This window comes from Cygnus atratus, chromosome 5 (assembly GCF_013377495.2).
Source record: "Cygnus atratus isolate AKBS03 ecotype Queensland, Australia chromosome 5, CAtr_DNAZoo_HiC_assembly, whole genome shotgun sequence".
NCBI lineage: Eukaryota > Metazoa > Chordata > Aves > Anseriformes > Anatidae > Cygnus > Cygnus atratus.
The window spans coordinates 37,238,478-37,343,162 of record NC_066366.1 but is presented as its reverse complement, the minus strand read 5'-3'; the positions used below and the strand labels follow the sequence as shown (position 1 = coordinate 37,343,162).

The following is a 104,685-nucleotide window of genomic DNA, read 5'->3' as shown; positions in this document are numbered from 1 at the left end:
CTCAGGGCAGCCGTGAGCCACGGAAATGGAGCGGTGACAGGGTTGCAGGGGGCTGAGTGCCTGGCAGCTGCTTGTGACGTGCTGGGTGGCCTGTCACCTCCGCTGGCAGTGACACGGGGTGACTCAGGGCTGCAGGCTGAGCCCTGCGTCAAGTCACAGCCCGGGAGCTGCTGGAAGTGTTTTATTTCTGCCCGTGTCCCCACATGCACAGGTGAAAGAAGCAACATTCTTGTGTTTCCTTGCACAGCGGTGCCCGGGAGATGTGTGTAAGGCAGTTCTGAACCTGAAACCTCCTTCTGAGGGCCAGGTTGCCTTAAAACAGGATCTAAAGCTGGTCTAGAAACTAACTGTGCCTACTCTGTATGCAAGGCAGATTTAAAGCCCCATTGCCATCTCCATCCTGCCTTTTGGTCAGTGATGTCAAAGCTCTGTTGAGTCTCAAAGAACTGTAATCAGAGATGTCTCCAGGAAGAAAATAAATATCCAAACCGTCCCCTCAGCTCCTTTATCCACTGTGACTCAGTGTCCACAGAAGGATTTTGTCCTGAAAGCACCTGATTTTGCAAGTCTCCTACACTTTCTGACCTCTCTGAAGGCTTCCCTCTGCCCAAGCACAGGATGCTGGTGGTCAGCCAGGGGTTGAAGAGGGAGGCAGAAAAGCGGAGCTGCTCCCATGGGCAAGCCTCTCATCGGGGTGGATGTCCAAGGAGGATTGCAAAACTTCAGCAGCTCTCAGGTTGGCTCCTCTCCTCTCTGCTGCCAATCACTTGGACAAGGATACGTCCGTAAGGAAGAAGAGGTTTCCTGAAACAAGAAGGGCTTGGAACAGCTCTCCTCCTTTCAGTAAACACTCATTTGTTTAATGGGTGGAGATGGGCACGAGGGAGCCTGAAATCTCATTCCCCTGCCGAATTTCCAGGAAGACGAGCGCGCTGACTCCAGCTGGACGCCGAGCCCCAGCCCTCAGAAGCCTCCTGTCCCTCGTCTGCTCTTGACAACATGCTCTTTTGTCCTCTCTCTCCCTTGTTTTTCCCATTTCATTTGGTTCGTGCATCGCCTCAGGGTGGCTGCCGGTAATCTCTGCAGCTGGCTGCCTGCCTCTCCACCAGCCCCACCTGCAGCCCTGGGATATGTCACAACGAGGGACAGGGAACAGCTCCAAAGCCCCACGTGCTACCTTTCTTCACGCTCAGAACCCAGACCACCCAAAAAAGCTTCTGCTTGTACACTTCTCTGTATTAAGTGGGTGATTTTTTGGAAAAGCTGGATGCTTGTGTAACTTTTGAAAAAGTACCTGGCTGCTGTGAAAACCTGTGGTCAAAGGCTTCACTTGAAACTTTCTATAAGGTCTTAAACCTCCGTTTCCTCGTAAGATATTTTTCAAAACTACATCTTCCCTTTTTCTCTATTTTCCCTCTTTTCCTCATAACTGGGTGCAGTTTCCCTTCACCACGTTTCTTTTCAGCATTAACTAGAGACTTTCTGAAGTGGCTCAGGGATGTGCTGGCATTTTGCAGGATTTTATTAGGCACCGGTCCACTCCAAAGCGTGAAGAGGGCTTGACTGCAGCGACTGTCAGGAGGCAGGGAGAGGCGAGGAAAGGGTAATTGAGGGTTTAGACAGCGTTTCGCTCTGCTAGACACCTACCATCAAAAGCAGGTGGGCGTATCGATCAGCCTCTCAAGTGGTCTGCCTCTCCTATTAGCCCTTTCCTGGGCAATGAGCATCGTGTTGAAGAGGTATAGATTTTTGGTGCCACTGCAGGCTGCTGGAATTGGGAGGTGCAGGAAAATAAGCAGGTGTGATTTCTTTATGGGAAAAAGACAGGTTTGACGCCCCCAGGAAAGGGTACGTCTCCGTTGCACCAACACCTTAAGGGCAGCAGCACACCCAAGCTGGTCTGGGATAGATGTAGCTGTCCCATGGCGAACCCCTGTCATATAATGTCGTCTTAAGTTAAGGAGCAGCAAATGATAAGCTGAAAGGTTTTCTGTTTGTGGAGATAAGGAGTTAACATGCAAGGAAAAGTTAGCTGCAGCATAACAACACTGCAAAGCTAGTCCAAAACAAAGCATCCTCGGTGAAAAGGAGGACGGCAGCCTCTGTGCCAGAAGATATTTGATGCTTTAAGGCTGAAGGAGAGCGGTGGCTCGGGTGGTGCCTGGCCCCGAGATGCTTTTCCCCGGGTGCGCAGTGCTGCGGGCGCGGAGCAGCGGGCGGCGCTGCGGGGCCGTCCTGCTTCTGCCGGAGTCGTCTGGTCGCTGAAATGCTCCAGCTGAAATCGTCCTCTTGCTGAAACGGTCCTTTTGCATCCCACCTGCCTCACTGGGCGAGGAGGAAGGAGCAGCTCTCCAGGGAGGAGAGGGAGCCCGGATAGATGGGCTCCTCAGCTGCCCCCTGCACCTTGCTAATGACAAGCAAAAGACGAGCCTTGCTCCTCAGAGTGATGCTCCACGCAGAGTTAGGACAAAGCCAGTGATGGTATCTGGGTGTCCCTGTTAGGAGGCTGAAGCATGGCTGCAGCTGTCCTCACTGTCACCTATGGATGCTGTGCTCACACCAGCCTGCACCTAAATCACTTAATGACTTACTGCAAGGTTTAAAGACAGCGCTTTTTTTCTTGTGGATTCACACAATGCAAGTCCCCTAGGGCACGCTTTGTGCTTGCAGAATTATTTTCCCTGGGGAAAATAACCCAGTGAATGAATTTGGACTCCTGATAGACTTGTGATGTATAACCCAAAGTCCTGGCAGTCTCCTGAGGTTGACAGCGATCTCCAGCTTGTGGCAATCAGCCCCAGACAAGCCCCTGAATGAGGCTGTTTTGACATGTGCCAGTGATTGCTGCCCAGGTGAGGCTGGTTGGCCTACGCTTGACCAATAGCAGGAGAACATCCCCCGGGGCACTTAGAAAATCTGTGCCTTCCATGAGCTGTGCCTAGCATTGCCTTTCTCTCTGGATGCTCCTAGCCCATTGCAAACCATCCCCCTCCCTCCCAGAGAGCAAGGCTGGGAACTGGGGCACCAAGGTCCATGGACAGGCAGAAGGGAATGCGTGCACCCCACACTGCCCAAATCCTGTGCTAGGCTCCCAGCTGCGTGGGCCTGGTGTTCATCTGACTGTGCGAGAAAAGAAAGGAAGGAGGAGGAAGGTTGCACAGAGGGGCAAATGCTGCCTGATGGGTAAGAAAGCATGATGTTATATCTGAGTCCATCCTGAATGGGAGAGGAAAGCGGGGGGGTAGGGATGCGTGATAGCACAGGGAGGAGTTCGTGTAAGAGATTCTTTTGAAGGGCTGATGAGCATTTCTTAATCCTGCCTATTCAATGCACAGGGTACAACTGGCCTGGGCAGCAGTTTTGTATAAATAACCCTTATTTGCTGGAAGATAAAGGTTTGAAACTAACTATTCTTGTCCACCTTGAGTCTAACAGCTAACCCTGAAAACTCATCCTGGATCTCTGCAGCATCTCTTCCTCAGCATCTCTGCGTGTACCAGAGCAAGATGCTTGTCCCCACCACCTGCCCATACTTAAAGCAGGTAGACAGGTGGCATGTGTTCCCATTTGTCTCTGTATATGACTTGATTCAAACAGCAAAAAGCACAGGAGGTATTTTCCTGCCCAACACACACTGCTGGTGTCATTGCTGCTGGAAATGTCTCTTTGGTAGGATCTTGCTGGCTTTTGCAGATGTGCTAGGGCAGCTAAGTACCGCTTCTAGAGATCACTCATGCAGATGTTGTAGTTAAAAGTATCTTCTCCTTGCCCTTAGGCTTGCTGGGAAGGACTCGTGCTCCCAAGTCAACCCACAGACCTCTGGGCTTCAGGAATTTCTGCTGATAAGGGAGGGATTACACAAGGTCAGACCCAGCTGAAAGAGCAGAGGGAAGCTGAGGGCTGAATACGTCTTCTTGGGGCTTCTGGTACCTGTTCCCCACTGGACAGAAAATGTGTGTCCCTGAATCCATTTTAGCTTTCTCTTCCATGGCACCACTTCACCCCTCTGTCTGGTGACCTGTTAGAACAGCAAAGATTTAAGGATCTTTAGCTTTTACTTCCCGGAGTCCTAAATCTGAGCTAAATCAGGAGCTGCAAGGACAGTCCTTGACGGCTGCCTTCCTTTTCTTCTCCAAATGCTCTCCCTACTCCATCACGGAAATCTGGCTGCAACTGAATGGCAGCTGTGGCTCCAGCTCCCGCAGCCTCTGAAACAGAGGGGAAATGAGGGAAGGATCCATCCTATGGAAAGAAAAAGCCCTTCAGCACGTTTTCCAGCCTCTGAATGGTTAAGGATCCAGAGAGCTTGCAAGCAGCTCACAGAACTGCCTGTAGAGCAGCATACACAAAGTTAAAAGAGCAAAACGACAGCATGGCACTGGAGGGCCTCATAAGCTGGAAGAAATTACTTATTTTATTTATTTTAATGTAGATCCATAAATTTTCAGGATGACACGGAGCAAAGCCTGCTTTGCTTGCAGATGGGGGTGTTCCCAAGCACCTATGTCATCTCTATTCCCTCCTCTGCCCCTATTCTTCTCCATCCATCCTGCTGGGCACAGCACCCTCTGATACAGAGGGGGGTGGCGAGGGGTCTTGGCGGCTCCTTGGCTCTGCTGAGAAGTGATATGTGGAGACAGCAGGCAAAAGGGAAATGTCACAGTGTCACCCTCATGGTGCTTGGGGGGACGTCAGCCTGCCTGCCCCCATGCAGGGCATGGCTCACCCAGGGGGGGATACAGGCAGCAGGGGGGAGCTGGAGCAAAGGGAGGGACAAATCACAGCTATGGGGCAGGAATATCAGGAGAACATTTGGGGACAGCCTGTATTTGGAGAGTGGGACCAACCTCCATCTCAAAGAGCACCAGGGCAGACTGCAGACTTTGGGGCTTTCCTCCTCCACACCCCTTGCCCCGAGCACCAAACAGCCCCAGGACAATGCACCTGTCCTACACCAGTGTCTTTTCTGATGCTGTGCACCTTTGCACCATAAAGCAGTGGAAACATCCTGTTCTCTTGTAAAGAGGCACAATAAATCCCATGGGAGTGCTCCTATCAGTTTTAAGGAAACTCTGTAGCTTGTAAAACGCACGCGCCAAGTGTTTGCTCTTGTCCCAAAAAGCTGCTTTGTTCCCCTGTCTCTCAGCCCCAGGAAGCAGATGCAGTTTCCAAGCTGCTTGCTAACACCAGCTGGCTGCCTGGATACTGCTCTTCCCAAGGGCATTTCTTAGAGGTTGTTTGGAACCCCAAAGAGGTAGTTCCCATTACAGCAGCTTTTAGGTACATTGCCTGATCCGTGGATCAGTTCATATGTCACAAGCAAAGTGTTCTCCTTCCCCCAAACCTGTAGCAATGTCCTAAACCTCCTAAAACAAGGAGGATTTGGTAACAGCAGACCCACTCCTCCTGCAGCCCCAGGGATTGCCCGGAGCTCTCTTATGAGTAATAAAACCAAAACCCACTTGCATCCAGCAACATTCAGCCTGCAAGCATCCCCTCCCCTTCTCCAGGGGTCCAAAGTGCCCCTGTGTTAACCTCTCCTGGGTAAGGAGCACCCCCAGGTTTGGAAACTTTAATGTCATAACCTGTTTGTCCTGTTTAAAGTGCAGGGCAGGGCTGGGGAGATGACAGATCCTGAGTAAGCTCAGCCTCCAGCTACCCTGCATCTTTATGGCTCAGTGAGGGAGAAGAAGAAGGAAAAACAACCCTTAGAGCCTCACATTTTTCTGTCTCAGCTTTTTTTTTTTTTTTTCCTTCAAAAAATAGCAGCGTGAGGCTTTGCCTGGGTGTTGGTGTGCAGATGCGGGTCTGGGCTCAGGGAGTACAACACAGTGATTCATTCATCAGCGAGCATCTGAAGGATTTTCCCCCCAGATATGAGCCTCTGGGAGAAGGCTGCTCGCAGGCGATCCCTCCCTGAGATGAAAAAGCTCCCTCTGTATCTCCAAAATCAGGTTTGCACCTCTCTTGATCCACGTCAGCCACTTCTGTGCATGCACATGATGAGCCACATGGCTGCGCTGCGCCCTGGGTACCAAAAATCCCCCCCTTGCCTCATCTGGCTGCTTTGCACCCCCAGTACTTGGCTGGGAAATCCTTGTGCATGGATGTGATGTAGCCCCTAGATAAGAAGTTGAAAAAGAGTGAAATTGCATCTTTCTTGTCACCTGTGCTGCATCTAGTATGTGTCTTCTCTGGGGTTTCTATTTGGGGGGTTGATGTGACTTATCACTTGAAAGAAAAATGTATATGGGGTTCTCAAAGTAGGATATTTCAAAACTTTCTTAAAAACAGAATTTTCATCTGTTTAAAGCATGAAAGAGTTGGCCAAGATTACTTTGACATAACCCGAGGCCCTACGTATTTGTGATGTATTTATAGAAATAAGTGGTTTATGGTTTATTCTGTACTTTAATGATGCCAACTCAGTGTTTTGCTCCTGGATGCAATAAATCTTGTGCCAGGCAAAGAGACAAATGCAGCCAGGAGTGGGGCAGCACTGTCTCTTGGAGAGGTGCATTGGCTCTCAAGCGATCCTCTGCCTGCTCCCTGCCCAAGATCCAGCCCAAGCCTGGGTTGAATAAGACATCTGAGCAGTTAGGCAGAAGATATTAAAAAAAAAAAAAAAGTAACGACATTTGAAGTGGCAGCACGAAGTTACACATTGCCACACCTTGTTTTCACCTCCTCATCCCAGCTCATTTTGGAAGCATTATTTCAGCCTGGGTACAGGTAGGAAAGTCCTTCGGCAGGCAGGCACACACGCAGGGAGGTGAAGCTGTATGACTTGGCACCTCCCGGGCAGGCAGCGTGCAAGGCTTGGTGGCTCAACAGTTGCACGACACGTGCCCAAAAACACTGCCAAGCGCTTTCGCCTTTCGGTAGTTGCAAACAGAAAGCCGAGCAGCCCGGCCACCCGACAGGAAACATCTGCAATCAGGCACTCATAAAGCGAGCCGGCTTGTGTTTTATCCCTTTTTTTTTCTTTCTTTCCTTTTTTTTTATGACAAAAATAAAACGATAAGTTCACTTTGAAACTCGTTCTTGACTTTAGCGCATACAAACTTAAAACAAACTGGTTTATGGCCCCCCCCGCCCCGTGATATCTCTGCTTGCAGGTGGCAGAGGCAGGCTCAGCCTGATAAGATTACTGATACGGAGGGAAACTGCTGCACTGAGCAAATGTGCTCATTAAGCAGGAATCTTAAGAAGTTGGGGATATTTGCATAATGCCCTTCTCTTCTCCATCATCCCGTGGAGCAGAGGGACCAAGGTGAGAGCCAGGCTCTCCCTGGCTTGGGCTTGGCGAAAATTTGGGGGCATCAGGCGAGGACTAGGACTCTCCAGGCTCCTTGCAGTCAGGATGGCAGGTGGGCATCCAAGGGAAACCTAAGCTGGATAAAGGTCCAAAAACACTTCCAGAACCAGTGCTAAGCAATACACCAGGCTGGATTTGGGGCTGCAAGTCTAAGGAGACCACCGCAGCGTGCCACCAGATTTAGGGTCATCTTTGCTCATGCAGAGCAATAACTTGCTCTGGGGTTAGTGGATGATAAACATCTTAGTCATCGTGAGTAAAGATACGAGAAAGAGCCTGCAACAAGTACGGCTCTGTTCCACCTTTATTTGAAGACCAGATGTTAAGCAACCAATTTTTCTTGGCCTTTTTAGTGGTTTAGTGGTTTCATTAGGCATGCTTCACTCTTGCCTTTTTCTTTTCAGGAGGGGATAAAACTGTCACTGTGAAAGGAAATTAGTTCCTCGAACTCATTTCACTCTGTTTTCTGCTTTTTGGCCAAGCATTTTTATATGTCTGGTTTCAGAACTTCCTTGTTTCTTATTTATTAAGTACAAAAATGGTAACTGCCATTTCCAGGGCTGGAAATGGGGGGGATGTAGGCACAAAATGACTGCCCATGGTGGATGGGCGTCACCTCCCTCCTTGCTCTGCTCCTTCCAACCTCTGATGGAGCAGACAAGATGCCCCAGTGCTTCAGTCTGGGGTTGGTGTTTTGAGTGTCATAGGTAAGACATGAACTTAATGAGCTTAAAGGTCACCACAGAAGGCACAGATTTAGGAAAATCAATGTTCTTACCCAAAGAGGAGTTCTGGTGTCGATAGGAGTTTATTTGTTACCCAAAAGCAGTGACATCACTGAGAAATGCCTGGAAATGTTAAGTGGAGCTGTTATTATGTGTTTTATTTACATCCTTGTTTGATTTTATTTCTTAGGTTGGGTCCAAAACTCCTTTGGGAACTTACTGAAGGGTAAGGATAGATCCTCATCTCCACGGCTGCCCCCTCTCTGTGCAGCGCTTCCTCTCTCCAGGGAGCTTTCTCTCACCACGTCTCATCTGTTTGGCCCTTTGCAATTACTTAGGGCAAAAGATAACATGCAAACACGTTCTTAGCATTCAAAGCGCTCCGAAATATCAGCTTGCGTTACCACTATACAACAAAGCACAAAGACCACAGATTACAGCCCGTGACACCTTGCGCTGCCCAGCCCCGTGGCTTGCCCAGGGAAGTGATACCAGATGTAAACACAAAGGCAGCACGATCTCCTTTGCATGTTAACTGAGCAACCAGGGCAATCACGGAGCCAGACACGCTGGTTCTCTTTCAGTGAGCCTCCTGACTTGCTGCCTGTACTCATACCAAGGGATGTTTTACCTCTGCGTCCTCCAGACTTGGGTGGCTTCTCTCATACAGGCTCTGGGACTTCTCCTTCTGTTCTTGCCCATGCAATCAAGACGAAGATTTTCCCTGTCGCCAACCTCTCTGGGAAATGCACTGGTCAGTGTGCCACAAAACGCCCATCCACCACGGGCATGGCTTCAGCAGGCAGGGTGGTCTTCACAGATCTCTTACCAAAACACAAGTGGCACCTCTCTACATGACATGCTTGTTTCACAACTGAATTGTGTGGTTACAAGGGGAGGTGTCACCTAATGATGAAGCACAGCCCGGCAAGGATAGCAGGCAAACAGGGAAGGATGTTTGGAAACAGCCAGCACAAGTGATGGGTGGGGAGAGGGGCTGGCGTGGCCTGGCGGGGCCAAGGACCAGGCTGAGGTGGGGAGGGGACGGCAGGGTAGGACAGGATAGAAAGTGCAGGGGGGAAAGCATTGCATGGACCAGCTCCTTCCTTCACTAGAACCACAGTCGTTGCCTCCACAGACGAGGGCTGGTGGGAGAAGTGCTGTACCCCCCAGCACAGCACAGCTGTGGCAGCAAGCGTGGCACAGACAGCCCCACTGTTCTCAGGGGGACATGCCGTGCTGGCCATAAGCACAGCACCAGTTTGGGCCCTTCCAGAAAACAAACAAAAACCCACCCCAAAGTGAAACTCTCTGACATTCCAGGAATAACAGCTCTGCATCCCTCAGAGCCTAAATTACGCAGGCAGGAGCTCAAGCTGTAACATGCTGGCTGGTTTCTACCCGGCGCTGCGTTTTAGCCAGCTCTCCAAAGCAAACCGAAAGCCCCAGCTCCTCCTCCCGGGGAGATGAACATCCAGCAATAAAGCCGCCCTAAATTACTGTGAGCAGAAGAAGTCTTGCTCAAGGCTGTGCAGTGCCTCGGCAGGGATCCACATAAAGCAGCCAGCGTGAGAGGACGTGACACAACCTGCCGCAGGAATTGTACTGAAACTCCAAGCGTGTCAGAGCAGGAGAGCATTGGGGCAATGACTGATGAAGATTAGCCTAGATAGCGAGGAGGAATGGCATGTCAAAGGAGGAGGGGGGAAGCGATATGGCTACGGGGAAGGAAAGGCAGGGTGGAGCCAGCGGCTGGAGCTGGTGGCCTGCCAAGGTACATATATGTTCATTGAGCAATCCTGTTCCTCTGCTTACCTGGCAGATAACAAAAGGCATGCGGGCGTCTACAGGAGGGTGGATGAGGAATGCTCCACTGGCAGTGAGGGAAGGTCCCCCAGCACAGCCCTCACCAGGCAGGGATCCCCGGTAGCTCCCCAAGACAGGGTTCACTGCAGATGCATCCAAACAACAGGGAGCTGCCCAGGACGAAGCAAAATTAAATAATAGAAAAGAGTGGTACACCAGCAGGTGGTGTAGACAAGAAGGGCTTGCATCCACCCATGGTGGGATGGAGGTGGCAGGGCCCCTGGGGTTTGCTGGGGTGCTGAGCACAAGGGAGCTGGATGAGTGCTCGTGCTCGTGCCTATTAGGTTTTGCTCTCCAGCCCACCACCTGCACCGAGCGATGAATAGGATTTCGATTTCATGGCATAGAAGAGAAATTCAGGAACATGCCTCTCTGAACAGCTATGCTCTGCTGAACTGGCAGCTCAGTGCTGCACTTTGGCATGAGAGGTATTACCTCTCCAGAGCTTAAATATCATTGCCCTGCAAGCCAGTGGTATCACTGAAATATCTGATATCTCTCTAGTAGTCCTTCATAGTGGTTCTCCAAGCCACAGATTTCAAAGCTGAGTATTGTGTTAGGTTCATACAGAGAGACCCAGAGAAGAGAAATGACCTCTCTGGGGTCAGCTGTAATTACCTGCCTGCCTAGAAACCCATCCAACCATTGCATCTTGGTTCACCAGGCTTCAGTGCTCCTCTTCCATCTCACGCCTTTCTCTGTAGGCTGGCTGCTGATACACGGGAGTAAAGCAAAGTTGCTTGAAGATCCATGATAAGTAAGATAAGAAAAAGGAAAGCCTAGGCAAGGGGGAGGACTACAAGACATGACCTATTGACAGTCTGAGATTCACAACCCAGCAAGCTCAAGTGAGTGTTTTGTCAAGACCAGCAGGGTCCATCACAATCATTTAGGCTCATCCTCTAGCAACCATCCAAACAGCCAACCCAGACTCATAGGGCAGCACATAAAAGATGGTGAAAAAAACCTTTCTCACCTTCATAACTTCTACCTCTCTCCACATGCTCAAACCTTATTTTTAAAGCCCTTCTCCCTAACCCCCACGGCTTAAACAGGTCTTTGCATGGTCCCTAAAGGGGCCAAGAGCAAATTAGTCCCAAACAGAAGGGGTTTGGGTGTAACCTTCCTCTCCATCCTCCCAGGGACTTCTGCGGGTGTCTGCAAGATATAATCAGCTCTTAAGAGCACTTAGAAAATAGGAAGTACTTGTACCTCTCCGCATAAGTACCCACGGAGCAGATATACTCCTTAGGAGAGGTGTGCAGGGCTGTGTGGGCTTTGCCACCTTTTGGTGCTACTGGGAAGCACCAGGGTGGCTTTCAAACAGAGAGGGTGTATGAGGCTCAGTCTCTGCCAAAGGAGGGCTAAAATACAAATATGGTGCCTAGAAATCAGGTGTTTGTAGGTTTGCACTGCTCCATCCCTAGAAATACTGTAAATCGCTGCTTTGCTGCTGCCTGGGCTTCCAGTACAGGGAGGGTGGCATGCAAAACACGTAGCAGCAGGGCTGCCCTAGACCAACGGTGTGCCAGTCTGGGAGCCCTCTGATTGTGGAGACAGACTGGTGTGGTCCCTAGTCTCATCACCTGCACCCCCAAGCTCCCAAAAACGGGGAAACAAGGAGAAAGAGGTAGCAGTGTGAGTTGTACTCTGAGAATAAGCCATGACTGATGACAACCTGCATTACTGGGTGCCAAGCCCAGGCTGAATGGGGCCATTTGCATCTGCTGCTTCTCAGCGCAGAAGGGTCCACCCTAAGCTGCATCAGCCATGAGTCACCTCCTGCAGCCAAGAGTCCACTGTCCTTTCACCAAAGTGCTGCCATCTGGGACATCTGAGCAATGCAAAACACATTTTTGTACACGTTACAGTTCTCGGGGGTGATGGTGGGTGATACGTATGTTACAACATACAGGTACCATTGCACATTTCAGGAACAGTGCCTTGTCTTTGTATGGAACAGCCACTGTTGGACACAGCTGACGCTCGGCATTTGCATGGATTTGGTTAGGTGGCAGACTGGATGTGAGCCTCTCTGTTGAGAAGCAGGAGTGAGGACATCTCATTTGCCTTGCCCTTCTGCTCACTTCCTGGCTTTGTGCAAAGTAAGGTTTTGACTGGTGTGACGAAAGACCCCTTTGGCAAAGCAAGAGTGCAGACCAGGGGAAATCACGGTTTTGCAGTTCATGCCATTTCTTTACCGTGGTGTGCAGTGCTCAGGCTCCTTGGTGCATGGCAGGCAGCAGCCCATGCTCTCAGGATCCCTGCCCAGCCACCAGCATTTGCACGTCCTCCTGACCCAAAAGCAAAATGGCAGTGATGACCTGCCAAGAAATAATTGCATGAATTTTCATGAGCCTGGTGTTCTTGCCATTCCTGCCTATCTCTGTTATTTGACCCCTGGGGAAGAGGCATAAATGAAGATCCCTCAGATACCTCTGTCGTGCTGATGGCTCTATGCTGCCATTTGGACGCAGAGGAGAACTGATGCTTTCGCACTGATGGGGTGAAATGTGCTCTGTTCCTTGAAGGCTGATGCAAGAGCAGAGCCTCTGAGCTTTCTGTTTTGAACAGCTCTACAATGCCAAGATAAAGCGGAACTGACCCTCCTCATTGTCAGTGCAAATTATGTGATACCAGTAAAACAGAAACACAGGGAAGACTTTGGCAAGAAGCTATAAGCAGGAAAGAGTCTCCTTTGCTGGGTGGAAAGCATTGAGCATGAGAAATCAGGCGCGCTGCGTGAATACCAGGGCTCTCCTCTTTAGCCCTGCCTGTTTTGACACCATCTCTGCTCTCACTGCCCGAACTTCTGATATCCCCCCACATCTGTTAGCTCCATGTATCCGCTAGGCCGAGAAATAGAGCAGAGCAAGGTGTTAGCAGGTCCCGAAAAAACCTCGCCATGAAGGAAACAAAGAGGGAAACTGAAGTTCGTGCACAAATGGGAAAATGTTGAAGGGGAGGGAGAAGCTCTCCCATGGCTGATCAGAGCAGGGCTCACATAACTCAGGCTGCAGATGGAAACCCTTAAATCTGAATTCAGTGGGTGCCTCCAGCACCAGACTTCGGGCAATCAAGGCTCCAAAACATGTATTGCTCAGGCAATGCAAGCAGTGCAGGCACAGTGCCCAGTTCTTGGTGCACAGCTCCCTGCTGGGACATGCATATTTTGTGACCACGTTTGAGGCACCTGTTTTGAAAACGTAGCCCAAGGCCTTTATTTTATAGCTGCCCTCAGTGATAAACGCTCCCTCCAAACAGCCGAAGAATGCAGCTGCAAGCAAGCGTGGCTGGCTGCTAGCAGAGCAGCAGTTCATGAGCTCCTCACGGATCTCCAGGTACGTGTCCTAAGGAGAACAATCCTACCAGCTCCATTGGTGAACAGAAAGAGCCAAGGCAAGGGAAGGTGGAAAGAAGTCCCAAATGTCTTGCAGTAAGTCAATGTGGCAGGAGGTGCTTTTTGTCTGCAGGCTTCTGCTCCATCAGGGACCTGTGTGCAAGAGCTCTTGGGAGCTACCCTTAGGGCTGGATCCTCCACTGAGCCCCAGGGCAAATATAGGGATCTTTCTGAAGCTATCCCACTGGGAGGACTTGAGTGCACTTTTAATACAGCTTTATACTTACACACACACACACACACCAAAGTTTCAGAAGCATTTTGAGCACTCAGAAGAGGTTTAAGAGCTGAAGTGAGGACTCAGGTGCTTAAAGTCATGGACAAGTCAACGCTTAAAAATTTAGATTATGATCTAGTAGGTTTCTGAAAAGCTCAGTAGGTGCTCAGCTGCCATATGGGCTTGAATCAGCTAGCAAATCCAGCCCTCAGTCAGCATTGCTAATACAATATTAGCCAGTATAACGTGCCTGAAGAAACATTTTCATCCATGTTACACTCAGCAAAATGTTACAGCATCAGTACAGCTCCTCTGAAGAGATCCTATAAGGATGTAGGCAACATGAGAAGCACAAAATATATCTGTTAGTGTAGGAAAAATATTTTTACAGAAGAAAAAAAATAATGGTTTCATGTTGGTGGACTTCTGAGGCAGGGTAGCAAATTTCTCTTCTCTGAATCATTCCCGTGTCAGGTTTGCCAGGATCTCATGTCAGGGAAGTAGTAACCCAATCCATGCTCAGGTTCCTCCTGTTTCTTTGATTCACCCCCCAACAAACTTTTCACAATCAAAATTTCAGCTGCTTCTCAGAAATGCTCAGAATTGCTGGCCTGCAAGTACTTTGTGTTCTGGTTTGAAAGTGTTTCTTATGAGTGAGCTTTGTCCACCTTGGAAGCAGGGGTAAGAACGTGCTCCTCCTGCTCTCCGTGCAGCCTAAACTGAATAATAATTTCAGAGCAGTTATTACAGCAAAATTGCAAGTGCAGAGGAAGTAGGTATTATGAATGTGTAGCTTACATTATTCGAGCTGTCAGTAGGTCTCTCCACTTCTGTTATCCACAGAAAGCTCTCAAGAGAGGTCAAGGTCTGGGCATTTACAGCCCATGGTATGACTCAAGGGGCCGCCAGTGGCATGTCCCCGAGGAGGAGTTCATGCCACCACATGCTTGGTTTTCAACCTACCCTCCTCTGGCTTGGGATGGGATATGTGAAGCTGGGAAACACCTCCAACCTCGGAGAAGAAGCAAGGGACACAGGGACCCTAAAGGCCACATCCCCCCTGGAGACAGTGAGGACTGGGAGGGCCAGTCTAAGAAGTCAGCAACACACATGGTCTATCCCATCCGACTCTGCTTCCTGGAAGAAGTTTTATTGCCACTGAAATGCTTAAAGCTCTGTGAAGCCTTTGCCAGCTGGAATAGTCTCTTTGCACCTGTCTTTTTGTTGACACAAATCCCTTCTCTAATAGAGCTAATCACTCCGCTTTGATAAATCTGCCAGGCCCCCGATACGAGCTCCCTTCCAGCCCTCGGCACTAAACAAACAGACCATTGTCTGCACTGGGCCAGCCAGCCTGTTAATGGTTAAACTGGGAGCAGGCAGGCTGGGGGGAAGGCGGCATCACGGGCTGCAAAGGGATGGGTCTGGACATACCCCGTGCTCACCAGTCTGCAGTGGAGCACTGGGTTACTCCCTGAGCTCTGCTGCACCCACATAAACCAGGTTTAAGGTGGGCGATGCCACCACAGACATCCCTCCCAGGAGGAAGCAGTGCAAGGACTGCTCCACACCAGAAGGCTTTTAACAGTAGCATTTCAGCTCGTGTTGGCAAAACAAGCTTTTGGACCGTTAGTCGCCTCCAGCGACACAGGCTGCACATTCTTCTGTGTGTGTGGGATGAGCAAATGCAGAGGTAACGATGTGCCATTTGAAGGCACTTGAGCAGTGACTGCAAAATTTGGTCACGCAGCCCAGAGCAGCACACAGGCACTATGTGCCTGCCCTCCACTGGTATTAGCTGTATCTGTAGGAAGGTCTTTGAACATAATCCCCAGGAAAGCTCTCTAGCAAGTTGTAATCAGCCCCACGGTGTTCAGATAAAACCTGTTACCATTCACACCAGCTAACAAACCCATCAGCACCAGCAGATGATTTCTTGATGGCTTTGTTCAGGCTTGCTGTGTGCCTCAGGTGAGCTTTATCCATGTCATCAAGAAGACCAGAGGTGCCCCAGGAGGGAGCTCTGCCAGCCTTGGTTGTGCTCCCAACACTAGGTAAGCATTTAGCCCTGTGTCCCCTTATAAAACATCTGCTTTGTGGTCCTGCCAACCTGGAAGGAGCTCATCTCCTGCTGCAGGAATCCTGGTGGCTTCAGCTCAGTCCTGTACTCACCCCCTGAGGTCCCAGCACTCAGTGGTGGCTTCTCACGGCCACTTTACCTTGATGATAAAGCCAGAAGGGGACACAGATGGTCACTGCTTGGGAATGCTGTGCATTCTTGCGAGTGAAGAAACGTGGATGCTTCCAGCCCTCCCGGAGCAGTGCATTGCAGATAATGCCAATTACAGCTACCAAAGTCCTGCTGCCCCTCTCCATCTTTCCCCACCACAATGTTCTGAAGACCCTTTCTTTATATCACAGCCCTGAGGCCTCCTTGGCCAAACAGGCGCTGCATCTCCACCCGGGTATGGGTGAGCTGGCACTCATGGGGATGGCCGAAGAGCAGGCACAGAGAGAGCCTCGCACTTTGTCCGCGCTGGCAAAGCCTGCAGTGGTCACTGGAGGTGCCAAGCACTTTGCATGGGCGAGTGGTGCCCCGGGAGGGGTGAGATGGCTCACAGGAGATTGCCAAAACGGATGATTAGGGACTTGTTCGTGCACAGCCTAATCCTCCTCCTCTGCTCGTGTGGGTGCAGGAGCCTTCCAGCTCCTCCGTACCCACCCCAAGAACAGGAAGAAACTTGCACCCAAGGGACTTAGCGGCGCGGGAGAGCTGCAAGGTCAGGAGCCTGGCAGCATCTGACCAGGGATTGCCCACGGTATGTGGAGAAAAAACAATAGCGGGATCGGACAGTGATGTAAAACGTCGAGAGCTTGCAACTGCCAAGAGATTTAGAAAGAATGTGCATCCTCAAGGAAGCGAGCAGGAGAAAGGTGAAGCGGATGCAGCTGGGTTTGGCTTCCAGGGCTGCCTTTGCTGTAGCACCCATGGGCACGATCCTGCGCCCAGCATCGCCTCCCCTCCTGCCTCCTCTGGAAAGGGCCTGGGGAAGAGCACAGCCACCTCTCCCTGCATGCACATGTGGCAAGAGAAATGTATTTTTTCTCCTTCCCCAAACAATTAATGTCGATGCGGAGAGGCAGGTGCTCCTGGCGTGATGCCCTCCTTTTTGTTTACAGAACACTCCTTGAAGATTATTTGTGTTGAATTATTTGTGTTGAAATCTTTTGGCTTTTCTCTCTCTCCTTCTCTTTTTTCCCTCTTTCTCCCTCCCCCTCATCGTGTTAGCATTCTTCCAGCTGGTTTTTGTGCACCGCGGGCCCTTGGCAAGCAGCCCATACACCGGTGGGGAGCCCCAACGGGCTGAGCCCAGGCTAGGGGCACAGATGACGCTCCTCGGGCATCATCCCCACCTCGCCTTGTGGCTGGTGGGGAGCAGAGTGAACTGGGCCATTGTCCAAGGGCTGCTGCTGACCCTGCCATTTCCATCTGAAAGGCAACATTCATGTGAAAAACATCACTTCGCATCTTTTCCTCCTCTCCCCTTCCTCCACCCCGCCTTGCACCAGCATCATCCTCCCCTTCTCTCCCACGTCTCTGCCCCAGGAGGCACCAACATGGTTTTACCAAAAAATGGTCTCAACCCTGCACCAAAAGCTCTTACTGACTTACAAAACTGCTTGCTTCAGTGCACTTTCCTACCCGCAGCTCCCACCAGGCTCCAGCGCGGATGCTCCCGTACTCGCTCTGAGTCATCCCTGGGGACCGCGGGGCCACCGCCACAGGCTGATGGCATTTCTGCATGAGTCACCTGGGTGAGACAGATTATAGAGAGCTTTATGGTCATCTTCTCGCTGTTTCAAAACAGAAAGCGGCCGAAACAGGTTTGAGGCAGTGTTGGAAGGTTGCAAAAGATTGAGACAGAAGGCAAAAGTGCACCCTTTTATTTTGTTTTAAAGGGGAAATAAAAGTTTAGAGACACTGAAATCTGGAGTGAAAAATAAATTAAGATTCCCCCTGATTCCCAGCCAAAATGTCAGCCCATGTGCCGGGGATGGTTCTGCCAGCTCCTGCCTCGGCAGCAGCCCCTGCTCTCCCTTGCAGTGTGGAGAGGAGTTTCCAGCAGCTCTCCCTCTGGATGAGCCCGTCACAAAGCGCTGAGCAAGCGCCGCTGCCACCCACTTGGAGGGGAGAAGCAACCTTGAACAGCATCTGCATCCATTTGGCTTCACCTTCGGTGTGCTGCGCTGAACTCTTATTCCTCTGAGCTGATGTGAGCTGGTAAACAAGGAGGGGATGCTCAGGACGGAGTGCTGCCGCGGCGTGTCTTGGCCAAGTAGTAGTTCTGTGCCTGTAAAACAAGCAAACAAACGGATGTTTAAATTGATCAGTAGGGAGAAACAGCACAGAGCAGAATAAACTGCTGAGGCACTGAGGAACCATGCGGAGAAAGCCCTGCTCCAAATGAGATGCTTGTATGCTTTGCAGTGTATAGCCACCACACGGGCTGTGCAGCTGGGTGTAGTGGCAGCAAAGAGTTTTACACTAAATGGTGTAACGTTTCCAGCTGGCTCTTCAGCAAAAGGATAGGGGTTTAAATCTTCACCGAGAAATGAGAGGCCCAAAGGCTTTCTATCATTTATGGTCATGCTGTTGTCTCTGCTGCCGTTGGTCCTACTCGAGAGCATAGGTCCAGCTCTGTGTGCTTTGGCAGCCTTTTTCCCCTGCTGAATCAATTCGACATCTCCAGCCACTCTTTCCCGACCATCATGGCGGAGCTGTGCCTTCGCACAGATGCTGAAAGTCACCCTCAGCAGCCTGCTGCCTCTGCAGACCCCGAGAAGCATCCATGGGTGTGCTGCTTGTCAGGCTGCATTGCTTGTGCCGTGCCGCAGCTGAGCACATGCAGCATCCCTCCCCCTGCCACAGCCATCAGTGCCTGCCCATCCCCTGCTCAGCCCCGCTCCTGCAGGCTCACCCTGCCTTTTGGAAGAGGATGGCGATGCTGGGGAAGGTGCATTACATACAGGTAGGGTGTGCAGTTGCAGTTTTGCATATAGAAATTGCAGTTACGTGCTTGAGGAGCCCTCCTGCAGCTCCTCCATGCCAGCAAGATGCCGTTTCAGTGCTCCCCACCACCATGCAAACGACTGAAGTATTTCAACAGAGGCCTTCTTTTGAAATCAGGAAAAAAAAAAGCAAGCAGTTTTAGTTAATCCTTCCCCCTGCATGTGTTGTTTGTGTACACGCACGCCTGGCTGGCCATCCACGTGCGTGCACAGGGGATGCTAAACTCCCGCCCCCCCCCCCAAAATGAAGAACAAAGTGAGGCAGCAAAACAATCCCTCCAGGAACAATTAAAATCTTTTTCTTTTTTTTTTCCCCTAGAAAGGCGGCCTCGCAAAGGACTTTCTAGCTCATCGCCTGGGCCCACGACTTCCTTGTAAGAGGTTGCTGGGCTTGTTGCAACATATTCCAGGTGTGTAAGCGATGCCCTGCCTTGCGCCTTGCACAGCAAAGTGCCCGGGGCTCCGAGCGAGCGGGGAGGAGAAGAGGGAGAGGTGCGGGTGTTCAAATTAAATGAAGCAGAAAGAGAAAGCTGGGACCCACAGTGCCCAGGGCAGCACAAATCGAACAGGTCGGACCTGATGGCAGTGCAAGGGAGGCAGCAGGAGGGATCCTCCGGCTCGCGGAGCAGGGCAGGCTGGCCAAGAAGCCGAGCTTGGAAAGCTCAGGCAGGGGGACAGGGGGTTATCTGGGGCTGGAGGAGATAAACTTCAAAAGAAAGGGCTAATTCTTCATTGGTGTGGCAAAGTGAGGCAAAAGGGTACATAGGGCGTGTGTCCATTCCTGTCTGCTCATGCTCTGCTTGCTGCTGGGGTCCCCGGCATCACCCACTGCTCTGGGTGCCCACTTTGCTGGGGCAGGCTCTGTACCCTCAGGGACCTGGGGCACCGTGATGGGTCATGAATGAGCACAGAGAAACAAACACCATGCTCCAAGGGCCTGGGGATGCTGGCTGATGTTACACATGGCATCGCTTTCTTTCCTGCCCCAGGAATATCCCCATTGCTAGGAGGCCATCAGAAAACCACGGCACAGTCCAAGGAGGGTCACTACCATTCTTTCCAGCTTTAAATTTAAAACAAAACACCAAAAAACAGGAAAATTCCCATTTTTAAGAACAATTTTCCAGGATGGCCTCACTACACTAGTTGCCAGAGGGTTTCCAGACCCTTCTTCTAGAGGGACTCAGCACGTAGGCCGATGATGGTTTCCTCCCAGCTCTGACCTGAAGCTTCAGCTGAAGGGAGCAGAAGAACCACAGGGGACAGAGGTTCTCAGGGGCTGGAGGACCTGTCCTGGGAGAGAGGGTGAAGCAGGGGAGCTTCTAGACAACCCCCCAGGGAGGGCAGCAGCATTGGCAGCAGGACTTGGGTGTTCCTGCACAGGGTGCCAGACAAGGGCTTGCCTTCATCTGCAGCAGTGATGGACTGGAGGAACCCCCTCTTCTTTAATTAGTGGTGCCCAGGAAATTAGAGAGAGACCCCTCTTGTAGAAGGAGCTCTGGGTGGAAGACAGATGGCTCCCAAGCTTTGCAATGGGTCTAGAAGGTCACAGAGTCATTCAGGTCATGACTGTTTGCTGTTCCCTTCTTTTTTTTTTCCCTAATATTTTCCTACTGCCCCTTCTATGTGGCCTCTATATCACAACCCAGTGAAACACAACCAGGAGGGAGAGGACTTTGCTTTGAGGAGTGAAACCCTTCGCTACTAACACCTTTGGCAAAAAAAAAAAAAAAAAATGGTGACAAGGTAAACCAGCATCCTTTCTGGACCTGGTTTGAGCTCTGTAGGTGTAGGTACAGGAGTCAGCTGATGGCCCCATGGCAGAATTGTTCCAGCGTGGTCCTCAGGGTGGGATGCAGGGGCACACCTCTGTTCCCTGCTTGAAACTTGCCTGGTGGAGTGCACCCCAGGGCTGAAGAAGCAGCTTGCAGGTGCTTTGTCAGGCTGGGGGATGAAAAGCAGTGCTAACCACACCATGTTTTGGTGGGTGAGCTCTGCCCGTGCGTGTGCTCGCTGACCATGCAGCACAACGACTCTGTGCTGCTAATTCAGACCTGTAGGCATTACGGCAGTGTAAACGGTGCCTAGTCATAATAATAATTAATAAACATGCTGAAACAAAAACATTCTCCTCGTTTAATTAACGTTGGTCTTCAGTGGCTTTATCTTGGGGTGAATGGCTACTTTGTCAATGCTCTGCCTTCACTCCCCACCTTGACCTCCATGGACACATCTCCCCTGCGCAGATGGGAAGGTCTCTTTTTTGCTCAAGCTCTGACCAAATGACTTTGAACCAGCAGTTTGCAGACTGTCTCTCATCTAAGACAAAGGCTACAGATAAAGAAATAGCAGCTGGAGAAGCCCAGTAGCTTTCTTTGCCTTGTTGGGAATGGCATGAGACTGAAGCCAGGGACAAACGCTGGAGCCAGAGGAACACAGAAAGTGCAAAGCTTTGGGGCAAGCAGAAAGAGGCTCAAAAAATAAAGAATGGCTTGGAGAGAGGCTAGCAGTGTTCTGAAGCAATGAGAACACATTTTTACACCATATGTGATTCACACCAGGAGCCCAGTGTTGCAGGAGGGAATTGCAGCCTGAGCTCGGGCAGGGTTGGGAGCAGAGAGGGGATCCCTGAGGGCTGCAAAGCATCCCGAGCATAAACCAGGTACCAGCTGGCAATGTCCAAAAACCTTCAGCTATAAAAAGAGATACACCAGTATTAGGCATGAAGACCTCACCCCGAAGCCACTGCTGGGTTTGGGTGGCACTGAGCAGCCTGCAGGACCTGAACAGGGTGTCAGTGCCCACCAGGCAGGTAAGGAGCCCCCATCCCATCATGGTCACTCCCCCATCCCACCACCCAGCCACCCAGCCACCCAGCATGGATGGTTTCCCCACCAGGGACATTGCATTGGCCATGCCCAATGCTGCGTGGCCGTCAGCCAAGCTAAATCAGGCGACTGGAAGCACACAGCGAGCCCCAGCCTTGCTCACAGCTCGTTATCGGGGATTGAAGGCTCAGCCCTTGACCTCCTGCAAGCAGATGGGGATGAAAAGCATCCCGGGCAGGAGCAGGGTGGGCTTTCGCCTTCCCCACACTCTGACCTCCACTGCTTTGAAGAAGAGCATCCGTAATCTTTATGAGGCCTTGGAGATAGGAGCGCTCCAGGCACACACAAGCCATCTGCTCCCATTTTCCTCTGCTTTCCCATCAAATCCCTCCCCATTGACCTGATCCGAGCTGAAGTCCTTGCCTTCGCAGTAAAGACTTATAGAGCTGTACTTCCCAACAGCAAAGCCAGGTAAATTCAAGGTCCTGGGCACCTTCCAAAAGTAACTGGAGGAGAGGAGATGAGGTGGAGGAGAGCAGAAGAATGGCCATGCTCAGATGTGAGGACAAACAGGTGAGTGGGGACAGTGTCACTGTAATGCTTTGCACCTCCAAGAAGCGCCCTGCTCCCCTGTGGGGCTTTAATGCAGGCATATGGACCACAGGGGTCAGAGTGTGCATCAGGCTTTGGGCAAACACGTAATTCCCGGGGTCTTGTTGCTGCCAAAGCTAAAAAGTATGTAAATCACTCATAGTGGGCTTTGTGGAAGGCAAAATGGGGAATATATGCGAAAACAGAGGGCTCATAGCACCTAGACGTGGCCTGAACCACCTGGCCAGGTGGGCTGTAGGTCCAAGCTGGACCCTGGGGTGGCCCCGGAGGGACTTCCCAGAAGAGCTCAGCCTGGGTCGGGCACGGGCAGCACGAAGGGTTTGGGCTTGCTGAAACGGGGCTGGGAAGGGGGTGCTGGGGACCTGCGTGGGGCAGGCAGGGCTGCACTGGCCGTGCCCTCTCGCTCCATCGAGATGCAGGAGATAGCGCTGCGGCTCACGCGGGTGCACTGGGGCCACAAACACGCATGCAGGCTCTTGCAGGCTTCCTGCTGGGGATCTGCCGTCCTCCTGGTGGGTTTGTTTTAATGAGAACTCCTTGTAATCACCCCTGTGAAACTCAGGGTGGGGAGCTGTTACTTATTAACGCCCGCTCTCTCCAGGGAGCATGCAACAAGAGATCTGCTGAGAGAATCAGCCTCAGATGGGCTGCAGCGTGCCATGGTGTGGCCGAGGTGTGTGCACACACTTGTGCATGCATGCACACCTGTGCACACTCATCCTCATGCCTAGTCTCAGATGCCACCACTTACACACCTCTGCCACCGCGCCCCAGGTTTTCTGCTGGTCCTTTAAGCCCTTTGTGCCAGCCTGCAAAGCAGGAATGATAGCAGAGGTGCAAAAGTCCTTTCTGGTGATTAATGCATCATGTGTACAAAGAAGGTCTGTGGTGAACGGAGGCTGGAGCCGGGATTAATTGCATACCTTGAAGTGGAGAGATTTATGCAAGGAAACAGACTTGGCGGGCTGCCCCGCTCCAGGCTGTGTTTACCTGCCTGCGCCTCCACACCTGTCATGCTGCAGCAGCGAAATATTATTTAATAACATTTGAAGGGAGATCTTAATAGCTGGGCTCCCTCCCTGCCTCGCCCCACCTCCACGGGTGCAGCAGTGAAGCTTGGCCTTACTTTTCCAGTGTTATGGTGGGATCTGTGCCTGACCAGCCTGCCGAGGTGCTCGTGATCCCAGGGGTCTCTCCCAGCTGATTAAGCTCCAGTAATTGAAAATACCAGCCCATGGTGGTCTCCACGTGTGCCTATCCCCCAGGGTCATCCCACTGCAAGGTAAGCTGGAGATCTCGGTGCAGGTCTCAGCCCAAAGCACCCAACTTGGCCAGGCAGGGCTTTGCTCCAGGCAGGATCTGAGCTCGTGGGCTCCATGCAGGAACAACCGCCTGTATTTATACATGGACAGCACAGCTCCAACTGCTCAACGTGTCCATTCAAATAAGAGACAAATATTTGGTACAGCCCAGTTCAGAAATGCTCGAGGGTGTCTCTTGAAAGGGATTTGGATATTAATTGCAGTCTGTTTGTTGATTTGCATGCTTATCAGCGGGGGACAAGACCAAATAGAGCCCCACAGGTCTCGAATGGGAGCACTTAGGGCTTTTCTTCTTATCAACAAACCCTCTTGGTGATTATAAGCAAATAAGTCAGTGCTGAGGACAGTTGGAGGGGGGAAACAGAAGTGCTTCCCACCTGCCAGAGCTTAGTCACTCCAGACCAGAGCTTCCCTTCTGGACGGAGACAACACCACGCACCAATTACCCTCAACGTTTCCCCCCTGTTAGGAAGGCTCTGGAGCTTGACCTGTGTTTGGCATCTGCTCCTGCCCTTGGCTTTAAACAATGCAGGTCTTGAGTAGGCTGAATGCAATAAGGGGCTTGGCCTGACTCTTACTGCGTTGTGTAACTGTGTGTTTTTTTGTGGTCCTCTCACGCCAAGACAGACCCCAGTGTAGACACAAGTCCCCACCACCCTGCTTGGATACTGATGTTTGCAAGGTCTTCAGTCTGGGTTCAGCCATCATCCCTGAATATAAGCACTTGGCAGGGATAAGCCAGCTAGCCTGAAGCCATTAAATGACACTGTACCCAATTAAGAAGTCACTGCCATCACTTCTGGAAAGCAAGGACTCTTATTTCATGCCTTGTTGGTGCAGCACAGCCAGGGTGTCCTGATACTACCCAATCACAAGCACAGCCAGCATGAGGTCAAACAAAGCTTCATCCTCTCTGCTAATTGCCCCAAGGTTTGACGTTTTCTCTTCCCATACGAAAACTTTCCACTAACCCAGACTGTCCCAAACTCCCAAACCTGGTTCCTTTCTGCATTATCGGAGGAAAACATTGTGGGATTTTTTTTTATTTTTTATTTTTACCCCCACAGGACAAACTTCAAAGGAGTGATGGAGACCTCCACATTTCCATATGAAAAGAACAGGAGACCTGTTCTCCAGGGCCACTGTGTGCATCCTGCTTCATTTTCCAGATTACCTCAGCGGGGGGCTCCGGAGGGGGACGGGTGGCCGGGGGGACAAGGTTCCCCAAGGTTAATCGCAAACCGCTCATCGCAGCAGCGGCTGATTGATGGGCACCATTAATCACTGCCCAGCCAGGCTGGAGGGGACGCAGGAGCTGCGGGGACAGGGAGAGCGTGCCAGGATGGGAACAGTGACACCCAACCAGTGCTGCTGGAAGCACTGAGAGCCTGGGGAGAATGGGTGTCACGGGGTGGTTTTGTGGGTGAACAAGTGTATGGCACCTTGCAGCAATGGAGGCAAAAAGCAGCAGGTCTCTCCAGCCCTTGGAAATCCCCCCTGGCTTCCAGCAGGGAGTCAGGATTTGGGATCCTGGCAGGGCCCAGGTTTAGGTAGGGGTGGGTTTGTCTCACAGCCATAAGGCAATTAACAGACTTTCCATCCTCTATATGGACTGAAATCTGTTGAGAGTTTTGTAGGAACAATGAAGGCAGTAAAAGCCCCACAGGTAAGGTCAGTTGAGGACCTTGTGAATTTACAGGCTGGATACCAGCATGTGCATTTTCTTTCATTCCTGACAACTTCATACACTTTTTCTTTCATTCTGGTCCTAGCTGCTGCTCAGACTTCTGGTCAGGCTCTGCCTGCAGTAATAACATTTGCATCGGTGTTAACTACCTGGATGCAAATGACAGCAAGGACTTGCAGCAGTGCTTGCTGTGCTGCGATTTAACCTGCTGTGGTACAGGAGCAAGCTGTGCTTTCCACTACAGACATATAAGCCTTGCTCAGCTGGCCATGCCAGCAGGCTTGTGATGATGCCATTGCTTCCAACACAGGCTGAAGAGCAGCTCGTGGCCTCAGGAGATGGCTACATTTTCAGGTTTTGCTCCCGCAGTGTCAAACACAGGATGATTTGGATCCTATATGGCTGCTTGGACATGAAAAACATCCCAGCCAGCTCCCACTGGATGCATTTAGTGCCATTTAAAGATACGGGCTTCACGGCCAGTGGGTGAAGTTGTGGGGTTTTTTGGTTTAATCTGTGCTGTAGATCGGGTACAGTGACAGCCAGCAATAAAGCAGGGTCCATTTCTGATACTGCCTCACGCATTTCTACAGGCTTGATGCAAAGACCACTGAAAGCTGTGCCAGCCTGGACTTCAGTGAACTTTGGGCTGAATACGTGCTATTTCAGAGTTGGCTTCTTTGGGAGGGGAAGTGCTTCAGCCTCCATGAGCACTCAGGTATATAGGGCAGGAGGCAACTCATCTACCTCTGACCACCTACAACTGGCTACGACTGATGCATCTGCTCACCACGGACCCACCTACAGCAGTCAGGAGGGACGGGCATCACCCAGGGGCAGCTGATCCCATGTGAAATAGTCATCCTAGAGCAAGCAGAATGACCACCTCTGTCTTCATGGGCTATTAAAGCTGATGACTAGTTAAATGACTAACTTGAAGTAGACACCACACTCCTAGATGGCCGAAGGGAGATGTTTGTGCTGGATTTTTATCATCTCTTGTCGCACCCAGGAGGGCCTCTTTCACCGGGGGTGGTTGGCTTTGAGATGGGGTTTCTGCTTAGGGGGAAAAAATCATCAGAACATATGTTTTACTTTGATTTTATGATATCTTTTTCAGTAGCCAAGGCTGTCAGGCTTGTGAACACAGTCATTTTGTTTCCAAATGACTGCCTCTGATCCCTGGGTAGGGCTGTGTAATTCAGGAATTATTCTGAATTAACTTATGTATGTCGGTTACCTCAGCCCAGCAAGACTTCTCTTCTCTTTGCTCCTGTCTGGGATAGCATTGAGTTCTTTCCCGATGAGGAACTTCTAACAGAAGAGTTTTCCGCCAGAGAGTTTATGAGTTAATCATCAATACCTACCTTATTTTAAGCCCCTGTTTCAACCGAAATTACATTCCCTATGTAGAACAGCATTAAATAAATAAATAAATAATAATAAAAAGATAAGAGATATAAGTCTCTGTTACAGTGAGCGCCATCATTGCCAAATTTCTGTGGGGCTGGGCCCTTACAGCATGGTGTACATCTCATGGGGGTCTATGGAAAGCTTCTGCTTCAACCTGTGCTTCCACTCACTGGCCTGGGTGAATTGGCATCTTTTACCATCACTGCTTCATTTTTCCTTCTGAATTTTATTCCTGCCTGATGAAATCTGTGTCTTGAACTAAATCAACAGGGACAAGGGTGGGCTGGGCATCTTGGACCGGGTGGCTTCTTTTTGTTAAAGGAGGCATGGTCCTTGGGCCTGGAAACATCTCTAAGTCGGGGTTGTTTTGCCATCCTGGGTGCATGTTTCAACGGCAACATTATTGTAAAACAGCTTTGTGTTTACTTTGTGTACAGAAAAGATAAAATCAGCATTTATATGCAAACATGAACCAACAAGGAATTTCAAAATCCTGCCATTTCACTCCTCTGAGAAGGAGAGCCAGGGTTATTGTGTAACCAGAAACATCTGAAAGCAGGGGATTTTCTGGGTCTAAATTCAATTTAGATTGTAAGACGCTAATTTAGGACCTGACTGTATCACCTTGGGCAGCCAAAATAGGATTTGAAACACGGGGAGACAAGGACTTTGGGGTGGAGAGGTCTCCTCTGTTTTGAACAACCCGGTACATCAAGCACAGGGAGTAAGGGCTTTCACAGGGATTTCACAGTTTAAGGACTGTATTGTGCCCCCATGCTTTTCGGATTGCTCAGGGACGCACGTGGGGCTTGGGGTAAAGGTGGTGAGGACCTTCCCTCCCAGCCCATGTTGGTTTTTAATTCTTCTCAGGCCACTCTGTTATAAAGGAGTGAAAAACATCGTGCTGGACAGCAAGGACGATGCCATCAGAGCTGGAGCTGCTGTGCTATTTGCAGCTGCAGGGAGATTGTTCCAAAGAAACGCTCCAAATTTTTCTGAAAGAAAATACCTACTGTAAAAATTTCAGGGTGCAGGTGTTTGGGGGGATTTCTTCCCCAGGACATATCCCCAGTGCAGGCTATGACTGAGTGTTTGCTCCTTGCAGGTCCATGTGCCCATGCACGGGTGCCCTCTGCCACCCCAGCCCCATACCTGCCACCGCACCCTCTGCAGGGACAGCTGCTAGTGGCATTTGTACAGGGTGGAAAAGCAGCTACACTCATATCTGGGGTTAAATCTGCAAAATCTCTCTGCATCCTGCCTCCCCTGGCTTGCTGTGGGATGTTGGGCAGGTTGATCTACCCCTGAGCACATGCCATCCTCTGATAATGTCCCCGTGCTCGTGTCCCCAGTGCCACCACTGCATCTCTGGGGCAGGTGGGGGGCAAAAGGGCACTTCTGTCCCAAATCTGCCCCTTCCCCATGGGCACTCTCTCTCCCCTCAGCCCGTTCCCTGTTGGGTTTAATTACATTGGGACATGGGGATAAATGAGAGGAAGGAGGAAGGAAAGGTCGCCTCGGTGGTGGTCACAAAAGGGGACGTTGTGCCTCCAGGGAGGGAGCGGAAAGGCCTGGGGGGACACGGTGGCACTTTGATGTGGTTTGCATGAAAGAAGGGATGGGGGGAAGAGGGGAGGGGACAACACCAAAACCCAAAAGACAACAAAACCTCTCCCAGCTGGGACACAAGTCAGGATGGTCTCTTTATTTAGGTGGATGGAGCCCAGCACAATTCACTGTGGCTGGGGGCCACCCTGCCCCTGTCCCCACCCTCCTTGCCTCTCACTTTCTTCTCTTTTTTCCATTTTCATTCTTTCCTTCACTCCCTGATCTCTGCCTCCAATTTCTATCCCTTTTTCCAAGAAAGAAAGTGGGATGGTATATGATGTGACCTTAATTTAAAGGCAGAAAGGGGGAAGACTGAAGGAAGTAGCAGAGAAAAATGGCCCTCGGAGCAGACAAGGGGATGCTTATGGCTGTTACACCAGGTGAATCCCATCCATCTGTGCTCTTTTAGGAGTATAAATCTGGAGCATTCAAGCTACCCTCATGGCTGGAGTAGTTTGCGGATAAGCATCCCCGTGCATCCCCAGATGTCATCATTGTACTTATGATGGCATAATTCAGGGATCAGATGGAGAGCAGGTCTGACCCTGGCACCTTGAAGGGGCAGCTGCAATGGTGAGCCAAAGCAATTAGCAGACAAGTACCCCATCAGCTGAAGTGGTCACCTCATCTTGCTGGGCTGGGGGAGCACAAGGAAGCAGTTATGCAGTCATACCTGATGCAGAACAGGCACGGAGACGTCAGGCATCTACTCAAAGGAACCAAGAAAAAAAAATGTTTCCATCCCTGGAAGTGCTCAAGGCCAGGCTGGGTGGGGCTTTGGGCAACCTGGTCTGGTGGATGGTGTCCTTACCCATGGCAGGGGGCTGGAATTAGATATTTAAGGTCCCTTCCAGTCCAAACCATTCTATGATTGTTGGGGGTAAGGAGACAAATGGTGATGTTTCAAAATTTCCCACAGACTGAAATTTTGAAATAAGTTGACCCAAAGCAGAGCATTTACTTCAGCACACTGCTGTACATTGCAACCATGTGGAACTTTGGAGCTTTCAATAACATGTCAAACACTTTGGAATTAAAAGTTGATCCACTTGAAAAACTCCCCATAGGATCATTTTTCAGTTGTGCACTTAAAAAATATTTCTTAGTCTGGATTTATATCCCCCCTACACACACATCAAAAAAAAAGGAAAAAGTCTCCAGTCAAACAATTAATTATAAAATATGAGGGGAAAGCAAGCAGCAACAAATTCCCCACTTAGTTTATTTTCAATAAATAACTTAATCAGCTGTGGCAAACTAATAGCTTCTGTAGTGCTCAGCTCATTTGGAAGTGCATTACTGGTTGTTGCATGGCACACAGTGATGCTACTGACGGAAGGATGCAGTGGTGATGACGCTTCACCGAGTGAAGGCAGACAGTGGTGAGAAGTCAGTCTGAGAAGGCAGCAGGGGGTGTTCGGTACATTTGTGAGGACCGATCCCTGCTCCTATCTCCCCAAAGGCACCAAAAGCAAACAACTTGCGGGCAGTCCCCCACACCAAGTCCATCTCCTCTCCTAGCACCCCAGATGCCACCAAGGATCCTGTCCACAGAGTTCAACCCAACCAGCCCTGGGATGTGCAAGACGTGGACACCAGCCTTGCTTTCTCCATCTGGCTTTACAGCACAGAGGTTGTTTGTCATGATTTCTGCTGGACCTGAAAGAGTGCTGAGAAGATTTGGTCCCTTTAACTAGTGGTGCGATTCTCTTTAATGACAAGACTTGCCTGCTGGCAACCATTAGTTCTCTTCAGCATCATAAACAGAGTCAAATTCAGCTTACGCCACGTCTGAACTTGGCTTAGGCGCTATTTTTTCTGCCAGTACATCGCTGTTTTCAACTCCAGTCAGCACTGGTTTGAAGTTATTAGTGTCTGGTGGTTGGGGTTTTTTTGGTAGTGTATGCATCCTAAATGAGCTTTGTGGTCTCCCCACTTCAAAAGCCTCTCTGCTCTCACCCCTGTTTACCGGCTGTCCTGCAGCAAGACCAAAGACTGAAGGGTATAAACTATCTCTGTGCTGTCCTAGATCCATGCAGCACATGGGGAGGCAGCGTGTAGGACAGCAGCTGGGATGCAGGAAAGGGTTTGGGGAGAGAATCAGGCAAGGAGATGATGCAGAGCAGCATTAGGGTGCACCCCTCTCAGCCTCCATTCATATCGGACCCAAATGCAGCGCGTCCTGCAAATTCCAAGTTGCTCTAAGCACTTTTCACCCTCTCCATTGCCCACTCTGCTCTGGTGCCAGGTGTCTCCTGGGCCAGAAGCAGGGACAGGGACAGGTGCAGAGCCCCATCAATTGCACACAGGTGCTTCACCAAGGCAAGCAGATGCTTCCACTCCTACTAGTTGGCTCCCATTAAATATAAGCAAGCCCTTGGTAGGGCTAGGTTGATGATGGGTGCTGCAGAGAGGTCTCTGTGTGGGCTATGCTGGTAAGAGAATGGCTGTATTTGCTCATTTTTCTGCATGGGTTTGTATTTGTTCAGTGGGTTTCACCTGTTCTTTGCATGCATAGTTCTGTTAAGGGGGGGGTGGGGCTCCTTTGTGATGTCTTGGAGGAATTGTGCGTATGAAACCGGGAAATGGAGAGAAAGGGAAAATGTGTTAGGGTATTGCAACACTTCCTCCTAGTATTTAACATCCAGACAAAAATCTTTTTTTTTTTAATAACAAAAAAAATCAAGTGTTTTACTCTATAGAAAGATATTTGTTGTGTTATAAAAGTGTCAACATCTCACAAATTGGTCATTCTTTTGGCAGTGGCTTTAACAGAGAATTCCCCTTGGGGCTATCTGCTGCTCTGTGTTGGTTTTTCTTCTCCTTTGTAAAAAGTAAAAAACCAAACAACTTAGAAAGCAAGCACAATTTACTGGGTCTGGAGACTGGGTAGCTATTGTGCTGTAGGTTTGAAGTGGTGGGGCTGAGGCCAGGAGATGAAAGGAGATGAAGAAGGAAGAGAAGTGAGACTTCTCTGGCAGCAAGGTAGATGCTCACAGGCCAAAGCTTAAAGCACTGCCCTGGTTTTTGCAGCCAAAAAAAACATGTTACCAGAAGCTTCTCCTTTTCTGCTGTTTATGCCTCTAATCCTACTAATGTCTACCCACAAAAAGAAGCATTTACAGGGCTGAGGGTCAAACAGCCCTCACCCGCAGCCCAGCTGTGCTAGGACTTGTGTGGGTTATGGTGTTGGTGTCCTGGGACAAGAGGTGGCTACAGGAGGGAGGGGGCAGGCAGCACCCTGCAGAAATTGAGCACTTGATCAATGATCTCCGGGTTGCAGGCTCTCAGGACCAGATGAGAATCTCTATTTAAAACAGAGCAGCAATGCTAGACCCTGGTGCTGGCTTTTCCTTGTTTTCCATTGTTGAGCTGATGACACTGCTGTCTTTCTAGTCCCCACCCCTTGATAGGCACAGCAGGAGAAAGCAGGAGCAGCGTGGTCTAGAAAGTGCCTGGACAACACTGGGCCTCTGTTCTTGTGTTTGCATCTCAGTGCAGACTTCAACCTTCTCGATTACATGAAAATAACGGATGGAAGAAGTTACTTGGTTGTATTAGAGACTGAGTAAGAGTGTGTGTCCTCTGATGCAGGTGCTGGAGCAGCAGCCCACTTCCTTGAAGAGCAAGCACCAGTGGGCTGCTTGAGGTGACCGGTGGAGAGATGTCCCAGGGGATGCTCTGACAGCACCCAGCAGAGCTCCTGTGCTCACATCAGCTGCTCAGAAAGAGCCATGGGTTCATGGTGTCCACAGAGCTCACCATTTATTATCCTGCTTAATAGCCTCTTAGGGGCTGCCTTTTCCATAAGGGCCCAATATCAGCTTGTGACAACAGCTGCTGCTGCGATCATATCATTAGTCCCATTGCTCCCAGATACACTTCAGGCTGCTGCTGCCATGGTGGTAGCTTTGAGGAATAAAACTGAGCCCTCCTGGCTGATGCCCAAGGTGGGCAAAGTCAGGCCAGCTCTGTCTGCTGCTGACTTTTGGAGGGGCTGCCTTTCTCTTCCCCTGGAACCCTGCCAGCCTCCTGGCGCCCATCCAATCCAGATAAGTGACTGAAATATACTTACTGCTACCTGGCTATCCTGTGCCCTGCATGAAGAGACTGAAATGACCTCGGGGCTAGTCCTAGCACACTGCTGTCTGCCCACAAACTGTGGCAAGCCTAAAAGCCTTGGGACATGGACCAAAGGCTGAAAAGATGAGCATTTTTCTGGAGGCTGATCCCTGCAGACAGGAGGGGAGGCAGCAGCCAGCTGATATGCAGAAGCTTGTCTTGCTGCCTGCTGTGCTAGGCTTTGCTCTGCAGCAAGGTCTTTACGAGGTGCTAATGAAGAAATTGCTATGAATTGAGCCCAACTGTTGGTCCCTGTCCCCAGGAGGAGCTGTGGTAGCCTTGGTGTTTGCTGGGGGTACCACAAGGTGGTAGGACTGTGGGAAGACATTGCTAGTCCTTCTCCAAGGTTGGGTTGTCCTGCTGCATGGGGGCACCCTCATGGGCCACCTAGCACTTCCTGTGCACAAGGTTTTAAACAGCCTGTGTAGCCCTTTCCTAAGAAATTACTCATTTTTTAAATAGCACACAAAGACATTTGGAAGAAAGGTGGCCATGGAGCTGGACCTCAGGCTGCCCATGAGGGCAGCATCATTTAAACACAAGTCCTGAAATACCGTGGTTCATTGCAAGGAACTACTTTAACATGTGCTGGGCTTCGTGTGCTCTCTAATGAGGAAGGCTTCAGCCTGAGCAATTCAAAATGCAAAAGGAAGGGCAGGTGATGGAAAATTGAAGGGTTATTTCAGCCTGGGGAAGGGGCTGCTAATCCTGACACTGTCCTGCAACTTGTTTCTGATTCATTAGGTGTGTTTGTGGTGTTGGAAGTGCTGGATGGCCTTTTTTTTCCCCTTAATTACCAGGGTTCCTCAGCATATTTCTTCTGACTCTCCTGCAGCTCTGTAGCTTAGGGCTGGGTTTGGGTGTTCTGTGGAGTTTCCCTTTCAGGCACCAAATTCCTGGTTAAACCACTGAAGAGAAATGATGTGCTCATTGGAGATGTTCTCCATCCCTGTCCCTGGAGTTTCGGGGAGCTGCTCTGTCAGGCTCCCTGGCAGCCCTGGTTGAAAGCAGTGAGCTTGGGCACCAGAGGTCCCCCTGTGGCATGGAGGTGGCTCTGCTTACGGGTGACCTGCATGGTCAGAGGGCTACATCTCCAAGTCTTTACTCTGGCAGCACTTTGCGTATATGGAGCAGAAGCTTAGGAGTGTGCCTTTGGGGTCAGGAATCTTCTCAGCTTGGTCCAAGTGGTTTTCAGGTGGCTGCAGCTGAAGATGGGAGTGAGCAGGGCTGGCTGAAAGTACCTGCTGTCTCCACAGCTCTTGGAGACCTCATCCTGCATCTTCCGTAGTGCTTTTTAAAAGAGCAGAATGATTCAGTATTCTGCTTTCTGGGGCAGCCTCCTTAGCAGCTTGATCTGAGAACCTGGTAGTGAGCTGTGGCCACCGTGGCTGAGGCCAGAAGTCCCTCTGTCCATCTCCTGCTCCCAAAATAGGGACATCCTTCTCCTGCCACCCTTTTCCTTCCCCTCGAGCACTGGAAAGACTCATGACCACCTTGTTATTCACCCCAAGTGAATATTCCTGCACATTCCTGATTTCCCTCTATTTAATTTCTACTGAAATGCTGGCTGACAGTGTTAAGGTAGTTTGATGCTGACTGAGCTCAGGTTTTTTTATTTTCTCCTAATACTAATATTGCTTAAGTGAAAACTGTCCATGGCTCATTTCTTGCCAATACTATTGCAATTGATGCTCCTTTAATGTTGCTGCAAAAGTATTTGGGGTGATCTGATGAACCTATAACAATGCTGGGAGTGACTTGACTCAGAGCCAAACATTGCTTTTGGAAATAATGAAGTGATCAGTGCTCCTAATGAAGGAAAACAAACACACTGCCAAGCTGTAGTAAAATTGTCTGAACAGATGCCTTCTGCCACAGTGGGACACTTGTGAGGGTAAAGGCAGCAGTCCTGCTTTCTAAATCATGTACAGGGGATGGTAAGCTCTTTCAGGCTGAGAATAAAGTATGTGGTGATCGATGAGGGGTTTGATGGTTGGACTTGGTGATCTTGAAGGTGTTTTCTAGCCTGAATGATTCAATGTCTGACTAAATTTTTAGAGCTCATCTGTGAGGATGGAGCCCTTCAGCCAACACCAGGGGAAGGTCTCTTGTCACCCACTGGCTCCAAGTGGAGCAGGTCACTTAAACCCAGGGCCCCATGGGGCAGAACCTCTGGAAGCAATTTATTGAGCACTTCAGTTCCCAGGGCCTTTCCAAGGGATGGTTTCTTGGAGCAACTTTGATAAGTGAATGAATGTGAAGTGCAATAGCCAGTCCTCTGTGCAGCTCTTTGCCTGCAGGCTCCAAAATGCTACCTTGCTGTTAGGGCATGGGTTTTTTGCTCTTGAGATGGAGTTGTGTGGGATACATTCACAGATCTGGATTACAAAGTACCCACTGTAACTGCTGGACTTGGGGCTGCTGAGTGACCATACCCCTCAAAACTTCAGGGTTGGGAGAAATGCTACCTTCCCATTATTCAAGAAGCAGGGAGGTTACACACCAAGTCCCTGCAGAGTAGGTTAACTTTAATAACCCATTCTGGCTTGGCTTTACTCAGCAAATTGTACAAACCAGCCCATTTTGCTCTGTTCAATTAATAGCATTAACTAGAACTATTTAAGGGCAGTAAGAGCCCCCTGCCACAGGTTTCCATGCCATCACTGCTACATTTTGGTTCACAGCAGCCTTTTTACCTCTGGCTTGCCTCCACTGAGGCAGGTCTTCAGAAGGTCTCCAGCACAGCCTGCAGCTCCTTCTGCATGCCCAGGAGAGGAGCTAGCAGCCCCAAAGCCACCTTGCTGCACACCTGCTTCTCCCCTATACCTCATCTTTGCAAAATCTGCAGCAATGCATGCAGCTGTGCTCAATCTTGAGCAAATTCCCTGCTGCATGTGAAATGTGGCCCAGGGAGCTGTCTGTCTGTCCATCCCCCAGCCTGAGGCAGGAGTTCCCCTAGGCACATCTGGCAAATATATGCATCTTGCAGCCCAGGAACTGTTTATAAATAGATTTTATTTATAAAGTCAATTTACATAAAATAGGATACTCTTTTTAAAAACTGCATATGTACAACTTAAATCCTAGCAAGTGCATACAAAAATGCCTTCAGTACATTTTTTTTAAAAAAACTTCAGTTTCAGAGAAGTGAACCTTCACACCAGGCAATCTCAGACACTGTTGTAGGACACAAGGTAACTTTACAGTATTTTACTAGTGTTTGGAGGAGAAAAAACACCTTTTATCTAAACCATGTATGTTGCCAAAACATTCTAGCTGGCAGTGTTCAAGAACAAGGGAATAGGACTTGCTAAAAATAGAGCTGTCTCCTCACCCCTTTTCCCTAAGGTTTCTTGTACAAAAATAAGTCTTCATACACCACTGTTCCCATAGGCAGTTCAAGTTGCATATAAAATAGAATCTGACACTATAAAAAAAAAAATTCCCTCCCCCTCCAGAAACAAGGAAGCATCAAGTAGGCTTGTTTTTCTTGCTTTTTGCCACTCCACAGGTTGCTCAGGCATCTTTCTCTGGAGAAAGCAGGTGAGCACCTTTTTCCATTGGGCTGCCCTGGAGCAAGGTCATGAGCATCATTGCACTTCAGCTGGGGGAGCCTCGGAGCCTGGCAAGGAACGCAGCCAGTGGGGTCCCACCACGGCTGGGTGAGAGGATTTGGGGGAAAGAGGTGTTTTTTTTTGGGGGGGGTGGTGATGCGATGCTGGCTGCTATGGAAGACGGAGGGCCCTGAGGTATATCTGCAAAGAGATTGCAAACCCCACGTTGATCCCTGGAGCACCACCAAGCATGGGTGAAGAAGCAACAGCCCCCCACCCCGAGAAAAAGCAGCCCCCCCCCCCGAAGTGTGCTCACCTCTCGGCAGCTCAGTAGCTCCCGAGCCAGCTGGTGAAATCCAACAGCTCCCGCTCCTCGGGGCTGAGCTCCCCATCGTAACCACTCTCCTCGGAGGAGCAAGGGGAGGCGGAGGAGTAACCACCGCTGCTGCCACCGCTTTCCCCGACGGCCGCCCGCCCCGTCCGGGGCGGGCGGCCGTCGGGGAAAGCGGTGGCGGCGTCGTGCTCGTCCAGGAGCCGCTGCAAGGCACGGATGTACTCGACAGCGGAGCGCAGGGTCTCCACCTTGCTCATCTTCTTGCTGGCGGCCCCGTGGGGGACGTGCTGGCGGAGGGCGGCGAAGCCCAGGTTGACCAAGCGCACCCGGTTGCGCTCCCGTTCGTTGCGGCGAGCCACGGCCGCCGCGGCCCCCCCGGTGCCCGGGAGGGAGGCGAAAGCCAAGCGGCGCTTGCAGCGCAGCAGCTCCGGGGATGGGGGCCGCCGGCGGCCCCGGGGGGCGGAGGGGTGAGGGGGGAGCGGAGGCAGAGCCCCGCTGTTCATCGCCGTGAGGCCACGGCGGCGGAAAGGGGGAGAAAGTTGGTGGGGAGGTTGGAGTTGAGAGGGAAAGGCGAGGAAAAGTAAATCGAGGGGAATGTAAATGGGGGGGAGGAAAATGGAGTGAAATGTAAGGAAAAGTGTAGCTAAGTGTGGGGAAAATGCGGGGGAAATGCAAGAAAAAAATGCAAATAAAATGCAAGCAAAATGCGGGGAAAAAAGCAAGGAGAAATGCAAATAAAACGCAAGGAAAAAGCGGGTAAAACGCAAGGAAAACCCGCCAGTAAAAATGCAAGAAAAATGAGAGTAAAAATGCAAAAAAAAAAAAAAAATACGAACAAAAACGCGAGAAAAATGCAAACGGCCACGCGCGTAAAATGCAAATAAAAACGCAACAAAAAACTGCAAATAAAAAAAATGAATTAAAAAAAAAAAAAGGAAAAGCAGGGCCAGGAGCAGCCCCGACCGAGGGGGAGCGCGGTGGGGGCAGCGCCGTGTTGCCCCCCTCCCCACTCCTCCTCCCCAAGCCTCCTTCCCGCTGCCGGCTCCGCGGCTGTGCGGCGGGCGCGGCGCCGCCCGGTGCTTATCAACGCCGCCGCTCGCGAGCCCCCGCCGGCCACACGCGCCTCGCCACGCGCGCCCCCGTGCCGCCCCCCCCTCCGCCTCCTCCGCGCGCGCCCGGCGCGTGGCGCCGCCGGCCCCCGGAGCTGTCCCGTTCCCCCCCCCCGCCTCCATTCCCAGCCCCAAACCCCGCCCGTGCGCCGCGCCCCCGGGTGGTGGGTTGGGTTTGTTGTTTTTTTCTCTTTTGACGGGGGTGAAGGGGAGGTGTGGGGCTGCTTGGGGGCACGGCGGGGAGGGGCTCTGCCGCTTCTCTGCACCCCCTCCCCCCAAAAAAATTAGTGGTTCTGCAGTGCTCGGTGCGAAGGGGCTGCGGGCGCTAGAGGGTTTTAGGGTTAAGGGGCAAACCCGGGGGTCAAGGGGGCGATAGGGAAATGTGTGAGCGGGGCCTGGCTAAAAACATACAAAAAATGCAAACTAAGCCAAAGGGAGAGATGCAGAATTAAACCCTCCTGCTCTCAGCCCTAGCTTGCATTTCTGGGCAAGGAGCGGGACCCGGGCAGCAGGCGATGCCCACAGCCATGCAGAGCTGCCTCCCCACAGGTAGGTGCAGCAGGGTCTGCTCACGGCGTGGGGTGCGTTTTGCTGCGGGAGGTCCAGGGGAGCTGCTTGCAGGGATAAACGAAGCGGTGTGCAGTGTTCGCAGGGTTTGCTCCAGGCTGGTGCTTGGCTTCTGTCTGTGCAAAGCTGTCTCTGCTTGCACAGGGGTTTGTGTCGCGCTCGCTGGGGGTTTGGGCTGGGCAGAGAGGGCAGTGCTGCCGCAGGGCAGCATTGCTGGTCTTTCAGTAGCAGGGTGCTCAAAAAGTCCTTGCTGGTGCAAGCCTCGTTCTCAGGAAAGAGGAAGCTACCTTCTTAGGAGCTGTTCAAGAGAAAACTTTCTGCAATGCTCAAGAGTAATAACCGGATTTTCATGGTACAAAAATAACTACAGGGATTTCTTTTATTATTCTTGGTAACACAAAAAGGCACCTGGGAGTCCGGCAGAGCAGGTGCTGGGCTCACCCCTGAAGGGAGCCCTCTGTCACACGGAGCTGCTGCGCTTGGTTTCACCTCTACTTCTGCATCTCATCAGAAAGCAACAGAGGCCTGTCACAACAAGGCTGGAGAGGGGAAAATGTGAGCAATAAGTGGCAGGGGCGACTGAGCATCCTCGGCGAGCAGGTGCATGCTGCCTGGGCTCTTCTTGCACTGGTTTTGCTGGAGCAGGGCTGGAGCTGGTGCTTGGATGTATCGCTGGCATTGCTGGCTCCTGAGCAGCCCCAGGTTGCAATGCGAACGCTACATGGGGAAGCAAAAAGACTTGAGTTTGAGAAGGGTGGTGGGCTTTAGAGCCATGAATGCGGTTGTTTCGATTTTGGGAGTGGGGGAATGAAAGTTGAGTTTGGTCTGGGAACTGCCTGCCTTCAGCTTACGCTCTTTTTCTTGCTGGTTTGGCTTCTCCCAAGCCAAGCCTTGCTTCCACTCACAGCATGGTCCCACCATGGTCCCACGGTCCATCCTAAGCTTGGCAAAACTCAGTGCCCTCCCCCTTCTCCCCTCTTCTTCCCTCCTCAAAAAGAGACAGCCATGGGCTTAAAAGTTGGGGTTTCAGCTTGCTGGTGCCCATGTGCCATAGGAATGCTAAACAGGCTGCACAAAGCGTCCTTGTGGTGCCTGGGGGAAGGCAGGCTTTGCATCCCGGGATTCACACAGCCTGGGCACGCTTCAGTGCAGGGAGGCTTCATGCAGGCACGTTTTATCTGCACGTGTGCTCACGAGTGCAGCCGGGCTACGGGCACCTGTGAACCTGCCACGTTTGGAGCCATTCCCACCTGCTGTTTTGCAGGAGGTTTTGCTTTGCCTGCTGCTGGGCTCCACTGTGAATGACTCGGGCTGCAGTGATGCTGTTGCACTGCTGATGGCCACACCGACAGCGAGAGACCTAGAAAAGTGCAAGGCGAGAAAGTGCCCACACAAACCCAGCCTCTTCTCCTAAACTTCTGTTCAGTCCCACAGCAAATCTCGCAGCTCCTTCAGCGCTCACATCTGACAGCATGGGCAGCATTTCCCTCCAACTCCGAAGAGGGCTGGAGGTTTTTCAGCTCAGCAAAAACACACTCTCAATTTGTTCCTTTTTTTTACATCAGTCCTTTCCTTCTGGCTGAGGTGCTGCGTACTTCCGATGCCACTGCAGCTGGGGATACCCGTGCTTGGTTTTTCAGCCCATTGATCTGAAGCTTGCAGCCTGTCGTGAGGACCAAGGAAGAGGGCACCTGGGACACCCCGAGGGTATGTTAAGCCTCGCTCCCCCCTTCCCGTGCTCTGGCTGATAACCAGAGATAAGGGAGGAAGCCACAGACTGGAGCTGTGGTCACCTGTGGTTTTCACAGCGAGCTGGGAGCAATAAGCTGTGCTTTCGCAAAGGAGAGCAGCTGAGAAAAACTGGCAGCGGGGTGGGAGGGCTGCAGGAAAGACCACGCCGACGGCCAGCACCATGTGGTAGAAACAGCTGAAAATCCCACCGAGGTACCGGGAACAGGCATCTGCAACCAAACCAGGTAAAAGGTGTGCTTAGACCCGGGTGGTTAAAGCTCCAGCCCTACTAGCTTGACGAGGCAGGGAACGTGTTTGAGTTTTAGGGCTGGAGACAAAACGAGGCAGAGCATTCTTTAGGGAGAGAAGAGCAGCACCTCAAGGGGGTACGTAGGTGATGATCGGTGTGTTGTCCAGCGAGTTCCGAGGGCGGTGATGGTGCTGCCCTTGAAGCCCCTGCGGGTGCTGCGCCCAGGCCCCCCGAACCCCGCAGGGCTGGCCGGCAGCCCGGCAGAGCTGCTCCACAAGGCCCCTGGGGCTCCGGGCAGGGTTTCTGCGGGACTGTGGGGACCTCTAGCGTGGGATCCGTCTGTGCACGGGGCTCTCCGCAGCCGGGCGCTGCGGGTGGCGAAGGGAACGGGGCTTTAGTATGAGAACTCCAGCAGGACAGGGACCCGCCAGCCACAGGGGACCCATCTTTTCGGGGACTGCTCTGGCAGCTCTTGGTGGTGTCTCCAGCGGTGCAACCAAGATGTTTTGCAAGAAAGCTCTTCCCTTCCCGGGCAGCAAAGGAGTAAGAAAAGCGTGGTGTGCTTTTTTCCTGTGCGCATGGCTTTGTGCAATGTGCTTTGTCTTGCATCTCTGTTCTGCAAAGCGCATCTTCCTTCCTTTTTCCCCTCCCCTCTTATTTCTCTGTCATTTTACGGTAGCCGCTGGTGTGGAATGGTTTTATCTTTTTGCCCCTTCTTTGCCTCATGAGAGGACCGTGGCTGTTTCCCATCGCTCTGCTCCGTGGTCTAGCTCTGGAGCCAAGGATTATTAAAGCACTCAGTCACCGAGTCTCCCTTTGGGCAGGTTGTTCTTGAGGCATCTTCACAATTTTAATTTCAGGAAGGATACATCCAGCAGGCAGCCGGTTTTGAAGTACAAACCTCTTCTGGAAGGCATCTGTGAAGCTGCCAGTGTCACCTTCAATGCTGTATTTTTATGTCCCCTGTTTTCAAAGGGGGAAAAAAGACACTCTGCAAGCCTGTCACCTGTAAGAGCTGTTCCCAGTGATGCCATGCCACCGCTCCAGGTCTGCAGAAAGGCAAGTTGAGGGGAAACGAATAGGAATTGGGTGATTCTCATGCTGCACGAGACCAGAAGTCACTGGGGCCTGAGGGTCTGTAGCTGTGGGTCCATGGGGCTGCAGGGCAGGGGAGGAGAGCCAAAATGTGCATGCACAGGGTGGTGGGTTGCTTCTGAAGCAAGGCTTATATCTACATATCTGCAAATAAAATTTCCCTAATCTTTTTACCAATAAATAATTTATGCTTTTTTTTTTTTTTTCCCTCTCCAAGAACTTTGCTCTGAGCTGCATGGCAAGCCGTTTTTCTGCCTGTTTTTCCTCGTTTCCCACCTAGCTGCGTGGCTGCGTTTGTGGGCTGCCAGCAGTTTGCTCTGGGCAGGATTTAACAGGGGAGAAGGAAGAGGTGGGGACTACACTTCCCAAGAGGCTCCACTGTGGCCGTGCCTCCCTTCGGTGGCTTTATCAAGAGCTGGAGGGACCAACAGCCAGCTCTCCCTGGGGACAAGCAGCCATGGGGCCAAGGTGCGGGATGAGGACCGCCAAGTGCCAGCTGATGGCCACCAGCCTCTGCATCATGGTAAGCAAGCAACTTCGGGGGAGAGGATCTCCGAAAAACTGGGGTGAGGAGAACAACTGCTTTCACCAGCCCTGCTCGGAAAGGGTCAGCTTTTCCCACGTTCTGTTTTTTGGGTGTGGAGGGGAAAGCAAAGCAAACTGCCCGAGTTATCATTGCGCCCTGCATGGTTATCGCGGGCCACCAGCATCACTGCCCCGCAGCTGATAGACTTCTGGTTTCTCAGGGCTGCTGCAGCTGGTTCACAACTGGAAGGGGAAAGAAAAGCAGCATGGGTAGCTTTCAGCAAAAAATAAAGATGTTTGCTCCTCTCTTCTGGGGTTTGAAAGAGAGTCCTGGTGTAATTTCACTCGTTTCTGGGAGGTGGTCACCAGGAGATGGGATGTGTGAGGATGTGAAACTGTAGGGCTTTGGTGGAAGCATGTGTGATGGTGTTCCCTCCGAGGACCCACAGACCTGCCCCACAAAGAAAAAGCAATTCTAGGGATCCTTTTTAACAGCTTTTTGAAGCAAATTCGAGAGGCGCTTCTTGACATGTCACAAGGAGTTCAGGGGAAAACACACCACCATTAGAGCTGGTGGGAAGCAATGGACACTTGGGAATGCTTCTCCTGGACACTTCTGAGTTGTAAAGGCTCACTGCCTTTTCACCTCATGGACATCTCCAAGCTTCAGAAGAAAACAGAATTAGGTTCTGTATTTAGTACAAAAAGTGTTGGTGGCTTGGAAGGAGTGTAATTAAAAGGCAATACCTTATTTCAGTCCACACCTGAAACTCAAAGTTTGTCCAAATTTAATCTTTTTGAGACTTGTGGCTGTATATTGCTCGTTCTTCCAAATGAACTAAGGTGTCAAAGGAAGACTGCTACCAAACACATTCAGAGGAGATGCTACAACGCAGCTGCCGTGGGTGGCTAGAATCACGTTACTGCTGTGTTGGAGGACTCCTTTGGGCTGGTGTTTCTCAGAAATCTGAGCTAGCTGGCATTGCACTAAGCATTTTGCTGGGCGTGGATCGAGATACACAATAACACACAGCATGAGGAAACCATAGGTGCCATAAATTAGGTTATATGCAAGCAGAAAATACTGTGGTTTGGAGGAACTTAGCCTCTGAAACTATAATGTCATTTTAGGATTTGTCCTACTATGTGCATTTTGGGGTCTGTGCAGTGCTGTTTGGATATTGAGGCTGTCTGCCTGTGGGTAGCACTCGGGAGCATACAGACACATCGTGTGCACTCAGCGGGACCTGCCGCCATGTAAATCCCTTCCTCCAAACGTTCCTTTGCAGCTGCTGGGGCTGTCCATCGCTACGCTGAGCACAGTCACCCACTACGGGCTGCGTTTCACCGTCATCAGCGACATCTCCCCCGAGAGCAACTCCTACCGGGTCATCCACCATGCAGGTACGTCGCAGTCACACCCCAGCGAGACCTTTGGGGAAGGCAGGATTCAGGGCCTGTAGGATGTTCTAGGGCTAAAGGAGTCCTGCAGGCACTGTTTTTCTCACTGTTTTTGGACCCACACCACATCTCCCCATCTTTTCCCTGTGCTGCAGAGAAAGTCCAGGGGCAGCTCAGCCAGATGTAGGTGGACCCAAAGGTGTGGTGGGACTGGAAGTGCCACGGGAGCACGGGGAGAGGGTCTGCTACAGGGGTTGAGGCTGAATATGATGAAAAATGATGCTGGGAGAAGAATGGGAGAGGAGAAATGCATGGAAAAACCTCCTGGGGGAAAAATGTTTGTTCGTTTCTTTTCCCCTGGTTTAATTTGTGCCCTGGACAGTACAGAGGTCATAGGGAAAGACTAAATGAAGGAGAAATATAAACTGAGTCTTGGATACAAGGTTAGAGCAAAGAGACGAGAACAGCCTCATACTGCATGCTTAGCCCCTAGTCAGGGCTGGAAAGCACTCGGGTACCGGCTGTGGCCCTGCCTTGGCTGGGAGGAAACCAGCAGGCGAGTGTTGCAGGAGATTAGTGGTACGCCGAGCCCCGATACTGGCCGCAGGGCATCTGCTGCTCTTCAGCATCCCCAATTCGGGGGCATCTTTATCAGAGGGCTGAAGTAATTGTCAGCTTATGGGCATCCTCCCAGGGTGCCTGGCTCTGCTGGAGCTGGGTTTGCTGCTCAGAGGTCTGCAAGACGAGCAAAGCAGCTGGGGAATGATGAGTAAGTTATAAAGCATTCGAGTTCTGCAAAGTGGTCTTCTTACACCACATTCCCAAAACACACTTTTTGTCCTCTCCCCGAGCAAAAGCATTTCGCCATTAGTCCCCTCGAAGTCTTGGTGTCTGACTGCAGATCCCGTGTCTGGCTTCCTTCCAGCTTTCTACATTGGCATCTGCCTCAGCATGACCCTGATCCTCGCAGCCCTGCTGAGCTCGGCCGCCACGGTGCGGGAGTCGCAGTGCCTCACAGCGACGGTGCGTATCCCTCCTGAGGGGCCGGCTGGGAGTGGGAGGCATGCAGGCACTCACACCTTCAACCTGCTGCACGCACACAGGGCTAGGACATCCCATTACACCACTCCATGCTGCAAGGGGACATTTTTTATAATGCGGAGACTGGCCTGACCCTGTGGGGCTCCTCCAGCTGAGGACTGCATCCTTATGCACCTTGTTGTTGGTTTTTGGTGGTGGTGGTGTTTTTTGTTGTTGTTGTTGTTTTGTTTTGTTTTATTCCAAAGCAATTGCAGAGATGATGCACTTTTTGAGCAATGTTTGAGCCTGGACCATATCAACATTAATAAACTGAACTGCAAGCTCTGCTTTGCAGGAAGCCATGCGATTTCGTTAAGTTCTGGGGAGAAAAGCTCCCATTTTGGCTTATGGGTGCCTAGGGGCTGGGGTGACATGCTCCCCACGAGGCTGCTATTTCTCCAGGCTCCTGCTGGCATTGTCCCAGCACCTTCACTTCGGCTCCTGCCGGCTCCGGGCCCCTTTTGGCCGCTGGGGGGGGCCGGGGAGCTGGCGCTGGGCAGGGCACAGCCGTGCCTGGGTAACAGCCCTGGGAATAGCCGAGGAGCCCTGGGCGGCCAGTTTACCCTCTGGGATTTCTCCTAACTTTGGGACAGGGCTGGAAAAGTGCGCTTGTCCTCCCTGGAGAGCTCTGAAGCACCTCCTGCACCGCTCCTCCTTGTGCAAACAGCTCACCGATGTGGTATCAACTTGCATCGCAGGGTTTCTATAGGGGAGCTTTTCCCAGACCTCTACGTTGGCATACACCCCTTTAAAGCTGTTGATATCTTGCAGCAAGGACCATTCCGCAGCTGGTTTCCCCACCAGTCCCTGCCCACATTTGATCTCAAATGTGAAAGCGGGAGATGAAGGCAGAGAGCCAGCCTCCGAGGTCAGATGTGACGCGGGCAGGAGTGGCACGAGTCAGACCTCTGGGGCTCTGAACAGTCTCCTCCTTCGGGAGGGCTGTGTATGCCGAAGAGGGGCCTCAGTCTTTCTTGTCCTAATGACAACGATGGGTGCAGGGTGGTTAGAAACCAGAATGGGTTGAATCGGCAGCTCGTCTCGTAGCTGCAGCAGCGGCACCAGCCCAGGCAGAAACCTCCATGCACACAGCGATGCTTGCAAGGAAGCTGGTTCCTGGAGAATGACTGAGATCTTAGAGATAAAATGTTACTTTCTAAAATCCTGGACTGTTATTCCCAGAGCTCCTCTTCAATGGGGGAGCAGTGACAGGTTTATTGACTCTCCTCCAGCTGTAGTCCTGCTTTTTGGTGATATGCGGTGCACCAGGCAGGCAGCCCTGAATGTAAACATCCTGCAGCTCTCACGGCCTCTGAAGGCCATGCCGCTATTGAAGGGGAGGAAAAGGAAGAAAAACTGCAATTTTGCTAGCACTACTTGTACAAAAGGAACTGGCTCTTACAGTGTTTAAGGCACCGTGTGATGGTAGCTGGTCAGACAAGGAGGAGTGGGGGATGGGGGGGTGGCAGAGAACAACCAGAATATCCCACCTGAAACTCACACCTGAACTTTCCAGCCTAAAAACTACTCAAAATAAGTGTTTGGGATGGATCAGCTGTTCCAAGCAGTTTCTGTGGTGGAAAAGGCTCGGTGGACACCCAGTGTAACCCAGCTTCTCACTGAGTGATGTGCCAGCAGGGCCAGCACACAGTACAGGCTGTTTGCTTTACTGCCTCCCGGTGTGTAATTGCAGGCAAGTGCTTTGAGGGTCCTTAATAACCCAGCAGCACACTTCAACATCTTGGTTTTGCTGTGAATTTGTCTCTTCATAGTGCTGTAACACGTCTGTGTGACAGCACTCCCCAGGAGCAGGCAGAGATGCTGCGCTCAGCTGGAGCTGAGGATGGGTTCTTCCTGCAGACAGAGATTGCAGGTAGCGCTTGCATGGAAAGGCAAGCATGCCACGTGCTGTTAGGTGAACTGGGGCAGGGAGGGAGGGCTGCAATCTGATGGATGCAATCCGAAATTATCTACCCCCTTCCCTGTCCCTAGGCTGTGAGTTATTGCAGGGGGCAGCCTCTCACAGTGGCACCAAAAAACAGCCAGAACAGGGGAGGTCACAGATCTGCTCCTTCCCTGGCTGGGAGGCAGCTTGGCAGAGCTGCCCAGCCCACCTGGAGCCAGAGCATCCCTCCCTCAGCCCCAATAACTTTCCCTTTGCTCTCCCGAAGCATCAGCAGTGTGCTGCTGGGGATGCTGCTGACTGCGTGGCACAGGGAGGATGCTGAGGCTCAGGGACTGCTTTACCCGAAGGGTAAGCGTGAGAAGGGTGAATTAAAAGTTACGCTCACCAAGAGATGGCACGCCATTTCTGCAGATGCTGCTGAGTCTCTAGGGGCTGAATTGTTCCTTGCAGTGAGGACAGGAATGAGGTCATTCATAAAAGAGGGACTGATGGCAGAGGATGACAGTGGGGCTGTGTCCTCCTCCAGGGAGCCCCTCCGCACATTGCGTGCAAACTGAGTGTTGCCTTTTCATTTTTATTTTCTTTTTCCTCCAAATATCTTCTAATATAATCAGAAAGGATGGGAGAGTGAGAGGGAAGAAATCCGGGTGGTGCCGCTTGCATGCTAGGGTTCCCGCTTTCCAGGTTCACGGCAGGTCCTCTTGGTCATGGGAAAGCTTTCCCATTGCTGCTAGTGTTGGTTTTTCATCTACCTTAATTTTCTTTTTTTCTTTTCTTTTTTTTTTTTTTTTTCAAGCCTGGTTTTGGTCCTAAATTGGATGAAAACGTTGACTCTGCTATGCTGTTTGTTTGAGGGCGGTGTAGAGAGGCAGCAAAATGCCAGGGCTGGTTCCACTGTGGAGCAATCTGAAAAGTCATTCTGCTGGCATGTTCTCATTCATTTCCAGGATTTGAAGTAACGCATTTTCCTTTCTTAAAGTATATGGAGGCTTTTTTTTTTTCTAAAAGCTTTTTTAAAAAAAAAAAAAAGCTATACTTCTTAAGCTAAAGTTACTCTTTTTCCTTCCCTTAAGCTTGAATTTGGTAAAATTTCATGAAATATTTAATCTTCAAGAGATTTCAACTAGGTCATATTATTGAAGTATTCAGCTGGAAAAAAAAAAAAGGGAAAGAAAATAAAATAAGCTATAGTCAGATGGGTAGCTTTCCCCTGATGCATGACTCCTTTTTGGAAGAGGGACAGTTTCATGGAAAAGCTTGTAAGGGCAATAATTTACAACTGCTGCTTATTCATCATCACTTGCCATTCCCAGACTAAGCTGTGGATTCATATTTGATGAATCCGTTTGGCCTTCAAACATTTTATAGGCACTTTTTATTTTCTTTTTAATGTGAACAAGATCCTTTGGTCCAGCTGTTACAACAGGCACTGATGTTTACATCAGGGTTGGCTTTTTGTTTTGGATTGAATTTCTTCAAATAAAGAGACGGCACATCTGACTTCCAGCTCTGTGAGCCTGGGGAAGAAGACAAAAGTCAGGCTGCCTCCTGTGTCATTGCTGTCATTGTTTGGACTCTCCAGGGTCAGTTGCTGGCCTTGGTTGTATTTCTGTCATCCTTTTGTCTAAGCAGGTCAACGTGGCCGTGCAGCTCCGACGTAGCTGACAGCGCTGAGATGCGGGCCAAGGGCAAGTCCGGCTCCTTTCCCAACACCGGTTGCTCTCCATCCCACTTCTTTATGGACTATTTATTTATGGACTTATGAGTTTTCCCCTCCTTGAAACTCACAACTGACTTTTAGACGTGGGGGATTGGATCCCTCGAGAGAGGTGCTATTTTTGTGCATGCTACTGCTTCAGAAGAGGCACAAGTAAATATAATTTTCTCTCTCTTTTTCTGTTTTTAAGAGGAATTTGGGCAGATTAGGTTAACTGCTCCACAGGAAGCAGAGTGCTTTTTTTGGTCAACTCCTTCAAATGGCCGCGTTGTAATCAGAGGGTTCCAAACGGAGAATCACAACGCTATTGTGCATCTAACTTCTTACAAGTTATGAAGCATACCAAGAGAAAGCAATGCTTAGCTCTAACTTTAACCAAACTTGCTTGAACAAACACATTAAATATGTTCCTAGCATGTTTTCACATGGATGTCTTCTCCCCATAGTGTAACTGATAACAATTTTCTCTTTATCCTCAGGGTTTTTTCTGCTTTGCTCTGGCCTTCTGCGGACTGATACCAGCTGCCTGCTGGAGATACGCACGCAGCACAGAGGTAAGCTTCCTCTGCTAGGAAATGCCAGCAGCCTCTCATCAGATGCAGGTTTTGTACCAATTTCTCCTTTAAAAGGGACAGCTGGTGGTAATTAAGCCATCCTCATCAAGGTCTATAGGATGCATGTTGTGTTACACACCTCCTCTGCAAGAAATAGGTCATTTAAAGGGAGAGAAGGGAATGTGGGGTGCTGGCCCTAGAAATTCTTGGACAGGACAAACATTTTCTCTTGAAGGTAAATTGAAATGCATGTCTTGTTTTAAATAGCTTTGGGTGTTTTCATTTTTTGAAAAATAAGGTGCTTGGCTTTTGAAAAGTTTTTTTTTTTTTTTTTATTATTTTTGTCTCAAATATTGGGCAGTTTCCAGCCAGCTCTAATTCCTGGTAACTTCACCTGGGAGCCTCAGTTCAAAGGTTGTGGCTGCTCGGCTTGTCTCTGTCTCTGGTGAGATCCACGAGAAATGCCCAGGAACTGTGCCTGTTAACCAGCAGCAGTGGTACAGTGAAATAGCTAGTGTGAAAAACAGCATTTGTGGTTGATGTCATGCTGGGTTACATGGTCTAGAGGAGAAGACTGCACAAGGCTGGATTTTCAGGTCTCTGAATTGTTACCCCGGAGCTCGCTGCTCGTGTGCTGGATGGTGCTGGAGATGAAGGGTGCTGGGGAGATGGAGTTAAGGTACGTGGCAGCAGGATGCTGGCTGCTGGGGAAGCAGAAATGGGGCTTAGTACTTCAGGAAGGCTAGACTTTTAATTCTTTCCTGAGCTGATATCATTTCCTTTCATCTGCTTTACATGTTTACTCCTCTTCCCATTCAGGTGAATTTGTTGCTTCTTGGTCTTAATTCCACCCATGCTCAAAAAAAAGAGAGAGATTTGGGATTTGAAAAAAAAAATTTTTTTTTTGTGGAGCATAGTTCCACCAAAACCCCAGAGACTTGGTCTGTGCTCAGGCTGCTGCAATTGCACCTCTTTGTGCTCACACTCGACCCACAGAACACGGCTCGTAGGAACTCCATGTTGTAATGGTTTGGTGTCCTGTGGGGAGGTTAAAATCCTGTCCCTGTGGGGCTGTAAGACAAAAGGGCAACATCTGGGAAGCAGTAAGGGATAAGCTCCTGCCTCTCTAGAAAGCTTGTCCACAGCTGACCAGGAGCTGAAGATCCTCTGCAATAAGGGTCAGACAAAAGGCACCGGATCTCAGAAAGGCAGGAGCATGAAAACCCAGCACGCGTGGAGCAATGCTTTCCAGCTGCCAACAGCCTGTCACTTAGGGATGAGCTGCTGATTCTTTTGTGTGTGATGTCCTCTGGATTTTTTTTTCCTCCATGAATTTGTCCAGCTGCTCTGAAAACATCAGGTGAATACTGATGGCATAGCAGCAGTGTTCATCTCTATTGCAGCACCACCTGTGCCCAAAGGTCCCACACTTACCTGGCTAAAGCAATGTCCATCGGAGCTGAGACATCCATAGCAAAGAGTCCTCTTACAGCCTCTGTATAAATTTTCCTTGGATTCAGGCAAAACTATGAGAATACATTATTTTCACACTAGCATTTTAATATGGAAATAATAATTTGCAATCAACACAAAAGGGAGACCTCAAGCAGGGCATCTCCTTCTTCTGCACAGGTTTCTAATGAGAGCTTTAAACAGAAGCAGTGTTACCAAAGGAGAAGTGGCACCAGAAAGTGTGTCTGGGTGGTCTGTGGAAATTGCAGTATGTGAACAGGCTGTTTAGATATTCTTGCTCCAAAAATGTGAAATAGGCTGTGAAAAGACCACAAGAAAAAGTTGTATATTGAATGAATAAGGGTATGTGCCATTTAACAAAATATTTAGCTGAGTATATTTAAAGAACGATACCAATCAACAAAACACTTAGCTGAAAATATTTAAAGACTTTCTCTGTAAATGTTTTAATCGCTACATCTGTTTTTATTTCAAATCATTATCCTGTTTTTTTGCTTTGAGTGCCCTGCCCATAAATGCACCCATGTGTTATGGTTAGCTTTAGTACTCATTTTTTTTGTTTTGTTTTAAGCAAAACAGAAATAGTTTTCACAGGACAAAATGTTTTTTGTTTTTGTTTCAAGATGTTTACTTTTCAGATATGGAAAAACAGCAGTATTTCTGACAACAGAAAAAAATAAAATACCATTGGAGATCCCCTTGAGTTTCTCTTCTTGCTAAAATGCAAAGAAAAGCAGGGACTAAAAATGAGGAAAGATTGAATTATAGGAACGTCACTTACAAAACACATGGAAATTTGGCTTGGCTTGAAAGATAGCTTGTCTCACCAGTGAGGAAGAAAGGCCAGATGTGACTGCCTCCCCAGGACAGACAGTGCAGTGGTACAGACTGCTGAGTGGGGTGGGGGATTCAAAAGGCTTGAGAAGTTTCATTATAGAGCAGTTTGCTTGTCTGATTTTCTTAAAGTAAAGAGCGAAACTAAACGCAGATGCCCTCACACAGCCTCCTGCATGTTGGCGTTTTCAGAAATAGTGGTAATATGGGGAGAAATCAGTCAAATTCACCAGTATCTTGTAAGTCTGTTGGGATGAGCCCTTTCCTCCTTCTGCAAGTAGGAACTGGGAAGTTTCTTGTCCCCCAATCCACAGCAGATGCTCTCAGTATTTTATTCCACTTGATCCAAAAAATAAATTAAATAAATAAATAAAAAACCTTTATAGAACAGAACCCTCTTCCTGAAAATCATCCAGCTAGAGTGGAAAAGCCCAATCTTCAGCTGAAAAATGGTTTTGATGGTTATTTTCAAGAGGCAGTAGATAGAAGTGTTGTTTGAACATGATGAAAGCAAGATTCCCTTCTTGCCTTTGACTCTTGAGAGACCTATTTATAGTACTTCTTGCAGAGAAGCTACGCAGGACAGGAGAAAAAGACAATTCATTTGTAAATATTCACTGTTCTCAGACCTCGGCACTATAAACAAAACATGAATCTTTCTCATTTCCCATTCTCTTCTGCTTTTCAGAGTTTCTATCCCTCCTGATTGAATTCTTTCAGACATCTGTCATGGCTTTTTAATTTCAAGTTACCCACTTTCCAGACAGGCTCAGTGTCACCAGTTTTTATTTGTAAAACAGCTTATCCCAGCTGTGCAAAAATCACAAATCTGGGATTTATTGTGCTTTGCCACAAAAACTTGAATCCTTTGTTCAGCGCTGTAGTTAGCCTTTGCTCCATTGGCCTGTCCACATGGCCAATAACTGGGTTTTGGGCTGTCTTCTGAGGATGCTTCACGTTCATCTGCTGTAATTAAAGTAGAGAAATTACTGTTGAGAAATAATGTTCCCTTTTCCAATGTATGCCTGTCTGGTAGGTTTGGTCACAAAATGGTGAATGAAATGGGGAAGAGCAAATAAATCAGAATAATATCTTGGATCCTATACCTGTCTCTCCGATGTGTACAATGCAGCTTAGTTCCTATGAAATCAATAGGGATCAGCAGTAATTAGCAGGCAACGCTGACTGCTGAAGAAAGGAAGACAATGTCCCTGCTCTGGCCCAGCTCATGAGTAGCAAGGTTGGTGGCGGAGTTATGAGCGAAGAAGCCCCCAAAACACAAAGTTTGTCCAAAATCAGAGCGTTGAACGTGCATCTGACTTTGTCTGCAGCATGTGGCCTTACCCAGCCCCTGCTGTAATAGACAAGGAGGGCTTTTGATGCTCTTGCTAACCAATACAAAATGGGTTTGAGGTTTTGTTCTGGGCTTTGCTGTAGAAAAGGCCAGAGGAGCTTCAACGTCACATCACGTTCTGGTTTTCCCTTTCTCTGCAGCAGCTTAGGATGTGCTCCCAGCAGCCCCACGAGCCTGTTGGGGTCGGGAGGGTGAATCAGTAGAAATAAAATCGCTGCAGCTCAAAAGGAGTTCTGCGGCAGAAGGAGCTTCTTAATTACAGGGGTTTGTTAGCAGGTCAATGTTAGCTTAAAACCAAGTATGTTTACGATTTCCTGACTTGGGGGAAAATTTGAAACTAAACATTGGTGCAAATGGTTGTGCCAGGCTTCTCCTGGTTTGGACCAGAGGACCTGTTCCCTTTGCCACAAGGTACCAGGGAAAAAAATGCTGCTGTATCCAAAACGTCTCACAGCATCCTGTCCTGAGGGTGGAGTGGCCAGAAGATGACAATATAAGCAGCTGCTTTGTGCCTCCTGCATTGGTGTTCATCTGCCCCGACTTCTGGTGTGCCGGCCCAATTTCCTGAGTCCTTTTTGATGAAAAGGTTGCTTGGCTTTGAACTGGCTGTAATGATGAGGCAATCTCTTAATTTTCAAGTTGCTGGGTGATTTCAGAAGGAGGTTTCCCCAGCAGCTTTCCCTCCATGTGCACAGAAAGGCATCAGCCTCTTTGGGTTGTGCTGGACTGCACGTACTCAGAGAGTTTGCCTTGTCCTTGCACATCCATCTCATTTCTGCAGTTATGCAAGAAGTGATGAAATGCTTCCAGGTAATTCCTTAAGTAAGGTTGTAGAGGTTCTTCTGGTGGCAAGCAAAATCTTTTTGTTTGTTTGTTTTCCCAGGGCATTTGTTTCTGTCATTTGTACTTGTTTATGTTGGGGTAAACTCTTACAGGGTCTGGTCTGGGGTGATGGTCTTACCCTAAGGAAATGCTTTAATGCAAGATTAAGTCCATGATTTCTGTTGGACTTAAACACAAGCTGGAGGTGTGTTCAGGTGCTTTCTGAAGCTAGAACCAAAGCACACAGGCAGATTCCTTCCTGAATCAGCAGGGCTGGGACAGGATTGCAGCTGTTCACAGGGGCCTTTCAAGAGCCTTTGCAAAAAGCAGGGATTTTGCTGTTAAAACAGTGTGAACAATCTGATGTCTTCCTTGCTCCTGATGTTATTCATATTGCCAGGCACAATCATTTTAACATAAGCACTGAGTTTTTCCCGTCTCTGAAGCATGCAAAATTGGAGTAAATAAATAAATAGGGGGAAAACCCTCCCTCCTTTTTTTTAAATATCATGAATCTTTCCCAGCGTTTGCGTTCCCATCACGTACAAATGCCCCGCTCCCTCAGCAAGACAGTGCTCTCCTTTGTCTGACGCGATGCTCAGGCGCTTGCCCTTTTGCTTTTTATAATTTATCGCTGCCCCGGCTCTGAACCCACCCGGCTCTGAACCCACACGGCCCTGTTGCCGCTGCTTCCTGTGGTACAGCTGGGGCTGCTGTCTCCAGCATCAGCCACAGTGCCTGAGGCCACTCAGATGGTCCTCAGCACCCCAGCACAAAGTGGCACGTCCAACCTTCACGTGGCCATAGGGGATCGGATCTAGTGCTGATACAACTTTTTTTTAAGTTAAAAATAATTTTTTAAAAAGCAGTTGTCTATGCTTTTATTGGGAAAGCAGTCTTGACTGGCAATGGTTTCACGTGCTATGGGCAAGAGATGGTTTGATGATAGTTTTGGGAGGTTCATTGATAGTTGGGTGTAGCATCTGAACTGTGGAAGCATGAAGGAGGAGTATGGGCCCTTGGCAACACACTGGTTTTGCAGTTCTGTTATAAAATGTGGACTGAAATACTTCTCTTGCTTTACAAAAATACTAAATCAAGGAAACAAGAGGACCTTGACACACTGATGCTGGTGTCACTCATTGGAGGTACAGCCTCAGATCTGGAGGGTTTAGGGGAAAAAACCCTTTTGGTGTTTATTAACTGCCTGACTGGTTTTTGATTTTTTTTTTTTGTAATTTTAATTTTTATTTTTTGGACTTCTCTGTGAAGCATCTCATACCCTGCCACAGGCACAAACTGATGCTCCTGGGTTCATCTGAGAAGCACAGAGGCTGTGGTGTTCCCTTGCCCACTGGCTGGATGCTATGTGCCCCGCTCATCCTGCTGGACTTCTGCTGCTGGTTTGGGCTGTGGGGGTGAGAAAGGAGGAGGAGGTTTGTAAGATAGCAGCTGAAAGGAGAAAAAAATATGTGTGTGTGTATAAAGGCATATATGTGATCTGCTGTTCTCAGTGACAAGTAGGGAGACCTGGCTTGTGGTTTGGTGCTCAGCTAACTCCAGGCAGCGTTCCTCCATTTAGCGAGCAGAGCTGTAGGAAGGCATGAGTCACTTGTAAATGGGAGCTGGCAGCTGCCGGAGCACTTTGGCCAGCCGTGCTGTTCAAAGCTGGCTTGTGCCCCTGGAGAAGCATTGTCTGCATCTGTCTTTTGGGAAGGCAGCACTGAGGCGGGAGGGAAGCAGTGAAACAGGTCAGCACTTTCATCAGTTCCTTGTGCAAATGATTCAAAACAGGAGGGCAGTGCTGGAATCAGAGAGAAATAGCTTTGTAAGGCTTTGCTTCTCCTGCTTCGTTATTTCACGATGGATTTTGCTCCCTTCTCTGTTTGCATAACCCTTAGTGATGTACCAAAAGACAGGGGCTGCCTGTGCCTGTCCCAAAACCTGCACGAGAAGGAAAGGAAAATCCATGAGTTTAAAAAATAATACATTTACAATAATACAAAATTATATATATGTATATATCAGAAGAAAACATGAAAATGACTTGGCTAAAAGTCTCATCTGGATCTCCCTGCTCTCTTTGCATCAGTGGTCTCCAGTGACTGCCGACATCAGAGGGGAGCAGCGCCTTCTGATCTTATGCAGGTTTTGGAGGCGGGGGCTCCAAGGCTGCTCTGCTTTCTAGTGCCGGCAGGATTTCTGCAGCTGGGATTGACTAGCTTGAGGAAGCCTGAAGCAGAGGTGAGGAAGGGAGCTGACATGCTGTTAGAGAAGTGTATATATAGAGGGGCGTTCATTGACATCCCTTGCTTGCAAAGGGATCAGATCTGGATACTGATCTCCTTGTCACACGTATCCATTCCAAGTACAGTTACAGGGAAAAAAAAAATCTCTTTGGTGAATAACAAGGCAAAATCGTGAATTTCTCTCTTGGAGGAAACAAGTGAAATTTATTTTAGTTTCTAATAGCCAAGGGCAAGAACAGTAGTGGTTTCAATAGAGTAAATGCCTTCTTGCAATCATAAATTCTGCTTCTTGAGGGGCATAAAGGATTTAGAAGATGATGAACAATCTCAAAATTCCTTCTTTCTTTTACTTTAAGTGAAAAATGCTATTCTACTAAATCACTTGGAGTCAGCCACATCAATCTCAGTGGTGTTTTTCCATTTGTTGTATCCACTAACTCTATCACCCCTAAATGAATGTTTCATTAAGGAATGCAGACAGAAATGGGAGACAGCAATTATTTGACTAATTTAGAGCTGGAACATTTTGCCAAGCTTCTTCCAGGAAAAGAATTAGTGTAAGGTGTGACCTCCATACCACTTAACCTGGAGGTTTTTGTCAAGCCAAAGTCCAGCTGATGCTCCATCTTCAGCTTTCCCTGTTGTTTTTTCTTACTGATGAGCACTGGAGGTACATTCCCCTTCCAAGGGAGACCTTTGCCCAGAAATACCCCTCCAGCAACAGGTCCCAGTGTGCATGCTAACTAGTTTTGAACCATGCAAAAAATCAGCAGCATGTCACTGGGAACAGGAAAATCCACGTGGCCATCGTGGTGCTAATGTGTAGTGGGGGCATAAGACCTCTCAAGGAGAAGCCCAGACAGATCTTCTCTTCTGTAGCTGCATCCATCCATCTATCCATCCATCACATACGAACTGCTGCCTGAGTTATGGGATGAGGCACAGCTGTGGCTTTCTTAATGCGTTATTGACAGTTTCAGCATAACCACTCAAACTTAATAAGCATCCGGTTGCTTAAATGGGAGAAAAAGCACCCTGATTTTTTTTCCTCCAACACCTGGTGCAAGAAACGGGGAAAAAAAAGCAGTTATTCTGAGGTGATGGACTGAAAGTTGCCCTTCAGTGGAGTGTGTGATGGGAATCTATTGAGGACGGCAATTTGGTACAGAGCAAAGAAGTACTCGAGCTCTTCACTGTGCTACGTCCCAGCTCCCAGGAAACTTTAGGGATGAATTTGTGCATTGTGAACAAAATAAGCCCTATTGGAAAAAAGGCTAGGTCATGAAACCATCTGGTGACTCTCTCATGCTTTCAGTTTTTAATTTTTGTTACATCATTAGGCATGCATGAGGCTGCATGCCCTTTTGGCCTGGGTAGATGCTGCCATGCATGGCTGGTGTTTCAGAGTTTGGCTGCAGCTCTGAGCACAAATATAACCCCATCTCGGGCAGAAAAGTTGCTAGGATGATGGCTCATTAGTGCAACCTTTTGCTGTCTCCTCTTGTTAAACCAGCCCCCTCATATGCTCCATGGCACAGTTTCCTGCACAGAAGGAACAGCCCCTGATATACGGAGATTTAGGACTTTACATCCACCACTGAAATATTTAAACCGGAAAGCTCTCTGCAGTAATCTTTACAAACAAATTTCTATGTTGCTTGAAGACAGCAACTTTCCCCTCCAGAATCAAATGTTTCTAGCAAAAATCAGGAAGATGATATGGAGGAACTCCAGTCAAATCACTTAAAAAAAAAAAAAAAAAAAAAAAAAAAAGCTTTGTACTTTGATGTTCCCTTACTATGATCTGAATAGTGTATTCAGATAATAGCTGGATATAAATGCTAGATGTAATTGCTAGATAGAAGTGCTGAGAACAACTAATCAGCAAATTGTACTCTCAGGCTTGCCTAGACACACATCCTAAAAAGAAATTATTGCTATAAAACATTTTCCATTTAATCCTTTGTGCTTTAACTTCTTGGAGGCTGCTTGGGAAAATGAAAAATCAGTAAATAACTAAGAATCCAGTTCCTAAGTGAGCTCAGAAACACTGTGTAATTTAAGTCTCCAGTAGTCTTAATGTGTCTGGAGATTACACTTCCCTCATCATCACCACCACCACTGCTGTAGTTGAGATGACTGTGAAGAGTGTCTGCTGGCGGATTCCTCCCTTGTTGTTTCTTAGGGTAGGAATAGTTTTCTGCCATAGTTTTTTTTATGGGAATCTTGTTCCTTCAGTCCTCTCCCATCATCCCCCTTCCTTCAAACAACCTTGGTGAAAACACTTGGCATCGTTGTGGGGCTCCTAAAATAAGAAGTCTCTTTGGGAATGGCTTTTATCAGACTGCTTTCTGTGAAGTACTGTGCGCAGCTGCACTGCTCACTGCACAGATGCTACAGGGGAGAGTACGTGCTATTTACAGTAGACACTGTGTACAATCACAGAACGGTTTGGGTTGGAAGGGACCTTAAAAATCATCTAATTCCAACCCCCTGCCATGGGCAGGATACCTCCCACCAGCCCAGGCTGCCCCCAGCCCCATCTAGCCTGACCTTGGGCACCTTTAGGGATGGGGCCTTCACAGCTTCTCTGCGCAGCCTGTGCCAGGGCCTCACCACCGTGAGTAAATAATTTCTTCCTTATATCTAATCCAAATCTACCCTTTTTTAGTTGAAAGCCGTTCCCCCTTGACCTATCACTACACTCCCTAACAAAGAGTCCCTCCCCAGCTCTCCTTTTGCTATTAGTAGTAACGAGGGCCTGGAGTCTGCAATGGTCTTTGCAGATGAAATATCACTGGGTGAAGTCTCATCTTACCTGCGGTTTGAGTACAGTTGTAAAGTGGCCAGATCTGGCCCCATGCTTGCTGCAGCCAAAGGAGTATTTTTGTGAGGTTTTGGGGAATATGCCCAGTCAAGGCAGAGGGCTTAAAATTACATGTCCCAATGTTTCCTGGCTCAGGTCTCAGCAAACTTTTAATGTTAAACTTATGGATTGCTTTCAAAAGCTGTTTTCTCTGCTGTTTCAGAGACCCTTGTCCAAAGATAAATCCGTGTGAGAGATTAGGGTAAGCAGGAGCCTAATCTTGTGATTGTTTGAACCTGTGCTATCAAGTCAGTTGAACCCTCTTGGGGAAAGAAAAAAAAAGTAAATAAAATCCAAATGTAGGCCTCTTAAGGGGAAACTCAGCATCTGGATGTAATAGTAAATATGAAAAGGCAAAATTGCACATGTAGCACTACTAACTTCCCTTGATCTGTGTGTATGTAGTTATAACACAGAGTAGTTGTATTCCTGCAACCTAGATGGGAGTTGGGATATTCATAAGCAGCTGATAACCTTGTGGGTTAAGAAGCAGGCTGCTCGGCTCCTGTTCCTTTCTCAGCAACACAAGGCCACAAGAGGAGGCTGAAATATTATTATTTTTTATTATTCTCAATCCAATTCTTCAGTGGAAATGGAAACTTTTTTACTGAATCCATTTATTTAATTGCTGCTGCTGCTGGAAAGCTGCTTCATGGCCCACCAGAAGTTAGAAAAGTTTAGATGTTTTGCTTTTTATTGGGGTTTAAGATTTGCTCAGAAGCAGGATGGTGCACACATCCACCAGTAATCTCATTTTACTCTGGTGCCTGCCCTTCCTCCTCACCCGTGTGGGACAGCTCAGTGGTGTGGACCTTGACATTAAGGTCTGACGGACCTTGGCTCAGTGTCTCTGTGCCCTGCCCATCACTGGAGCTCTCTCATTAAAGACACTGGATTGCTCCTGCCTCACCATCTGGTTGCCAAGCATCCCAAGGGATGGAGGCTTTGCTGCAGTTTAAGCAACCCCAGATCTGATGGTGGGATTATGGCTCATCACCTGCTAGCTCTGGTGGACATGCAGGTGCGTGGTCATGCTTAGAAACCTTCAACCCTCCCCATTGCTATTCCTGTCAATAGCTTTGGAATATCTCCTAAGGACATGGTGCTTAAATTTATCCCTGGTGACATGGAGCTGAGTCTGATGCAAGTAATCTCGTAATTTCCTCAGCCTCCTTCTCTCCCCTTCCTTGTCAGTCATTGCCTTTTGGACAACTACGTGGGACAGAACAATATTGCAGTAATGGCTATAAATCACCTCAAACAGCCCTGCCTTCACTCCCGGGATGTTCAGGGGCTGGCACGTGGTGCTGTAATTTTTTTCCATAGAGTAATTTCTAGTGCAGCCCCTTAAGACTTAACTGAAAAGCCTCTCTGAATGGTGGCTTTGCTCCAAGAGCCCTCGTTCCTCCCCATGCAGCCACCCACTCCACTCTGTCTGTCTCACAGATTGACTTTCTGCTCTGAAAGCCAAGCATTGCCTTCAGACTCACTCAAATTAACGTAGATATGGAAGCAAGGGAAAATGAATGGAAGAAATAGATGTTTTGTTGTGTTTGGTTTTTAATTTTTTTTTTTTTTTACTCCAGTCACTAAATGTAATTGTCATATTTTTCCATTGAAACCCAAGCAGGAGTGGGCTGGGATTTGTCAAGCTGTGAGTTCTCACACTTTTAGTAAATATTTAGGATTTGATTCACCGCTGAGTCACCCCGTTACTACTTCTGGCTCAGTTCAGAGGAAATCCTCTGTCACTGGGATGACACTACCCATCTGAGGAGCTCTTGCCTTTGTATTTGAGCATACTCAATACTTGTCCTCACAGTCCCTTGTCAGAACGAGGAGGTGGTGTCATCCCTGCCTGGCAGGACATGAGGGGACTTGGAGGCACATAGGTCATAGGTACCCCTGTTCTTCTTTGACACTGACTCCCAAACTGGCCAGAAGCTCCAGCCATCAGCAGGTGAGACCTTGACGTGACATGTAGCAGAAAGTGGTACACTTACAGCATCACAGCTCATGGTGGCACTCACCATGTTGTGGGTGCCCCTTGGTGCGTGGTGGGTCGTACAGCAGCTGCTGCTATGTGGCAGCAGTTCAGTAGCTGCATGACTTGTCTTGCTATATACCTGGGAGAGACCTGTACAGACATCTGCTTCTATTGCAGGTGGAAGACCGCATGATGGACGTGTACGACCTTGTGTATGAGGAGGTGAGGAGGAACATCTCCAGCTTCAGGAAGCACGAGCTGACTGCCATCCACGAAGCAGTAAGCTATCTTCCAGCCTTCACAGACAGCCTTGCCCTGGAGCATCTTACCATTGGTTTCAGCAAGCTGTGGCTGGTGCCTGGCTATGCTTTGCAAATGCTATAAAACCGTTTTATCTTGGGAAGCAGAGGCTCCAGCAAGCTATGAAGTCTTTCCCCTTCCCCTTCCCACCTGGATTATCCAAGGGCCACCTACTTGAGCATCTCTCTGGTATGAAATCTTCAAAGTTTTCATGCCATAGCTGGTACATATTGCCTGTCTCAGCCGGCCCTTTGCTGTGCATCTCCTCCTGCAGCTGGACCTGCTTGGGCAGTGAGCTTGTGGCCTGCAGCGGGGCTGGGTGGGAAGGTCAGGTCTGCTCACTTGTTTCCAGGCTTCTCCCATACAGCTCCCTCTGTTTTCTTAATTTGTTGTAACAAGCGCTTTCCAAAGCTGCTTTCATCCAGGCATCTCAAAACGCAGAAAAGGGCAAATGTTTCTCATTACTATGACAGCAGTGGCCTTAAAGCTGTGACCAAGAGTATCAGTGCTTGCTGCAGGGTTGTGGAGCAGCATGTCCAAAGCCACCCTTGGCAAGGAGAACCACCCAACTTCATCACGTGCTTATTTTAGCCGCTTTAATTGATGAAGAAACAGTCCTTGTTTTGTTTTTTTATTTTTATTTTTCCCGGAGTTTAACTTCCATCACAGCAATTATCGATTGCATGCCTACCCGCTTTGGTCCTTTCCTTCCATGAAGCCCTGTCCCTCTCTTCCAGTTCCTGTGCTGTGGGAAGCACTCCCCATTTGGGGACACAACTGCCGTTGAGCACAAGACGTGTCCTCCCAGTCAGGCACAGGCTGCCAGACAGGTAAGCACAAAGCTTCTTCTACCCCACCAGCATCACTGTGCTGCTTAAAATCTTACTGTTTTTTAAGACTTAAGCCAGAGTTATGGCCTTTTTGTGGTTTGGTTCCTGTAGGTTAGGTTGGTTTTTGTTTCTTTTTTTTGTTTTAACCAGAAACGGGAAGGTATCTCTAGGTGCGGTTTGCTTTGCAGCCCGAGAAAGCCTCCAAAATGCTTGTTTTTGCAGCCTGTTGCTTCTCTCCAGCCTTCTCTATATCTTCTACCTGTGTGGAGATGATGTGATACCACAGGCATGTGTCTGACCTCAAAAAGCTATCGGGCTTGTCCATGTGGTTCTAGCTTCTGAGACCTAAAAAGTGTTCTGCTAACAGCAAATGTTGAAAGTGCACACAATGACTCTATTTCCCTCTTCTGTGGGCATTAGTCAGGTATTAAAACTTAAAAGGAGAAACTCATAAAGCAGGATAATGTTGTCCAGCAGTAGCTGCACCGTGTAGACTGGATTCCTCTCCTGTGCAGCATTCCAGTGAAGTGATGGAAAAGTCACCAGTACTGGACTGTGTATGCAGTGAAGGTGTAATGCAATCTTCATACTCCGAGCAAATCTCTTGTATGCTTTTTTCTATGGAAGTAACCAAATCAGTTGGTGTAGCTGAAGCTGCAAGCGTCATACCATACGTTGTCTCTAGGTAAAACAAAACCATGTTGCTACAGCTATGCAGAAACATCGGTGTTACATCAGAGGCTAACGCAGCCCTGTGATGCAGAAGCACGCCTCAACCCCTGGTTTCCAGCCACCTCCTGGAAAAACCAATCTCAAAGTGGGGGCAGGCAGCAGCTCAGAGAAGAGGAAGGAAGATGAAAGCAGACCTGGTCACCATGTGTGGGTGTTTGTTCACCTCTGCTAATGGTTTGAATTTAGCAGAGAGGAGGATGTGAGGATGTGACTTGCAGTTGGGAACCTGCAGCATTTGGTAGCTGCAGTGCATTTGCTCTGGCACTGATGTTGTGGGGCTGTGAGCACTTCTACCTCGCTCTGCAAATCACTTAATCAAGGGCAGGCTTTTGCATTTCTGAAATGGCTCTCTTGGCTAGCACCCACTGAATTTCAGTGGGGTTGCTGGCATGCTTACCGCTCATATATATTAATGCTGGTGACACCTTGCAGTATGGAGCTGTTTGCTAGTACCTTTGGGGAACACAAGCAGCATTATGGCATACTCTGCTTTTCCATCTTTTCACTTCACCCCGTCCATTTTCCATTGGGGTGGGGAACATTTGTGTATGACCACACTTACCTGTGCATGCACACATCCTCTACACTCCGAAATGCATTGTGGTAAGAAAATCATAGGCACATTGTAGTGGTGGAAAATATACTGCATGTGTTTGTCTTGCAGTGCAATGTTGCATCCCTGGTGGTCCTTTGGGGACCTGGGAGTTGGACTTGATGATCCTTGTGGGTCCCTTCCAACTCGGATATTCTATCTATGATCCCTCTCTTTCTACTTGGGGTCACAGCAAGTGCTATTAGGGGGACGGATGCCTCCTAAGCTCCTGCTGTGCTGCAAGGGGTGTCTCTCTCTTCCCAGGACTGCCTACGAGAGATCCAGGGCTTCCTGAAGAAGCACATGGACCTTGTCTCCACGCTCCTGGGCATCACCATCTGCTTCACGGTAACTGCACCTATTCCTTCTTGTGTCTGGCACTGAGAGGCAAGGGAATCACATTCTGAATTAGCCCCAGGATGCAAGGGTTTGGGATGATTTTGGAGATCAGTAGCAGGGAAACAAGTGGTGGTGGACTCCACCTTGGAAATTAGGAAATAAATAGTCTTGGTGAGTAGTTTTTCTGCCCCAAACTCATCATGTCAGCAAGGAATGGGGAGAGGTGTCTGCATTTTATCCTTGCGGATGTTTCGGCGTGTCCTCCCCTGCAAGCTAGAGGAGATGTCACCTGGCGTAGGGCTTGCAGGGTGGGTAGGAGGCCCACCACGCTCCATCTGCCAGGCAGCTCAGTGCCTCTCTGGTGAAGGAAAACCTGAAATGCTGCACAAAAGGACATGCTCCTACTGCAGAAGGCAGTGAGGGTGCTTGCTCAGTGGCTGCGTGGGGACAGTTCATTGGAAGCTGGAGAGTGCCCCTGATTAAAACAAGCCTGCTCCTAGGTCCACCCACTGTAATTACCCCTATACTAGGCCCTGCACGTGTATTGAAACATGCCAGAGAAGAGTACAAGCCTTGTTTCTTAACCATGAAATTAGGTTTGGTCTGCTCTGATATCTCCACACTGCTCCCCAGACAGGGCCAGTTTTCCCAACCAGTGTGTGTTTAGGGATTTTTTCAGTGCTTGTGTCCACCTCAGCACAATATGGGTTAGAAGATTTTTCCCTGTCTCAAGAAAAGCCAGAGGAACAAAGATTTTTTTGTACTGCTCGTAGTAAATGTGGAAAGCCATCAGGCAATGGCAGAGGTATATTTCTACTTAGATGGAATTACGTACTTGCAGACAGAATTTTAGCATTAAAGCTTCATTGGATCTTAGTGCAGCTGAGCTCTTGCTCAGAAAATCTTTGGGACATGTAGCTGATGCGTAACGCAAAGCCACATACGGATATTTGGTGTCACTTCCTAATTTTCCTTGGCTGTAGAAGAAATTTCACTACCCAGACAAAAGTAGGAGCACTTCTATATTTTTTCCCTGTAACTTGATGCTATAGCCAGATAATGCAAGAAAGTCTTTGAAGTGTACATTATAGGAAGTCTCACTGCAAGGTTGGCTATTGTGATGGCAGGATGCAAAGGAAAACCTGGTGGCTGGTACAGCTGCTCTCGTGTCCCTGTCCCTCCGGCCAGCACCGCGACGTGCACAGATGTGCCTCCATTGAGCTGCGCTCAGCTTGCACAATAAGGCAAGCTTTCAGAGGGCTTTGCAGCCCTCGTTACTCTTCCCCCAGCATCCTCACCTTTGATAAGTTGCCTGTGTAAATCTTGATACGTGACCAGCCACCACTGCTCAGGGTGATGGACCCATCAGAAAGCTGCAGTACAAAGGAAGCATACTGTCCTCACAGCGTGCACGTGGTGGCCTTTTGTTTTTTGTTGATTTTTTTTTTTTTTTTTTTTACTCCAAACAAAGCATGAAGGTTTTTTTCTCTGTTATTTATACAAAAGGCTATTATGAGAGATGTATGTTTGCGTGGAGGAATGTTTTGTGGCAGGAGTTTGAAGTCTGAATTTCCTGGCTTCTTCTCACTTTTGGATATTTTTAGCACAGAGTTTGAGCCATGCTGTGCTAATTCCAATCAGATGCTTTAACCACATGTTTTTTTCCCCCCTATCTCATGTTGGAATTGGTGTTCACCATTTTAGTGTAAAACAGCTCCTTCAAGAAAAATTTGATATTTTCATACATAACAAGTTCGGAAGTGCCAAGCAGACTAGTAGGCAACACTTATAATCCCTTATTTATGCAGAGGGAGCATCATCATTAGTTCAGTATTTAACTGTTTGCCCATTTCATTTATTTCCTTTTAGGTTTACGGGATGGTTCTGACTTCATTCCTCTGGTTCTCCATCCACTTCAGCAACAACCTGGACCGGAAAGGCAAATACATCCTGCGAGCAAGGTAGAAACTCATCTCCTGGGCTTCCCTACCAGGTAGAGCAAGCTCTTGGTGCAGGAAGATTCCTGAAGACCTCCCCAAAATCCCCTGAGATGGCACTGTGTGGGGACAGGTGGAGGGATGGGCGTCACCACTGCTCATGTTGCATGTTTCCCCCTCCTGCATCACTCGCCCTTGTGCATTCCTGAGCTGATCGGCCCAGGTGACACTCTGTGGAAGGGCACCTTCACTGAAAATGGATGAGGACCAAGGCGCAACTGGGCTCGGAAATGCAGATCGCCTCGCCAGGTGCAGTGCAGGGTGTAGCTCCACAAGCAGGACACACACACCTTTGGATACATCCAGAAAGGAAAGCCCAGCCAGAATCACGTTGCTAAACCAGACTTTTCTTGCACTGTTCTGTGTGACCCCAAAAGATGTGACATTTCTAGGGTGATAGCTTTGGACCGTAGCCTGGGACTGGTTCACTATCAGCAAATACATGGACACAGTGTGGCACCGCTGAAGGGAAATGTGCTCTCCTAACTGGAACACTGCTAATTATTGACTTTGGGCAGGTTTTGAGTTATCCCTGGAGTATGTAGGTATCCAACCACCACTAACTCTTTTTTTCCCTATATTAAAGTATTGTTGGAGCTCGGGGTGGAAACTGGGGGGGGAAGTAGTGCCTGTGTTTTGAAACAACCAGCCAGAATAAGGACACATCCCTCTGTTACTCCCCTTTTTGATGCGATATGCATCATTTTTAAAATTGTTAGGATTTGGTCAACCTCCTAGGTGCTGCGCTGATTTCATACCAGCACATTCAACCACACTGCCTTAACTTTGTGTTTCTCTAGCTTCAATGACCTACCACACTGCTGTGCAATACAAAAAGGCTTTGATATTAAACATATACAGGGCTCGTGTTTAAATCTGAGAGAAGCGGACTGATCCCCAGCCAGGTCAAACAAGACAATGTCCACTTCCTCTTTACATCTCCTTATCAACAATAAGCAGAAATTTGAAAAGCCTCAACCAGCTGAAGATCTCAGCTTCTCAGTCTTGCTAAAATGATGGCTTCCCGGTGTGCTTTGCCCTCATTGCAAGGAGACAGAGCTGCTTCTGAGCTGAAAACCATCACTGCAATAGATGTAGCTGGAAAATCTGCTGTGAACTGTGGCTATGGAATATGTCTGTTTGAACAAATACCAGCTTTCAGCCCTCTCCTTCATTGTGGCTTTTAGCCACAAAAAAAGAGTAAGTGGCAATTGGGATTGTCTTGATTGAATAAAATGAGATAATCTCAATGAGATAAAAGAGGAAAGCCCCATGCTGATATTCAGGACTGCTACACCCGTGAAAACAGCAGTACAGTTTACAGCATCTTCCCTCGCCTGGTTAGCCTTCTAGCATGGTTGCAAATATCTTGCAGTGGAAGGAAAGGCGTTGAGGGAGGAGAGCTGTCGCTCCTAATCCCGCTCCCTTGGCATGAGAGGAGCTTCACCGCTGACTTTGGAAGCAGGATCAAGTTCAAAGTGATCCAGAGTATCACCAGCTACCTCCTGACAGCCACCAACACGCCTCGGTCTAGCAGGGATTTAGAGGTAATATGCTTCGCCTAGCAGCTGCACGTGCAAATGTAGCCACTTGCTAGCAGTGGGAAGCGATTCAGATACATGCATGTGTATATACAATATGTTTTCTGAAGTGCATCGCTCTCCAGAGAGAGACAATCTCCATTGTGAGCTCTGGCTCTTATTGTCCAGGTTACTGCTGCTGTCATTCCTCAGGCCAGCTGGCAGCTCACGTGACTCCTGCTTGCTTCAATAAAAAGGAAATTCTTGCAGAAGGCTGTCATTCCTTCTATTTTTCGGCATGAAGCATACAGTTGTGCTCAGTTGTATAATGGGCTGCTGTCAGTAAGTCTTTCAGTGCTCGGAGGAGATATTCCCTGTGCAGCTGGCACTTGCCTTAGCACTGAAGGTGGAGATGACCATGTTGTTCCTCCACAAGGAACCTGCCTGGCAGAACCACCCATCCTCTGGTGTTTGTCACCATCCTCATCTGCCCCTCAGCCACCTCTGGAGTAATGCAAGCATTGGCAAGGAAAAAAGCCTAAGGACATATTGAGGCAATAAGGAAAGAGCAAGGTATTTCTATAAAAGAACTTGCTAAGGTTTCCCTTGCCACCTGGCAGAAAGGTTCTTGGTTTTATTTTGGCCTTTGCTTCTCTTTTAAATTCCAGGTAGTCAGGCCTTGTCCACTGCTCTCTGCTGGCTGGACAGCTGATGGAGTTCTGTTGTACAAAAAACAAACCAAAAAAACAAAAACAGGGGATTGAGCAAATAATGCAGTTTTACCAGGAGGGGCTACCTCATCAACTCTAAAGCCTAGTAGGAAAGATCTCTGTTAAAACTTTACCACCGTGACCACTAACAGCCCACTCCAGGCCCATTTTTAATGTGAAGGGATGATTATGGATGGGAGAAGCGCATGCATGATAAAGAAGCCTGAAAGGCTGCAGTATCCCCTTCCCCAAAACTTCATCAGGAGGAGCAGCAAGTGGCCAGCACTTGCCTGAAGGTGTGAATGAACATCACTGCTGCTTCCACACCTCTGTAATGACTTCTGCCATGGTGGCAGCAGGGAGGAGAACATGACAAGCACTGAGCCATTGCACAAGGGAAGTAAGTGCCTAGAGAGCAGTCAGTTCTGCCCAATGAGACACAGACTGCAAGTGTGCAATTTCTTGTCCCGGGGGTAGAAGTACCCACTTGGACATCCCTAGCATGGGATGAGGGATAGGAAGGGAGACCAAGGAGCAGGAAAGCAGACACCTTCAATTCCTTGTTTTTAGAAATTGTGGTCAAAACTTATTGCACGGAAGTGCAGCATTATCATTTTGTTCACAGCTGGAAAAATGGCACCATCCAGGAATGCTTTGGTGGAAGCTGTGAGGAAGGCAGGTGTCAAAGGTTTTGTAATAGCTGCACCAACAGCAAGAGAAAAAAAAAAACACTCTCTGCCCTGCAGTCAGTGTGCTTGCACTTACAAGTCCCGAATTTGCTGCTTGCTATGGGCAAAATTACAGCTCTTGCACAAGGAAAGCAAAACCCCAGGAAGCAATTTGTAAGTGCTGCAGAGATTTACCCGGTGCTGAGCAGAGCGAGAGAGTGGTTTTGTCAGGATAAAGCATGGAGCTGAACAGCAGGGATGCAAACCCTGCAACCAAAACACCTGCAGGCCCCGTGAGCCTTCCTGGGGCTGACACGAGGGGAACCTGGTTGTGGTACACACCGCAGTGCTCAGACTGCAATAGGAGAGAAATCCCTGGTTATCTAGGCATAGGTGATGCAAAATGAATACATAAATAAACAAACAAATAATAAAGTTAACAGGAGAACAGAGGTGCAAAGTTAACTGTTGAATTGTGCTTCAATTAATTGCCAATTAAGCTCCAGCAATTAGTTCTACTATTGTCAGCTGAGCAATGGCAGTCTGGCCTCTATATATATGAGCTGCCCTATTGACAGCATCAGTTTGCACCAAAATGAAACTTTCCCTTTGTTGTACAACCCTGATTTGTGCCCAGAGCAAGCTATACTGCTGAGCAAATCCTTCTGAAGCCTTATAATCTGCAAACCTGGGTGGACTTCTCTGCAGTTTGGGTGGTAAGGAAGCCATCTCCTGCCAAGGCAAAACAGTGTTTCTAAGCAGCTCTATTTCTGCTAAACTTATTTAGCAGGAGGGCTCTGCCCAGGCTCTGGCTGTAGCCTTCCCTTAGTTTGTGTGCACCCTTCTAAGGCAAATCCCCCCCCTTGCTCTTAGCATCACTAAACACCGCTGTCGTCTAACCCTGAAGCGCACCAGCTTGCTGGCAGACACATTCATTTTCTTTTTAGCCGCGTTACATCAGCAACAAGCTATTCCAGCCTTTATTCACCTGCTAATGAATTATACATTGATGACACAACAGCAGCTCCCCGCGCTGTGCTGCTGGGCTGGGCTCTCACTCTCCTGCATCACGTCTCGCAGCAAAGCCCAGCTCAGCCCTCTCGGACATGCTGGGAAAGAAGAGGAAATGTCTGTGCTGGGTTGGGAAACCCGCTTGGGTTTGCTTTCTCTCTCTTGTTCACCACTGGTGCCTTCTGGAAACAGCTCTTCCACCTGCATCAGAACCAGCCCTGACAGCCGGCAGCACCAGGAGCTTCCCCAGCACCTCCTCCTCTTTGTATAACCTGACCATTGCCACAGACACGTTGATGTAAATATTTAAAGACAGCAGAGAGACAGCCTTCATGGACTGGCACTGTTTGTTGAGTTTATTAGAAACAGAAACTTCAGGCACAGCTACAGGTTTCTGCTTGCCTCGTCCCCTGCCCAAAACATAACCCCCCTCCTGCTGCCGTGGGGCTTGGGCTGAATTTGCAGATCAGGAATTTTCCAGTTTGCCTTCAGATGAGCAGGCACCAGGATATCCCCAAAAAGATTTCCTGGAGATGACTCTTTAGCTGCGTGGGTGAGATTCTTGACGTTATTTATTTTTTCTGCTGAAAATATAAGTGCTGGCTGCATCCCTGGTGCTGTGCACCCTTGGCCTTCTGCTCCTTGGCTGGGAAAGCAGATTAAAAAAAATAGGAAGCAAGTCATCTCCCTTGCTATTTGCTTTCACCTCCAGGGCGAGCTCTGCTGTTTCCCCAAATGATCTCCCACTACCCAGAAACCGGATAATGACCTACAGCTAAATGTCACTAGAGGGGAACTCCCTGAGATGACAGAGCTCCCTGTCACTGCAGACCAGGCTGCCTGCCCTTAGCACCTTGGAAAAACAGGATTGCTGGCTGCCTAGGAAGTCATCCTGATGTTACTAGGACTATTAGCCTAAGCAGTCATCCACATGTTATGTGGGACTATTAGCCTCCTGTGGGGTGAATTTCTGTGCAGTACAATTTCTTTGCATGCATCTCTACTTAAAGACTTTTGGTGATGCTACTTTTTTTGTTTTTGTTTTTGTTTTTGTTTTTTTTTTTTTCCAGCATGGCAGCTAAATTGGAAACGTGGGCTATTTCTTTCATACTTGGCACAGAAAATAAGAGGCAGTGATTAACAGCTAACCAGGATACCTCATAAAACAGCACGTATTTTATCTCCATGGTGTATAGCTAGACCTTTTTCCATCATCTTTGTGCTGGAGGAGGGCAGAGGGAGGACTGCCAGGTACTTATGCCAAGAGCTCATCCACCCCACGTGCCTAGCACACTGCGTGGCTGGGGACCCCTTGGTCCCCGGAGGATGAGGGACTCCCATCTGCTCCCCCACATCTCCTGCTGGCCCTGGGCAGGTCCTCAGTGTGATGTGTGTAGAGCTAGCATTGCTGTTAATTATTTCATGCCCTGATAGCAGGCTTTCTAGCCATGTGTACAAGGTGGGGAGGTGATACCCGACCATCTTTACCGTCACTCTTCTTGTAACCAAAGGCCACCGCTGCTTTTTGGAAAGCACAACCGGGGTTTTTCTAACACAGAGCTGCTCAAAGAGCTGCTGGGCATCTCCCCTGGAGAAGCTGGCTAGGAGACACAGGGACAGGACTCCTGGCATCCTCGTGGTAAGGGCTGGGAGGCAGCTCAGCCATGCCCTTGCTTTAATGGGCCCTGGTGAGTCACACCGTAGGTGTCGGCTGTGCTGAAACCCACAAACTTGACACTGACTTTTAGAAACAGTGTCAAAAAGAGGGGAGAGGGAAAAAAAAAGCCCAGCAGATGGAGGAAAAACACCGCAAGCATCTCCAGTCTCTGCTGCTTTACTCTGCTCCAAAATGCAATTGTGAAAGCACATTTAAATGGCCACTCTTGGGGGAAGGGGCGGGGTTTTTTGGTCTTTCAGGCCTGTTTTTCTTCTTCACCTCTTTTTAGGCCCTGATTTTAAGCTTTCCCCAGTCTTTGTAAGTTAGGTAGCTGCTTCACAGGCTTGCCTTTCGGGTAAACAAATCTGTGTTAGCGTAGTGCCCTGCAGAAAGCCTGACCTTAACCCTCCTCCAAGAGAGGGAAATCCCCAGCCTGAGCCGCAGCACCTGCACTCCTTACCCGTGTGTGACGCATGCACCCGTGTGCCCTTACCGTGCAAATTAGTTTTACTTTCATAACAGCCTCTTTATAAAGAGCTGGTAACATTGCTGGGAAACTTGGAAATACATTCTGGTAATTTAAGGTCTGTAGGTCCAGCAGTATGGCACGAGGAATATGCAACATCTGAACCGACATACAATCTGGGGAAACACTCTGTTATCTTGGTGCTGTGCCATCTCTGTGGTTTTGTTGCTGAGCTGTTTGGGGGAAAAAAAAAAAAAGGAATATGTGGACAAAGGTTGAAATTCTTTCCCACTGGTGAGTTATGGAGGGGACTTTGCTGGGGCAGCCAGGCTTGGATGCAGTGGGCGTCAGCCCGGAGCTGCGCGATGTAGGAGATGGGGGCTGTGAACCTCCAGCCTGAGCCAGGGGAAGCACATGGCTCAGGCCTACAAGCATCCCAGAAACAGGACTGCCTTAGCTCTGAGCCAAATTGTTCATTAATACAATTTTTGGAGTGCATGAGAAGTTTTGTTCGTTGTTTGCCACTTTCCGTATGAAAAAAATAAAAGGAAGAAAGCAAGAAAAGAAAAGCAACGGTGACACCCCCACGCCCTCCAGGAAACCCAAGCTCCCTGAGGGAAGCTTCAACGCCAACTTTGTGGCAGTGATTGCAGCTGCGGCTGCCAGCTCTCCAGCACCCAGGCATGATTTGAGCATCTTTTTTTTCCTTTATAACCTCCGGTGCTCAGTGTGCTGCCACCAAAGGCCTTATCGGTCTGCAGCCAGCTCCTTCCTCTCCCTGCCACAAACTCCATGTTTGTTTTGGGAAAAGTTCATGGTTTGGGCAGAAAAAAAAAAGATGTGTTGGGGTCCTGTGCTGTAGCGAGGGAGCGACTTATCCTTTGGATCAACGGGCAGGAGCTGCATGGGATTAGGGCTATTGCCACCACCTGATGGATTACTCTGATAATCTGGGCTAGCAGCTACGTGCCTTGTGAGCCTCTGGCTTCGTTGGTTAGGCCCCATGAGTGAATAGGGTTGAGAGACAAAGGGTTTATGAGTCCAGCTCACAACGGGGGACATATTCAGCATCAGTAATGGGGGAACCAGGCCAGCTTCTGTTCACCCCTGGTCCCCACCTCCACCAAGTGCCGTAGCTGGTCTGGAGGGGTTCAGAAGGGTGTCCCAGCCAAATCATCCACCAGGGCAATGGGACAGTTTTGGAACAAATTGACTTAATTTTCAGCATGCATGTGTAGGACACATGTGCTTAGCTATCAGGTCAAACCCTGTTGAGGGGGTGTGCTCAGACCCCACCAACAGGCAGCACACGCTCTGAGGCTGCACGTTTTAGGCTCAGAAGCTGTTCTCTGAAATGCTTCTGCTACAGGAAAGTGCCCGGGCAGAAACCGGGCATTTTTCCATGCCCAATGCTGCAATCACCTGCTGAGCTGGGTTGCCTCATCCTTTGGCTGAGAAATCCACTAAGGCAGACAGGTGTTTCTCTGAGCATCTGAAGGCACAAAAACCCATTTCTACTCTTTTTCTATGAAATATTTAGCATGGTAAAGTCCCGACTTTTATCAGAAGTCATCTTATGTTCTGTTTTGGGGAGATTGGTATCCTGGCCCCAAAGGAAACAGCCACACCTGCTGCAAGCACAACACGGGGAGAGAGCAAGCTGCATTTCTGGGGATGCACAGATGGGCCCAAAGACTGGTAAATTTCAGCACGCTTCTGGTGCACAACTTTATGGTTTTTAACAGAAATCGCTAAGCCGCTGGGTGAGGCAGAGCCAAAATGTCAATGTGTGCCCCAAATCCCTTGGGTGGCGAGCCCTGGGCCCCCCCCAGATGGTCAGCAACTGAGCAGATCAGTCGGCTGATGAACTGGGGGCAATTTTTTCACGCAAGGCTTGGGAAGATGAGTTTTAATGTAGAGGGGATGAAAAAAAATAAAAAAGGAAAAAGCATTGGGGAAAAACAGGTAGTGAAACCATTAGGGGGAAAAAAAAAAGTGGTGGAGGGAAGCGAGAGGCGGCCCCCCTGCTAACCGGGGAAGAAGGATGAGGAGGAGGAGCAGGAGGAGGAAGGCAGGGGGCGGTATGGGGGCGGGCTCTCCCCGCCGCGCCGCCGCCGCCGCCCCAGCCCGGCCGCAGAGAGCGAGCCGCCGCCGCAGGAGCCGCCATGGGGGTGGAGGGCTGCACCAAGTGCATCAAATACCTCCTCTTCGTCTTCAACTTCATCTTCTGGGTGAGCCCCGCCGGGGGGGGGGGGGGGCGTCTGCCAAGGGGGCTGCGGCGCGGCTCGTCTGCTTTTAGCCGGGTTTTTTCCACTCCTCCCTCCCCCCCGTGCGAAGACCTGCGTGGTATTGTTTTTTTGTGTTTTTTTTTTTTTTGGGGGGGGGGGGGGGGGAGAAGTGCGGGGACCGCATTTATACTTTTTTTTTTTTTTTAATGCGTGCAAATACATCTAGATATATTTATTTATTTGTGTGCATCTACATCTACACCTAGATGGCATTTATATATATATATACCCACATCTCCACACTTATATGGCATTCGTATATGTTTATATATTTACATGCACCCTTCTCAGCAGGAGGCTGGGGGGCATTTCCTCCCCCAGACCCCCTGTTGTTCCAGTGGGGTTCCCTTCCACTGCCCAGGGGTGGATGGGGTGAGCCCCCTGCCCAGGAGGTGCTAGAGGGGAGAAGGGGCTTAAAAATAGGGGTGGCTGGGGCTGCCGCTGCCCCTCGATACCCCGCGTTCGGTTGGAGCTGGGCGATGCCTCCCAGGAAGTTATGTGGGTCTGCAGCTGTTTCCCATGGTGGGAAGGCTTGCTTCCTTGGGAAAGTTCCCAAGGAATAATTCCTCCCCAGGGGTGGCTGGACCTGGGCACAGTGGTGGCAGTGGGGTCTCCCGCGTGGGAGGAAGGTCGCCGTCAGTGGATTTCTGCCCAGTCTTTCCCAATTCTGGGTCAGCAGCCTCGGTTTTTTCTGCCGCGTCTCAAATCCGGTCCGAATTCAGGCTCTGCTTCGTCTTTCTCCTCGCGGGGTAGCGCTGACTGAGGGGAGCGGTGATGGCAGTGGCGTTAATTGGTACCCGATGCTCTGCCAGCTGCAGAATGCCTGCAGGACCGGCCTGCTTTTAACCTCTTCCTCCTCCTGCAGGATGGAGCCTGGCAGCCCCCTCCCCGAAATGCCTGCCCATGTCGTTCCTGCCGCCTTACGGCGCTTATCCGGGGGCTTTTTCATCCCTTCTGCGCCTCGTTTCCTGCCATTCTTGCTGCTCAAGCGTGGATGCAAGGGAGGAAGGGTCTTTCGGGGGGCAGGAGAGGTGCAGGAGGCCTTTGCATGCGGTTTACCGTACAACTTACCTTTTATTAAATCAGCGTTTTGCTTCCTTCCTGTTTTCGTTCCCCCTTATGGCTTCTGCTGCAACCTGCCAGCTCCCCGAAATGCTGCCCCAGTGCTCACTTGCCAGCAGCTGGCTCCCTCAGGCTGCCTCCCGTGCAGATGGCGAGCCTGGGCTTCGTTAGCGCTAACAATGCTCACTGCCAGGCTCAACAGTGGGTGAACAACAGGTCTGATGGCTTGCAGACCCTTCTGGTTTTAAGCAGAATTCACGGGGTAGCGTCTTGCACCCCGCCTGAGGGGGGGATGCTTTGGTCACCACCGTGGCATCAAGACCCTATGAGAACTGGCATTGTAAGGTCAGGAGCAACACCGACATCCCCCGTGCAGGGTGCTCAGGCTTTCTGCAGGGTGGCAGTGCAGGTATCCCAGCCCTGGGGCAAGCCCTAAGCCGAAGGGAGGCATGAGATGCGGGATTTTGTGCAAGCAGCTGCTTGGTATGCAAGGGCTGCCGGGCTCCTCACGCTCATTTGCTTATCGTTTGCTCGGCGCTGAATCAAGGTTGGGCGCTGCTGGCGAAAACAAGCACGAGGCAGAGCCAGAAGTTTGGCAGGCGCAGGGGCTTCGCCGCTCGCTAAAAGGCAGCTGGCTTCGGGAGGAAGAAAGGAAGCAATTCTAAACCTTCGCTGTGTTAACAAATGAGAAAGAAACTCTGATAACTTACTGAAGTGGCCCTGTTGTCTTGCTGGAGTGTAAATAAACCAACATCCCCCGGCTTCCTCCCCCTGGCAGCATGGGGTGGGGGGGGGCAGCTGAACAAAGCCACTGTGTTGAAAAGGAAAAGGCTGCCCCAGCGCCAGCTCCCAGGGGCACCTCAGCAGCCTGCCTTCCTGGGATTTTTCTATTTTTTGTGTTGTTTTTCCCTCGTGCGTGTGTTTTGGGAAGAAGCAGCCAGGTTGGGCTTGGTTGTCCCCTGGAAGGGGCAAGCAGCTGTGCCGTGGTGACTCTCAAGGAGCATGCATACCATTGAGAGACGCGAGGCTTGGTAGGCTGCCCAAAGCTCTGTAAAGCTTTCGGAAGCCCCACTGCACCTCCAGCTCTTTGGTAGAGCCCTTTGGGCCCGTGGCCAGGCTCCTGGTGGAGCTTGGTGCCTGTGTCTTTTGTGGCGGCATCGCTTGGACTGAAGCTGTGGAGGAGGCCAAGGGCAGCACCTGAGGCGCCTCACCCGGTTAGCAAAACACAGAGCTGATAAGGGAAAAGGTTTCGTGCACTGCAAACTTGCCCTGAAACCTTGGTTTCAGGGAAAAAAACAACAACAACAAAAAAAAACTTGAACTGTGCTTCTGGTTTTCCTTGCACAGCTGATTTAAGCACTGGGTTTGGGATACTTTGAGGGATAAAGGTTTTCTGGGTGTGGCTCGGGAGCAAGCTGCCAAATGCAGGTCTTGGGGTTTCGCTGGTGGACCAGGTGGTCCTGTCTCATTCTTCAGCCTGGAGCTGGCAGGGGCAGGGCGTGTGGTGGGGCAGAGCCCTTTCTCCACCGCACTCTTGGCAGCAGCTGCACAGACGGCTGGGCTTCAGCTGCCCACCGAAGTGAGTTGAAGCCCACAGAGCCTGGCTGGACTGACCACTGTGGCGAAGCATCCCCGGAGAGGCTGAAGGAAGCCAGATGGCTATTTTAAAATGTAATTAAACATAACCAAGGAGAAATTGGCTTGCCTTGAGAAGGCTCGCCCAGCCCATTAGCTAATTCGGCCAGTGGCAGCCTTCCAGGTCTGGAGCAGCGCTGGCTGCTGTGCCACGGAGGCGTCTAATTAAAAGAGCTCGGTCCTAATGCCATTTTCCAGGCAATGCGCAACTATTTTCTCTTGCTTGTGTTGTCTGTGGTATGGGTAGGGTGCGAAAGAGAAGAGCAGAGGGAACACGAAAGTGAAAAACCACTGTCCTGAGAGCGAGGATCTCAAAGGAACGCATTGTGAGAAGGGTTGGAGGAACAGGTATTTTCTCATCTTGTGCAACTCTGGAAAAATCTGTTGGTCATCCTCTGGAGTCTGCACGGCGTGCACAAAGGTATCTGGCTTTGGCGTTGAGGGATGGCATCGGGGGGAGGCGGTAAGCCCACACTTCCTCCTCTCTGGGTGGTGGTGGCGGTTCCAGGGTGACAGTTCTGCCCCCAGGGGGGTGACCTCACCGCCTGGGTGCGCCGAGGAGGGCAGTGGGTGCTGCTGCCACGAGTTTAAACGAGGTGACGGAAATGAGGCGGAAGAGCTGGCGGTTAGTGTGATGTGCAGCGCTCTGAAGCACTGCTCAGAAGTAACTCGGCAGATTCGTAACAACAGCTCAACTTCTGTTTAGGCTGCAGCCCCACATGCATGCCTGTGGTGGAAACTGCTTCAGTTGTATTAGTCATAGTGTGTCACAGGCTTTTCCAGTGTGGAGCGGGGGTTTTTGTTTTGATTCTCGGTCTCCCTGGGAATTGCACATGGTGTTGCAAACGCCAAGGGCATGGTGCTTTTCCAGCATCTCCTTGCAGTGACTTGGGGTTTGGTGCGGTTGGGCAACACACAGCCCAGCGTATCTCTACGTGCCTTGGAACGCAGATATTTAATGCCTCTCTTTGTAGGGTAAGGGAAATGTTTTCTTAGTGTGTGGAGGCTCAGGACCCGGATCCAGGCTTTCCTGCTGGTGTCTCCCTGGGATGTGTTTCTGGGCTCACTATCAAGTGAACGCAGCCCTACCATCACCTGCGAAACCTCTGCGTGCCGAAGCTTAGTTAACCGGGTCTTTCAAAGAGACTGGTGCTCTGTCATCAGAAATACCTGACTTCATTGCATGAGCTGCACTGAAATCACCAGGAGGCAGCATCTCTGGCAGCTGAGGGGGTTATTCTGTCTTCCTGGGGTGGTTCTTCTGCCAGCCACCTAACGCTCACCTGTGCAAGAGCATGAGGGCACGCACTGCGCCTTCAGAAACACTTTGATCCTGTGATGAAAGGCGCTGTGCAAGCGCCTTTCACTGTGTTATTAAAAAGGGAAAGCAGTTGTATTACTCTTGTAGTTAAACACTTGTGTGTGTGGCCAAATTAATTTTAAAGCGGTATCTGAAATTGTTTTTCTTTTCCACCAGGGCACTTAACCCTTGCTGGTAGATGCCGATGTGTAGGGCTGCTTCTGGCTGAGGTGGTTGAAGAGCATCCCGTGGTCTGAGCACCCTGCTGGTGCATTGGACACCGGGTTCCCGCTCTCTTCCTCCTCTTCTTCTTCCTCCTCAGGCTTTATTTGGCACCCTGCCTGCCTCTCCTCCAGGAGCATTTCTTCCAGCTTGTTTTGAGGAGCCGTGCAGTTTTGTTGGGCTGGTAACTATAGGCACCAGTAGAGGATTTAGCCCTGCTCCGTGGCTGTATTAATAGCCACTGCTGGAAGGTGGCCATGGCTGAGCCGCTCTCAAAGCAGAGTGTGGGCGCAATGGTGCCTTCCTAGCCCTGCGTGTAGAAAATGGGGCTTTCTGCCTCATTTTTGCCTCTGTTTCTGGACAGGCTTTGCCTGCGTGTTTTCTACATTGTGGCCTGATCTTTGCCAGTCATCAAATGTCACAGTTGCAGAAGACAGCAGAAAGGTCTCATCTGCCCTTTCCGAGAAAAGTGTTGTTGTGGCTTGCGAGTACCTGTGTTGAGTTTGACAATGAAGTTTTTACATTTTGTGACCGTCTTCAGCCCAACTGCACCTGAATTTGTCTGATTTAAGTCACTTACCCTGCTTTCATCCCCCCAAAATCTTTGCATGAGTCTGATGGGTTGGTGCTCCTGCTCATCCCATGGTCACCCCATCCTTCATGTCACTGAGCAGCACTCAGTAAACTCAGCGTGATCCACAGCACTCGTATCCTTAATGGATGGTTCTGCTATCTCAACATGAGGACCACGGCAGCATCAAACCCACGTTCCTGCAGGCTGCCCTTAGCTTTTGGCATTCAGCTCTTAGCACAGGGGATACTGAGCCCCGAGCTCCTTAAGCACTTCCATGGGTGAATCTCTTCACCTTAGCTGAGAAATTTGGCTTCTGCTCTGTGGGGAGCGAGGTGCGGGGCAGGTATGCCAGCTTGGCGGTGCCCGTCCACAGCCTGCATCTATGCCTGTGCCCTGCTGCAAACATGCTCTGCTCTGGGCCCTGGATCCATCTAAGTATTGCTGCAAAACCTGCAAGGTCCTAGTGCACGTCTTGGCAGGCTGTGTGCACGTGTGGATTGCCTCTTCCAGAGATGGAGTTTCATTAATTTATGAATCTGTCTCCTTTACTTTTTGCTTCCGCTCACGCTGGATGCATAAGATGCAGCTACAAAATGATTCTTCGTTATTTATGCTGCACATACTGGATAATATGATATCTGCTTTTCCATCTAGAGCCCAGTAAGAGCTGGGAGCAAAACGTTCAACCCCAATTTAGCAATTAATTCCTGGCTGCTTGTGCGATGAGACGCTTCAGCCTTGGCAAGCTGCTTCATCCTTCCGTTCCCCAGTTCCCAGCACCCAAAGAGGGGGGACCTCTGGTTTTGCATCATCTCGGCCACTTCGCAGCTTGTGTTGGAGAGGAGCCGCGTGGTGCCGGTGCTCAGTGGCTCAGGGAAGCTGCTACAAGCAGGAAAACTTAACATCTCTAATCTTTGACCCAAATCTTAAAACACCCCAAAACATGGGCTTGGTGATGTCGGTGCTTTGTTTCTCCACTCTGGGAGGTGGTTTGAGGTCACTGTGGTGAGTCTGTCTGCAAGCAATACGCAGCCTGCCCGGGCTGTGCAAGAGGGATGAAGGCAGCATTGCTGCAAAAACTCCTTCTGTTTTTGCTGTGCGCCCTGATGCTGGCGGTGACGGAGGGGCAAGGAAAGCGGCGTCCCAGCGGGAGGACAGGCCGTGTCCACGGGAAGCCGTGCTGCTAAAAATACAGCATTGTGAAACTGCCAGCACCTGGACTTCCCTTCTCTTCCTCGGGGTTTGGCTGCAGGATGTCTGCTGCGCGTCGGTCAAGGCACACTATAGCTGCAGCCAGAGCTGCTTCCTCCTCCTCTTCCTCCTCCCTGCCAGGAAGCCTGGTTTGGGGGGAGGCGGAGGGAAGGGAGCAGGAGGAAAAGGGGCGGTGGCGGCAGCGGAAGGGACCGAGGGGTGATGCACATCCTGGCATACGCGAGCGTCTGGGGGGCAGTGGGCAGAAGCGGGGTCATCTCGGCTATGGGGTGCCCTACGTTCAAGGGGAGAAGAGGGATACTCCTTGCACCCCTAAATCATGGGAATTTCTAGAGGAGGTGTGACTGAGCTGTGAAAGAGGAGTTATCACTGCACGTGGTGTTGCATCCTTATTATGGTGCTCTACCGGTGATGCCCCATCCCATGGATTGCACCTCTCGGGGGGCTGCTCTCCTCCCCGCCGTCCTGTGCTGGCTGCCAACAAGTCTTGCACATGCCCTGGGCAGGCAGGATCCAGCTGGAAAAGCCTGGCTGTCTGGGGAAGAAGCAATAAATCTCGGGAAGCTGGAAAAGAGCAGTAAGGAGGAAACAGCAGAGCCTGCTGCGCCACCTCTTCTGTGCTAGCACACTGTGCCCTTTGGGTGTGAATCCCAGGGTCAGCTTGCTGTGGGTTTGCAAAGGGGCAGGGGAGGTGGAAGAGGTGTCATTTGCCCTTGGGGGTTGTTTTCTTTGGGGGTTTTAGGGATGTGCCCATGGGAATTTTAATTTTTATTTTTAAATTAAAGGTGGAGGGAAGCTCAAGTACAGGGAGGAGGGAGACCCTCCATCCGTGTTAGGGGAATTGCAGGCTGGAGGGGTGGTGTTGTGGGAAGCATGTCTGAGAATAATGCAGCATGGGCGTTGCTGAAATTGCAGCTTTTACTATTGCTCTCATGGAAGCAGTCCCCAAAAATGTAAACTGAGGACTGTGAGATGTGTTTGCAATGAGCCTCTGAGACCTCATGCTCTGAAGAGCTGGGCAAGCAAAGAGAAATTCGGTAACCTTCACAGGGTGCTAGGTGCCTAGAGGAAAAAAGGGACACTTAGAAAATAAGGATATGCAACTTGGAGACCAGAAGAGTCCCCAGAGAAACTGGGGCCCCTAGATGCTATTGCAGTACAAAAGCAGAAGGCAGGGTTACCGTGACAAAGGGACGAGGCTTTCTCCTTGTTTTCTTTCCTTTGGAAAATGCCTTCGTTACATTCTGTGCTGCCTGGTGGTGGAAGGATGTATGGTTTTCATGGAAAAAGTTACTCAGTGTAGCCTAAATCCTGTTTTCATTAGTAAGTGAATGTCGTTTGCTCTTAAGAAACGCAGCTGCTGTTGGATTGAAACTTCCAGCCGAAGGTCCTTGGTGCTCTGTTTATAAAAAAAAAAAAAAAAAAAAAAAGCTTTTTTTTCTGGGTTGTTCTCTTTAATGAAAAAAGAAGTTGTTCTGCTGGAAGCCAGGGTTTCTATGGCAATCCAGTGAATTTTTTTTCCTTTCCTTGCTCTCCTTCCCCCCCGTCTTGTTTCCTTCCCTGCCGAATTCCCAGCATGGCCAAGTTTCTCTCTGCATTCAGGGGACAGGGTGGACATGTCGGTGAGGGGATGTGTGCTGTTTCACACCTGACGCGCTGCCGTCCAAGTGTGCACACTTGGTGGTGCTGATTCCCAAAAACACTGCGGTGTTACAGTGAGACCCTTCCCCAGCTGAGCGGAGGGATGCTGCATGGCACTGAGCTTATCGTGAACCTATCGCTTTTTGGGTTTGTTGGTTTGTTTTTTTGTTTATTTTTTGGAATGAAAACAAACCAAAACACCACAGATGGCTGCGATCTTTTCTTCAGCTCTCCCCACCCCCAACAAGAATCCCAGATCTTTCTTTGGGATCTCTTTTCCCCTGGGAGCCACAGCGAGATCCTTAAGGGGGGCACTGATGAGTTTGGGGACCCTCCCCATCTTCCCAGAGGAGAAGCAGACGTGGGCTCCGTTATGTTCTTAAACAATGAACAAGCAGTGCCAGGCTGGATTTGGGGAACTTTCTGCCTTATTTGGAGCTGAGCTGGAGTGCTGGCTGGCTTTCATGGCTTTTTTTTTTCTGTTGCGAGGGCTGGGAGAACCGTGGGCTGCCCCGAGTGCGAGAGGGCTGACAGAGCCCGCAAGCGGGGAGGTTGCACCGGTCGCTGGGGCAGGAGCATTAAGGGTGATTACTTCGGAGGCAAAAGGAGAGAAGGGCTGGCAGAACCTCTCCTCCTCATCCTCCCAAATTGCCAGGTGGGGTTGGTGGGGATTTTTTGCTCTGGGAGCTGCGAGGTGAGCTTGCCCTGGGCATTTTGCATGGATGGTGTGCACTCGCCCAAGCTCCTGTGGCACCCCAATAAAAGGAAAAAAAAAACTCTTGGTTGGGGTTTGCAGAAGTTAGCAAGGAAGAAAAACGCACATTGACCTCAGGAGGAGCAGAGCTAGGCAAACACAGGGAGCCTTTTTTGAAATCCCAGTCCACATGTGTTCACTTGGGCTTGCACAGCTGGAGACTTTGCACTTTTGCTCAACAAAATCTGTTTGTTTTTTTGTTTATTTTTTTTTTAATGTGACCTTCATGCTCACACCTGACCCTGCTCAGACTCTCTTACAAAAAACTTTTTTAACTGCTTCTGTACTTTTCAGTAGTTATCTTCCCATTTCATGTGGGGGCTCTTTTTAAAAACAAATGGCTTGAAGGATTTAGGATGCTCACATGGGCAGACGCGTCCAGCAATTCTTAGCCTTAAGAATTTCAGTCACTTTTTTTTTTTTTAACCTGTGTTTTTATTTTTCCCCCCTCTCTTTGATGGTTTTAAATGAAAGGGATGTCAGGGATAACACAGCGAGTTCTGCTGGAAGCCTGCTCCTGTCCCCCATTTCCATTCCCTGCCCTCTCCCCTAGAAGAGAAAACACTAAGGAAGCCATTCATAACATTTTCCATTACCTGAACATAATGTACAAATTTTATTTTTTTCCCCAGCTTTCTGGGGAAAGGAACAAGTCCCTTTGCCAAATGCTGCTGAGGACGGGCATTTCCCTGTCTGTCATCAAGTTTGATGGACTGGTTTATAAATCCCTGCGGGTATAGCTAGTTGTATTGGTTTTGCTTTTAAACAAAACCCACGACCCTGTTTGTTCGTCGCAGATAAATGAAATCAGGTGGTAACAGCCTGTTGGGAGCAGAGGGTAATGAGGGTTGATCCTGATTTCTGTCAAAAATCCCCTGGGTTGCACACCTTGTGCTTCAGAGGTGAGACTGAGCCTTCCGTGGTAGCCGAGTGATAAAACAGCTCCAGAAAGGAAACCACGGGCAAGAGCTGGGAGGCACTGTGCACCTGCTTGGGATGAGGGCTGCTCCTAACGCTGTGCAGGGTGTGTGAGTCACGGGGCGTACGGCTCAAAGCTCCTGCACGAGAGGTTTGGCTCTGGGTAAAGCGTGCTCCCTCTGCTTTCTCCCCAGCTGGCCGGAGGGATCATCCTGGGAGTGGCCCTGTGGCTTCGCCATGACACGCAGACCACCAGCATCCTCTACCTGCAGCTGGGGGACAAGCAGGCCCCCAACACCTTCTACGTCGGTGAGTAGCAGAAAGCAGAACTAAAAATACCCAACGCTTCCCCGATGTTCCCCTACTATGCGGACCAAGGCCTTGATTAAATGCCAGCTGTACCTGAAAGGTGGAACCTGAAGTTATGGCAGCTAAAAGTGCAGGGGGACCTTCCTTTCATCACTGGGTAGCGCCTTTTGTCAGTCTCTCCTGGGGAGAGGGTGCGTGACTGGGGATCAGGGAGGCTTGTTGTAAGCGAGTCTCCTTTCCTCTCCCAGCGGGACATGAAATCGCTGAAGGAGTGGCTGGCAGTGGAAAGGAAAACTTGGAGAGTTCGTGACTCATGTTCTCCAGGAGGGGAAGGTGGAATGTCTGGGTATGGTTGAGCGTGATCTTTATTAATTTGACAGCATGCTGGCTTGCAGGAAGATAAAACCCATATTTTGCCCTATTTTCCAGTGATCCCTGATGGGCAAGGGAGAGTAGCTTTTGCAGGCTGTGGGGCAGGACTCAGGGTGCGAGCAGCCAGGAAGGGGTGAGGGCCAGTCCCTCCTGAGTTCCTTGGATAAGAGGCACAGAGAGCACATACCTGTATGTCATGGGAAGGAGGAGGTTTGAGTCTTTTTCCTTTCCACAAATGCAAATTGGTCCCGATGCTGTGCTTTTCCCCCATGGGGTTGAGGGGAGCATCCGTCCTGCGCAGTGGTGTTCCCTTATGCCTGAAAGACCAGTTACTTGCTGAGAAAAGATTTATTTTAAAAAGATTTTTTTTAACATATTTAGGAGCAGGAAGGCCAAAAACCACTCCTCACCAAAGGGTGCTGGTGGGGTCAGTCAGGTAGACAGAACCCCTTCTAGCTTTGAGGATATAGGTGTAGGAAACATGCAGAGCTGGACCCACCTAACCAATGTCCTTGTCTTGCCTGTAGCTGGAGTTACCTTCCTGGAAGGATTTCTCTGCAATTTGCTCTCCTTGCCCATCAAGCAGCATGCTAGAGCCCTTTTGCCCAGCTGCTCATGCTGTAAGCAGCAGCGGGTTTTGCACGGCAGCTGCCTCCTCCCCCCTGCCTCATACCCAGAGCTGTATTTAGAGCATTTCCCCTTTGTATGTTTTAAACTTTTTTAAAAAAAAAAAAAAAAAGAGAGAGAGAAAGAAAAAAAAGTTAAACTCCTTCCTTTCCAGGAACTGGTCCAAACATCTCCTTCCTTCTGAGGCCAAACTGATATGTCCCAAAACACATTTCTCCCAAAACCTGGGAGCGTCCTTTGCTTTTCAACTCTTTTTTGTTTCGTTTTCGTCCTTGGCCGTTGCTATTTAGATGGCAATGAGGAATGCACTGCAGGAGCAGGATGAGTCCCACCACCTCGCTGGCTTCCTGGTGCGTTGGACATCCCAGCCCCGAGGCTTTCTGTCTTTTTTAAGTTACACTCAGCAACAGCTCTGCCCAGATTCTTTCTGGCAGCTGTAATTTCCATGCAGTAATAATAGCAGAGCATTTCTTTCAGCTGCTGCCTCTTCTAGCCAGCCCTCTTGAGCCTGAAGTCTGGGATTCCTTTTTTTCCTTTCTTTTCCTTTTCCCGCAACCCCCCCCCCCCCCCCCCCGACAACTGACACTCCCTGCAAAGAGGCGCACACCCTCCTCTTTCTGTCTGCTGTCCAACATCCACATGCACACAATGTTCCCGCTTCGGGAACCTCTCTCTTAAGCCCAGGGCTGGCCTCTGGAGCTGTTTTTTTTTCCCTTGCAAACTGCTTTTTGGTGCCTGGTGCATCCCAGGATATGTCGGGAGGCTTTTAACGCCGGCCAGGCTGTGCTGTGGGACGGAGGAAGCAATAAAACCCTCCGAGGAGGCAAACGTGCACAGTGGGGTTTTGTACTTAGGGAGGGGCGAGGCGGCACTTTGCTGGCTCCTGGTTTTTCCTCTATGTCCTTTCCCCCCCAACAAAAAAAAAACAACAGTTAAAGCTGGTTCGTAAAGGCTGCTTCTCCCACGTGTGTGTTGGGGGAGAGGAAAAATAATTAATGTTGCATGCCGGTTTGGACAGCGATGGGGAAATAGGAGAAAGGGGATGTGGGGAGCGAGGCAGCTGCCAGGGGCACAAGGCGCGATGCTTATCTGCCTCTAGCCTGCTGCAGGGCTTCGCCTCTGCCCAGAAATAACCCGGGTTTCCACCACAGCCACCTCTCCTCCACCAGCTCCCCAGCCCCGGCTGCAGAGCTTGCAGGGCTTTTTCCGGGGATTGCTCACGAGACATCTGATCCTGAGCACTTGTTGCAGCCTCTGCTCATGGCATTCCCCATTTGGCCGGGGGAGCTCATGCCACTGCAAACGGCTCGTTAACTGCTTTGGTGCTTCCTGCTGGTCCTCCTCCTCGGTTTGGTTATAGTTGTAAATCCCAAGCCTATCCTGCCTCTCAGCCATGGATATTGCTGCTTCTGAGCGTATGGAGGCTGTGAGACATGTTGATACCAGGTCAGAAACCATCATTCAAGATAGCTAGCAGTATGGATGAGTTGGATGCTGACAACTGGTTAACTATTTCTTAGGTATCTATTCATCCACTGTGTAAAGTCCCATTATTTTTTATTATTTTTATTTTTAAAAGTGTGATGCAATGAGCTATGAGAGCCCCTGCCGCCGGATTGTCTCGCCGACCCAAAATAGGAAATCTGCATCCAGCTGCTAATAGCAAGGGATGGAGCAACACGACCCAGTGCTTTGATTATCTTATCCCTGGGAGCGGGGCCAAGCCGTGAGGAAGAGTGCCAAAACATCCAGATTTGGGGTGTGGTTTTCCATGTAGCTTTGGGGGTGGGAAGAGGGTCGGCTTTACTTCTGTTGTAGTTTTTCCCCCTGGCTTTTCACTTTTTGTTAGGAACTCCTCGGCTGGCTTGCGTCTTGTCCCTTGCACAGCGGCACCGGCGCTGCTTGGGAGGGGTGTGAGGATTCAGACAGGCACGCAATAACAGATTAAATTTGGACATGGAGGCTGTTGCTGTCACTCCCTTTCTCCGCCATCCTGCTGGGTATCGCTGCCTCAGTAGAAAGTTGAAAAGCGATGAATTATTTTTTTGTATTTGGGGCTCTTTTCCCCTAGCAGCCAGGCTGATTAAGGTGGCAATTCCAGGTCTGGCTCCCAAGTAGCTACACGTCTGCCCTTGAAGTCATCAGGATGTGATCCCCACCGCTGGCGAGCTTTAATGGGCATCCTCGTCCACAGCATTGCTTTTCACAAGTACCTTCAGGGGGTTGTGCAGGCCTCAGGGGGTCTGATGCTTGCATTAAAGCATATTTAGCAGCGTGCAGGAAGGAATCAGGACACATATCTGAGCTTCCCTGGGGTTTCCCGCTGTCCCTATGGCATGCAAGGATGCTCCTAACCATGGGTTCCAGATGTGGCCAGCAGTGCAGAGCACCCTGGCACATGCTGAGCAGTGCTACATCATCCAAACAGCATTGGCAAAGTGATCAGCAGGGTGCTGTGCTTTCTGTCCACAGCAGTGGCTTTTTTTCTTAATTATCCTTTTCAAGGGTAATTGGGCAAAAAGCAGCCATTTTCAGGGCTTCAGAGATGGGATTTTTGTTGCAGAGGAATTCCCATCTTCATCCCCATCCCTCCAGAAACACTAGGCAGCTTGTAAAGTTGGCTCCAACGTACTACGGCAGGGGGTTAAACTCAACAGCAGACCTTTGGCTAAACTGCTCATGGAAGGGCTACAAGAGCCCAGGAGTCCTATTTCTAGGTTCTTGTGCTCTTCTTCAAGGCCCAGTGTGTCAGTGGTTTACCAATGGAAGTGTGAACAGTGGCCAGGCGTGCACGCTCGGAAGTGGAAACAAAGCACAGCGAGCAAAATGGGCAGTTGCAAAAATAAAATTTATGTGGTTGTTTGGTTTTCTCCAGTAGAAGTACATGCATTTTTTTGTCTCTTGAAAATGAGCCTATTTACAGCTAAGGACAATTTAATTATTTAATCCCCTAAAGAAAAGAAGACTGAAGTTTGCTGGTTCTAGATTTTCCTTTAATCACTGACAGATCAACTTCTTCAGTATTGAAGGAATTCTTTTTAAAGTAGTAGTTTTAGTGGAAAACACTTTGTCAATACTTTCTTTTAAGTGTTTGGCTTATAACATTTATCTGACAGTAATTATAACACTGTTTCTGTATTTTTAGCACAGAATTCAGTTTCTATTAAAAAAGCCACTTATATTTCCCAGTATCCCTTCATTGGGACCAGCTTCTGAGGATCATTTACTCTGCAAGCTAAAATTGGTTATGACTTAGGGCTGCTTCCCTCCTGGCTTTGTAAGTCTTTACTTAAAATTGGTGACAGTGAGTTATTTTGGGTTCAGACCTACCCAACTGCAAAACAACTTGTGTCATCACCTATTTGGGTTACGTTCAGACAGGCAACCTTGTTGCCTCTAACATGCAGCCAATCATGCTCCTCAGGCTTCTGAGGATGCCAAAATAAAGAGCAGAAATGCAGGAGGGGTTGTCCAGGAGCGCAGAAGGATTTAGGTGAGCAAGCTTAGATGCCACTGAGTCCCTGAGGCTGGCAGTGTTGTCACCTGTGGTGATGGTGGGAGAGTTAAGGTTACTCCAGCCATCGGTTGTTTCCACGGTTGGTCCCAAGCAGGGTCTGTAAAGGGAAGAGCTTTGGTTCCTGCTCAGAAGGGATCCCTGTTAGATCACCGGGGTGCACCAGACAGGTGAAGCTCAGAAACTCCTCAGTCCTTCAGATCCACGAGTAGTGATTCTCCTCCCTTGTCCCCTTCCATTGGCTCTGCCATGGGGACCTGTGTCAGCCATAATGTCTTGCTTTCCAGAGCTGCTTAAATGAGTTTTCCTGTGAAAAGCTGCCACATGTTTAGGCATACGATGTCCACAGGACATCCTCCAGCAGATGTCCAGAGGTGGTCTAGTTTGGGGCAGCAGAGGATAGCTCTGGGCCTTCGGTGCTGTTACCATGGGCTGTTGCAGTGCCAGAGGCCTCCTGCCAGCTCGCACATATGTGCCAATGTTTGGAAGCTGAAATCTCCACCCGATGCTTCCCATGTAGGCAGAGCAGAAGAAATCTGACTGTAGCACCTCTGTGGGATCACTTAGGATATGGGTGTGCACGCATGTGGGCGCTGGTTTGGGTTTTCTCCACTCTTTCCCTTTGCTTTTACAACAAAGGCATGACCTTTGCTTCCTTCCCGCGTTACTCTTCCCCACAAGGGCAGCATGTACGTCCTTTCGTCTCCGCATGTGTGCCACGCGGACCCTGGAGAGCTTTCCATGCTTCGCGACAGTGGTGCTCCATCTGGAAGGCATTAGCAGCCATGGAGCAGCAGCGTTTTTCTTAGGAGAGGGAGCAGAGGGGAAGGAGCTTCCCAGTTGTCATCAGCAAACCCTTTGCTTTTCCCTTCTTTCGCCCTGTTTTCAGGAAAGCGCTGTTGGTCCTGCTGGCACCATGAGATAGGGGTGAGACTCCAGGGCTGGGAGGACCTGCTGGGCCAATTCCACGGGCAGCTGGACAAAAATGTGCGGGAGACCCACCCTCACGGGCTGCCACATGCAGCCATCCCTTTTCCACCTGGTTGTGGAGGGACTTCCCACTCCCTGCCCTCAGGCTGAAAGGAAGCAGGTCACAGCCAGGACTTTTTGGCTCTGGAGATGGTGTTCTTCCAGGATTGGTGCTGCAGGGTAGGAAGGAATCTCCTTCCCACCTCCAAATGACGGTGCCACATTCAGAATCTCCAGACAAGGCCCCACTGCAGCACTCCCTTTCTCCCTGGGAGGCTCACAAAGCCCTTGCGTTCACGGAGTCCAGGAGCCAATCTGTCCGAGGATGAAGACAAAAATCTCTTCTTCCCTCCCCACAAAGGCTTTGGGAGCCCTGGCCCTGCAGCTCCATGCAGGAGGAATGCCTCTGCTCTCTTCCCCCCTTCTCAAAGTGCATCCCCGGGGGGGTGGCAAGGCTTGGAGAGCCGCGAGGGTTTCCCAGGAAGAATGGTGTGATGCTGGGATGCTGGGGATTTTTCTTTTTTCTTTTTTTTTTTTTTCTTTTCTTTTGGAAACATTGCCATGGTGACCTGTGGGGGAAGAGACTGGCTTCCATTAGCTTAATGAGTTAAAGCTGGCGAGAGAGAGGAGGGAAATGGGGGGGGGGGGGGGGGGGTAGGTGGGAGTGAGGATGCTGTTTGAGAATGCCCCTGCCTGGAGCCACGCAGCCTCATGCGCAAGGGGAGGGCTGGCTTGTGTTGACCCTCCTTGCTTCAGAGGGATTCTGCTGTGCTTCTTCCTCTTTTTATTTGTTTTTATTATTATTTCTTCTCTGTTTTTTCTATTATTTTTTTTTCCTTCCCAGCAGGGACAGGACATGGGTTTTACAACCCTGTGGGTGCCAGCAATGTGGCTTTAATGCTGGGGCAAGCAGTGACATTTAACGCTGCCTTTTTCTATCCCATCCCTGCTCCCAGCACCGAGCATCCTGCTTTCTACCTGGCCTGGAGGCATCATCTCCACAAGATGGGACCTAAGCTGGCCTCTTGATTGCTTTTTTCTCCACCCAGCACCATCCAGAGAAAAGTGCTTGGTGGCTCAGTCCCCTGTGTCTGAGGTTCAGGTACTAAAGCTTGAGGAAGTCCTCACCACCCAAAGCAGCATGTGCTGGATGAGTTTTATTCTGCTGCTGCAGCTTTTTTGGTGATTTATGTTCTGATGCTCTGGAGTGGAGAGGTCATATCGTGGCTGTGGTGCTGCTGCTTTGAATTAAGATGGGACCCTGAATCTCTTGGTGGTGCCAAGGTGAAATCGAGTCTGGGTGGCCCCATTTCCTGAAGCTTTCTGGTTTTCCTCTCACAGGGAGATAACGGGGACTCGGGGCCCTGGTTTGTGTGTGGCAGCTTCCTGCTGAGAGCGGTGCCTTGGGGTTCAAGTGGTGCTGTAGGGATACTCAGGGCGGTGGGACCATGAACACCTCCAAGTGGTTCTCTGGAGTTCCCAGGGTGTATCGTGCTTCACTCAGAGGGGACGGGATTGCTGCAGGCGTTTTGTATTTTATACCTCTCTGCTTTTATCCTTTGTTTATGATAAACAACCTTTCTTGTTTTAAAAACCCTGCGGAAGCTGCCATGCAAATGCACAAGCGAGATGCGAAAGGCAGATGGAGCTTTGCTCAGGCACAGTTGTGCCAGCAGAGGCGTGGGCACTGCTTCTGACCAAGGTATTAAACATTTCCATCCAGGACAGGCTCGCAGGAGTTAATCCGGTCTCTGACACTGCAGCAGTGAGGAGGCTCGGACTGGGGAAGTCTGGCCTGACATTACAGAGGACAATGCCCCATTCAGGGTGGGCATGACAACTGTCTTGCTCACAGACACCCAAACCGCGCTGTCCATCATCATCACCACAGGCTGCCAGGAATGAAAGCGAGGATGTGTCAGGCTGCTTTCTGGGAAAGGGCTTGGTCATTCCGGGCTTTCTGTCAGATAGTGGTCCCGCTGCCTGGTGACTCCCTCCATCCAGGCTGGAGGGAGAGATGGGGCACCGGCCCCTGTCCATCGAGGGAAGGGACGGGTGTGGGAAAACACCCGCGACCCAAAGCGTGTGGTTGGGTGTTTTGGTCGTATTTGTTGTTGTTGTTTTTTTTTTTCACATGCGGCATGGAAATGTTCATTGTACAACACCGTATCATTTGTGTATTTTGTGCTTGGTTTTGGATAAGCCTCGGAGCTGAGTCCCACTGTATTGCATCCTCATAGGATCTGTTTGTTGGTGAGAAAAGGGGACACCATAAGGGCCATTTGTTTGTGCCCCACACTGAAGCTGGTTTTCATCCCAAAAACCAGACACATCCTCTGAGTGCTGGTCAGGAAGCAGTGTGTGGGATATGGGGCTGGTGGTGTGGTAGTTGTCCATCATGATCTTTAAATGAAGCACTGGAAGGAGCTGGTGGGTGTCTCTTACGCCCATGGGTGTGCACTGGCCGTTGGGTTCCCTGCAGCATTTCAGGCTCCAGCTGTACTGCATCTGTCTGAAGCCAGGGTGGGCAGCACCAGTGGTGGCTGAGGTGACTTGTCCCCTTGCCCTCGGCCCAGTTTTGTTTGCTCTGTGCTGACCTCATGGGAGGAGAAGTCAGAAGCTGCTGCACTCAGGTATGAGCAAAATTGATTTTGCCAGAGACTTGTGAAGAAGACTCTTCCATGGAGTCACCCAGGGCTGTAAGATGGAAAAAGCTGATGCTGTTTGGGTTGGAAACCTAAAGCCTCAGCATCACTGGCACAAGTTGAAGGGGTGAGGGCAGTAGCATATTGCAGTGATAGTAAGCCGGCCTTTTTTTTTTTTCTTTCTGAGAGACCACATCGTTCTTCTTGAAACAGCAGTTTTGTTGCTTCCGAAAACCTCCATCAGGCTCTCTGGTGCTTGGCAGGCGTCCAGCAGCCGGCCTTCACTTTCCAGGATGCATTAATGCCTTCCCATCACCCCCAGCCCCTGCGGGGCCCTTTTCCCATGCACACCCCAGCCCACTGCCTCTCTGCCTGCCTGCCGCAGCCGGTCCCTTGGTGGCCACCGTCACACACCTTGGCATCTCCAGCCCTTGGGAGAAAACCACTTTGTTCCACCTCAGGCAGGTCCCCGCAGCTTTAGCTGCTGGCCTGGCCTTTCCAAAAAAAACTCCCCAGGGGTTTCTCTTGCTCGTTTTTCCCTCTCCTCACACCTTCAAGCAAGGAGCTGTTGTCCTGTCCCTGCTTGGCGACCTTCAGGCAAGGCCCCCCGCCTGTTGGCTGGGTTTTGTTGATGCCGAAGACCCCTTGATAGGCATCAGGAGGTGCCACTCATGCGTTTTTCCCCTTTCGCTTGCAGTATGCAGCAGCTTGCTGTGAGGATGTCGGTGTCACCGGCAGCGAGCGCCGTCAGGTTTTGTGAAGAGGGACATCCTGCTGGGTCATCTAGCCCCATTGTGCCGCGCTTCCCTTGCATCTGGCTTCCTCCCTCCTGCCTCCCACTAAATATAGCCAGGGACATTGTGCGAGTGCCGGGCGGGTGAGAAGCGCTGTCCCCTCGCCTGGGGACAGGAGGGTCCCAGCAGTCAAGCGGTGCTAGTGGCGTTTCCCTTGCCAAGTGGGGTGGCTTTTGTTTTAAAAAGAGAAGGCTCAGGAGACGAAGTTGACCCTTCCTGAGCTTGCAATATCCGTTAAGGGGGGTTAAACATGCTGGGGTTATTATCGTGTATCGGGTTTTTAGAGGAGGGTTTACCTTGGTTTAGCTCTGCTCTCACAGAACTCGGTTGTGTCATGCATGCCCGTTAGACTTTACACATAAATTATCAGATGATTGCTTAAAAGCTACAAAGATAAGAAAAACCTTGGGCACGATGGGTACATAAAATGCAGTTTTGATCTTGTTTGTACTTTAGTTCTGATCCTAAGAGCTGACCGGCTGATTAATAACTATAAACATGTTTAGACTCCTAGCAAAATAAAACACTTCGTTGAAGGGATGTCTCTCTCAAGCACCGCGAAGATTTGCTGTATTGCTGTTAGCTTTGAGATGCTTATATATTTATAAGCATAAATATAAAATATCTTCTTATTCAGATTTTGATTTTTTTCTCACTTTGGGTTAAAAATGACTGCGGTCTTGCGTGATGTTGAATTATTTCTTTGATTATTTTTTGCACACATCAAGTTGCTTTGGAACAGAAAGTGGAATTCGCTTACGAAATAGTAGACCCACAATACTTGAGAATGTTAGTTAACTAAAAATACACTAAACGTACAAGATACATGAGGAGAAAGCTGTGTATTTTGGAAAAGGAGACAGTGTAGCCGAGCTGGTAGCATTGCCTGGCTTGGGAGGGAAAGCGTTGTGGCTGTGTACCTCAGCTAAGTGCTGAGTGAAAATGGACTTTCGTTCCTCCGTTTTCTGAGCTCTCCCTGCCTTGTTTCCAAGCCTTGAGTTAGTCAGGGAGCAAGCTGACTGTGCAAATTTAATAAGTTGAAATAAAAAAAATCTCTGTGGAAGAACCTTTGAGAAACAAAGGCTAGATTATATTAACTGGGATGCTTAAGCAGTGCTTTTCCCTTGGTTTTGTGGCTTGTCTGTCTCTGAAAAGTTAGCAGGATAAATATTTGTCTGATGTTTAATCTAAACAAGCCATATGCCTTATTGTTTGTTTAAAAAGATATGTTAACTAATCATTTTTTATCTCCTCTGCTTAAATATTTAAAATAGGATGCCATGGGAACTCCAATAATGCAGCTTTCAGGACACTGTAAAGCCTTTGTCTTCCTTGCTACACCCTCTTCCTATCATTGATCGAGCTCTGTGTGTTTCCTGTGATTTTGGGGGTGGCTGCTTTTTCAAGTTTCAGTATTACTACCTTCAAGTGCTTTGAGGTCTGACTGGTGTAAGTTGTGTGATTTGCGTTGATGCCTGGACCAGCCATGAGGTCTTGGCTAGCGCAGAGGGAACACCTGTGGGCAAATTCACCCCAAATGAGCTTACTGACGGTGATAATGTTTATTTTAATGGGAGGAACAATAACAGTGGCCTGAAATAGGGTCTGAACTCAGGTAGCTGTGGACCACTTCCACCAGCCCATCCCGGTTCACACCTGGGGACACCAGCGTCAGCAGAAGAGTAGCAGAGCAGAAAGCAGGGTGAGACGCGGTGGCTTTTTCTGCTTCTGCCACGTCCGCAGCCACCTCTGCTGCTCTCAGGACTTAATTATGCACACCTGTAATTAGCTATGGAGCCAGCATGCCTGGCGCAGTGGTGGGATGCTTCTTCAGGAGGCTCTGCAGTAACGTCTTTGCCTCTTGTTCTCCCTCGCAGGAATCTACATACTGATTGCGGTCGGTGCTGTCATGATGTTCGTGGGCTTCCTGGGATGCTACGGCGCTATCCAGGAGTCTCAGTGCCTTCTGGGAACGGTAAGGGGCTCAGCACTGTGAGGGCACGTGGCCACTGAACCACCTTTTTCTTACCCAACATCCCCTACAGCTTCCTGTTTTGGTCTTGGTTTCAAGGCTGTCCGTGGGGAGTTCAACACTTGTATGGAGTCATCTAATATTTTTACCTGTTAGGGCTAGGAAACAGCAGAGATTTTCCACAATATCTTAGTGAGGGTGTCGAGGTAAATCTTGGGAAAACCATTACTGAAGCGCTACAGGCATCCTTGATGGCAGGCAGCAGCTTGGGATTCCTGGCAGAGGATGAGCTTAATTGCACAAGCTGCAGCTACACCAAAAGCCTTGGCTTTGGGGGCGAGGGAGACCCAGTTATTTTTAGCAAGTTCTCGCACGTGGTTCGGGTTTAAACCAGATGCCAGACTCCGTTACCATTACCAGGCTCTGCCAGCCTCAGGGAGAAGCTGGCCACGTTCACGGAAGTGGCCACGTTCACGAGCCACCACGTGGGTGTCCCCATTCTGCAGCCCTTGGGACAACCCTGTTTTAGGGCTTTCTGTGATTTATTTATTTTTTTAATTTATTTTGATTTTTTCCTCTCCTCCCTCCCGTAGCAGAGTTGTATGCAGAAGAGGAGAGTGCTGGCACGTACATATCTGCTCTCGGGCTGTTATTGAGGCATGTCAGAGCTTTTGGCACGTTGTGCTTGAGAAGGCAAGAAATAGCACCAAAAAAAAAATAAATTGAAGGGATTAAAAAAATACATAAAATTTGGAGGGACTTTCCAGCACTTGGCTTTGTTGAACTGGAAGATTGTGGTCCAGTGACCTGTGGGTGTGGACTCAATTGGGACGGAGGGAACTGGAGCTTCTTGCTCTGCAGATTGCTTCACCTCTGGTTCCTTCTTTTTCCACATTGGCAAGAAGGAGGGGGGCTCTCGTCAGCTTTAATAAAGCGCTTTGGAATATCATTGGGTGAGAGCTGTGGCAAGAGTTTGCAGGCATTACCATTGCTGCCGGGAATAGGAGGAGTCAGTGTGCAAATCCAACAGTGATAGTTGTAGCAAGGTCTGACAGCTTTGGATTGTTGTTTTTGTTGTTGTTTTTTTTGTTAGCATGAGCTATTACAGACCCTGAATTTCCCCTTGCTCCCTCTTGAAGTTGGAAAGAGGATTAGGAGGGCAGATGGCACAAGGTACCTGCAGCTCAGCAGGGGAACCGGCTGCTTCAGCTGCAGTTAGCAGCTCTAGCTGCTGCATGCTGCCCGTCTTTGCTCACACCTTGGCTTGCCAAGGGGAGGCTGGAGGTGCCTCCTGATGACGCTTTCTGCTGGCCAAGGCTCCCTCCAGGCTCCAAGGACATTTCCAGGCAGCATCCTTAGGGTGCTCCTCAGGAGTGACCGGGACCACCTCCGCGCTCCTGCCCAAGAACAGCTCTGTGTTTCCATGGTGTTTCCATGGTGTAAAGCTGCATCTTCAGCATTTTACATCCAGCTCGCAGAAGCATACTTGCAGAAAGATGGATCTCCAAATCTGGGGCGAACAAGCCAACCTTCACTAGAGGGTAACCACTGCAAGAGTGAGCCCTAGTGCTTAACCAGAGTATTACAGTGGCCTCATGCTTGTGGTTTAGGGTGATGTGGGTCCCAGTCTCCCATGGGAGTTCCTGGGAAACCAGGGACAGATAAGTATTTAAATAGGAGTTGGTTGTTCTAGGACAAAGATGTTTGAAGTCCTTTCCTGCAGGCAGGTCAGGGGTCCTGTTCCCATTGTGCTGATATCCCTTTGCTCTTCATGAGAGTAAGGCCAGCTTGTAGCATTGTTCTGGAAACTCTTGTTTGCTCTGCTGTGGAAGAAGAGGTCCTGAATGTGTCTTAAACAGACACTGCCCAGAATCTGGGGCTGTTTCCCACCCCATACTGTGATCTTATGTCCTCTCCTGGCTACATTCACCTCTTTTACTTGTTTATTTCCATGGGGCTTTTCTTAGGAAGAAGCCACTGAGCGTGATGTGGTTGCAGAGGTAACGTGTGGAGCATACCTGCCCATGCCTTCCCACTTGGCTATGATGTATGGGCTCTACAGCATCCCATGTCCAGTCTGTTGGACCTCCCATCACATTACTGGGATATGAACAGAAAGATGGAGGAAGGCTTGGGGCGGTGGCGGGGAGGAGGAGGAGTGTTGGGGTTGCGCTAACAGGGTGAGGCTGTGGGAAAACATCACTGCTAGCATTTATGCAAAAATCTGCAGTAGCCTTGCAGGGCTGAGAATGCCAAGAGAGCTGGCCATAAATCATACCCTGCAGCTCCTCAGCAGCCGAAATGTGCTTTTAACCCTGTGCTGGCAACTCCTTTTCCTGGGAGCATCTGTGGCAGAGCAGGAGGCTGGGCTGGATGTTCCTGCAGCCACATCAGGCGGGGCAATTTGTCTTGTGGTGTGCAGGGCATCCTCATGCCTGCGGGTCCCTGTGTGGGAGAGGACTCTGATTGTCCCTTCTTGGCTGTACCGGTAGAAAGTTTGGGCACAGGGTGGCATCTGATGAGTTGTAGGAAAATGTGCTTGGGCAACGTGTGCGTATGAGAGACCTTGCTCTGATCTCCCCCATCAGAAGTGCTGCTCTGCACCCCTACCTACCTTATCGCTTCTTTTTCCTGTAGCCAAGTGTACTAAGCATCCCTCTCCTGATTTGTCTCCACAGTTCTTCACTTGCCTGGTGATCCTGTTCGCCTGCGAAGTTGCGGCTGGAATTTGGGGATTTGTTAACAAAGACCAAGTAAGGCGACCCTAAAACCTGTGGTGTGGGGCTGGGAGGCTGGGGCGGGAGTACAATCCCGGACTGAGTCCCAGGAGCTGGGATTTGCTGCGTGACCTGGGTAGATAACTTAACTCCTCTTGGCTCGGCTGCTAACCTTTAAATGGGAGCACTTGATGGGAATGGCTGCCCCATGCTGTATGTGGTGCGATGTCTGGGATAAAAATAACTCCATCTGGCTCGGGTTTCCTCCTTGCTGCCAGCCACAGCAGGAGTGAATTCGTGTGTGAAGTTGAGGAGGAAAAGCTACCTGCACACCTGAGGTGCCAAGGAGCAAAGCACAGACCTGGCCATGTGGGAAGGAGGTGTCACCAAGTACCCAGGCTGAAACCAGCAGCTTTGCACCTCTCTTCCCGCTGCCTTCCCTACGTTCGCTCTCACATTTGCAAGGTTTGGTCCAAAAACACCAGGCTGTCTGTGTGTGGGAACCGGGGCCATTCTGCAGCAAGCAGAGGGCTGGGCATCCACCACTTGGTCAGTGCGGGCTTGGGGAAAGAAGGGGATTTACTTCTGCTCACAGCTACGTTAGGCTCGGTGGTGGAGCAGCAAATGTGTTTACAAAGAAATGTAAGGCAGCTGTGGAAGTAGGTGGTGGCCAGCTCAGCTTTCACTTGCATTTAGGACAGAGATGACCAGCTCGGCTGTGAATGGAAACACCCTTGTAGTGATTCATGGGAGAGCATGACTTCACCAGCATAAACTCTTCCGTGGCTAACCGTATTACTATGCAGGCAGGGTGCTGTTCCCTAGCAACTTCGGTGAGCTAATTAACCGTTGCAGATGTTAGTTTGTGAATCCTGAGGAGCCCAAGATGCGCAATTGAAATGACGCAGAAAAATGAAGGCTGGGTAAGGAGGGAGCCTGTGGCTGTTGCTCTCCATGCCAGGGAGAAGGCACCTGGATATCAGAGCATAAAGCGGAGAAGTGTAGGATTTGCCAGTGTGAAAAGAATGACTTCAGCCACCTAAAATTAATTTTGCATTTTGAAATGAATGGTAGCCGTCAGTTGGCCCTGTCTGCCTTTTAGCCGCGATGAATGGGCTGTTTGGATGTCACTGCTAGCAAGGCAAGCAGCTTGCTACTCCCCCAGCGTGGCTGAGGGCAGCTTACGAGCACCAGGGGCTAGGAGGGAAGTGCTGGGTGCTCCCGGCCATACAACGTCACTCTCAGGGGACACCCAGTGGATAAGGTGGGAAGTCCCCTCGGGTTTACAGCCCTGGCGAATAGTCTGGGGGGACGGTCATCTCCCAATGGAGCAGGCAAAGGATTTTGTTCCACAAAATGGCAGGCATTCTTTCCCTGATCCTGCCTTGTCAGAGCTGCTTTAGCTACAGAGTGAAAGGTGAGAAGTACTTTTGTTTTTGTTTTTTTCCCCTTTACCAGAATCAAATGGTTTGATCACAGGGTATTGCCCTCCAAAGCAAACTTTTTTGAGCATGGAGAAATGCTGGGATAATTGATTTGAAATCATGCTCCTTTTTGCTGCAGTCTCCTTTTTCGTGTGCTAATCCAGCATGTGCTGCCAAGAGCAGATGTTCTGGAAAGCGTTTTCCATTTCATACTTGTTCATATTTTTCCTTTGCTTCTTTCACGTGTCCTCCTTTCATCTCCCTCCGAAATTATTGGAAAGTGTTAGAGGAGAAGCCACAAGGTCAGCTTCTCTGAAAATTAGGGGTTTGGGGTTTTCTTGTTTGGTTGGTTTTGTTGGTTGGTTGGGTGGGTTTTTTTTGTTTTGTTTTGTATTGTGGAGTGTCGATTCCCCATGGGTGTCTGTGGTCTACCAGGCCAGGTGGCAGAGCTGGGGTATGGATGTGACTTCTCATGCAAGCATTTACAGGATGGGGGTGTCCTGCTCTATGTAGGGACCCAGCAGGACTTTGCCACCCATCCAAAAGCATCAAAACCTACAGATGCAAATGAGCCACGTAACTAGGCTTTAGTGTGTAATCTCTCCTAGATTCTTCCTACCCCCTCTAAGCCAGACAGGTTGAGGTGCCAGTATCTACTGATATCCACCCTTTGCTTGCTTGGTTTCCACGCCTTTGGTAGTTGAGAACAAGCCGTTTCTGAGTTCCTGGTAGCGCTAACAATCCACATAGTTTGAAGACTATCTCAGATCTCATGGTTCAACCTCCGTGGCTTGGCTGTCTTTGCCTGCTACAGAGAGATCGCAGAGCAGTGAAACAATGTTGGGTGGAACCTGCTGGCTGGTGAATGAGGTTCTTAATGTTTGCTTTTTGTAACATGCTGTGGCTGGAGGGAGTTGAGCCCTGTGAAAGACAAGCCTTTCTCCGCTCGCCTGGGTGAATTAGCAGGGTCTGAACCTGTTAAAAACTTCTTGTCCACCTGCAAGTGCCATTTGAGGGGAACCTGCCCTGTTCAGGCACATCCACTGTATGGGTTTCCTTATGTTCCTCTGGCTGAAAGGGACTTTTCGCGGTCTTTCCTAGATAGCCAAAGATGTGAAGCAGTTCTACGACCAAGCGTTCCAGCAGGCGCTCATGGCAGATTCGGACGCGAGCAACGGGAAGGCCGTAGTGAAGACCTTTCACGAAACGGTAAGATGTCGGAGGTCTCGCTGCATGCTCAGGTTAGGCCACACATGGTCAGCCCAAGCTGGTGAACGGGGTCTGCAGTGCCTCAAATTGCATGTGGTTAACTTCTGCATGGGGTTTGTTGGGGTGTTAACTTCTGTATGGGGTTTGTCGGGGTGAGTGGCAAGGAGCGGCTGCCACTGTGCTTCAGATGCTCCTCCCCAGAGAGGAAGAGGAATTAAGTTGTCCTGGGGTGGGAAGTGAAGACAGCACTGAATTTGTAATTCTTAGGAGTGAACTGGGTGCTGGGTTTTTGCTGCCTGCCTTCTGAGCTCTGTGCAAAAATTCTCCTTGGCATAGGAATTTCTTGCAGCCAGAGGAAATGAGAACGTGGGAGGAAGGAGAAGGAAGTGGGGTCAGGAAAATGAATAGGAAAATCAGGGTCTAAAGCATATAATGCTTCATTTAGGTCTTAGCCTGTTAGAGGTAGCTCTTCTTAGGGGTCAGGTAAGAGAGTTCCACCCTCTTAAATATTTTGTCCTTAGCACTGTGCTAGGAAGTCTGGGCTGAGCTTTAATGAAGTTGCTTTTGATCTACCTCAGCACTCCAGATTAAGTAAAACTCAGTGGAAGACAAATGCTGCTCTGAGGAATAATTTGAGACCTCCTCTGCTCAGCAGGAGGCAAATCTCTGGAGGGAGTCGTGTTCATTCTCCTCCAGGATACTATACCTGATGTGTCTGGGATCAGTGCAGGAAGCAGCTGTATTGCATGTAAAGAAAAAAATGAAATTGGAAAGTTGTTTCTTCCCCCTCCCCTTCTTTTTCCCCATCCAAGGTGCCTCTTAAGTTTTAAGTGGCTTTTGGGGGTGTTTAATGGCAAAGAGAGCGTGTGCTGTCTGCTAACCTGTTGGTTTGTTGTTTTTTTTTTCCTCTTTGTAGCTGGATTGCTGTGGTCCTGATACTGCAATAGGAACTCTCCCTGCGCTGTGGAGAGAGGACCTCTGCCCGAAGGCCATACAGAAAGTCTTTGTTCAGGTAGGCTTGGCTGCTCTTTCCCTGGCACATCTCCTGCGAGGGAGCTTGGCTGCCAGGGAACTTTGGGGATTTATTCAGCATTTGGATACCGGGTAGAGATTTCATTTATCTGGGGATTGTGTAGAGGGCTGTCAGAGGTTCCTGTCAATGCTCCCCTTGCTGTTCCTGCTTGAGGGGCTTACAGAGGGCTGATGTTCAGTGGGAAGTCCTAGAGCCAAGGCCTGGCATGAGCCTGGAAGCATGAGGGGGACCTGGGGGAAAGCAGGAACATTGGACCTGCCTTTTTGGATGCCCAGGGGGGTGTGGGAGGAAAGCAGGTCTGTGACCACGGTGTTTCTCTGCTTCAGAACTTGAGCTGCCACAAAAAGATTGACGAGCTCTTCTCCGGGAAGCTGTACCTGATCGGTATTGCTGCCATTGTGGTCGCCGTGATCATGGTAAGCATTGCAGCAGGAAAGAATTGGCTATCCAGGACTCAGTGGTATTGGTGATCTTATGTCAAAATGGCCTGATCCCTGAAAAAAAAAAATCAGCAGCAAAGATGTATCATCTCTGCTTTTATTTCTGGCATGAGAGTGTTTATGTGGAGAGGAGGCTGGGGGAAAAGCGGAGGCCTTGAAGTTGTCCTAATCCCTAGCTTTAAGGAGGGGGGAGCTCCCATGTTTTACAGGTCAGCACCTCACCAGTGGCCTTGTGTCTCCTGACAGATCTTCGAAATGATCCTGAGCATGGTGCTGTGCTGTGGCATAAGGAACAGCTCCGTCTACTGAGACGTGAGAGCCGGTGAGGGGAAGGGGGGAGCAGGGCAGACGGCGCTGGAGGAGACCCCAAGTGCCACCAAGTGACCAGGAGACATTTCAACAAAAGACAAAGAAACCTATGTATATAAATACTTCCAATATTACCATACAGTACTTATCATTTTTCTTTTGAAGTACTTTTTTTTTTAATAAATAAAACTTTCCCATATCCTTGTGGCTGAGTTAGTTACACATCAGTTTTGTGTGATAGGGAAAGCTGCTGTAGCAGGAGATCTAGTCCTTCCTCCCCTTTCCCCACCCCAAAAAAATCAGAAATATCGTTGGTGGAGGATGTACAGAGGGGAAGGCTGCAGCCTGTTCTCAGAAATCTTTGCCTTGGTTTTCACTCTTTTTCAGCACAGACTTTTTTTTTTAAATATATATATATATATATATATATATATAATTTGATGACGAAGCAGGATTTAGCATTTTTGTTCATTTGTTCTCTTTTCCCACCATCACCCTGATTCCCTGGCTTTTCCAAGCCTGGGAGAGAGGAGAGGAAGCAGCCCCAGTTGTCTTGGTGTGATGTTTCCCAGGGGAGATAGAGGTGGATTGCTCCTATTGGACCTGTTTGCAACACTAAATAAACTCTTAACAGAAGTCACAATTTTTGCATTCTCTGAAGAGTGCAGATGTTTTGCGCTTTTTTTTTTTCCCCTGGGGGTTATAACTTTATAAATTGGCTCATTTCCACCTATTCATAACATTAAGGGTCAGTTGCTGGGAGTGAATTTTAGTCACAATTTTTCAAATATAATCACCTGAAAACAAAGTCACTTTTTTTTTTAACCTTGTTAAATGTTTCTTTATAGACATAATATTTTGGGAGAGACTAGTGTTGTACAAAGTTCCCACTGTTAAGCTGATGCCTAGATACAAATGATATTAGGGGAAAAAAAAAAGGAAAAAAAAGATGGAAGAAAAGTCCTTAACCTTAACAATCCTACATTTACATATTGCAGGATGACTTTGGGGGATTTCCAGATGTATACATACATGTTTAAATTTCATCTTTACATCACTCTTCTATTGAGTGAAATTTTCCTTGCTTATAGCATATCATCACACACTGTAACATTGCTGGGAAAATTTCATAACTTGATTTTGAAAAAAAAAAAAATAGCTTATTTCTTAAGACTTTCCATTTCCAGTTACAATAACAGCAGGAGATGAGCTTATCAAAGCAAGGGAATTCTGGATTTGAGATTGTACCAGTTGAAATGCTTTTTTGTTCCCTGGTAAGCTTTGATTGCCAGTTATGTGTACGTGGCCTCTGTTGTATGCCACTCTGTTACTGTGTACATAAGAAGGGAAGAGTGACCCAGGATCTATGTAATAAAAATCAGAGTGTCTCTAAAAAGATGATCTATGTGTATAGTTCTATAGATATATATTTTTAAGCAAAGCCTTTTCCTTAGCCGGAGGGGCACTTGAGCTGGAAATGCTAGCATCTCTCAGCTCTTTGCCATGTTGAAGCAGGGGAGGGGAGGAGTTAAAACCTGCGATCACCTTCCTCACTTCAGGAATATTTCCATTTCTTAAAGCATTTCACTTTCCCCCTCACCTTCAAGTTGCAATTAAGAGCTCCAAATCGGACAGGGAGAGAGACCCGGGACTATTATGAACTAGCACCTTGTCCATGGCATGTGGGTGCCATGGCCTCTACCAAAAGGGGACAGGAGATTACTGCACTGAGGCGAGCTGATCCGTGCAGAGGCTTTTCTCCCCTTCCACTCAGCCCTTTTCTGTCCATACCTTTTAGTATATAGGGCCTTCTAAAAAGTCTATGTAGGGGTATATATATGAAATTGTGCTAGGTAAGAGGAGGAAGTGCTTCAACACATCTTTGGTTTGAGTGGGTTGGAGAAAAAATTCAGCCTTAGAAACAGCCTTAAAAGCAACACTGCCCTGAATGTCCACTTTGTGCACATGGAGAATGAGACTCGGTTTGGCAATAGGTAATCCCTTCCCCTGCTCCCCAGCATAGCTCCTTCAGGTCATCTACTCTGTTATGTGGCTATATGTATATGCATCAACCAAGCATGTGTGTTTACGTATATATGCGTCAGGATTGTTAGCATACAGAATGGATGTGTAACTTGCCGCCTTTTTTGTTGACTGTTGATAAATGTGTATAAATATGCCATTAAGCATTTCAATTCTGTTTTCTTTCCTTACACCGTATTTTTGATATTGTTCAGTATTCAGTTGATGCTGTGTAAGTAGCTGAAGCTCTATTTGAAGACTGACTGGGTCCTCCCTGCAGAGAACTCAGTGCAGATCAGGCACGTCCTCGGATGTTGTAGCTTTGGGGGTCTGCGTTGTCCTGTGCAGGATCAACTGGGAGAAAAGTGGTGCTTGGAGAGGGAGCCAGCGCTGTGGGAGGAAGAAGAGCAGAGTGTTTGCTCAGACTATGTGCCACGCTGGCTGCCATTTGCTCTTTGGCTCCTTTCAGAGGAGAGCTCCCTGTGCCACCTCCTGTCCCTGTGGATGCAGGAACCAGAACTGGACAGGAGGGAAGCGGCCAGGGCTGTGAATGTCCTGGGGAGATCTGAAGGAGTTCTGCAGGGAGACAGTAATGCTTGCTTTGCAATTCAGCTGAGGGTCCCCATGTTTGACTGCATGGTCAGTCCCCAAACGGATGATAGATGAAATTGAGGGCTGTAAATACAAACCTTCCCCCTCCAAGGAAGCATATTCCTGGAGCAAGTGGCAGCTGAGAAAATGGCTGCAAGCCTGAGCAGGGAGGAGAGGGGCAGGTGGGGAGAAGCAGAGTGAACTATCCAGGTCTAAGTTCAAAGACCACATGGAAAGGTCAAACAGAGCCACTGACAGCTTAACTGAATGCTTGGGATTTTTTCATACTGTGGAGCATGCCACAAAGCAGTGTGTTTAACTTCTTTCTGCCTTTTTTTTTTTTAAAGAAACAAAAAAAAATCAATTTAATAAACATTTCTCATCGTGTGCATAGTGTGATGAACCGCTGCAATTTTACAACCAGTTAACCTTAACACCAGGATGCTTTGTGAACTTCAGCAGCATGGGTTTTTCCAGCCTCGGCAAGAGGGGGTGGCAGGCTGGGGATGCATCCAGAATGGTGCTGAGGGACAGCAGAGAGGTTGCTTACCAGCAGCGGTGGCTGCTGCAATTGTGCCCCCCTCAATGGAAGGGGGGCACAGCTGTGGGGGAGCTAATGCGTATTGCAAAATGAGGTGACTGTGTTGAAATTCAGGGGAGGGGCTGTGGTGGCAGTACTGGGCATGCCCAAGGGGCTTCTAAAGTGACCGAAAATAGCCCAAAATGCCCTCAGCTGCCATCCAGCCAGGGGCTGGGCTGTTTTTGTGGCTGGTCTGGTGAGGCCACCGATGCTGCTGCCGCCTGCCCCTCCGCACCATCAGGGGAGAGACCTGCTGAGAGCGAGGGAGGAGGCCAAGTGCTGTGATCCCACACCCGCCTTTCCTTCTTGCTGTGTCTTGGACTTCTCACTGCGTTTGAAGCACGGCTGTCCCCGACAGCCCCCGGCCATTGCCCGTGCAGAGAGGGAGGGAGAGCGATGTTCAGCTGCTGCGAAGGAAGGCAAGCCCTTCTCCCTGCTCCTGGCAGCTGTGCCTGTGCTACAAGATCATACCCATCTGTTGTTCTTTCACTTGTTTACCTGAATGTTAATGGAGTCAGACATAATGACTTCTGGAAAGAAAGAAAAAAAAAGAGATATTTAAAAACAATAATAATAAAAGAAACAAAGCAAAACCTTCCCTTGTAAGTCGATTTTTTAATGGTGTGTTGTCAGATCTTGTTTCTTTCCATCGCGTACAGATTTCTGCCATGTCTTCCAAGGGAACAGGGTTGTCTTGCTCTTGTGTCAAAGCAGAATTCAGGCTACTTTAGGGAATGCAGTCCTTAGCTGACCTTCTAGGTGGTTTCCCATGAATATGATGCTCTTCGCTTCATGCCTTAGAACATTTGGATTGTGGTGCTGTGTTGTTGCTCCAGATGGGTATGAAATTATTCTTACCTCTTTGGAGCTAAGATTAAGCTGATGTGAGTCACTGTCAGACTCAGGCTAGTGTTCAACAGGAAGAAAAGCAATAGTGGAAAACAAACTGGCAAAGCACAGCGCATATTTGGCATGCAGGCTGTGTGCCTTGGGACATCAGCTTGGAAGCATAGCTAGAAACTTAAACCTTCCCCAGCTAAATGCTGTACCCTGTTTGCACCTCAGGTTTGACTATTAACACTCGTGCTCAGAGCCAGATGAGTTGTATGCGCTGCTGGAGCTGAGATGCTGAGA

The 104,685-nt window shown here is 49.5% G+C and overlaps 3 protein-coding genes and 1 long non-coding RNA gene across 5 annotated transcripts; 2 read left to right on the top strand and 2 right to left on the bottom strand.

Annotated features, from left to right (window-relative positions):
- Window positions 1-36,069: 36,069 nt before the first annotated feature.
- On the bottom strand, window positions 36,070-36,579 carry ASCL2 (achaete-scute family bHLH transcription factor 2). Its single transcript, XM_035539931.1, has one exon. It carries the CDS (start codon window positions 36,577-36,579, stop codon window positions 36,070-36,072), a length of 510 nt encoding a protein of 169 aa, XP_035395824.1.
- Window positions 36,580-41,303: 4,724 nt separating this feature from the next.
- Window positions 41,304-64,394, top strand: TSPAN32 (tetraspanin 32). The gene is made up of 8 exons (XM_035539543.1): window positions 41,304-41,351; window positions 42,643-42,757; window positions 43,680-43,777; window positions 47,937-48,011; window positions 59,774-59,875; window positions 60,634-60,726; window positions 62,315-62,398; window positions 64,259-64,394. Exons 1-8 carry the CDS (start codon window positions 41,304-41,306, stop codon window positions 64,352-64,354), a joined length of 711 nt encoding a protein of 236 aa, XP_035395436.1. The 3' UTR covers window positions 64,355-64,394.
- An 8,106-nt stretch (window positions 64,395-72,500) lies between these two features.
- On the top strand, window positions 72,501-100,557 carry CD81 (CD81 molecule). The gene is made up of 8 exons (XM_035539542.2): window positions 72,501-72,649; window positions 82,219-82,333; window positions 93,132-93,229; window positions 95,905-95,979; window positions 98,469-98,576; window positions 99,493-99,588; window positions 99,936-100,025; window positions 100,296-100,557. Exons 1-8 carry the CDS (start codon window positions 72,584-72,586, stop codon window positions 100,356-100,358), a joined length of 711 nt encoding a protein of 236 aa, XP_035395435.1. The 5' UTR covers window positions 72,501-72,583; the 3' UTR covers window positions 100,359-100,557.
- Window positions 79,611-83,472, bottom strand: LOC118244506 (uncharacterized). Of its 2 annotated transcripts, XR_004777549.2 has the most exons (3): window positions 83,205-83,472; window positions 82,893-83,022; window positions 79,611-80,110 (listed from the first exon to the last, which is right to left on the bottom strand). It is a non-coding gene; the product is annotated as an uncharacterized LOC118244506 (long non-coding RNA). The 2 variants fall into 2 exon arrangements; XR_004777548.2 differs by having other exon boundaries at window positions 82,893-83,472.
- Window positions 100,558-104,685: the final 4,128 nt, after the last annotated feature.

What these genes read in the sequence shown, in the direction of transcription:
- ASCL2 (XM_035539931.1), bottom strand. Translation starts at nt 36,579, where the DNA reads ATGAACAGCGGGGCTCTGCCTCCGCTCCCCCCTCACCCCTCCGCCCCC.
- TSPAN32 (XM_035539543.1), top strand. Translation starts at nt 41,304, where the DNA reads ATGAGGACCGCCAAGTGCCAGCTGATGGCCACCAGCCTCTGCATCATG. An exon ending in CCGGGTCATCCACCATGCAG is followed by an intron (nt 42,758 to 43,679) that starts GTACGTCGCAGT and finishes GCTTCCTTCCAG; the next exon opens with CTTTCTACATTGGCATCTGC. An exon ending in TGACTGCCATCCACGAAGCA is followed by an intron (nt 59,876 to 60,633) that starts GTAAGCTATCTT and finishes CCTCTCTTCCAG; the next exon opens with TTCCTGTGCTGTGGGAAGCA.
- CD81 (XM_035539542.2), top strand. Translation starts at nt 72,584, where the DNA reads ATGGGGGTGGAGGGCTGCACCAAGTGCATCAAATACCTCCTCTTCGTC. An exon ending in TCTTCAACTTCATCTTCTGG is followed by an intron (nt 72,650 to 82,218) that starts GTGAGCCCCGCC and finishes CTTTCTCCCCAG; the next exon opens with CTGGCCGGAGGGATCATCCT. An exon ending in TACAGAAAGTCTTTGTTCAG is followed by an intron (nt 99,589 to 99,935) that starts GTAGGCTTGGCT and finishes TCTCTGCTTCAG; the next exon opens with AACTTGAGCTGCCACAAAAA.